Raw genomic sequence first — 102,579 nt, 5'->3', positions numbered from 1 at the left:
AATTGTCAAAACCTAAAAATATTACGTTTTATATACTAACTTGACATCCAATAATCGTAGAAAGATGCACCATAGCTCGTTAGAATCGTCTTATAATGATGAGTCAAATGGTGGTTAAATCATCTTTCTAAAATCACTGGATGCCAAGTTATTAAGCGAAATGTCAAAAATTAGCATTTTGTATTTTGTGATATTGCATTTCACAGCATCCAATGATCGTAAAAAGATGCACCATAACTCATTGAAATCATCTCATAATGATGAGTCAAATGGTGGTTAGATTGTCTTTTTACCATCACTAGATGCCAAGATATTGAGCAAAACATCAAAAATTGGCATTTTATATTTTGTGATACTGCACCATTTGACGTTTCACTTAATAACTCAGCATCCAATGATCGTAAAAAGATGCATTCAGATGCCTGCTACTTCCTGTTCAAGTGGTCACTACAAAGTATACCACTTGGGGTAAACAATTGTACTATCGGTGTTGGGTAATCGCAGACTGTAGTGGGTTTGAAAGTGAGGCATATACCTAAAATGGTGGTATGGAAAAGTACTAGATGGTTGATGCTACCTGTTGAAAGTTCTCCATGAATGTAGATGCTCTCTAAAGGTCATAAAAATTGAGTATCAGTATTATGCAATAGGTATAGGATGAGTAGGCGGTATATTCCTAGCTTCAGATCAGCCTTAAAATATAGCCCGATGGAAGATGTCTTCTAATATGGTGCTGTCTGCTTAAGGAACAATAAGTACTCAGTGGTATAGTTACCCCTTAGGGATGATAGGATACTGGCACGATGATGCCTCAAAAGAGGTAGAAGGATGCCTAGCCGTATAAATACTAGCAAAGCAAAAAGATGCATCATAGCTCGTTGGAATTGTCTCATAACGACAAGTCAAATGGTGTTAGATCATCTTTTTACTATCACTGGATGCCAAGATATTGAGCGAAACGTCAAAAATCAGCATTTTATATTTTGCGATACTGTGTTTTACTTAATAACTTGGCATCCAATAATCATAGAAAGATGCACCATAGCTCGTTGGAATTATCTCATAACAGCGAGTCAAATGGTGGTTAGATTGTCTTTCTACAATCACTGGATGCTGCAAAACGTCAAAAATCGGCATTTTGTATTTTGCGATATTGTGCCATTTGACGTTTTGCCTATTATCTCAGCATTCAGTGATCGTAAAAAGATGATTTAACTACCATTCGACTTGTCATTATGAGACAATTCCAACGAGCTATGGTGCATCTTTTTACGATCATTAGATGCCAAGATAATAAGCGAAACGTTGTAACCTGTGAAATTAAAATAGTCACATGATCAGATAAATAAAGGACCAAATGAAACAAGGATAAATAATTAGCCGATGGGTAAAATAATTAGCTGATAAATAATATTTATAATTTAATTTAATCATAAGATAATCACATGATAATATTTTTATAGTTTAGTTTAGTCATAAGATAGTTACATAATAATATTTTATTTTCTTAGTATTTTCTTAAATTTTTATTAGAAAAAGATAGTAGATATTAGAAATGATTTTCTTAAAATGTATAAATACAAGTGGAATTCATTAGAAATTCCGCAGTCGAAGAAATTTGACTCATATTAATAAAAAGAAATATTAATTATTAAAAGTTATCTTGAATATGCCCATTGTACGCTTGAGAATTAATTAATATTATATTATTAAGTCCAGAAATAAAATAAAGTAAGGGGAAATTATCCCAAGTTTAATTATTATATAAAGTTTATTTATTTAAGATAAGAGAACTCTTGCAGTTTAAAAATGAATTTTATGAGAATATAGGAAATAAATGAAAGAGAGCGAGGAGTTAAGAGATTATAAAATCTAAACCAAGCATAATATTGAACTGAGTATGAGTATTAGTTTGCTGATACGTGGCAGGTATCGGTGATAACGTCAAATGGCGCAGTATCGCAAAATACAAAATGCTGATTTTTGATGTTTTGTTCAATATCTCGGTATTCAGTAATTGTAGAAAGATAATCTGACCACCATTTGACTCATCGTTATGAGATGATTCCAATGAGCTATGGTGCATCTTTCCACAATCATTGGATGCCAAATTATTAAGTGAAACACCAAACGGCATAGTATTACAAAATACAAAATGCTAATTTTTAACGTTTCGCTCAATATCTCAGCATCTAGTGATCATAAAAGATGATCTAACCACCATTCGACTCATCATTATGAGACAATTCCAACGAGCTATAGTGCATCTTTTTACGATTATTGAATGCTGAGTTATTACATGAAACGTAATATTTTTAGGTTTTGACAATTTTGACATGTCAAAACTATTTTGGCATTTCAACAAATTAGAAAGCCAATGTCGAAATGTCAAAATAGTTTTGACAATTTCAACATACTAAAACTCCTTAATTTAGTTACCAGTAGATATATGTATTATAAACGAGTAAAATAATAAAGAAAATTAAAAGTTTTTGAACAAAAATTATTTCTAAGTTTTTCAAACAGTATAGTGAACTGGAGGAAACGGGAAAGAGTTTTTTAAAATAATTATATCAACCAAAATAGCTTTATACTTATACTTTATTATTGAACTTAAGAACAAAACAAATAAAATAATTATATTGATTATATTAAATATAATTAATATAATAAATATAATAGAAATAATAGGCTAAGTAGGCTGTGGCTAGTCAGCTTGGCACAGTTGGACACAGTAGATCCTAATTTTTTACATGATCTTTTGGTGTAATAAGATATAACTCTATACATGACTGGGATAACAACAGTCAACAACCATAAAATTTGTAATGAAATGATTCTTAAAAATGGACTTCTAATTTGTTTTTGAGTTTTTTATAAAGATTTAAGTCAATATGAATAATATACAATAAATAATTTGTATTGAGATGTATTTCTTTGATTGTGCCAATTATAGAGGGATCTGAATTAATAAAAATTACTTTAAGATTAATACTTATTTTTTTAAACATAGTCATTAAGATCCATTAAAAGATATCTAATATATCATCTTTTATGATCACAGATACTACAATTCTTATCTTAAAATGTTTATTGATGACAATAATGATACAAAGCATTATTTAAAACTAATTTGTATTTGATGTTATATTTAAAATTACAATATCATGAAAATTTTTATATAAAGATTGTTAATATGATAACATCCATAATAAATGATTCAACTTTCTTAATGAAGATTCTATGCATAGTTTAACAATCTATAATAGATTTAATTCTTTCTAATTTAATAACATTTGTAGTATTTAAATGCATCTGAATCACTTGGATTATTATTAAGCTAAAATTGATATATTGCATTATACAAATCCTTTTTAAAAATAGTATAATTAGGATATTTATATATAAGTAATGGGTAAATAGATCCAGAATCCATTTGTTTTTGTATCATTGTATGTTATATTTTTTTATGTCAGATAATATTTTTGGGTTAATTTCTGAAATTGTGAATCTTATCTTAGAAGTTAGAACAAGTAACATTAATTTTTTACAGATATTGTGTATATTGTGAAGTTGCATTTCATTTTTTAGTTAGATCAGAAGATACTTGTGATTATGAATACCTAATCTTATATATTTATAAGTAATACATCAAATTACTTCTCCATCCATTTGACTAGATTTAACCTTATAGTTGAATCCCTTTATTTTAGAAATCATCGATCCAAATATTAAATTTTTACCAACTTGAAAAGTTAAATCCAGTCTTTAACTCCAAATCTTCCGTTTCTTTTGAGTCAATATCAAGTAATTTAATATCATTATCTAAAGAATATTAAGTATTAATATGATACTAATGATTTTTATCATTAAACTCATTACTAGTTACTAGAATTTAAGTACGAAGGTTGAATAAAAAACTAATAAATAAAAAGGAATGCAGTATTAGTTTAAAAAAAATCAAAAAAATAGTTAAAGTAAAGCAAGAAATAGTACTTACTGGTGATGAAGTATTAACAGTTACATCATGGTTTTCTTATTCCTTATCATCAATTGTAAAATCTTCCAGTTGTTCTGATATGCCGTTAAGCTGATGACCATTTCTAAATTTATTATTTAAGTTATACATTTGTTGAACGGACAACTAAAAAAAATGAATTAGTCAATAAAGATAAAGAAGTTAAATGGAAGTACAAAAAAAAGAGGGCAACATACTTGAGGAAAATACATATCACAATTCATATTTTCATTATTGTGAATTTCTTGTTCTAGTTCTTTTGAATAAGCTACATCTTTTATTTGACTGCTAATAAGTTGAAGATCATTTTGATCATTTCTAAATTTGTTATTAAAGTCGTAAAAATGTTGAAAGGAAAACTAACAAACAAAAAAAATGAATTAATTAGTCAACAAAGGCAAAGAAGTTAAACAAAGGTACTAAAAAAAGAAATATTAAAGAGAGACAACATACTTGAAGAAGCATATTTTTATCATCATAGATTTCTTGTTCCCTACCGATATCGAATATTAATAGGTTTGATATGAGATCCCGTACAAAATTCTGATGGTCCAAAATCCCAAATGGTACAAAATCCTGACAAATGGCCTGCGTTATGCAGAGTTACGCGATGTGTTCGATCAGGATTTCGTACCAGACCCCTTGCAAACATCTTCAATATATGGATTATACGAGTTTAAACTTTATGAAGATTTTTTTAGTATTTTGTATGACAAACAAGAAACTTTGCGAAACTGAAAATTTTTAGAAAGAAAGAAGAGGGTAAGTATAGCAAAAAACGTAAATAAATTTTGCATTACACGTAAATACAAGTCATAAATCATATGCGTGTTTCGCACACTACATATATTTAATAAAAATTTATTCATAGTCATTCACGTGATGTGTGTTTCGCACACTAAGCCCTATAAAAACGAAATGTGTTAAATTTGTTGTTCATGTGTAATAAATGTCTCCATTTTGTTTAATTTTCATTTTTTTGTAATAAGTCATAAATCGGACAAAATTGTACACTTATTACACATGAACAACACATTTCGTTTTTATAGGAAAGAAATAATCAAAAAAATAAATGCTATAAATTGATTAATAAATTTTTACATGAATCCCGTGAAATTTAAATTGTCATAAATTTACAAATTAAAGCCACAAATTTAATCAAATAAATCATGAATTTAATCAAATAAAAGCCACATATTTAAGTGAAAAATGCACTAATTTAATTAAATAATGCCATATATTAAATTAAATAATTGCCACGATTTTAATTAAATAAATGCCACGAATTTAATTAAATAAATGCCACATATTTAATTGAATAAAGGCCACGAATTTATTTTTGAAAGTGGCGACACTACCATCCATGATTTTGATCGGGCAAATGCCACGAATTTAATTAGGTAAGTGCCACGGTTTTAATTAAATAAATCCACAATTTAAAGCCACAGATTTAATCAAGTAAATGCCACGAATTTTATTTGTTAAGACGATCTACGAAAAAATATCTAAGCAATTGTTTGACGTTAAGATCATTAAAAATAGCAATAACAGATTTAACTTTTTCTATACTTTGTTTATTATAAAATAAAATTAAAAATTATGTGTAAAAGTGCTAAAAAATTGTATTAAAAGACAAAAAATACCTGTATTTCCTTGAAAGTTTCTTTAGGTTTTATTAAAGCATTTTATTAACATTTTGATAGTATCATACTGGCCGAAAAAAAATTTTTTCTTTATTTTAGGTAGACAATACATCTGTTTTATTACACAAGATTGTGTACGGGCTGTACGCAAATGCATATTTTTGCGTATGTAGCACGACACAAGGCAAAAATTATCTTCTTGACCCTGTACCACTTACTTTCTTGACCCGCATAATAGATTATACAATAAGCTGGTCAAGAAGATAACATAGGATCAAGACGTAATTTTTGCCGACACAAACGAAATGTGTTAAATTTGTTGTTCATGTGTGCTTTTTTAGACATTTATTACACATGAACAACAAATTTAACACATTTAGTTTTTTAGGGCAAGCTTATCACTCTCAATTTGGAGATTATTGTCGCTTTGAATCAGGTTTACGACTGGTAAAATTGGTTGATTTATCATCATGGGAACTAAATTAATAATTATTGTTTGACGTTACATTCTTATCAAGTTATTTTTTTCTTTTTTTATCATATATAATATGGTTATTTTCTTATTTAATGAAGATTTCGAAAAGATCAAAAAATCGTTTCACATTCACAGACTTTTTAATTTAATTCACGAGAAAGTTCCTTTATTCGTTAGATTTCACGTTATATTTTGCGCTTTGTTAAACTACGAGATAAAGATGGATGAAGAAATAAGTTTGAAGGAACTTAAGGATAAGAGACTTAAAGTGGCAAGAGCATTCCGTCTGAAAAATTTGAAGAGAGTTGCAGATAAGAATTTGGCTCTTTATAAGATTGCGAGAAAAAATACGTTACAGGCTATTATTTTCTCTATTGCTACCATTTTATTTGGGACTATTTTTATTTTCGTGGTTGGAAATTCTGGCATCACAAAAATTGTAGAAAATTCTGTAACCGGAGTCGCTTCTTTGATGACTTTACTCTTGAATTTAAGAAGTTTTATGACTCCATCGACGGATGATGATAATATTGCCATTAAATTTTCAGAAGTGAGCGATGAAAGTGTTGAACTTTCTTTGAAAACTACTGATGAGGATGACATTCGAAATACTGAAAATACAATTGAACTTTGGTGTGGTTGGTTACTAGTGATGAGGTCATTTTATACTACGTTTACTATGTTTAGCTCATTACTGCTCATTGTTTTTATTATACTTGACTTTACTTTACAACAAAAAAATGTGGTTCCAATAAACACGGCGATCATTATTTTTGGATTGATTTCTTTAATTCTCGCTGGTTTAATTCGTTATTCGCTAAAGCTTTTCACTCTTACAGGTGATGGGGGAAAGGATATAGAACGACTTTTAAATGGTATTCAAATTCACATTAAAAGGAATACCGCTATTGATTTGGAAAATCTGCTACAAGATTACTTTAAGCCTTGCATTATAAAAGATGTTGATCGGAAGGAATCGAAAATAAAGAAGTTTTTCGAGAAATCTGCATTGATAAAATTTATTACTGGGAGATCGCAAAAAAAGGAAAAGTTTGAAAAAAAATTGATTAAGCATCTAACTGATTTAAATGACAAAAATAACGCTGAAAAGCAAGTAAAGGTAGAAAATAATCTGAACGATGTTCTAGATGGGGGAAAATATGAAAAACGTCGCGGAGAAATTAATGAATTAGTAAAGGCAGAGAAAGTAAAGGTAGAGGAAGTAAATGATATGAAAGTAAAGGCCATAGCTCCAAAGCCTGCTGATATTTCTTTGTGGATATGGAAATTATATACTGCGATGGAAGGACTTGATTTTATATTACAAAAAAATACTAACTGTCAATCAGAATTGAATATGAAAAAACTTATGAAGAAATTGTCATTGAAAGAGCTTGTCGAAATTATTCTGAAATGGGGAGATCAAAAATATCTCAGTAACCCGGAATCAACTAAATTGTCTGTTGATTACCATATACTTAGGGAACTTTATGGGGCATCAAAGGAATTGCTAAATCTAATAGAAAAGGAAAACGAGAAAAAAAATGGACAGTCGTCGAAAGAAGAAAGTGATGAAATAGAAGAATTTTTTAAGATATCTAAGAAGTTGGAAGTAATTAACCAAATAATAGAGAAAAGTAAGACATTGCATACAGAAGAATTTACTGAATTTACTGATGAATTATTTAAGGAACTTGGTGGAATAAAAGAAAGGTTGGAATATATTAACCGGTGGGCAGAAAACTTAAATAATTTCACGGATCCAACAAGTGCACAAGTTGATCAATTACGCGAAGAGATACCTAAAATATTAAATTGTAAGAATTTGGAAGAATATGATAATATATGGGATAAAATTCAGACATCGAAACAAGGGAATACAAAGCAGACACAAACACGAGAGAATACAAAACTGGAAAAGATTACAAATCTGCCATTGATACTTTGTGAGATAGAAAAAGAATTATCCAGGACAACTGAAATATTAAAAGAGATTGATCAAAAGATAGAAACTCCCATCGAGGATTTGGGGTATGCAAAAATAGTTCATCGTTGTTCTGATAGTAAACTTGGTGAAATAGAAAAAAAATTATTTGAGATGCATGACAATATAAGACAAGATTTGATGAATAAAGATGATAATGATACGGCTGGCGGGAATATTGATAAGATAGAAAAAAAATTACGTGAGGTATTTATTGGAAAAGAATTATCTAATAATACACTTGTAGAAAATATAAAAGAATTTAATGATAAAATTTCGAAAAAATTATCAAATGATTCCCAATTCAAAACAGAAAAAGCAAAAGGATTTATTGTGAAATTTTTGGATAAATTAGATGAGATAGAAGAATTTTATAAGATAATTGATGAGTTGAAAAAAGAAACTAGACAGAAAATATCAAGAGATGAATCAAAAGAATTAAATGAATTATTAGAAAGTTTATTAGAAGAATTACATCAAATATCGGAAGAATTAATATTGAAAAAATTCATAGAATTAAGAAATGAAAATAAGTATACAAAATTGCATAAAGGGTTGAGTGAATTAAGGGTTTTCACAAAATTCAAAAAATTACATGAGTTGTTTAAAGAAATCAACCAGAAAATATTTGATTCCATTCGAATTAATTATTCTGCTCATCTGGTTAATGATATATATTTTTTTAAACATTTATATCATGAAATCCTTGACTCAATCAAAGAAGTCGAATATAATACAAAACTTAATCCTATAGATTGTTATATTGATTTTGGAAAACATTTTGGAACTCACTTGTTTCAGCATTTTATTCCTGATGGAAAAAAACGCGGGTCATACCAAAAAATTAATCAGATACTTATTCGTTGTTATTACCGTCTCGGAGAATTGCTATTTAGCGACAATAATGGAGAAAATGCTCCGAAAAAAGTTACTGATCTCCAACATCGAAAAGCGAAAAATATTTATGAACTATATAATAAAATGCTGTTAATATACAATGACAACAACAATGATAACAAACTTCCATTATATATGATTAAGGAGATTAAATCTCGGTATGCCGCTACTATATTTGCATTAAGTAACGATGATGTTGAATATTTGATTAGAACCATTAGAGCCATTAAATCCGATCCCAACAAAGAAGGTGATAAATCCAATCCTGATGCCAAAAAAAAAGGTAAACACAAATCCAAAAAACAAGTTCCGGAAGTAGTTATTCTTGAATAAGACTAAACTTAATTTCAGCTGTTCGTAATGCCGATAATAAATGAAGGGAAATTATTTTATTAGTTTGTTTTAGCTCAATACTAATTATAGAGTATATGTAAGAAATTTTTTTCTTTTACATTAAAAAATCATCATTTAAATAATTAAATTTTATCTATCATGTATGTGATTACCAGAATCACAAATATGTACTCTCAATAAATTACCAAATGTTTTAACTGTATATTAACAAAGAAAAAGACACGTTCCACTTATTTACGTTAATAAACACAAATGAAAACTTCTAACAATGAAACTCAATACCTCATTGGCACTTGTTTTGGTTGTAAAAAGTGCCTTTATTGTGGAATTTGTGAAATTGAATTTAGTATGCGAAAAAAGCATGTTCTTGTGACAAAAATATCAAAGCCAAACAAAAAAAATCAAATGACAAAGTAAAAGTCGCAGTTTCGTCACCTGATTTACAATCTAATTTATTCGAGAAAAAAGTTACCAAATTTGGTTATTTCTTAGATCTTAAAACAACTTTTAACTTCTCTTATGTTCCACTTGTACCTTTCAAAATGATAAGAACTAACTCAAAATCAACTAATATTTCAAATTTATCTTCAGAAAAAACTTTAGTAATAGAATAGATTCAAGTAAAGATGATTGGAAAAATAGTAATGTTGATGTATTTGATAAAACAAATAATAAAGAACAAATTATATCTTTCAATCTGGTGATAAAGCCTGCTACAGTCCAGCATTACAATTTAAATGGGTTGAAATAGAAGTATCATCTTTAGATAATATTCTTGCTAATATTCATCATCAAATTATATAAGACTAACTGATGATAAAGAAATTGTTCAATCAGATTACATGGTTACATTCAAGTCAGAAAAAGCTGTAGTATAATTATATGATATACAAAATTACAAAAAAATTTTGTTGAATTATAATAAACTATGAATATAACTATTGTTATATTTATGAAGAAAAAAAAATGGAAGAAATTAAAAATCAAATTAAACAAACCATAAAATCAAATAAAGTTCATTTTGAATTTTTTAAGTTAAGGTCAAGTGGTGGCAAGTAGAATTGGATTTCATTAATGAGACCTGATAAGAAAAAAGTTCTGCAATATTTTTCTATTGTTAATTTTATCCCAGAAAAATATGGTAAAGATATTCAGAAATTATGGCATGATTTTTACAATCTATATTTAATTTTAAGAAGTCCTAATCTAACAAATTCTAAAATTGATAATTTGAAAATAGGTAAAACAATAGATTAAGTTATTTTGTCAACCAAGTCAAAGACAAATTAATTCATCATTACAAATACTAGGTTTATATAGGAAAGAAGATGTCTCTCCTTATATGTATATTTTTTCCTAATACATTTCAAAATTTATATGAAAAAAATTTGAAATTGTAATTCAATTGTAAATAGTAAATTAAAACTATTAACACTTTTAATAATAATAAATAAATGTTTAATAAAATGTGTTATTATACAATATATATCTGTCAGATATCCTGTATCTGTAATTTGCCAGATTTTCTGAATGACAAATGAGAAGAATAAAACTACCACCAGGATCCCATCTACTATTAAGATATGTTACCAGTAAAAATTTCACTTTCATATGAAACCTTACCTTAGAATTTGCTTAAATTCTATTAGTTAATTAACTAAAAAGGAAAAAAATCATAACAATGTAATATAAAATTTCCTTTTATAATAGAATCTTCAAAGAGTTTTATATATAAACCTTACCTTAAGCCACAGGATGACCTATCTTAATAGTAGGCAAGGTCTTCTATCACCATATATATAATAATTATTACATTTCTAATACAATCAGCTTATGTTATAATAAATTTCAATTTAACAAATTATTTAATATAACAAATATTCATATGATACAAATTTTATCATATAAATAAAATTTCGCTAAACTGAATTTTACTATTAAAATACTGTATAATCACTATAACGTATAATAAAATAAACTGTATAAATTATATATATAAAATGAATCGTATTATATATATCAATCTGTTATAAATTAAAAAATTTTTTTACTTATAGAGAAAAAAGAATAACCATATTTTTTATTACAGTATACTTGTATAAATACATTTTTTTTTTTCACATTTTTTATCACAGTATATGTACTTACGTAAATACTTTTTTTTTCCATACTTTTAATATACTTACATAAGTACATTTTTTTTCACAGTTTTAATATATTCACGTAAGTACATTTTTTTCATACTTTTACCACAGTATATACCCTATATAAGTAGATTTTTTTTTATTAATAATTAGAAATTTTTTGTTTCTTTTTCCATTTAATAATATATTAATTAGAAATAATTTTTTTTTTATAAATATTCTAAAATAAAATAAAATTTATTCAAATAAAAATCTCAATATCTACCAAAAATAATAATAATAATACAGGAAAATTACTAAAATTTAAAATTAAATAAGCCAATAACAATAAAGATATTAATACTCTTCAAAAATTTTATAAAAAAAAACAAAAGTAGTGCAGTTGTTAGATTACTAAAATTTAAAATTTTCAAAGATTTTGAAAGAAGTACAAAAAAATTGGATTTGGCATCACAATCAGAAGCTGAATTTCTAGTAAATTTTCTAGAAATATCACAACCAGAAATATTAATTATAAAATTACTTTCATATCAAAAATAAGGCCTTAATTGGATGTTATTAAATGAACACTTTAAAGAGTCAACTATCAATAAAGAAGTTCAATTCTGAATTCAAAAAAAGGATCAATAAAAAAAATACTCTACTATAATATAGTAGCAAGATTTGCAATAATAACATATTCTAATTTTAATAAAGATAGAAAGTTCAAAGTGAAAACTAAATTTGCAATTTCATTGAACAATAATTATGTAATAAACAGAAAAATTCATATAATTAATTTTTTTTTCATAATACATAGATATATATTATTCTTTACTTTACTTTGGACAATGATTAGTTTTATAATAATAATTGTAATTAGGTAAATTTTATTGTTATAAATAATTATATAAGTTATTTTATTTTAAAAATTTAAAATTACTAATAAACTGAATAACATTATTAATAAATTTTTAGCTTAACTTGAAAAAAAGATCATAATAAATTTTTGAATTTTAAAATAACCTATATGTAGTTTTCAGGATTTTATAATGAAACTACTTGCAGTAAAATTTATAATTACTTTATTAAAATTATTTATACCTAAATGATATATTAATTCACTTTTATTTTTAGTCATATATACATGGAGAACCCTGCCTACTACTATAATAGGTCACCCCTAAACCTAAGGTAAGGTTTATATATAAAATTTTAAAAATCTACCTGAATTTATAAAGTAAGGTTTACTTGATAATTAAAAAGGTAACTGAAATTCAGTGGTAAGGTTTTTTTATGTAATTGATAATATAAGGTAAGGTTTATACATTTTTTCAAAATGTTATTTATAATCTATAAGGTAAAGTTTGTTCATTTTTCAAAATATTATATATATATATATATCAGATATATAAGATGTAATACGCTACATGCATGTTACATATCAAAATTAAGCACCTAAATTCTGCCAATCACTATCTCCTGATTCTTATAAAAAAGGGTGTTTAATTTTGAAAAATGTACTCTGTACCAGAACATAAACTAAACAAAAATGGTTAAGTTGGGTAAACATCTCACTAAGCGTATTGCAAAAAAACCAGTAGCAAAAAAACCTAAGCTTACCTGTACGCTTGATGATATTACTTTCAACAATTGTGAAAAACTTAAACGTTATAAAAAACTTAAAGAACATCCATATTTTCAAGAAGTTATTGATGAAAATACTGTGCGATGTATGTGTAATAAAGAAATCAAGCTTGACAAAACCTATCATGTCCATAACTTGGATAACTATTCAAAAAATAAATGGTGCAAGTTCACAGCTCAACCTTGAATTTTTTTTGGAAATCCCATGAAATATTAAAAGAACGAAGAGTAATTGAGCTGTCTCATACCAGTGTTGCTTGTGCAGGTTTGACAGAAGAGAAGTATCATAACTATATTCTTTTAAGTCCTTCACAATATGGTGACAGCCGGTGTACTGATATTGTTGCATATGAGCTGTTTCTAGAAAATTTCCAAAGCAAAAGAATTATTCGTGGCATGTCTTAGATGAAGATCAAAGAAAATTACTTAAAAGAACTTTACTTGCCTTTTATTAATGGAAGCTCAATAAAGATCTTATTGCTATATTTAGCACAAAATGTTTAAATTTTACCACAAACAAATTTGGCATTTGTGATAATTGCTTAGTTCTTACAGATAATATCTGACTTAACGATGCTATCAAAGCGGCAAATATCATCTGAAATTCATCATCTGAAATTCCTTTTCTCTTTACAAATAATATGTATATTAAATATTAAATATTTATTTGATATACCTTCAGAAACAACATACTGACATTACAGCTAAATACATTTTGAACAGTCATTTTGATATGAAGTTTATCAAGTTACTTAAAAATAAAAATTTGAAAAAATTATTTTGTGCGTCTGCTAATTCAGATGAAGCTGAAATTTGGCTTCAATTAGCTGAACTTGGAAGAAAAGGAGCATTTACTACTAATAAGACCTTTGAGGAATTAGTACGATTAATGGTACAAATCAAAAAACTTGAAACAGCAGGAAAGCGTAAAACTGGCATCTGGTATAGCGAACATCTCCACCAATTCTTTAGCTTAATCTTTGAAAATTCTCGTACATACGAAATATTTAAAAATGCTTTCGCTGGCATGAGTCTATCCTCAATAAGGCAAGTGTTATTATAATTTTGAATCAAATATTGTATAACAAATAATAATGAACCATGATTTTTAGGCATTTTCACAGCAAAGATCAAGATATTTTAACAAGTCCAGAAATATCTCTTGAAAATATTGCTTGTTTTGCCAAGATTGCCAATGAATTACATTGGAAGGGTCCAGTAGTTCTGATAACGGATTGTATGAAATTATGACCAAAGGTGGTCTATTCACAAGAATTTGGAAGTATAATGGATTCTATTTTACCAACTGATCAAACGAAATGTGAGACATATGATGATATTCACAAAATAATGAATAATATTAAAGAACAAGTGTCTATTGCCCCTATAAAAAATATATATACGGTTAGTATACTGTATTTTCGTATTTTGCGAACAGTATATTTATAGTATTATTACCGTATAATTACAGTATTTTCACATACTGTATATATTCGGTATTCTGCATACCGTATCATATATACGGTTTGCATACAGTATATTTTTCCAGTTTCACCCGTATGTTTTATACTTGTAAACAGTAGAAAAACTGTATGTTTTATACCAATAAACAGTATATTGTTTTATATTTTATATTGCGAACAGTATACTTTTTCAGGATAAACCGTATATTTTATACTGATAAACAGTACTTTTTTCCAGTTTAAACTGCATATTTTGTACTGATAAATAGTATATATTATTCAATTAAATCGTATATTTTATATTTGCAAACAGAATTTAAAATGCATTTATAATCAATAAAATTTTTATTAAATAATATTAAATATACAAATATTTTTTTATAAATAATATAAATAAAAAACTAGTATAAAATAATATACTATTTGTAAAAAAAATAATATTAGCAAAATATAAACAAAAAAAAGAAATTTAATTAGTAATATTATCATTATTTTAAATATAAAAAAGGAATAATAAAAGGTTCGTAAAAAAAAGAAATTTAATTAGTAATATTATCATTATTTTAAATATAAAAAAGGAATAATAAAAGGTTAGTAAAAAAAAAGAAATTTAATTAGTAATATTATCATTATTTTAAATATAAAAAAGAAATAATAAAAAGTTAGTAATATTATTAATATATTAGTTAGATATAAAAAAGTAATAAAACGATAGTAGTAATGTTAGTAATATATTAAAAAAATTAAATAAAATACATAAAAGTAAAAAAAAAATATAATTAATATATGTTAACATATAATATTAATATAAAAATAAAAACATAAAACGGTGTACATATAGTTGTTTAGTTAAAATTCACCATTACAATTCCAGAGAGATATTAGTGAAAGTAATTGTTAATTGATATACGTGCATATCACTTTTTGTATAACTAGTAGTTTGGTACAAATATATATATTATATATTATCAAAATAAGTTTTTTATTTAATTTTTATTATTATATGTTAAAATAATTTTGGTATTCATTTTTATTGTTTAAAAAAAAAGAAGAGAAAAGAATATTTTTGAAAAAATAAACAAAAAATAAACAATAACGTGTTATTAATGCATGTGATCGGCGATCAGCTGAATTTTAATTGGTTAAATGTAGAAATGCGAAAATTAAAAAGCAGAAGTATTTTTTTTAAAATTTAAATCATACAGATTGTTTTTAAAGTTTAATTAGTAATTTAAAAGTTCTTTTTTTTAATAAGAAAATTTGTAAAAATTTTTCTTAATACTGCTTAATTTTTAAATTAAAGCCTTAATACTAAATTAGCTAAGTTAGAATTAAGAAAAATTTGTGAGAATTTTCTTTGATACTGCTTAATTTTTAAATTAAAGCTTTAATATTAAATTAGTTAAATTAGAATTAAGCAGTATTAAGAAAAATTCGCAAGAATTTTCCTTGATACTGCTTAATTTTTAAATTAAAGCCTTAATACTACTAAATTAGTTAAATTAGAATTAACATATGGACTGATTTATGGAATTAAGTTTTTATATTCAAAAAACTAACTTTATTAAAAAAATGCTAATACAATTTACATGAAAATGATAGATTCACACCGCTGATATAAATAAAATTGATTTGATTATATTATTTTTTTGATTTTTTTAATAATATCATTAAAATTAAAAAATTTAAATATAATTGTCATGACAAAATATTGAATAACTTAACGTATATGTGTGCTAGACGAATGAATTTATATTCATTAGAAAGAGGTAATCAAGAGCTATCCATAAACCAAATATCACATGAATTGGATCACAAGTTGCTGAATAATTACGTTCAATATATTTATTTTTAACCTTTGACTTTGATCGTTAATATCTTCAGATCTAGTAATTCGATTTGAATAATCTTTTTTCGTTCAGGTAGAGTAGATTCTGGGCTTTCATATGAATATAAATATATGTGTTTAGCATACATGTACGCCGAGATATTAACGATTTTGTTAATTGAATAAAACTCTGACACAAAAATTTTTAAAATTATAATTCTTACCAAAAGATGATCTTTACAGGTATTATTGGGCTCTTTTTACTTTACTTAACAAGTTTTTATTTGCCATTTCTGTTTTAAATTAAATAAATTAATAAAATCAATTTTAAAAAGTAATTAACAAGTAGAATAAAATTAGTATAGTAAAAAACAAAAAAAAACATCTCAAAAACTCTAAATCATAACTCACATTTTTATTTTGTATATATTTTTACTAAAAAAAAGAAGGAAATAAGGTTAAAAATAAATGAAAAAAGATTTTTCTTATTAATAAAAATTATTAATATTTGTTTTCTTACTTACTGATTAAAAAAAACCTGCTGTATATGCCTATAAACTTTTCTAAGTCACCTAACAAAAATCTGATTGAAAAGTGATTGAAAAGTGATTGAAAAAGAAAGTAGTTGCCATTGTTATTATTTTCGAATAAACGTTAAAAATTTTTTTTTTATTTTTTGATAGATTTAGATCATCTGATTATGTAACACATACAATTTAAGCTTGTGAAACATAATTCTTGTTAAAATGTGCAAATCTTTATGTTTGGCTAATTTCATGAATTGGCAGATATAAGCAGTATTAAGAAAAATTCGCAAGAATTTTCCTTGATACTGCTTAATTTTTAAATTAAAGCCTTAATACTAAATTAGTTAAATTAGAATTAAGCACAATAAGCAGTATTAAGAAAAATTCGCAAGAATTTTCCTTGATACTGCTTAATTTTTAAATTAAAGCCTTAATACTAAATTAGTTAAATTAGAATTAAGCACAATAAGCAGTATTAAGAAAAATTCGCAAGAATTTTTCTTGATACTGCTTAATTTTTAAATTAAAGCCTTAATACTAAATTAGTTAAATTAGAATTAAGCACAATAAGCAGTATTAAGAAAAATTTGCAAGAATTTTCCTTGATACTGCTTAATTTTTAAATTAAAGCCTTAATACTAAATTAGTTAAATTAGAATTAAGCAGTATTAAGAAAAATTCGCAAGAATTTTCCTTGATACTGCTTAATTTTTAAATTAAAACCTTAATACTAAATTAGTTAAATTAGAATTAAGCAGTATTAAGAAAAATTCGCAAGAATTTTCCTTGATACTGCTTAATTTTTAAATTAAAACCTTAATACTAAATTAGTTAAATTAGAATTAAGTAGTATTAAGAAAAATTCATGAGAATTTTCCTTAATACTGCTTAATTTTTAAATTATAATTTATAAAAATGATTTATAATTGAGTTTTGAATTTAGTATTATCAATCGGACTTTGAACTTAAAAATTAAACAGTATTAACAAAAATTCTTGTGAATTTTTTAATAATTGTGATTTAACGTCGGTGAGTTTTTGGGTAGTACATATTAGCAGATCTTAGTATTGTTTGATGCTTTAAAGTGTGGCAAAATTTATCGCGTTGTCAAATAAATAAAAATTGGCTGATTTTAGCTATATTTGTCCGATTTGTGACTTTTTACAGCTGTATTACCAATTCTTAACCACATTTTTCAGTTTTTTCACTATACAAAAAAATTGTATATACATTATGAAATATATATTTTTATAAAAAATTATATTGTAATATTGAATTAAAATTTAAAAAATATTTTATTAAGCAATATTAAATAAAAAACTAATCTTAAATAATTAAATTTTAAACAAAATACATTAAGAATATAAATTTACTTGTAATTTAATGTAATACGCACAATTATAAAAAATTAATAACTCCACAAATATTAACTGCGCCTTCATTAAAATAAATATTCAAGTAGATTCTAAGCTGCTGAACAATTTTTAATTAATAAAAGAAGTCGATTTACTTTGGCTAAAGTGCTTAAAATACGCTCTGAAGTAACAAAATGGAAAAAATAAAATTCGTAAATGAGTACCGTTGTGAAAATCGTGAATAACTCATCAAGTATTAACTATACCTTCGTAAAAATTAATATCCAAGTAGTTTTTGACCTGCTGAACAACTTTCAATTAATAAAAGAAGTCGATTTACTTTGACTAAAGTGCTCAAAATACGCTCTGAAGTGACAAAACGGAAAAAAATAAAATTCGTAAATGAGTACTGTTGTGAAAATCGTGAATAACTCATCAAGTATTAACTGTACCTTCGTGAAAATTAATATTCAAGTAGATTTTGACATGCTAAACAACTTTCAATTAATAAAAGAAGTCGATTTACTTTGACTAAAGTACTCAAAATACGCTCTGAAGTGACAAAACGGAAAAAAATAAATTCGTAAATTAGTACCATTGTGAAAATCGTGAATAACTCATCAAGTATTAACTGTACCTTCGTGAAAATTAATATTCAAGTAGATTTGACATGCTAAACAACTTTCAATTAATAAAAGAAGTCGATTTACTTTGACTAAAGTGCTCAAAATACGCTCTGAAGTGACAAAACGGAAAAAAATAAAATTCATAAATGAGTACCATTGTGAAAATCGTGAATAACTCATCAAGTATTAACTGTACCTTCGTAAAAATTAATATTCAAGTAGATTTTGACATGCTAAACAACTTTCAATTAATATAAGAAGTTGGTTTACTTTGGATAAAGTGCTCAAAATACGCTCTGAAGTGACAAAATAAAAAAATAAAAGTCATGAATGAGTACTGTTGTGAAAATTGTAAATAACTCATCAAGTATTAACTGTACCTTCGTGAAAATTAATATCCAAGTAGATTTTAACCTGCCGAACAACTTACAATTAATATAAGAAGTTGATTTACTTTGGCTAAAGATCTCAAAATACGCTCTGAAGGTAAAAAAATTTGTAACTTAATACTACTGTATAATATAAAAAATGTAAATAATTCCAAAAATATTAACTGTACTTTTATGATCTTAACAGTTTTAAACTTACTAAACTACTTTTAATTAAAAGAATAAGATTTACTTCAGCCAAAATGCTCAAACCATACTTTGAAATATATGTAAAAAAAATATAATATTTGTTTATATTTTAAATTATGAGTTATTTAATTTAAATGTATTTATATTTAAGAAAAAAAATATTTTAATTCTATTTTATAAAGTATTTAAAAAGTATTTTAGTAAAGTTTTTAAGGCAAAAAAATAATTATAACTGAAATAAAAAAAAAATCTAAGTTAATAAATAAATATTAAACCGTAATACATAATCATATGTTATATATTAAAATCGAAAAATCCTATTACAAATAACCAAAAATCGGCAATTTCATGTTAAAAATCAGAAATATTATATTAAAATCAAAAATATTTATTAAAATCGGAAATATTATATTAAAATTGCCAAAAAATCAGACAGCCATATTAAAAAGCAAAAATCTGATTTTTATTTATTTGACCTGTGTATATCTGTAGAAAATACGTTATAAACGTATGAATTTTAATATACTGTAGAATAATACGTATACCGTATCCTTTATTTACAATATTTTTGTGAACCATATACAAAATACTGATATACAGTAGAAATGATATACGTTATAGACGTATGAATTTAATATACCGTATCACACAGTATGTTTACCGTATACTTTATTGTATTTTTTACTAAGCACATTTTGCGAACAGTATACATTATACTGATATGCCGTATGTAAAAATGCAAACTGTATCAAAAATACGTATATACAGTATAAAAACCATATACATATTTTTTATAGGGTTGCCACCCAAGTTCGTGGCTTTTTGCTTAAAGTTTGAGTTTTATTAATTCGACAAATTAAATACATTTGCCGTTAAGATTATTTAACAAAACATATGCGCGCATTTATGGAATTGGGCCTTTTTTAAGGTCCTAAATTTCAAGTGATCTTAGCAGATCATTGGTCAGCTGATTAATTATCCCCCTAAATTATAATTTATCCCGATAATTTTAAAATAAAAACAATTTTTTTTATACAGTATGGACGCGTCGAACCAATTGTTCAACTTTCTAACCAATTGTTCTTTCCAAGTATTCAAGTAAGAACAAAGCGTTGCTACTATTAAAACATTTGTTTTTTGTTATACTTAAAATTTAATTTCAACTTGTCAAATTTACAGATCTACCGAAAATAATGACCGTTGATGATATTAAAAATTTTCAATGTTGTAACCATTCTGATATTCTTGCTATTCCCCCACCAATTTCTTCATCAAAACCTGTCTTACAACAATATTTTGAGTGTGAAATTTGTAAAGTTTTATATAAAACAAAAAGAGGTTTAACCCGCCACCAAAATATTGTTCAAAAATATAATATTCGTCGCGAAGGATTATATATATTACCTTGTGAAGCAATAGATCAATTCAAAGCTGACCTCGTTCATATCATAGGAAGCAAGCTTAAAGAACATTTCAAGCAGTCTGGCAAACAATCTCTTTCTTTTCCATGCTTAGAAAGTTTATTTTTTAGAGTTTTTGAAGAGTATATTCACTATTTTAACTACAAAAGTGGTAGTTACAAGTATTTTTTTCAAGGTCCAGACGCGTATACACAGCTAGCAACCCTTCTTAACAATCAGAATTGGGGGCGTAAATATTTTGATAACAACCAACAAACCTTTGTTTTATTATTTAATGGACAAGCTGAAGAAAAGGTTAATTGTAATTTATTTGAAGAGCAAATTTTAAAATATAGAAAAAAGCGGTCTAATTTACCTAAGTTAACAGTGGAGTGGAAAACGAAAAGTAAAAGGGACGCGAAAGACAATCAAACTTCAGCCGGATATATACATCTAAGCTTTTATACACAGCAAATTTAATTGTTAGATGTATGATATAAGTTTTTTTTATAGAATTTTATAGAATTTATAAATATAGATTACTTTTTTTTGTTTTTTTATGTATATTTGTAAAATCAAAAAAATCTTTATTAAAATTTATTAAATTTGAAAATATTGAGGTTTAAGAACTGAATCAAAAGTAGATTGTTGGGTAAAGTACATAAACTGATTTTCATAATAAAGAATTTCAAAAATGGCAGATTTTCTTTCTATACCCTTACCACCGTCCTTCATTGTTTTTCTAAAAAAAGCTGAAACTTGATCGTGGTTTTTTTTTTCAACCCCTGCACATGAAAATGCTGCCAATCCAAAATGCCCATGTAGTTTTATGAATTCAGGTATGTGGTTGATCAAGACATGCATGTATGGCGTAATATCCTTTGGACGATAAAGACCTTTTTTAAAAGAAATCGTATTTGGTTCACCTTGATATGGTGTAAGAAATAAATCAAGCCATTTCTTTGCTTGAATTGCAAAAAGTGCAGAATCAGTTTCCGGTTCCTTCATGGATTTATAAAGCACGTAAAAATCTCTCTATAACTGATTAATAAGGTTAGCACGTTCTATATTAAAAAGGACTTCGAAATTAAATTTTGCAAAACAATCTCTTTATCTCCTCCCATCAAAGATATGTAAGACCAACTTTGTGTATCATGATCCTGCCAAAAATGAAATCTAACCGATATTCTTTGCATCTCCACACTAATAATTCTTCTAATATTATCATCAAATCGATTTTCAGATTTAAGTTCTTGGATTACTAGCGCCCACATTCGGTCCCAAATCCTTAGCATTACGTGAAGCTCATCAGGTACATAATGATCCAAAGGAATCATAGGAAGAAGAGGAGCCTTAAGATGTCCAGGTGGTGGTTTTGATGATTGTATCTGGTTCATATTTTTTTCAATTTTGTGGATTTTATCTCTGTTTCCAATATCTTTTTTTGTGCACATACACCAAGGACAGAAGTAATTAGCATTTGCAGCATTAAAACCCAATATAATAGCCATAAATTTCCAATCACTACTAAAGTAAGGTTCAATTTTCCATTTTGTTCCATTTGGATCTATTAGACCATTAATTACTAAATTGTGCAATTCACTAATCATTGGTTCCATTACATTTTGTAATGTCTCATAATTCTCTACACCTGGATATAGAATAGTTGTATAGTGAAAGTCAGCCTTATGAATATTCAATATATCATCTAAAATGGTACAAGTAACCATAACATGTTTCACTTTTCTACCTACGTTACGCCCATCACCTGATATTTGTACATGAATTATAGGATCATTTGGATTAAGAATATTTCGATTTACAAGATCTGGAATTACAAAAAGTAAAATGTCTGAAATATGTCTATAACCTGCTTTACCAATGTATTGTAATACCTCTTCTACAATTTCTTGATCCTCAATATCAGGAGCTTCATTTATTGTTGATGCAAGAGGTGTATGTTTAATATTTAAAATAGAAATGGGAATTTTTTGACTCATTTCTTCATTAATTCTTTTTCTAGCATTTAAGATGACACGGTCTCGTGGTAACTCAGGTTGAAGTGCAGCTAGATTTCGGTAAGCATCTCAGGAAATTGGTCCTTGATCAATAACTTTTGTAAATGCATCAATACGTTGATTTTCTTTCTCTTCATTTTTATCACAATAATTAGCCAAGTAATTCTTATTTTGAACATTAAATCGAATTTCTTGCAAAACTGGCTGATTGCTTGAATTATAGAAATTCAGAGTTTCATTTTGAAATATTGTATCCATATGTATAGAAAATGAACGAGACCGTTTTGTTTTCATAGATTCACTTAACATATTAAATGGTTTAAAAGAATGAGAATGATTTTTTTTTTCACGTTCTTTCTCTACATCTGTAGCATTAAGACCAAATACATGTATTCCAGAAAGATTTGCATGAGTATTAGGATTTTTACTCTATTTTAAACAAATGTTAAAACTAATTTTATAAATAAAAAATACAAAATTTTATTTAAAATAGTGTACCAACTCGCAAGTATTCATTAGCAGCTTTAGTTGGAGACTCTTTTGATTCTACTACGTATTGCTGAAAGTTCTTTTCAAACCAAATTCTAAAAACAGGCTGTCCATCTAATTCATATTCAATTTCACATTTTATGGTATGTCGTAAATTTCCTCTACCCCAACTAGTTTGAACTAAATATTTATTTGGAATTTTAAATTGAGTTCCATTGCGAGAACGTGCTGAGGTATAGCAAATTATGTTTTTTGAAGGGTAAAAACCTTCTTTAATAATAGTATATGTATAATTTGTATTATTTTGTTTGAGTAAAAAAGGGTTATTCTCAGGATATTTACTTTGGTTAGAGGAAGACATAATAGAAATAATTTTATTTCGAAAAAAATTATCGCGTTAATCGCGTTAATTGCGTTAGTTTAAACTTTTACATGTTACTATTAGTTATCAACCACCTGACCGTTCCACTTAATTGTGCAACTTAAATTTTGGGGTGCGTCAAAATAAATCAGAAATTCCAAAAATGCGCGCATATGATATTTTAGATACCAATATCAAAGATCCCACCAGTCATAATTGCAGCGTTATCTACTAAAGGTGATGCAACAGCAAAGGAAATAAGCAATCAATTATTCAATATTATAGGAATGACGACAAGTTGCAGTATTAATCTCTTAAGTTTCACTGGTCAGAATAGTCCATTTCGTCCAGATTTCAAATTGACGAATGTTAGACGAAAGTTGATCTAACTTTGGCCGATTGTTGCCAAAAAAATCGTCAAAATTATTATGGACGATTTGCACAGTTCGCCTGCCACTTGGCAATCACAAATCGGCAAAAATTCGTTATTATCGGCAAAAATTCATTATTATCGGCAAAATTCGGAAACAAAACTATTCGTCAAACTTTTAGTTATAAAATGTACACAAATCGATCTCGAAACACATACATTTACGAAAGATTACCAATTTATTTCTTTTGAAATGCCAGATTTAGTTTATTCATAATAATAATAACCGATTTTATTCAATAATAAATCAAAACAATTAATTATATATTTATTTTAATAAAATTTATTAAATTTATTACCAAAAAGCAGTCAATAATAAGAAATTAATATTTCGCAATAAATCTATCATAAAATGATAAAATTAATCAATCATTATGTTCGGTTTGAGTATTATCATCAGTTTGTGACTGCGATTCACGATTTTCAGCCGGAGTATCAGGAACAGAAAAATCCGTATCGATGGGCGTATTTTGAGTTTTGTATGCCCATTCCGGAGCATTTTTAGGGTGTCGTGAGGTGATACAATAGCTTTCGTCGTCATAGTTTCTCCCCCTCGTTAATTGCGCCGTCTGTAGAGAAAATACGTGAGTATCCAAGACGTTTCGGAGAAAATTGATAAGCTGTAAAGTCATAAAGTCATTAAAACAAATAAAATTAGTTGATGTTTTTAATAAAATACGATAAAAAAAAGATTATTATACCTCATCGGAACGCCAACTAAGGTTATAAACGATAATTTTTCTTTTACCATCCGGTTGTTCTTTATCCGTTTCTGAGTCTTCAGGTGAATGGTAGCGAGTATCTTTCAGAATGTTTAGGACCTCTGTCTTATCATAATCCTTTACTCGATCATCATTACGTTTAAAAAGGGAAATAGCACCCTTGACTCTACGCGATTTTTTCTGAAATATAACGAATGTTTAGTATCAATTTCGAAATGACAGTAAAAAGACAGATTCTACCTCGCTCAATCTGTTGTTTTTATGCAGTCTTCTGTTATCTTTATCAATTACACCTCGCTCAACATATAAAAGTCGTACTCTACAATGCTTGTGTAAGGCAGCTAACCAATCGTTTATCTGCTTATACGAAGGACTAAATTGAGGCTTCATGGAAGCAATCAATCGTGGTATTAATTGTCATAAAATGTCCGCGTTCGTCTCGTTTGTAAATTTTTCGTCATATCTTAACGTTAATTTGGGAGGCATCGTTTTTAATATTACCTTCATTTCAGTCTATAATAATTTATAAAAGATTCGTAAGAAGGATATTCAAATCGTGTAAAATGCAAAATCTGTCGATCTCTAACGAACTCTAGCATTTTCTTCGTCAGTTTCAGAATCGTCGTCTGATTGATCAATTTGACGTCTCGCGACTTTCTTTTTTTGCCAGGTCTATTATCGTTGTCGTTACTTTCACTTTCCGACGATTTGACATCGGCATCATCTTGGCTCGATATTTGTGATTTGAGATTATTAATCTCGGCTCGAAGAACTTCATTTTCGTGATTGATATACTTATTATGGGAATGTAATTTGATATAATCTTGCCGAAGTTCATTTAATTCGCTTTTAATTTCTTTTAACTCTCTATAGACCTCGCACATTCTGCCTTGTAAATAAGCATCTCGAATACGGAACGCCGTATTCTAAATAACGTAAAATATTTGATAAAAATTCGTTAAGTACATTAAAATGTGTCACAGTTCATTACCTCTCTTCAACTTTTCATAATCACTATTATTGTATCTATACGCCAATGATTCTGATGGTTCAACGGAACTCGAAGAAAAATCATATGGTAAAAACTCTCGTGATAAGGAATCCCTGTGCGGCATTCGAGATAAAGACAATTCTTGTGGTTTAATAGTTCTGGTATGTTCAAAAGAACTTTTCGGAAAATGCGCACTGGCTATTTCTTTATCGGTATGGGATTCTTCCAGATCTCGACTTGTTTTTGACTTTTGACGAGATTCCATTAGAACTTGACTTATATCAAGGACAAATAGATCTCGATAATTTTTTTGGTAAACTTGGCCGGTAGCAGGAGTAGTTGACGTTTGTCCACGAGCCACTTTGACGATTTCTACTTCATCGGACAGTTCGTCTCTATTTGCTGCAGATTTTTCATATTGATTCGTTTCTGTATTAATAAATTTTTTTGATATAGTAAGTATATATGATACACCTTTGAATAACGGAACGGAATAACGCAAAACAATCAATATATCGACTTTTTTTGGGGGTAGAAGTTTGTCCGGTATTAGGAGTAGTTGAAGCTTGTCCACGATCCACTTCGACGATTTCTTCATCAGGTGTTTTATTTTTTGCTGCGGATTTTTCGTATTGATTCGTTTCTGTATTAATTAATTTTTTTGGTATAGTAAGTATAAATGATACACCTTTGAATAACAGAACGGAATAACGTAAAACAATCAATATATCAACTTTTTTTGGGGGTAGAAGTTTGTCCGGTATTAGGAGTAGTTGAAGTTTATCCGGTATTAGGAGTAGTTGAAGTTTGTCCGGTACTAGGAGTAGTTGAAGTTTGTCCGGTATTAGGAGTAGTTGAAGTTCAGTCCCGGTTCACTTTCTTAGATGCTTTGTGAAGTTTTCTTTTATTTGACGATTTTTTCTTGTTTCGGCTCATTTCTATATATCAATAAATTTTCTTACGGTTAAAATAGGAAATTGCAAATCAAAAGTAATTATATATCATATGGTCGAAAGTTACAAATTACCAGTTATTATGAAAATGAAATAAAATTATCTTAAATTTCAATGAGATGAGAAGAAAAGAGAAAGAGAACGTACGAGTTAATGATCAGACGAGTTTTTATAGAATTTATAAGTTTATTATTAAGCTTTTGACAAACTTTCACAAGCTGATTTGATAAATAAAAGTTTATTTATCGTGTCTTCCGAACCGAAATGATCATCGATTTTAATTTTTCAACAAAAATGATTTATCAAGTACAATATACTTTGCAAATTTTAGTCGATTTAATTTATCGAATTGATATCAAAATATTCGATTTAGTACGACCGCAGTTAAATCAATTAATTAATTAAAAATGATTTATCGAGTACAATATACTTTTGCAAATTTTAACCGATTTAATTTATCGAATTGATATCAAAATATTCGATTTAGTACGACCGCAGTTAAATCAATTAATTAATTAAAAATGATTTATCGAGTACAATATACTTTTGCAAATTTTAACCGATTTAATTTATCGAATTGATATCAAAATATTCAATTTAGTACGACCGCAGTTAAATTAATTAATTAATTAAAATGATTTATCAAGTACAATATACTTTTGCAAATTTTAACTGATTTAATTTATCGAATTGATATCAAAATATTCAATTTAGTACGACCGCAGTTAAATCAATTAATTAATTAAAAATGATTTATCGAGTACAATATACTTTTGCAAATTTTAACCGATTTAATTTATCGAATTGATATCAAAATATTTGATTTAGTACGACCGCAGTTAAATTAATTAATTAATCGAATTGACGTTAAATTTTTACAAATTGTAGTAAAGTTTTAAACGATTATTTGATTTATTGAAGCGATTAACTTCAAAACTTGTCAATTGAAAATGACAAGAAGGAGATCGGTTTCAAGCATTCTTGGCAATCAAAAAAAAAATGAACGTAGACGTTCGTTCCAAAAACCTCGCAAAAGGAAGAAAGTTCCTTGTTATTGCAATAATTGTAATGGAAAATTGGTATTGGAACGAACAAAGCTTCTACACGAGACAGGAGGCGAAACGAATGATTCGAATGAAGACGAATCAAGTGAGGACGAAGCTCTTTCGATAATTCAAGAAACTAGTGAACAAGACATTACCGAAAATATTGAATTACCTCAAGTAAATGTTGACGTTCATCAGACTTCGACATCAGGGTCGGATTTCGGGGATACACCGAAAGTCAAAGGTTACAAATACCCGGGGACATAGATGTTAATTGTTCTTTTTTACCTCGGAGGCGCGTAAGATATACAAGCCATCCTATGCCTCAATCAACAAGTTTGAATATCGAATCGGACGTATATAATACTAGCGAACAAAACACTGAAATGTCTTTGGGTAGCGAATCAAATAATGAATCTTACAACGAAATTTTTGAAGATTATTCACCTCCTCCGTATCAAGCCAACATGGATGCTGAAGAAAATCCGATCGATGATAAATTTTCATGGATTTTATTGTAGATAATGAACTACCGTATAACATACAATATCCCAGAAACGGCAACCGAATCTTTAATAAAGTTCATGAAAATAGTTCTAAACGAAATCGGTGGTGAAAATTTTAGAACTTTTCCAGATTCTCTTTACCTAGCGAAAAAAGTACTTGGCCTAAAAGACCAATTTCAGAGATTTGTTCCATGTACAAAATGCCACAAACTCTATAATAAACAGGATGTAGAAAACTTTCGTCAAAACGAGAGTTTATCAGTTATGAAATGCCACCATATCGAGTTCCCAAACTCGTCTCACAGAGGTACACGCACTTGCGACACACCTTTATCACGACAAATCAATGTTTCAAGAGTTCAAGCCGAATCAATATACCCATTTGCTGGATTTCGACAACAACTTTCTGATATGTTTTGTCGACTTGAATTCGAGAAATCCCTCCGACATTGGGCAAATCAATCAAATTCAGATAATATTTTATCCGATATTTATGATGGACGAATATGGAAAGAATTCAAAGATACAAACAATGATGATTCGTTAAATTTTTTCTGAAATGAGGTTGCCGACTCGCATCTTGGCCTCATGTTGAATGTTGACTGATTTCAGCCATTCGATGGAACTAATCATAGTACCGGAGCCATTTATGCAGTTATCTGTAATTTGCCGCGTAATATATGATTTAAGCGAGAAAACTTGCTGCTCCTTGGAATGCTACTGGGTCCGAATGAAGTGAGTCTACATAAAATTAATCATTACCTTGCACCAATCGTTAATGAGCTGACATCCCTCTGGGAAGGGATTATTCTAAATCGAACATACGAGCATCAGTTAGGAAAAAAAATTCGTGCAGCGTTGATAATGGTATCGTGCGATATACCCGCTGCGAGAAAAATTTGTGGGCACGTTTCTGCATTGGTTTCTTGCCACCGATGCCAGAAAAGGCAAATTATGAAAATCATCAGCATAATTTTGCTGGAATGGGAGATATGGAGGATTGGTTTGTTGCCAGTGATTCAAACGAACATCTCCAAAACGCACTTGGCTGGCGATGGTATAATTCGGACGCATCAAGAAAGAGATTCGTTAAACAGACTGGAGTAAGATGGTCAGAACTACTTCGCTTGCCTTATTTTGACCCAATTCGTTTCACTATCATTGATCCAATGCATTGTATGGTCGAAATCATTTCTTTCGGCATTAATACCTTTCGTCAAAAGTTCATCATCGTCATCACGTGATTCGTCACACATTCGGCTAATTACAAAATTCAGAAAAATTTCGGCATAAATCAACTGGTCGATTTTTGGTCGATTTTTGGTTGAGCTGTAACATAAAAAAAAACCATAAATCGACCAATACTTCTTTTTTATCGATTTTTATTAATAACAACGATCGACTTAAAACTTTTTTGACGATTTTTAACCGATTTTTTAATTAATTTTAATTAATATCAATAAATAATAATGATATATAAGTAAAATAAGAAAACACTGAAGTTAAAGATTCGTCAAATTTTATTGTAAATCAATTTATTCGTATTATTTATTATTAAATAACCAATTCCATAAAATTCGTTAAACAATTATTGTAAAGAAAAATTCTGTAGCTTTTAGTAAATTACCGAATGTGAAACTTGCGATTTAATGGATTTATCGCTAAATATTCAGTTGCGTTGCGGATAGAAGAAATTTTATATTTAGCGGGCACAAATCGGCAAAGAATGTTGTGTACTGGAATAATACAATCCCTACTTTCAGGAAAAAAATCTGTTTTCCATAATTCAACATTGCATGTTTCCGTTTCTTCGGTATCATCAATACTAAAATGATACCGAATATTTGCTATGTTTGCTGGTCGGTACCACCTAATAAAAGCCAAATAATGCTCAGTAGGTCCATTTGGCAAGTCAATTTCATGCTTGAAATAATACTGGACTTGTCCAGGATAATGATCGACTTCTCCATCAGTCGTTATGAATTTGGCTAATACATATGAACTTTTTATGTGTTGAAATGACAACGCGGAGCCAAACACCTCAGATCCAATACGACATCTCCCAAATTTATCCATTTTTACACGAATAGTTATCGCATCTTGCTTTATAGCATCAGATGGTTTTTGGAAATTATACATTTCATATGTAGCAATATAATAATCGATCATTAAATCGAGCATTGATTGTAATAATACTACATTTTCGGAAGTAGGTCTTAACATTTCACCAGGAAACGCTTCGCATCCAGTAACAGTAGATTCCTGGATATTTTTTGAATTTAGCCAAAACCTTTCCATTTCATCTGAAGCGAATTGGTCATTTTCTGATAGTGATCTAACGGTAGGATGATTTTCAAGTAATTCAAGACCTTTCATCTGAGCGCTAGAAGTAATGATATCTCTGATTCGGTTATCATTCATTAATCGACGCATTAGTTCTGGTTTAATTTTTCTGTTACTGTTCGGTAATGATCCTAAGGGTTGTATTTAAAAGAAAATTTAAAACTAATAATAATAATAATAATAATAATAATAAAGGCCAGTGTATCTTACCGAGTATTCCATTCATGCGTTCGAATGAAAAACACCAGAACGCATACAATGGGCCTAAATCATGACAACATTCGGACAAATGAAGCGAGAGATGTAGATTCGGCGTAATTTTATTCCTGCCGTATTGTATCTCAATGAACTTTATTATTTTAACAAGTTGTCTATGGGCTTCCTGCAACATGTCAGATTCTATAATCCGACTTACCAATATCGAACAAATTCTGACAAAATGAGTCAGAATTTTTCTATCTTCAGCTGAGAGATGGTTCCAAAGCGATACTGTGGCATAAATTGTGAAAAAATTTCGTCACTGGTCAGCAGTGAAGTTAGAAAATCCTTCCCTGCAGTCGATTTTGCCAGGAATTCGACTCAAATTGACCGGAACTTGAAATCGATTCATTTGTTTTTGAACTTCATTGAGCATACTTGAAGTTAAGATTCCCTGATCGACCCAAATTCGCTTCACAATCCATTTTGCAATGCCTAAAAATAGACATGCCAGTGTTTGGGAGCAGATGGTGCAATTACAGAAATGAAAGCGCAGCAAATAATAATGGATCATCCCTCAGCAAGTGGAGTTTTCGAATTTAAAGATCCTCTCTATGGAATTAATTTTAAAGCACCAATCTTTAACAATCGACCAATTGTATGTGTACAAAATATGAAACATGCCAAAAAAACTGCTAGAAACCAGATTCATTATGGAACATGATTGCTTACATTGGGGAATGATACAGTTCATTATGATCAACTCTGCAATATTGTGGAGAAGAAAAATTCTGTGTTCTGCACTCGCGATGTTTACAATATTGACAAGCAGGATGATGGTACGGCTTTTCGTATATTCCATTCACAATTACTTAGGATGTGCCAAGATAATAGAATTATCAATCTGGGAAAGCTTGGTTTATTTGTGTACCTATTTATCTTAGGTATATAAATTTTAGTATTTTAATAAATATGTTGATTAATTAATTAATTTATTAAATGTATTCTATTTAGGCGAACTCTTTGATGCTTATTTAAATCGTGAGATTAGTCACAAGACTAGAATAATCATGACCATGCACGCCTATTTCTTTCTTAACTTTTGGAAGTCCTATATTGAAGAAACTAGTGAAAAAACTTCCAAAGAGTGGTATTCTATAGCCTGAAGCTTTATTTCGATTCAGAGTTATAATATATTTAAAAGTCTTGTTGAATCCTTGATCTTATTAATAATTTCGCACTATGATTATTATGAAGACTACCCGCTACTACCATGGGAGCATGGAACAGAGGCTTTAGAACATGTATTTGGGATTGCACGTCAATTAATACCAGATTTTACATCTTATGAGTTTTTTAAAATCCTCTAATAAGTTATGCATCGTGATAAGATTCTTCGAACTGGAGATTTTAGCATGAAAAAAGAAAAGTTTCAGCAACAGGTTTGTTTAGTTTATTTTAATCATTTTCTCAATATTATTTGCTTTGACTAATAATACTCTCAGTAATCAAAGTTATATTTTTGATTTTGATTCAAATGACATGAGTATTGAGATTCTTAAACTCGTACGCTAATGGCCAACACAAGATGAAATTCATGGAATGATTTGAATCGCATATGCGAATGCTGAAAAATTTGCACGGCTGATGGCTCTATCAAAATCTAGAACAGATTTGTGCCCTTTTATATATGTTGATAATTTTCATTCAGAAATTAAAGTTAAACATCATGTAAAAAAAAATCCCGCAACTAATTTCAATATTAATAATAATTTAATTTCTGAAAATGATCAACTAGCTGATATAGCAAAAGATATAGCTCAGGTAGTATATATTAATCAACATAAAAAACTTCAACTTACCGAAAATGCTGATATTGATAGTGATGATGATGAACTCCTTAGCAATAAATTAGATGACTTGGATGAAAATTTAGCGTCTAGATCAAGTAATCAGAGAGATAATAGCAATGAATATAATGATGTTAATAAAATCAATTCTAATGAGATTACTTATTTTTTAAATCACCAAAGAAGTGCAAGATTACCATCAAGAGTAGCTGAACCTGAGGAACTCTTATTCGATGATAATGATGAACTAGACATATTAAAAGCACTAGATATTCATAAATCGCACAATGCATTTTCAAAAGCTGATTGTTTACGTGGAATCTGAAATTATTTGGTTGTAAATTTGGATGAAGGTTCACAAAACAAAATTGAAAGAAATACTGCAAATGAACTTGTACGCAGTTTTCAAGAAAATGATTCTTATGTTGAAAATCGATCAAAATTTAACCGTTAGGAGATGAGAAAACATACAGAAAGCATTAGCATTCCTAAAACAATTCCAAGTAATTTACATGCTATTGTCTTGACCATAATTTAAATAAAAAATACTTAATTATTTTTTTTCTCACAATAGTACAAAACTTAGGAAGTGCTGGTGTATCTAAAGAATGCCTATTAGAAGATCATGGACTTATTATTGTATATATAAGTAAAAGACTTTACATTGGCCAAATTCTTGTCAAGTATTAAAAGATCAGTGATCAGCATTCCTATGTGCGTTCTGGTGTAGATTCAGTGGATTCTCTTTCATTCATCTCTATTATTCTTTATCATCATTTATCCAGAAGTTATTTTACATGTCAGTCACCTGTAATAGATGGTAGTAATCTATTTATTCATTTATCAGCCAAAAACGTTATTTATTATCTTGGCAATGTATTACCTTTTAATTTTACTAATTATGAGATGCTTAAACTCAATAGTAATGAATATATAATTTTTTTCTTTTTTCAACAAGAAGTAGTTATGAACACTTTAAAAATAATTCATCAGCATTAGTAATAATTAATTTTTGTAGTTTTTTTGCTGATTATATTGTATATTGTATTCACTAATGCTAAACTAATATAATTGATTAATAAAATAATAAAATAATAAAATTTATGTAACTGTAAAATTTAAGGTAAGGTTATATATTAATTTAAAAAAGTAACTGAAATGTTGGTAAGGTTAATTAGTAAGAAAAAAAATGGAGTAAGGTAAGGTTACATATAAAAGTTGGATTTTTTTCGATAATCTATCTTAGTAGTAAGCAGGGTCCTATACATGGATCTGATAATATAGATTTGAATATAGATGAAATTATTAGTAAAACAATCTGGTGTTTCTAATTTTTTCTTTGACATAATGGTTCTTTAGCATTCTAAGTATATAGAAAGTAATGCATTTATTATACATGCTACCCAAATTATTTTGAGATGCCATAATTATAATTTGAGATGTTGTAATTCATTCAATTTATATATAATTTACTATGTAAAGTGCCAAAATAATTTGAGATGTCATAATTGAATATTACATTTTAATATAAATGCCATTTATATTAAAATGTAATATTTTGTATATCAATATTTACTGAGCATAATTGGCTAACCAATAATATATACTGTATATAAGGTATTTTCAATATAATGAATTGTTTGTTAGTTAATAATATTAAATTATTGCTATTTTCAATTTAATTAAAACTGATTAAATTATAAATAAAAATAATAAAATACCAAAAACACTTACTTTACATGTTGATCAATAATAATTAGCTAATGAAATTTAAACACATAATAATTTACTAAATAAAAAAATTATTTTTCGTGTTTAAACATTCAAAAGAAAAAATTTTAACATGCCTTTTGCAATCTTACAATAATTAGAAAATTTTATCAACTATTTAAAAACAATAATTACTACTTTATAATATTTCAATTATCTGTAATTTGATTTAAATAAGTTTTTATTTAAAGATTTAAAGTTTATATAATTATAATGATTTTTTTTTTAAAAAAAAATTAAAATTTTAGTGTTCTGTTAATTTGTAATTTAAATGATTTTTTAATTTTTGAAGAAACAAATCTTTTTCTAATCATAATCCAAAAATTGGCCTAATTCAAGTACCCACTGCATTTATCTATAGATATAAATATTTATCTTTAGCTGTATATAAAAATATCTTGTTTATCCAACAAGGTCTATAATAAAATGAATAAGAATAAAAATCAGTAATTATTACTTGCTAATATTATACAGTATAGCCAATATAATAATAAACTTAGTTTACTTTTAAAATAATGTTAAACTTTGCAATCTAAAATACTGGCAAGTACTTTATTATTATTTAATAAGTATTTTCAGTTAAATACTCCAGTTAAATAAAAAAAAAATAATAATATTTAGTGTGAAGTTACAGTTTTTAGTGAGGGACTGCTCCCATTTAATATATTCAGTTGAAGTTGAATTGCTAGTAATCTCCCATTAAAATATTACAAAAATAAAAAAAAATAATAAAACTAATACAGGAGTGGCTTAACATGTAAGCATGATGTGTCAATCAAAATATTTTATATGTTCATATATAAAACGTAATGTTTTATTAGTACAGTTTCACAAAATTATGAGTTTTCAGTTTTTTTATTATAATTAATCAACAAGCCGCAGTTTCAATCAAATTGAAAATGGTGATAATATAGTTTACTTGTAATTTTATTATTATATAAATTTCTTATTAGAGATCCTGGGCGAAACTGAAATATTTAGTCATTTGACTAAACCGAAATAGTTTAGACATTTAAAATTAAAAGACGAAATGCTAAAATTCAATATTCCATAGTATTTCCATGGATTTTTTATAGATTTCCATGGATTTTTAATTATAATAATTACTTATAAAAAAAAATAATAAATTTATATTAAAATATAATATTTTTTAAAGGAATTTATAAAACTATTTTATGTATAATATAATTTAATATATTTTTATAATAAAATTATAATTTTATATAAATAAAATTTAAACTTAAAAAATATTACTATATAGTTTAGTCAATGACGAAACCGAAACTAGTTGGTGACGAAACTGAAATTTTTGGCAAAAAGAGTTTAGCCAGGTATCACTATTTCTTATTAATAAACTGATAAATATAATGTATTATAATATAAATATATATATACTGTATATAATATATATAATACAATTCTTAATTAAAAAATTAATTATAAGTATAATATAAATATAGAAAAAGTTAATATATATAAATAAAAAGAAAAATAACTAAGTAATAATAGATTTAATAAGTAAGTAATAAAATTAGGAGTTTCTTAATATCACTTTAATTTCAACTTTAGTAATTTTATTAAAATTTTTTAATTATTAGAATATGATTATATAAACAGATATGATTATTCTATAAAAAATAAATGTTCAGAAAATATCTAAAAAACATTTGATATATCTGGAAATTATCCAGTTTTTTGACATAAATATAATGCTTAAAATTTTAATGTATTCAGAATTTGTTTGGAATTTATTTAGAATATGTCTAGTATAGGCATTCAGGATATATTCTGGACATAAAAAACTGGACAAATTCTGGATATAATAAAATTCAGACAATTTGAACTGTACAAATTCTGGACATAACAAAATTCTGGACAAATTCTGAATGCTAGTTTTTAAAAGAAGATAAATTAATTTTACAAAAAAATGTAAAAAGCAAAAAACTGACATTCAAAACCTTCTTTGTGAGCAAGCAAAAATATATATAGGCATATATGGGGGTTCTGGGACAGAATCCCCATATATGCTGGTGATTCCCTATAGTCTCCCAGTTGTTTTACTGATATACAAAAAAAAATCTGTAATCTTATTGAACCCCAATCCGCTCTTCATCATCAGAAAACATATCGAAAATCTAATATCGAATACAATCTTAAAATCGTACGCTTAAATCCCGTTAACATATATCCCTTACCCAAATTTTTTGTTTTTAAGATAAAGGAGAATACCATCTTTGTTAACGCGCTGGCCTTTTTTTAATCCCAAATAATATAATGAAAAAAGTATGCCATACTGCTTGCCTATAAGGAGACCACCGAGTACTGAGGACCGAAGTGTCAGGAGCGTCTCGGTGGTCGAAGTTTCTGAAGCTCATTTTACATACCAAAGTTTTATGTTATCCTAGAATTAATTCTAATGTTGATTCATTGCTGTAAACATATTCGGGATAAGATCTGCTCAAAGAAGTGAGATTTATCCTGTTCAGATGCCAAATTCTTGATTAAAAAATTAATAAGCATGTTCTAGCATATCAACCTCAAAATCTTACCTCTAAGTCTTACCTCTCGGGGGGCGTAGACATAGCCTCAAGTACCTCTAAGTCTACTCCAAGCTCTCTCACCTCCTCTCGTTAATCTCACCTTTAAGTTTCACCTCTGTGCGAACATAATGTTTACGAAGCTTCATGAAAGCAAAGTGCGTACGCAAGAAATGATATACAAATTGCCTCCCTAATAGCATACCACATAGGTAGCAAGAGAGAACAAGCATGAGGAGGAGCAGAGAACGACGAATGCGCGTTCGATATATGAGAATCAAGTATAGCAGTAGCAAAAGCCCTTTAGCGACGCCTATGAATACGCATTCGACGGGAGATAATAGCAGGAATATGAGCAAAGCCCTTTAGGGCGAAGCGAATATGGATGCTATTAACCCTGACCCATATGCTAACTTATTTAATGTATGCTATTATATGAGGCATAACTGGAGACATACAAGATTGCTTATAGCTCCTCCAATAGTATACTACATAGGTAGCAAGAGAGAACAAGCATGAGGAGGAGCAGAGCATGACGAATGCGCGTTCGATATAGGAGAATAAGTATGAGTAGGCAAAGCCCTTTAGGGCGACGCGCATGAATACGCATTCGACGGGGGAGGGGATAATAGCAGGAATATGAGCGCCGCCCTTTAGGGCGGAGCGAATATGGATGCTGTTAACCCCTGACCCCGTATGCTAAGCTTATTTAATGTATGCTATTATATGAAGCATGGCTGAGCATCTGAGATTGCTTATAGCGCAATGATGTATCTTGCATGCCAGGTAGCGAGAGAGCGTGAGGAGGAGTAAAGCGATGATGAATGCGTGTTTGATATAGGAGAATAAGTATGAGTAGGCAAAGCCCTTTAGGGTGACGCCTATGAATACGCATTCGACGGGAGGGAATAATAGCAGGAATATGAGCAAAGCCCTTTAGGGCAAAGTGAATATGGATGCTATTATTCCCGACCCATATGCTACCCTATTCTAATGTATGCTAATATGAGGCAAATATGTTTTCACCTCAAAGTCCTACCACTAGAGGCGAACATATTTAAGTCTACCCTCTAGGCGAAAAAAATAAGTCTCACCTCTAGGGCGGGCATATTTAAGTCTCACCTCTAAGTCTTATCTCGAAGTATACAGATCGAACATCTGGGCCTTATCCCGAAGCATATTCACATGCTGGATCTGATAATTGCTCTTATTACAATAGCTACATAGGCCATTATCTACCCCTGTAGGTTTAACTAACTTTGTAGGTCTTCTACAAGCAGAGCGCGGCCGACGCATCTTAGCTTTGAAGTGCGATCGACAACCTTCAGGTCTAGTACTACGCCTGCCACAAATTTCACCAGTATTAAGAAGATAATAACAAATAAATTTCGCTTTTGATTTAGCATTTTTGCCCATTTTATAGATGTATAAATAATTTTAATTGAATAAATCTATAGTAATACATATACTAATTACACAATGAGTACACAAATTCAATTATCCGATACCAAGCCCACATACTAGGAAGTAAAGCAGGCATTAATAAATGTAATCAAGGCTGGCATCTATTATAGAAGGCCAAAGGAAGGTAAATTCATGCAATCATATAAAGAAATGATCAAAAAATTGCGCCAGGCAGAGGATCCTCGAAAATATATTCTCAAACTAGCCATGACCATATTCCCTAATGAAGCTAAGTATCATAAAGTCAAAGATGACTACAAAGAATACTATGGGAGGGATCCAAAGATTCTTAACGCCATCATAAAACTTTATAAATTATATTATAAATTAGCTAAGGATTATTTTATTACCGATAAACAAGTTGATGAAGAGACAGAAGACTTCCTATCATCACTTTAAAAATTTAATTCGTAAGAACCCACTGGGGAGGCAATTCTGTATCAAAGGGAATAACCATCAATTCTTCTCGAACAAAAGATCTTTCAGGACGTTTGAGAATATAATCATCATTATCAATTAGCTCAAAAGGGACTTCTTCCAGCCAGTATAAGACCGGCTGATTTTTTTGTACCATAGATTGACAGATATGATAAATATGAGGTGACCAATTCAAATCACCAGCACGGTGTCTCCCACCCTCCAAATCACTAGGATATAGTAAATATCGAACAAGAACATCATCAGAAAGCTTCTCTTCATCAAAGCCTATAGGACCATCCCGAGGATAAGAAGGCTTAGCAAAGACCTCTTCTTTCTCTATTGCATCAACAGGAGAAATACCAAGCTGATCTGTATTAGAATTGTTAATATATTCAAAACTATAGCCAAATTCTTTAACCAAACCCTGGATATTTTATTTAAGTGTAAAGTCAAAAGATCAGATGCGTCCTGGGAAGGAAATAATTTCTCAATCAAAGTTCGATTATATCTCTCGAAAATACCCATAGTACGTTTAGATTTAGCCTTCTGAATTTTTACGTCATGCTCTCTCATTAATTTCTCACAATCACCCCTGAACTCTGGTCCCCTATCTGTTAAAAATGTTTTCGGCCAAACTAGAGGACACTCAGGATCATCATAGATTTTTTCAATAGCCCTAGCAATAGTTTTAGAAGTTAAGATGCCCTCTCTATCCTTAACACTATATGCACCAATGGGGACAGAAGCTTTATATCTCGAAGCCACGTCCACCACATTAAGACAAAAAAGATAGGTGACTCGTCCTACTTTATCATAAGGCATGTAGAGAACATCTGCCTGATGAACTTTATTAGGAGTGGTAATAGAGCAAAAACTTGCTCGAGGAATATATTTAGGATGAGACTTATGTATCCGATATACAGCCTGTCTTTCAAGCCAATCTTTCACTTCATCTAGAGTAAAATCATACCCAGCTTTAAGAGATGCTTCAAACAATTTTTTTGCATTTCTTTGATAGCCTATTGGCTGGTAATAGATCTTCTGCAAAGCAATAGAAAAATCAGGTTTTCGAGTTTCACCTGAATCTATTGGAATAATAGGAATCAATGGGAGTTAAGCAGGCATATATCGATTTACTAGACAGCAATTTAGAACTGCGAATAAAGTTGACTAAAGAGGAAACTATTACCATTAGAAATAAGGAAAAGATTCGCAAGCTCACAAATGATCTAGAGCAATGTGAGCTATATATCAAATATCTTGAAAAAAATCTTATCTCATGAGAGAATGAAATAGATAGATTAAAAGCAGAATACTACTCCACCTTATATAATCTCAAAAAATGTCAGGATCATTTAGAGCTAAAGGAGGAGGCATTAGTCGCTCAAGATAACCGAATCATTCTGCTAGAAGATACAGTAGAAAAGCTCAAAAGCCAAATTCTCAAGATATCACATTTTCAAAATAACAGTAATAAACCTTCTGAAGAAGAAGAACAAGAAAATATGGCACTGCCAGATATCTTAAGGAATGTTGGTACAGCTCTAGATCGGATTGAAAGATATATTAATTGAGATACATCATTTGATCCAAGAAATACACTGAATGGAATACGGATCTCATTAACAACTGTTCGTGGTCATATGCAAAGGCATGCTCAAGATGCTATTAACTTACAAGGCCAGCTTAATACTGCTCATAATTTGCTCAATAATGCTAATGGGCGGATAAATAACTTTATTAATGATATGGCAAATGTTAGAAATGAATGTCTTCGAAGAGCTCAATTATTAACTATAAAGCATATAATTAATGTAGGTAAATGAAATACTTACCGTTGGTGGCAAATAGCTCAGGAAAGGCAAACTAATGGTCAAAGAATGGCCTTTAGAAAGCAGAATCAGATTAATATATTAGTACGAGAGAAAGCAGTTCTCCAAATATTAGCTAGGAGGTGCAAAGCTGAGGCAGACTTGGCAGAATTTAATCGGGCATGGGTATTTAATAGATACCAAAAATGGAAGGCAAGGGAATTAATTTCGAGGCAAAATATCTTGAATTTACAAAATAATCCTCTAGCAAACATAGCGAATATGGCAGATGTAAACCAACTTTAGGCCCACAATTGGCCTTCCTTCTATTTTATGATGGACAAGAAGAGCCAGATTCATATTATGCTAAACTTAGAACTATAAATGAATCAGCCCGACCTTTAGCAGTTGCAGGATTTAATGCGGCTGCCAGAGCTAATGTCATGAAAGGAAAAATGACTGGAAGATTTCATCCTGTTCCAGCTAATGATCCATACACAGCAGGAAATCCAGCTATTAATACAGAACCTCTCTTTCTGGCATGGCTACAGGGAAGATATAGGGAGATAATGGTTGGAACTAATCGGGATGCACTAAGGGGTATTATGAATGAAAAATTTACTGCAATAGATACGGCAGATACTTATGAGAAAAGGGTTAAACCATATGTTCAAGGAATTTCTTATGCGGATGCTATAGAATATCTTTATGGACATATGCCTCAATATATGGAAATGAGATTTAGGCAAGCCAATCCGGCTAATTTGGATGCTTTCTTTACAGATTTGCAAAGAATTTGGTTGGAAAGTAGGGGGCGAATTGCAGAACAGCAACCTTCTCCCAGCCAGACTTTAGCTATACAACCACAAAAAGATTCACAAGCTGAGCATGATTTTATAGTTCGTCTTACAAAGGATTTGGATTATTTAGGTGTAGCAACAAATCTCTCAGTCTTAGGACCACATATCTATGATGAACTTGGTAAAAGGCTAGGACACAAAACAGCTCATGTAAGAAAGAGTCCCTTCACACCTAAAAGTATCTATACCACAAAGAAAGTTATTAAAAAGATAGTGCCAAAAAAATCAAGTAAACTTCCCTGGCATTGCTCTGTCTGTGCAAAGGCTGGCCATATAAAAGTTAATTGTCCTAGAGTCAAGCGGACTAAGAAGGTCAATCATGTATACCAAGATGTGGAAAAAGATTCTGAAGACTCTGAAGAAGAATGCATAGCGGAAGAGAAAGATGAATCTGAAGAAGAGGAAATTGAAGATGATGACGAAAATGATGATGATGATTCCCCTCTGATCGAAACTGCTATGCTGTAAAAAAAAAGTGGCTCGAAGTAGAGTATCTATGAAAAAGAGCGCCAAGTCAAAAGAGAAAGTAACCAAGAAATCCCCTACTTCCAAGTCTCGTACTAAAAAATCATCAGGCAATATAATCATGGTTACAGATCAAGTTTACCAAATAGCCTTAAAATCTATAATATCATCAATAGTCCCACATTGTCCTAAAGAGATTCTTGTAGAAATTTCGAAATTTATTAATATGATATATTCTAAACTAAAAAACCTATGCCTGAATAGTGTTATGGAAAATGATACGGTCAAAAGAAGAGAATTGGCATGGGAGAATGTTACAAGAAAAGTTCAAGAGGTCCTATTTCCGCTAATGCAGGTCACAAATGCTGAACAGAAGCTCCTATTATAAGTTCCAGAAAATAATAGTAATGAATCTGTCCCGAACACCTCCAGCCCAAATGAAGACATAGTTATGGCAGATTCTACTAAAATAAAGGAAATTAATACTACATCCTCTAGCCATGTTTTGCCAGAGAGCATTCGGCTAGAACATGCTATTAAAGCTTATATTATGGCTCAAAAAAAAAATAGTCAAATATATTGGCCTAAGCCTTTAGAGATAAATTTTTTACAAATAAAGGATGCTGACGATGTTACGACCATCTCCTGTAAGGTGGGGAGCGTGACTATACCCTATGCAATAATTGATAGTGAATCAGACTCATCAATAGTCTCAGAAAATGTTGCAAAACATTTGGGTCTAAAAATAGATAAGAAAAAGATTCACAGACTTAATGGGGTCGCGAGTAAGTCCCATTCCCTTGGTACAGTTGATAGTGTTCCTGTAACTATTGAGGATGGAGAAAATAGAGACACCATTCTGGATGAATTTTCTGTTGTCCCTACAGAATATGATGATAATGGAAAAGAATTATCCCTATTTATTCTTGGGACACAGTGGCAATATCGTGCTGGATGAGAGCCTTTAATAAAAGGAGAATTTAAGGCCACATGTAACGGAAAAACGATTACCATCCCCTTATCAGTTCACAAATCCCAGCGTAATGTCTTCACTGTAGGGAAGAAGCCAGAAGAATGGTTTCCTGTAGAGCCAAAAAAAAACTAGATGATTGGGCATGTATGTATTGTGGAAAGGAATTCAGATATCCTTATTTATTTTTACGTCATAAAAAAACTAAATGCTGGATTAATGGCGAGTCTACAATAAGTCTACAAAACAAAGTCAAGTCTACGTTGGGTAATGTTGAGTCTACAATGAGCCTACAGCGGGTCAATGTCAAGTCTACAATGAGTCTACAACCAGATAATGTCGAGTCTAGAATAAGTCCACAACCAGTCAATGTTGGGTCTAAGATTAAACTAGACTAATCATCTTAGACGGGTTTTCAGAAAGTATATTTTTTTCGGATATTTAGATTACTCTTTGCATCTTCCCATTTTCTAGTCCAATATTCAGCATCATGAAAAGAAATAAAAGTATTTGGCTCAATTGTCCCATCCCTTCCAGCACTAGGATTGGAAAATATTACTCGATCATTGAGAGCTATGATTTTTAGGTCTTTAGTAAAGATAATATCCTCCAAATCTTTACATACAGAATCGGCAGTCTTCTTTATATCCCATTTTTCATTCTTAAGCTGGGAAATAGTAGAGGATAACTTGCCAATCTCCTTATCTTTTACAGCATTAGCTTTATCCAAAGCAGAGATATGAGATTTATATTGCTTCTCTAGCTCAGCTGAGCGTGAATTATGCTGGGATTCCAATTGATGTTTAAATGAATATGTCTTTTGTTTCATATCTACCATGCAATTATTATATTCACTCTCTAGACGATACTTAAGAGCATCATATTCATCTTTTAGACGTTTGCGTTCCTCAGCAACCTGAGCATCAATAGTTTTCTTAATATTATTTTCCCGTTGCTGTACACAAAGCTCATGTTCCTCTAACTGTTTCTCAAATCCATCCAGCCGGGATAATGTACTAGAACCATCGGAAGAGGTATTTGCTTCAATCTTAATTTTCTGGCGATTTTTTTTATTAAAGTATCTATTAACCTCCCTAGTAAGCAACTCCTCAATGTCCGGATGGATACCCCTAACCTGCTCCTCAGATAATGGTTTATTTTTGCAGTTTGTAAGGCGTAACCATACATCCTTTTTCATGGATGGGGGTAACTGGTCAAGCAAATTCTTATAGTGTTCGTTGAAATTTGGTTGGCTGGACATATATTCGATTATAGGTAAGTGATATAGTCTTGGAAAATTCCTGGAAAAAAATATTCCTGAAAGTTCGGAAATTCCATATTTTCCTAGAAGTTTGTGTATTCCATATATTTCCGGAAAAACTTTCCGCCTAGAAATTGGCTAAAAATTTGCCGAAGCCTAGATTCTAGGAAAAATACTAAAAATATTCTCAGAAAATTCCTCCTAAACAATTGTAATTTCCGTTCTATCATCTAATTTTAATACTGGCTGATTAAGATGGTTTATGGTTGGTAGAAAATTATTTTGTTTAGCATACAGAGACGACATAAATACTTTACTTGTGACCCCTGGCTCTGAACACCTTTGGCTGGGACCCGATGAATGATAAGAAGTTGGTGAAATACAAGTTGGCTCGAAATTTGGAGCACTTGACATAGTATTTTTTGCTATGGTTGCGGTCTTGGCCTTAAAACAAGAGTAATTCCAATGATTCTTCATCAAATCTTCAGACTCAACTTCATAGGCCCATCTGCCCCAACCACTATAATATACTTTTCTAGGCTCTACTTCGGTAATCTTCACCAATTTCCAGCATTTGAAACAAATAGCCATCTGACTTTTATGGACACTAGGTTTACGATATCTGAAATGATCTTCAAATAACTCACCATTAACATTGAATGTTTTGGATTTTAATTGACCAAATGAAGCGAAAAGGCAGTACACATGGTATACACTATATTCTCGCTTAGAAAGTAGTTCTTGCAGAGAACCTCTTATACGATCAGCCCATTGCTGGGGTGTTTCATGAGGTCTAATAATAGATAAATAATCATATTGTTTTTCTATTTCAACCACTTTTTCATACCGATATTCATCAGTTTGAGGACCATTAAAAACATGTTCCATATCATATCCGGGGCGGAGATTGATAGGTTTAGGCACAGTTTTATTATAAATCTTATCTAATATGATCTTAACCATAGCACCGGGCATATTTATTAGTAAATTAGTGATTTATAGCAATTTCAGAGTTTTATGGTATTTTTAATGAATTCTGACGATTCTTTAGCAACTTATTCTTTAGAATATCGTCATTCATTTTTGTACTACATGAGATCAGTTTTAGCTCCATAACACCATCATAGCGCTAACATGGAACCAAGAATCATGGGATGATCGGCTAATTATTTTCCGATGATTTCATAAAAGCAAGGGCTTTTTCTATCCCCTGCACCTGCGCCTTTATTTCAATAATTTCATAGCGCAGTTGACTATTAGCCTTAATTCGTTCCTCATATTCCCTAGACAGATTTTGCATAAATCGGCCAAAGGTTTCTTTATTATATTTAAGCATTTGCTTTTGCAGGACATTAACCCGGCTATTAATTTCCGCCTCATGATCACATACAATATTACCTGTTTGTGTTCCATTGTCTGTGACGTAAGAAATAGGCAATGTTAAGGGTGCCGGGCATTCAGGCCAACTTTGGGGGCGTAATTTTTTCCGATCCATAGTTTTACGATTCCGGTCTAATGATTTCTGGTAAATCTCTAATGTATGGAGCAAATAATCCTCTATACGCTTATTTTTCTCTGAAATCTGGTTTAGGGGAATAGGTTTGTGCGAATGATTTAGGAGTCTTTGGTATGCCCTATCTTTTATACTTACTGGAAGTTTATCTGTAATGTAATTAAAATCTGGATGGAACATTATACTCAGTTATTTTGCGCGCAAAAGATCTTGCATGCAAAAATTTATTATAGGGTTAGCTGTTTTTCGAACTATAGTGAGAAAAAAGGATTAGTTTGCGGATCCCTCATGATTTTATTTATTCGATAAGCAGTCATACAGCATTTGCAGATACACAGCGATACACGGGCTGATACACATGAATTAAAAAGGAGAAAGGCCCGATATGGGGTTATTTTATTGTTTCATCCGCGCCATGCTTTACAATACTACATATAAAAAAAGAGCCAAACTTTGAGAAGCGGACATCGTGTCCTCATCTCAGAATTTATATATCCCGTGACTACTACTACACTGAACCAGCTCATTCTGGTTAAAACAGGGTTATAGCATATATAATATCACATGATAAAAAACACTAGGTCTGATATGGTCAGGTTCCGGGGACCGCAAAACTTTATTAGATAATTTATGATAATCATGCTTTACAATATAATATATAAAAAAAGTGCTAAACTTTGAGAAGCGGACATCGTGTCCTCATCTCAGAATTTATATATCCGTGACCACTGCACTGAACCCGCGCATTCCGGCTAATTTTGTCTAGTATTCTTCCTAACTTGAGATGCAACGTATTTGATATCATCATCACTTAATTTTGAAATAGATGTAGCTGAAATTGACTTTATTCGTTGGATGAACAGCAATCGTTGAGTCTTATCATCGCTAATACGAAAAAAAAGATCATAAACCTTCCCGGCCCTGTCTGCTTTCTTTCGGACAGCACTTTTTGTAACCTCTTTAGGAAGCTGATCTTTAACCGCATCATAGAGCTTCTTTTTTGCTTCATGTTCCTCGTTAGTTTTCCTATAGTGAGCGAGACGTTTCTCTAACTCCTCCCCAAAGTAGTAGTATGCAAAGATCACTTCATTACGCGCCTTTTCACTCCTCTCCTCAGTATTGGTTATTTTTAAATATAGGTCAAAAAAAGTTCGATCACTCTCAACTTCACGTACAGCCTCTCTATAGAGTGCTCTCTTTTCTTTGATTTCTGAAAGGCGAGTAGTGTCGGAAGATAACTCCCGGATAAGCTTTTTTAAAATGTTAGAGTCTTCCGGTTGAACATGTTTCTTAGATTTCTTGCTAGCTGAAGAATCCGTATCTTCATTAGCCCGTTTCTTCCCTCCACTGTTAGAAGCTGAGTTGGTTTCCTCTGGCCGAGCTGATTCTTCTTCCCCGTCCACGTTCATTTCTTCTTCTGAAAGCAATGACGGATCTCTATCATCACTCACGCCACATGGGCACAATAATACTCCCCTCTTATCAGGCTTTTCCGCACAAGTCCGATGGATCATATCACCACAAACATTTAAAATGAGGGATCTAGGCGGATCTTCTGTTAAAATAGGCTTATCACATTCAACACGCTTGAAGCAGATCTTGTTATTAATACTAATATTTTACGTGAAAAAGCAGAATTTTTTGCTAGGAGTTTTGAAGTTAATAATTTTAAAGCTTCTAATGGTTGGATTTAAAAAACGTCAATCTGGGATAGCTTCATTAGATTTAATCGACGAAAAGTCTGGCTCTTCACGAAGAATATCCTCTGGGAGGTGTTTCAATATATGTAATGCAAGTGTTTTTAGGGCTCTATTGCGTCCTGGTTGTACTTCGTAAATATCTCTGCTTTAGGTAGAGGTGATTATGATATCCCCCATATTGATATCGTCAGCAGTGATCTTTTCCACATCAAATGGAACTTCCACGTTAGCTGAGCTCTCTTGGTTTTCCATGATGATGTTTTCCGAAAAAAATAACTATGTAATTTCTTGCTTGTTTTGTAAATTTCGCAGGAGAAAAAAGTAAGTCAAACTCGGATTCCATTTTCAATAACACGAGAAAAAAATAATGCGAGATATACATATGCACCTTACATGTCGCACAGCCCCTATTCTTCGGCAAGAATTTTACCGGCGCATTTCAGGTGATCAGTCTCATATGATATGGATGTTTATAAAATAATATGATCATAATACAACACCGGTACGAGCAAACAATAAATGCTTTATTAACAGTGATTATATTGTACATTTTTGACGAAACAAAATACGAAATATTTGTATCCTAATCTCCGATCCTAACGACATTAATACCCGTATCAATTTCTTATGTTTTTCTTGTTTTATAACCAGCACATAATAATTGTAATCATTATAACTAATCTAATATATTCTTTTCATCGTCAGATTGCAGAGGTATTTTTTTTTGATCGTTTCAATTCATTAAAGATCGGCTGGCTAAAAAATTGAGTTAAAATTTGTTTTGCTTTATATCTGAATATTTCTTCTTCACTCATAGTATCAAAAAAATCTTCCATCGGAGCTATATCAGAACTTACGTTAGAAGTTGCAACAACATGTCTGAGTTTCTGTCTTCTCGGTAATGGTTCTTCTTCAAAAAAGCTAGACTCCATATCCATTTCAGAGCTTCCTTGATTCGCTAATTCTCTCATTTCGTTGTTCGCCAATACAAGATTGCGTCGTATCAACGCCACAGATTCTTCTCTAGAAAGAGTAAGCCTCATGATAATTTTTCCTTGAATCCAAAAAAAACGCCAATCGTCCATCAGATCTGTTAATACAGCCAAGACTGGATACTTTGATTTTAAATCGGTGGAAATTAGTTCTGCCATGGCTTGAAATGTATGTATCCTCTTGACAACCTTCTTTAACTCAAAGAGGAATCGGATATGTTTCTCTTGGGCTTGAGAAGCAATAGAATGCCTGTCCACTATAACCAAGTCTGTTGTTCCGGTAAGTCTTATTGGTAAGATATCAGTATTTGTACTAAGAAAACTATCATCACCGGTTGGATCATAGAGCCCGAGTGTTCGAAATGTGTCAAGTTTGAGTATATTCTTGAGATGAGGTGTGTACCTATCATTTTGTGATCTTTCTATGGCATCCGTCCATCCGAAAGCAGCAATCCTCTCATATTCCAAATTTAAATCGAGGGTTGGAAACTCTATTTCACGTGTTGTCGATTGGTAATCAAGACCAGTAAATTCTAGAATTTTCGTCTAATATCTTTCGGTTACGCCTGATATGTGTACTGAAGATTTTTCTCTCTTTATATCTTCAATATTCTTATCAAGCTTATCAAGTCTAGCAATAATTACATCATCGTTTCTCCTAGCTGAAAAGTAAATGGTTAAAAAGACAAAAGAATGTTAATTATGATTACTATTCGATTTATTCTTCAACTTGGCGCTCAAAAAGATAATTGTCCATAAGATTATTTCTTCTATTTACCAATAGTAGCAGGAACAGCAGGTACATCGACGATAATGTGAATATGTCCATTAGCGGGTGTAGGGAATTTCTCTTCAATATTATCCATAGGTCTCAACACCTGACCACCAAAATCACCCACAATGGTGGAATTTGGAGTGGTGAGAGCGGTTCGTTGGGGTTATCCGTATTAAGATTGATATTTACTTTATATAAAGTGAGGTCAGGATAATCAATATCGGCGAAGGCATTCTTCTTCTTAGTATATATAATTTCTTTGAGTTCGTCAACGGTCGTATTCTTATCATATTTAATCCCAAATACTGAATTTTCTGGATCCCCGTTGACTAGACAGTAAATTGGTGCCTTTTTAGGTGGCATGGTGATGCAAAAATACGGTTCAAGAAAGAGATTTTTTTTTAAAAAAACAGGAGTGGGTCATCATTTATAGTTGTACATGCTGATCGTACAACAAATGAAAATGATGTACAAGTCATGCTTTACAATACTACTGACTAAACTACCCCCCCCTGTGTAAACCACCCCCCTATGGTTTTGGGTCAAAATTTTGTAAGAAACCCGGGTATTTTACATAGTTAATTTTTTTTAATAGCCGATTTATTTGTATTTATTAAACTTTTATTTATTTATATATAAACGAATTTTTTATTAATTTGATTTATCTTTACAACTATTAAAATTCATCCCAGTTATTGTAATCATCTTTACCATCCTCCAAAATGCGCTACAAAATACTTTTTATACCGTGTGAACATATTTGATCAACATAGTGCAGATACCCCCCTCTATACAAAATACCCCCCTGATTAAACTACCTGGGTATTTTGCAAATACGGGGGTGAATTTGTAAAAAACCCGGGGTAGTTTAGTCAGTGCTCTACGGTACATATAAAAAAAGTGTCATACTTTGAGGTCGTGACCGTCTAATATCAGGTGATAAATGTAACTAAGCCACGAAATTTCTATGCTACGATCGCGAACTTGAGTTTATTGTTTAAAGTGTTGCAGGTAAGACAATATTCCAACTTATCTTGGGAATACAACTTCACTAATTCAGGATCATAAGGGAGTTGATTCCCGTTTTTGCGGTACCATGAACCATGTGTCAATAGTCATGTTTTCCATCGCAAATAGGACATGGTGAGCTCCACGGCTGAGGTGATGCAAAATCATAATTATCAATCCCTCTGAAACTATTTCAGAATTTCAAGTATGCGAAATGCTCTAAGACGGACTTGATAATTAATTCTGGGTCAGGTTTGGCTTCAACAGTGATAGACCCTTTTTCTTCACATTGCTCACCAGAGGAGGGAAAAGATAAATTGGATACTTTGTTTTCTGGCTTTGAATTTATGAGGCGATCTTCTGATAATTGCCATGGCTCATACCCAGTTTCTTTTTTATATTTTTTGTATAAGCTGGACCGAATCCTATCTGTCAAAACACTTGGTAACCCAGTTAATTTGGCATGCCAATCCAGGTATTCGGGAGTTAATATTTTATTGGATTTGCTCATGTTTCCTTTTTTCTATGATCACAGATCAATTTAAATCCCCGGATAGAAAGCTGTCTAATATTTCTTATCATATTTCCAAAAAAAATAATTAGAGGCCCAGAGGGTGGGATCATCTTTCGAAGTATCTATGATATAAGAAAGGGTAATGAGACTATGCAGTTATCTCAATTTCACGCTGTTCACATTTAATAAAGTAAGATCCGGATTTATACATACCATCTATACCTTTCTCATCATCATGATCTAACTTGCATAATGGGCATAATGTCTCGTCATTAATTCCATAATAATCAAAATCTTCACTACTAAATTCTCTATATAAATTAGGATATTGATCCAATGTCTTGTTGCGAAAATAGGAGTGGTCATGGACTAGAGTCTTGGGTTGAGGAATAGGTGGCACCACCTTTACCTTGGCATCCAATTTTTTCGAGCTGAAGGAATCACCTGAAGAATTGGAGACATGAGTTAATGGAATAGGTGCAGTTGGGATGCTTACCTCAGCCTGCGTTGCTAAAACCAAGGGTTTTGCTTGCTCCTCCAATACATTATCCTGATCATTCGAAATATCCTCTTCGAAATCGATAATAGTGCCATCCCGATCATCTGGTAATTCAGTGTTTGGATTTTTGGAGAAATAATCAACAATAGTTTGAATTTGACTATCAGATAATTCTGATATAGAATTCGCACTATATGTTGTGATATACTTAATTTTATCAATTCCTATTTTCTCAAATAATTTGTATATGTCTCTTGCTCTCTGAGTTTGTTTTAGTAATGTGTTATGTTTAGTACCAAGACGAAGGAGTTTAATAAGATTGTCATAAATCATACCTTTCACTTTTTTCTCGCCAATTTTATACTCGGTCATAAACTCTGTGATCTTTTTATTGAATTCTACAATATAGGAACACCAACACAATAATTCTTTTTGGTTAGCTAAAATTGCTTCATCTTTCGCATCCCATGCTTCTTGGATTAAGCAGGCTAGATTTTGTAATATATTTGGGGATTATCCATATCAGATTTTTCGTGACAGGCCATCATGGAAATTTCAGTCATATGATTTTTCTCAGGTGCCGAAGTGGCTGTGAAATCAAACACATCCTGTACAATATTCTCCGCTTCCCTCTTCTTATGTGATTGAGATTTTTCGTCCTTTATTACAGAAGAGGTGGTCTCATTTGAAACACCAGATAAGTCCTGGGTAGTAGCTACACGTTAGTCTATTACAAAATCAGGTATATCATTCGAAGCGAAGCGTCTCTCGGGCTTAGCTGAAGATATATCTTCTTCAACAGAGCATGAGTTCTGCACATTAGTAACATGCTGGGGTTGCTGAGGCCTCGTGAGGTTGGAGGAATCGAAATCATGTTTTAATTTGGCTAATTCGGCTTTAAGCTCAGCATTTTTGGCTGAAATATCTGCACTATTTTTCTCCAATTCCTCGATTCTGACCTTGTGTTCGGCATTCTCAGCATCACGCCTGGCATTCTCCTCAATAATCCATTTCAATTTCGCATTCTCATTCTTAAGTTCAGCATTCTCGCTCTTAAGCTCATCTTTTTCAGCTTCAAGGTTGGCAATGCGTTGTTCCAATAATTCAAGGTTTGACGACATGATTGATAATACTTTTATAGAAGATATGTAATATTCAAAAGTCTGTTAGTATATATTTAATTCTGCTAAAAAATTTGAGTGACAGGCTGTCACGGAAAATTGCCAAGAAAAATTTTTATTAATAAGGGTTTACGACCATCATACAAGTAGGCATCGTCATTATATCAAACTTATTCGTTCTCTCTCTCTTTCGAGGCGATGATAAATTTTTTTGGCATGCTTGGAGCAATAGCCCGTATAAGATAATGTAGGTTTAAAGCATATTCTACATGGAGATTTTAGCATATTATTTGCACCCGATTTCTAGTGGAGCGAACATCCTGCCAAGCGGATGCAAACACGGCCACAAACACTTCCATCTTTTTTAATGTGGGGACAGGTAAGACGATCCATTTATTATATTCTTGCACCTTTCACATTATAGAATTCGAATTTCAAAATAAGAAAATCCTAATTGAACTGTGGTGGAAAAAGTATATTATAAACGATTAATCATATACCACAGCATAAATCAACATCTATGGACGCGGAAAAAACAGTACTCAACATTCTAACCGGCCGATGGATCAATCCAAACAGAAAGCTATTCCAGAAGTTGATTCGTGAAGGTTACAGATATGCTAATAGACTTTCGGATTATTTAGAAGATATTGGGACTATATATGTCGGTGAATTTGAGCTGGATCCCTTAGCCGACTTCTACTACCCAGCTCTAATTCCGCCTCTATCTGTCTTAGCAATTAGAGCAGATATTCGTGAAAAATTTATTATTAGTGTAAAGTCTGCTGTTATGGGAGGAATGAGTCTATTTACTCTGGAAAAAAATAAACGATCTTCGCTCCAGAATCTAATCCAAATGAACTATTCCATTGATAACTTGACTACGTTAATAGGAATAACTTGGAAGCAAGAAGAGATGAAAACTTGGAGGAACAACGTGCTTATGAAATTCCTCCATCATTCAAACTTAACTCCTTCGAAGCATAGACCGGATGCATTATATGATGCATTTACCAAGACGAGTGTTTTAGGGCCAGAACATATATTGGCTCTATCACGAATTTAAGGCGTGATTATGATATAATAAATTGTTTATAGCCCTGGAATGGCAGTTCCATGACTATATTTTTTTCGCTTATCATATATACCTGCAAAATTCAATTCTTTTATTATTATAAATAAATACAAATGTTCAGGACGTAGCCCGAGCTACATACCGAAGTTTCTATGCTACTATACATGTGAAGCGACTACGGCCAATTATTTTTTCGATCAATAACCCTCTATTCTAACTCTCTTCCTTTCTGGCTTTTCTTCCGCACATGCCCTACAATAATGCCCAAAATCTTTCTCACACTCTTACACAATGACTGGTATTCTTCTGAGTTTGGATCTAAAGCCTTCTTTGTAAATTCGATCGAATACGCGGTATCACTTGCCTTAGATATTTTTCTGGGGCTATATAAAAGGAAATGTCAGTCCCAACCTGTTGTGACGATACCATAGAGATAATCAAAATCATCAGCGCCCCGCTTTCTCTTCCTCTTGTTCGTCTTGCATGCACTCTTAAGTTGTTTGATATTCTGAGCGATACCTATAGGAACCTTATGTTGTTTATCTTCCGTGATACAGATAAGGTCTTCAGCCTCCTATCCATATATTTTCATAGTTCATGTTAGTGGTAAGTTAACATGTGTATAGTAGGAATAACAAAAAAATTACATTTATTGCATAATCGACCCGGCCTCAGCTTTCTTCACTAACTATTCCATATTGAGGACGCATGCTAAGCTCCTTGTCTGTTAAATCCATGACGATATGGATGGAAGCGTGAAGAAGTGCTACGACATACTCATTACGCATGGCCTCCAAGCTATCCGGCTGTAAAGTTCTGTAGGAGCGCAACCTACCCAAAATTTCTTCCATACAACGCTTGAGGATCTCATTATCTTCCTTAATTTCGTATGTGGGAAGGGAGAAGAGCGGAATGGAATCTATACCATCGGAGTCGTAACCATATTCCACCAACACCTCACTCAAGCTAAGGTAAGAGGAAAACGAGCGTAATTTTTTATCCTTACACTCTTTAGCGAAGTCCACGAGAGCTGTTGCAGGTCCCAAACCTAAGCCAGCACTGCGAAGCTCTTCTTTGGTTATCTTGAAGAAGGTACGGCCATTAACCTTTTGCTTGCGAATTATCTCAAAGTCATCGTCGTCAAGACCCAAGTCCTCTTCCTTCTGTAAGTATTCGATAAGTGCCTCTGTTTTATATTTTTTAATTTCTTCCGCCAACGAGACAATCTCATTTCCAGCAACAGTAGTGGAGGTGGAAGCTGGAGTATAAGGTGTACTAGTTTCAGAAGACATAGCGTTATATAGGGATATTGGGCTCGGACAAAAATAGTGTTACTTTCTGGAGTAAGATAAAAAAATATTTCTGTTCGGGAAAGAGAATACTGGCCATTAATATAGGTTTTTATATAGTACAGGGATTACATCATTTCACGTGACCCATTTCTCATGTACCGATAAAATAATAATACTTTATTTATGAAATAAAAGATATTAGTTGCCAGAGGCAACTCTACAATACATAAAAACTATTACATAGCATGATAATGAATATAGATAAAAAAATTCTAACTAGTCGCTAGGGAAGAATTCGGATATGAATACGGTCTTCATCAGGAGTCTCGTTAAAATAGGAAAAAATCCTATCTTCTGTTCGCATAGGCTTCTCCTCAGGATAAATTTGGCGGAGGAAGTCGTTACGGTTGATTGATCCCAGCTTCTTTCTTACTTCTTCTTCAAGATCAGAAACTGTTTTATCCTTGGAAATCTCAATCACAAAAATTACGTTCTTATTTCCTGCATTATGGTAGTGGAAGTTAAGACTAATAATATCATTATCTGCGCTGGTAGACATCTTGTTTTCCTAAATAAAGACCCATAGTGAGAAAAAACTCGCTCCCATACATACATAATTTAGGGCATATACATACCTTATTTTGCGTTATTTTCTCTGGGAAAGTTTTTTTTGATAAATGTTGGCTGAACTTCCACATACTCCTACATGCTTTATATCTTGCTGGGAAATGTTAAGGAGATAAGAATAGTGATTAGCATTGTCGTATGCACTGGTAAAAAAATGATTTATCCTACACATATCTTACACATATTGGGTACTTAAAATGTAGAAAATAATACACAAATAATACACATATCATACACATATCGGGTATTAATATATATATCATACATATATAAGGTTGCTTATCTAAACCTCTTTAAAATTTTACGATTAGTTTCGTCAAAATTTTACTATAGATTTATTATAGTTTCGGCAGAGTTTCAGCAGTTTCGGCATTTATAATAAGTTTCAGCAGTTTCGCCTTTCTCCAAAGTTTCGCCAGTTTTTTAATATAACTTTAATATAGTTTCGGCAGAATTTCGCTTTTCGGCGAAACGCCATCTTGCCTAAACTTCTAGGTTTCGGCAAGCAACCTTATACATATATCAGGTACCTGATAGGTATACTATATATATAAGTACCCGATATGTGTATGATATGTGTATTATTTGTGTATGATTTTTTACATTTTGAGTACCCGATATATGTAAGATATGTGTAGGATATGTGTAGGATAGACCATTTTTTTACCAGTGTATGATGCCAAGAGCTCTATGAAAGCACATGTAAACGGAATTCTCTTACCTTTTCACATGTAGATCTACCAGAGAGACATAGTTGGTCTTACGCCTGGCGATCTCGAAAATTGCGAAGTCCTCAGCCTTTCATAACATATGCTTTTGTCGTCACTATTTACTTATAAGGAAGGTCCTGTGTTGCAACTAAGGTTGCTTGCCAAAACCTCTCCAAAATCCTGCGATAAATTTCGGCAAGATTTTACTATATGTTTACTATAGTTTCGGCAGGGTTTCGGCAGTTTCGGCAAATGGGGGTTTTGGCATTTCGGCAAAGTTTCGGCAGGATTTTTAATATGATTTAATATAGTTTCAGCATTTTTCGTATAGATTTCGGCAGTTATTAAAAAAGTTTCGGCAAGCAACTTTAGTTGCAACTAAACCTCCTTTCAAGCGAAGCGCCTGTGAAGCAGGCCATTTTTCTCATGTTGGTTTGGGAAAAAATAAAGAACAAAGGTTAATATGTTTTTCTTTTTAGAATATATGAAGATTATTATGTCGCACAGACCTGTCTGGTGATCCACATATTTTCGTCGTACCAATTGGCCAAAGGTGGCTCAGCAATTCTTCCGAGCTGATGATCATTTCTCCGGACTACAGTGCATACAACCTAGTCCCAACAAAAAAATTTTTAAGCGGCCAAATTTTTTATATTATGTAATACTTAATCCTGTAATTTTATTGGTCAGATTTATTTAATTTAAGTTATAATTCTTAATTTTAGCCAGAATTATACATAATTTTAGCCAAATTTACATAGTTAATAATTAAACGAAAGTAATTTTGGCCAGAATTATATGTAATTCTGGTCAGAATAAAATGGCCAAATATTTAATTTAATAGTAAAATATTTCAACTTTGAATTGCTACTACTTTATTAAAAAATACTTTATAGAAAATTTAAAAACATAGTTTAATTAAGCTTAATCTGATTTATCATTGTACGTTTATACTTTATGTTTATCTTTTTTTTTGAATAAATAGTAGTGATTTAAATTTCATCAAATTTAATTGCTGGGACTAAGTTGTATGCACTGTAGCATTAATAGAACTGCCTGGGAAATTAGGATCAGAAAAATCAAACATTTTACTAACATCGCTTTTAAACAATTTTACAAGGTTTTCTAGCCCCTCCAAATTTTTCTCAATTACTTTGGTTAGCTCCTCCAGATCGCTAGGTAAATTATTGGATGAGGAAACATAGCTAAGCTGGCTCGTCTCTGGCTCCTCTTTTTTATCGTTTTCCATTCCTTATCTGCGGAAATTAGTCTAATTATGTATGAAGAAAAAAAATATAACTATTAATTATCACTGGATCAGACTCCTAAATAATTACACAGTTCGGGATAATCAAACACGCCTACCACCCTATCTTGCCTTATATTTTTAACAGTAATAAAGCCAGTTGCCCTATCATATGTGTGTTCATATTTGGCCAGATTACATAATGGTAAATACTGTGTAGGGCTAGTAGTGAACTTTTCTATTATCTTACGACGATTATTCCTCGATTTTCTACCCATTACTAGATAGACCGATGGATTTAATTTTTTCTACAAGCTCGGGTTGGGTTCCTTCTAGGTTTCGCCTTCTTATTGTTAGATTTTACCTTCTTATTCCCAGGTTTTTTAAAGCTGGTAGCTTTCCATGGCTCATAATCTGACTCAGATGAACTGGACTCGGATGAACAATAGAAGGAGGAAAATAATGTATCTAAACGATTATCTATATCATCCAACCTTTCCTCTAGCGCTTTGATTTTTTCAATAACTACTACACTTTCGAGTGATCTCATTTTAGTAATATTTTTATAACTGGATATTATTGTACCAGAAAAAAAAAATATGTATTATATCCTAGAAATACCTGAACTACTTGAAGCTATCTTTGGCTTTCTCAGTCGGAAAGATCTTTATAGAAGTTGTGCCAGAGTAAATCATCAATGGAATGTTGTATCTAAGCATGTTATTCGGAAAAAAAGAAAAGCCGAGTTTATTAGTATTCCCAGCATTCGTGATAATATTCTTTTTCACCTATATGATAATCACGTTAGCCTAGCTAACTTTGTTAACTATTGCAAGGTTAGTGATATATGGAGTAATATTCTTTATCAGTTAAGTGCAAGGACTATTTCTCTTTCTATGTTATATCACCATAAAGCTTTCTTAAATGCTTTTCACTATAGTAGAAGAAGGCAATTTCTTCATAATAAAAATCGATTTATAAGCTATTTTACAAGACGTGATATACAATATCATTTAAAACATGACATAAACTAAACAGGTACTACCAGGATATCTGTTTGCTTTACAAACTAAGGAATGAATTTCTTAGACTGGCCAGAGTCTTCCGTTCCTATGACTATATACCAAATACTGCGGATGAATTTCGTAGGCTAGCCAGAGTTTTTCGGACTATTAGACTTCCTTGAACTATCGATCTACAGCCTGAAAAAAATAACTGATTAATTATCACTGGATTGTATTTCTTTTCCCGAATGAATATGAGAAATAGAGTTGTACATTTTATCTATATCACTTCTTAACATTTTTTCGAAATCTTTGGGTGCCATAGCATTAAATAGATAGTAGATTTCTCGGGCAATTGTTTTAAGATTTTGATGTATTTTAGTTATATCACGTTCCAGCGCAATAATAGACTCTTTGATATTCACAATAGTGTATATCTTTTCTTTTTCCGAATCTGTGTAATATTTTTTAGAAGGCATTTTATATATCTGAAAAAAAACTGAATATTTATCATATCAGGAAAAAAATATAATAATTATGTAAGTGCTATGCGGAAGTCATCACTAGTCTAGCTTATTGCTGGGAGTTGGCTATGTGAGACGTACTTTCATTTTGATATTTCTCTGGGAGTTTGGCCCTCATAGCTCTTTTTTCAGCCTCTTCATAGAGGATACCATCTTTAACCATATTCTTATAAATCATATTGCGCCAATGACTATATGGTAAAGGGGTAATTCCATCTGATAGGAACCAGTTCTTAGTATCTATGGGGCAGAGTGCTTTTTTCTCTGATTCGACCAGAGATAATATGTGGTCCTTTGATCAGATATCTACATTCTTTGCATAGAATACTTCCTTACCAAAGAGACAGTCTTGATAGACTAGAGTCATGGGGTCTACCTCAGTTCGCATAGCTTCTTGTTCCGTTAATGAGGACTTATCTATCGGATCATTAAGCAGAGATCCCTCTAAAGATGGCATGTATGTATCTGTAGCCATCTCATTCATCCCCTTCTTGCTAATCCCTTGTGCTTAGACTTCGTGGACTTATCTGCCAATACATAGTGGTAAGATTTGGCTCAAATATGATAAGATTCTGTGATTACATTACCAGGGGTTTCATCTTTAAATTTGCCAACTGTTTGATCTCCATTAAGATTAAAGAGATCTGGTCACTCATCCATATCTTTATAAACATCTTCAGTCTCAACATGATATATAAAGGAGTCTGTATCCATATAGCCAAGCTGGGATTTATCCCCATATTTTTCCTTCACATATCCATACCAGAATTCGTACATGTGAAGCTTGCTAAGTCCCAAAACAGATGCTTCAACTATGATAGGCTTGTTGAGAGTCACGCTGGCTTTTTCCATATGCGCTCCTATAAGTGTATTTCCAAGTTGCCTAGCATATTTGAATAAGGGCTTGCGGATCTTTTTCAAGAAAGCTTTTTCATCTCGCTCGTTATTATTCTTCATAATCTTGACATCCTGGTACTTGCGAACATTCTCCATAGTATTGCCATATACTGATACATTCATAAGTTTGAAAAAGTCACTCAGGAATGTATTTCCAACTTTTTTAGCCTCATTACGTTTCTCAGTATTAAAAGATATATATGGTTCAAGCCAGTTAGTCTGGTCGAAGGAGAGTATCTCTGAAACTTCATCTACAACCATACCTAATTTTACATAATATTGGAGCTCTTGGTAATGGATAACATAGTTCTTTCGTGGTCCAAGATGGGGAACTAATTTTTCTGTGGCAGAGAAGCGTCCACCATCTAATTGTTCTACAAGTTTAGCATTATATGGACATAACCAATCCTTTTCTACAGCGACATTCTCCACGGCTGGAGGTAAGTCTTTTAAATAATCATGAGTCTTTAGAGGGAAATGAGCATTAATATTTAAGAAATACCCTCGTTTAGCATCAGATCGTGTATTGAGAATCTTTTCAAGATATTTCTTCTGCATAGCTGAATTTTTTAGTAAATATTCCCGACTAGCTTCCCATTGATAATTTCCGATAGGCAAATATTGGCTCATAGAATGTCCATAAAGATTTGTTGCGTCTACATATGAGATCCAGGATGTGGGTTTGGATGGGTCATAGGCTTCTCCCATCTTGGGATTATTAGCCTTAAAATATCGCTTACAAGCCTTAGATATACCACCACGTTTAGCTTTTTCGGTAAAATCATGCATGGCCATATCTGTGAAAAGTTCTATCCTAACTCCTGTCATCTTAAGCATTCCATCCCAGGATAGTGATGGGGCAGAAACATAGTGACTGGGATCAAGTTCATAATATTCCATAGACATTTTTCGAAACTCTGTCCAGACATCTGCTAGACTAAGTACGTCGGTCTTAAGATAGAGATCATGGTATTCACCTAAATTTTGACATCTGAATTCCTTCCATACTTTTTGGGCGTGTTGGTAGTCATCTTATGAGATCTTACCTTTAAGAGTACTATGAAATTCATGAATAGGAGGAAGTTCTGTCTCCTTAAATCTATCATGCGAATCGATGTAGTCATAGGGATTAACTCCTTTATAATATACTAATGCTAATTGTTCCTCTGTATAACATAATTTTTTGAAATATTGGCTTGTTATTGGGTGATTATTACCCAAATTTTTTGTAAGACTGGCCAAGCTACTATTCATGAACTGCATGCTATCAATATACTTGAGCTGGCCTACCTTCATAGACTTATACCGCTCAAATGTTTCAGCTATAACCCTGATATGTTGTGCATTAGCTGAACGTCCAACAGATTCGCAGACCAAGTGAGAGTCATAGTCTCGGAAGTTATGAAAGATGACTGGGATCGGTGTTTTCCAATCCTGTATCTGGAGTTTGAGATTGCAATCCCTATGGGCTGATCCACGAAACTTACCTGTGATATGGCAGTGATTCCAGACCTTATTAGCCTTAGCTTTTTCGCTGGCAATTGCCTTGGTTGCTTTTTCTATGATTGTTTGGATACCATTATATTCTGCTGTCACTTTTTTAAAGCTTTTTAGTTTTTCTTTAAGATAGGTTATTTTGGCTTCTAAGTGCTCAATTTCATCTGTATCTATATCAAACTTACTTTTGCAAATCCAACAGCTAATATCATCTGCATATCTTTTCTTGTCTTCCTCAGTCTCAATTCGCTCATGCTTGATAGCTAGGACCTCATTGATTTTGACCAGTTCCTGATCAATTCTTCGAACAAATTCCTGTGTGGCATTTTCTCCCCTGTATAGAAACGGACTCCATACATCTTCGGTATCGATCCAGTGAACTAGGTAGCAGAAACTATTAGCCTTCTGTTCGGCAAGTTTTCGCATGCTTCCACCATATGCTTCATCACACTTCTTATTGTCAGCCTCGAAATCGGCTATAATAACACATGGAGCATTGATCATTTGGCCATAGTTCTTGAACTCCTCGAAATCATTTACCCCTTTCACTGGCATTGTGACTCTCTGGGGTGCATTTTCGTGTATTCTGGGACACCATTCTATATGATGTTCTAGAGCTTTTTCAGAGGCCAGCTTTGGGTGCATCCATCACATAGATACTTCTTTTCTTTATGCGCACTATCCCCATATATTAATCTACTGGAATTCTTGATCCAGAGAAAGTGGTTCTTTTGCCCGTACTTGTCATCCTCAGATTTGGTTATATCTGTAAAAGCTAATAGTTGAATTTTATGTTGTCTTTTAAAGTTTTTACTAGCAATTACAGGCTTTAGTGTAGCTGTTTCTTCTTTCCATTCCCAGACACTGATGGAGATATCTGGATTCATCTCCTCAATCTTATCGAATATACGTGAACAGATTGGAGTAGGCATTGGAATACCATCTAGCTTGACCTTTTCTAGATATGGTTTTAGATTTTTAGCTTGGAAGATTCGTTCAAGATGGTCTGTATCAGGCTTATCCTGATGTGCGAAATAGCAACCTAAAGCCCCTTGGAGACATTTTTCAGAAGGCCTATTCGTTTCTGGATCAATGAGACCTTGATTATCTGGATTGATGGTAGACTTAGTATTGGCTAATTTTTTGGGGGTTGGTTTGTGAGATCCTCCTGTGCCTTGACGGAGGGTATATGCCTCAATAGATATTTCTTCAATTCATTCGAGGGTATATCCAGATCCCTTTAGTAATGCTTCTTCAACCTGTTTATCTATTTTCCCAACAGTTAGAGTTATATGCTCATCTATATCCCCCTCTAAAAGAATTGGTCGCATCTCACCTCTATGATATTTTACTTTATAGACTTTATTTGCGAAATCTTCACTATCTTCTCTTTCTTCTTTATCTTTTTTAGTAAGTAAATACAAGCATTTTACTACTATAGCTGATTTTATTTGATCTTTCCTATGGAGCTCTGTTTGAAGAACTTCTTTTATTTTTGCTCGAAATGCTGATATAAGTTGGGGTATATATGGAGCCTCTGCATATTCATGTCCAAATACTGGAACATTAAAAGCATATGCTGGATTTTCTTCTGGATGAGGAACTATACCCACCCACTTGCTCATTAAAGATCAGTTTTGATGTGATCTTTCTAGATCCCTACCAACAGGGCATTCTTCAAAGTGGATGTCCACTACTGCCGTGATAGGGACTACTATCTTTCTTTCCTTTTTTCTGTTAGCTTGGGTTGCTGGGCCTGGTCCTGCTTCAGGATCCTCTGCCTGGCACTGATGCCCGTTCTGTTGGGTGGGATGTTGTTCTGGCTTGGTCGAAGGAGTTGAAGCATGAACATTTTCAAAAGACTCATCATCTGCTTGTAATAGCTCATGATGTAGACGCTGACAATCTTTTATAGTTAGTGGTAAATTGCATTCTTCACCAGTTACTTCAAACCATCACACGTCAAATGATCAAAAATAGGCAAAAAAATGGCGCAAATCGCATAAACTATTCGCAAATTTGTATAAACTATTTACAAATAGTATAGGTTAATTTGTAAATAGCCAAAAACAGCCAAGAATAGCCAAGAATAGCCAAGAATAGCCAAGAATAGCTACTGCTTTTCACGCCATTTTTTTTGCCAATTTTTAGCATTTCGACCTGTGCATCTTTGGCGTAATCTTGCACCCCATGTTCTCAAATGCTCTCCAGACTTTCTTGCGTGCCTATCAATATATTTATCCCCTTGATTTTGTCCAGATGGTGGTGCTAGCTCTGGTTCAGGAGTTGGGGGTATGGCTTTGGGTTTTTCCATTCGGCGGTCCCTTCCCCAGGTATGAACTATTGGAGCTGGGCTTAGTGATCGAGGTCTGGGTATATTAGCCTTCTTTTGTCCTTCTTTTTGACTAGAAATTTCTGGAGGTGGACTACATTGATTTTTTTTACTTTGATAATGTTGACGAAGTTTAGCTTTGGTGCTTAAATTTAAATTTATCCATAAAAGCAGCATGTAGTATCTTTTTTATCTGATCTGACGTTATCAATAAGTCTCACCTGTTATATATTGTGTAAACTTTTTCTCAATTTAAAATATTTAATCCTATATCCCCTAATGTTTAATTACCTTTTTATATTTTCGAATTTATGAGAAAATAGGGGCTAAGATGCGTCATGCTCTGCTTGTAGAAGACCTACAAAGTTAGTTAAACCTACAGGGGTAGATAATGGCCTATGTAGCTATTGTAATAAGAGCAATTATCAGATCTGACATGTGAATATGCTTCGGAATAAAACCCAGATGTTCGATCTGTATACTTCTGAGATGAGACTTAGAGGTGAGACTTAAATATGCCCGCCCTAGAGGTGAGACTTATTTTTTTTCGCCTAGAGGGTAGACTTAAATATGTTCGCCTCTAGTGGTAGGACTTTGAGGTGGAACATATTTGCCTCATATTAGCATACATTAGAATAGGGTAGCATATAGGTCGGGAATAATAGCATCCATATTCACTTTGCCCTAAAGCAACTTTGCTCATATTCCTGCTATTATTCCCTCCCGTCGAATGCGTATTCATAGGCGTCACCCTAAAGGGCTTTGCCTACTCATACTTATTCTCCTATATCGAACGCGCATTCGTCATCGCTTTGCTCCTCCTCATGCTTGTTCTCTCTTGCTACCTATGTAGTATGCTATTGGGAGGCTATAAGCAATCTTGTATGTCTCCAGTTATGCCTCATATAATAGCATACATTAAATAAGGTAGCATATGGGTCGGGGTTAATAGCATCCATATTCGCTTCACCCTAAAGGGCTTTGCTCATATTCCTGCTATTATCCCCTCCCGTCGAATGCGTATTCATAGACGTCACCCTAAAAGGGCTTTGCCTACTCATCTTATTCTCCTATATCGAACGCGCATTCGTCGTTGCTCTGCTCCTCCTCATGCTTGTTCTCTGCTACCTATGTGGTATGCTATTGGGAGGCAATTTGTATATCATTTCTTGCGTACATACTCCACTTTGCTCCGCAGACTTCGTGAACATTATGTTCGCCCTAGAGGTGAAACTTAAAGGTGAGACTTATTTTTTTCGCCTAGAGGTGACTTAAAGTCAGACTTGTAGAGGTGGAGCTTAGAGGTGAGACTTTGAGGCGAGACTTAGAGGCGAGACTTAAATACGCCCGCCCTGAGCGGCGACTCAGGTAGATTTGGCGCTATACGCGAATACGCTTATTAATTTTTTAATCAAGCAACCCGATTCGAACAGGATAAATCTCACCTCTTGAGGAGACTTATCCTGAATATGTTTACAGCAATGAATCAACATTAAAATTAATTCTATGATAACATAAAACTTTGGATGAAAATGAAGCCAGAAATTCTTCGACCACCGAGACACTCGTACACTTCGGTCCTCGGTACTTTCGTGGTCTCCTTATAGGCAAGCAGTATGGCATACTTTTTTCGTTATATTATTTAGGATTAAAAAAAGGCCAGCGCGTTAACAAAGATGGTATTCTCCTTTATCTTGAAAACAAAAAATTTGGGTAAGGGATATATGTTAACAGGATTTGAGCCCAGCACGATTTTAAAATTGTATTCAATATTAGATTTTTGATATGTTTTCTGATGATGAAGAGCGGATTGGGGTTCAATAAGATTACAGATTTTTTTTTGTATATCAGGAAAACAACTGGGAGACTATAGGAGATCACCGGCATATATGGGGATTCTGTCCCAGAACCCCCATATATGCCTATATATAAAATACTATCATATGGGCCAATTTGATGTATTAAGTAGTAAATTTGTTATTTATTAAAATTTTTGTTAAAAAATTTCAACGAAGTATTTTTTTTTTATATAACAATAATGGTAAAGAGTAACAAATTTACTTTAGTTACAAAATTATCATTTTTGGCAAAATAGTATAAAATTATAATAATAATTATCTATTGTCTTCTCAAAAACTTGTTATCTACCTGTTGAATATGCTGTAATTTTGGCAAAAATACCATAATTTTTATCCAAATTTCCCTTAAAATATCCAATAATGTTGGCCAAATCCATTTTATATATTGAATCAGCCCATATGATATCTGTGATATTACTTGTAGCTCAAATTCAGCATAAATAGTATGGTATGATGATCATCTTGCCAAAACCCAAATGTCTAGAATTTGTGCAATTTTTTCCAGACATTTTCCAGACATTTTCTGAACACATTTTTTATAGGATAGACTCAAGTACATAATAGCTAATCAGGCATTTTTTGTGTAACCCTATGAAATATATATAATTAGTAATATTACAGAATATGTAAACTCATTTAAACTTTTATAATGGTGATATAAATTTAATGGAGATTAATGAATCTAATGGAGACATATTTTATAGAGCTCCGAACAGGTCAGCCAAATTCAGGTAACCTGACCTGACCTGACCTGAAATTCAGGTCAGGTATGAGATTTTTAAAAAAAATTCAGGTCAGGTATGAAGATTGACCTGACCTGATTGACCTGATGACCTGAAACTAATTTTATGAAAGCACTTTTCGTATATCAATAAGATTTATAAAATTTCATGTCACATGGATACATACAATAAAACATTACAAACTCTAAAATCTTCAAATCAAACGGAAATAATGAAGATAGAAAAGTCTAAATAAAAAAAAAGGTCAATCATTAGTAATAAACGGTTATTGATTCTACTATATAATAAAAGTGAGTTGCAGTATTGCGATTCACTTTTTTATATTGATTTTATATAATAAAAGTGAGTTGCAGTATTGCGATTCACTTTTTTATATTGATTTTATATAATAAAAGTGAGTTGCAGTATTGCGATTCACTTTTTTATATAGATTCTATATAAAAAAAGTGAGTTGCGGTATTGCGATTCACTTTTTTATATTGATTTTATATAATAAAAGTGAGTTGCGATATTGCGATTCACTTTTTTATATTAATTCTATATAAAAAAAGTGAATCGCAATACCGCAACTCACTTTTTTTATACAAAATCAATATAAAAAAGTGAATCGCAATACCGCAACTCACTTTTTTTATACAAAATCAATATAAAAAAGTGAATCGCAATACCGCAACTCACTTTTTTTATACAAAATCAATATAAAAAAGTGAATCGCAATACCGCAACTCACTTTTTTATATTGATTTTATATAATAAAAGTGATTTGCGATATCGCAACTCACTTTTTTTATATTAATTCTATATAAAAAAGTGAATTGCAGTATTGGGATTCACTTTTTTATATGATTTTAATATAAAAATGTTGAATCGCAATATTTCGAGAAAAAACGTTGCGAAAACGTTTTTTCATAATATTATATTAAAAAAATGTTTCGTAACGTTTTTTTTTTGATATTTCAATAATAACGTTGCAAAAACATTTAAAAAAAACGTTTTGCAATATTTTTTTTCAATATTTTAATAAAAAACGTTGCAAAAACGTTTTTTTTCATAATATTATATTAAAAAAAAAAGTTTTGTACCATTTATTTTCAATACTTTAATAAAAATAGTCCTGAAATTTTTCAGGTTTCAGGTCAGGTCAGGTCAAACAGACAACCTGACCTGACCTGACCCATTCGGAGCTCTAATATTTTATATATATATTTATTTATGAACTTGAATAATTTATAAATGTATTAAATTAAATTGCTTTATTTGATTAAATTATATAAATTACTCTTCTTTTTTTCAATCTTAATCATCTATTATTTTGTTTCCTTTGATTATTTTATGAAATCTTTATAAATAAAATTTTTTTTTTTTAGGCTAAAATGTCATATTCACACAAAGTTTTTTTTGCTTTCTCATAAACTCCTAAAAAAATACTTCCTCCTATACTAATCCAAATGACTCTTGGCCCAATACCGGAAAATAAAGCTTTAACTCCTTCTTCATGCAAAATTCTATTAAATGTATTGATTGTACCAGAATAATTATGTATAGTTTGACCCTAAAAAAAGAAATGAAAGTTAATATTTTAGAATGGTGAAAATAAAATTCCAAAAAAATCTCAGAAAAATCATGATCACATTACTTTAGCCGATAACATAATACGCGTCTTTATAACATCCAATGGAGTAGTAACAGCGCCCGCTGTACCACCAGCTACACTACCACAAATTGCTGCTTCCCATGGTTCAATATAATTTCGGTCTGTTTTTTTTGCTACTACAATTTTTAAATATTCGTAAAGTGGAAATTGAAAACAAGTGAATGGTATCTATAAAATGATAAGTATATTATTTACTTTTTATTTTTTTTAAAATAAATTAATAAAATAAAAAATTTCAAATTACCTCACGAATTACAGTACTAAAATATCCACGATAAAAACCATTTAAACCTTCTTGATTAAAAATAGTTTTTAACGCTGATGAAGTTGTAGAATACTGTTTTGCTTGCATACGTTGTTTAACAACTTCAGTTGGAACTCTTACAATACATGCAACCTTAAAAAATATTACAAAAATAATAAATAAATAAAAATTCTTTTTTTTTAATTACGGTAGATAAAAGTATTTAATATACTTGCAACTTCTCCACCTGATGCAGCGATCATATGAATAAATGGTAAATATTTTGAATCGGGAAATATACTTCCTAATTTTTTTTTCATATACTCATATGTAACAAAAAATGCCGATGCTATTTTAATATACAAGATTTTTTATTTTTTTTTCTTCTATTAAAAAAAAATAAAATAAAATAAAAAATAAAAATCATAAATATTCTAAAAAGAATAAAAATTTTTATATATATTAACCTCCTGGAGAACTACCAATTACAGCACTTGTTAACCCTGAATAAATTCCACGAAATCCTCCTGAAGCTTTAAATCCTGATTTAGATTGTAATCTAGTTTTAAGCGTGTCTAAAGGAAATAAAGCTACATCTACTGCTGTCCCTGCTATACCACCTGCCTTAATACAATAAAGTGAAAAGTGAAAATATGTTATAAAAATCAAATAAAAAAAAAATATTCACTATAATAATGATATACCACAAGCGCTTGTTTCATATTAAAATTATATCTTTCGCTACCCATTTTCTATTAAAGAGTGAGTGAGAATAAAATTTTTTTGATTTTATTTTTATTATTATTTTTAATATTAAGACAAGAACAGAGTAGTGTACAAAACAAAGATTTCTAACCCAAAAAAAAGGACAGATTATATCAATATATAAGTCACCAACTAACCCCTCTAAGGTAGTCGTTCCGACGTTCCGCCATAAAATTTTTTTGATAAAAAATTAATCAATCTAATATAATCGCGGAAGATCAATCACGTGAATGATCAGCAGCATTATATCTCTATAATATCTACCCCATTTTAATATCTCAATCAATTTTCCTTCCGACCTCCCAACTTAAATTTTTTTTCAATAAAAAAAATTAAGGGTAATATATGATGGCATATAGATTACCATTTACAAAATTATTACATCATCCTACAAAAAATTTGTTAATCCTTGTATTTGGTTCACATTTTCATGCATTAGATACAAGGTACTTCAATTAATATTTTTTTTTTTATCTTTTGCGATACTTTTCTTTTTGATTATTAACCATTTATATAGTACAGGTGCATTGATATCAACAACTCGTTCATTAGTTTCATCTTCGAACAATGATTCTATTGATAACAACAACACCACCGTCGTTAACAACACCGAAACTGATAATTCTTCATCGAATTCAATACATCCTAAATATATAATCCCTTCTACTGATGCTCATCTAGCTACAATAAGAACATTAGCATTTTATGACCGAGTTTATTTCAATACATCATCCTCTTCGATATCATCGACGTTATTGGCTACAAGTGATGAAAATAAAATATTAAAAATTTGGAATTGCGATGAATGGAAATTACGAAATACAAGGTATATCTTCTGAGTTATATAAATTATTTATTTCTGATTGATTTCATTCCGTCCAAACCAATTTGCTATATTTTTATTTTAGACCGGTACAAAAACGTGTTGTATCAATAGCTTTCAATAAAGATGGATCACAAATTGTAATTGCTGATAAATTTGGGGATGTTTACAGGTAATTATCAGTCGATCAGGTGAAAAGCTTAATTTGTTGACTAATTGATGATAATTTATTTTTAGTCATCCATTAGATCCACCCGAAGATAAACAAAATGCTTCTACTTTATTATTAGGACATGTATCAATGGTTACTGACATGGTAATTATCATCTGGCATTTTTATTAATTTAAGAATTTAAGAATTTATTTTTTTAAATTAAAAATAAATAAATAAATAGGTAATAACACCAAATAATAAGTATGTTATTACATGTGATCGAGATGAGCATATACGTGTAAGTAGATTCCCAAAAGGATACAACATTGAATCTTATTGTTTAGGTCATAAACAGTAAGTACGCTGTTTATATATATATATATTATACCGTTTTATGAGGGAATATTTATTAATTTTTTTTTTGTTATAATATTAGGTTTGTATCTAAAATACATATATTACCATGGGCAAATGATCTATTGATATCGGCCGGTGGTGATGATTTTATAGCATTATGGGATTATGTTCCCGGAAAATTATTACAAACTCTTAATATTAAAGAAATTATTGAAACCAAGGTAAAATGTTAATTAATCATTTTTGAAAGAAAGTTTTTAAAATAAATACTTATAATAATGCTTTAATTACATTTAGGAAACTTACAATGATGAAGAAGAAACGTATGTAGATTCTGAAGATTCAAATTCAATTGTTATCACATCTATAACAAGTAGCCCGATATCAAAACATATAGCTCTAACTATAGAAAAGTAAGCAACGTTAAATCAATTGAAATATTTTTTTTAAACGTGAAAATTTATACAAAATATATCTTAATAGGAATTCTTTTTTTTTTATAATAAAGATTTCCTGGAATTGTAATACTTGATTGGAATGAAACTGAAAAACAAATTCAATATCTTCAAACATTAAATTTATCTATTGATCCACTAGATTTAGCTTATGATATTGATGGTAATCTATGGGTTTCTAATTATGTAAAAGAAGAACAATCTAATGAGAGTTTAATTACTGTTTTCAAAAAAAATGATAATGAGGTATTATGAAATTTACTTTAAAACTTTTAAAAAGAAAACAAAATATTTTTATTTATTTCTTCTTTTTTTGATAATAAGTATGAAAAAGTTCCTGAAGATCATTCATTAGTTAAGCAGATTAATGAATATGGTTCAACTACAGGTAAATTTTCTCCTCAAATGATTTTGTACTTGATTGCTTTTAATTTTAATACATTGTCTTTTACAAAAAACAAAGTCGAAATAATTCCTGATCTATATATTACGAGTCAATTACGTAAAAATCTAGTTGATTGGAGAGAACAAGATGACGATGATGATGATGCACAAAGTTTAGAAGGAGAAGGAAATAATAATACATCTAAACAAAAGAAATCACAAGGATCAAAAAGAAATAAAAAAAGAGTAAAAATAGAATGAAATTTTTTTTTTAAAAAAAATAGTTAGTATATAAAATAAGAATTATAAAAAAGAAAGAATAAAATAACTCAAGAATTTAATGCAACCTCAAACTCATTTCTTAAATTTCTTAATTAAAAAATCGTGATTTCATCTTTATTCTTACTTTCATCATATCACATCGATAATCAATTCTTTAATTATTTTACTGCATCGTTATAAAATATGTATTTGGCTTATTTACGACAATTGATATTTCTAATATCGCAATTTTTACTGTTATCATCTCGACTTTTACGTCTAAAGATATGAATTTTCTTTTCATATTTCTACAAGTGAACGAATTGTTCTATGATCTACTTGGATCATAAATTTCATTAATATCAATGAATCATAAATCTTTGTTTATATAAATTTTTCCTTTCTGTTGCTATAAAGTGTGATATATCGGAATTGGGTCTGGAACGGATTATCATTAATTTACCCTCGATATAACGGAATTCTAGATATAACATTATAACGGTTTTTTTGACATTTTTTATTAACGGATCGGATAATTCCGTTATATCGAATATGTGTATATAATTTCTAACTCACTCCTTTTGAGAAGGATGGTGCATTCAATAATTATTAAGAGAATAATAACAAAATTTGTGGTGACATTTCTATTAAGTACATAAAATAATTTATCTTCTTTATTAAGTGTTCATAAAAAGTATTTACTGGTAAGTTTACATATAAATATTTCTGAATAGAACTACTTATGGAAGTTTTTATTGTCTTAATTAATTTTTTTATAAAAAAAGCTTTTGTCTGATATACTTACTTACCATTGAAAGGTTGTCCGTCCCAAGATTTGAAATAATGCACCATCATATATCCTCAATTCGATGGTAACATCCGATTTGCGGCGCAGTAAGCATTATAGTTGAACATCTTTATAAATATTCATTCAACGCCCATCAAATCAGTCCATAAATCATTTTTAACTCTCACCAAAGATACCCGGAAATGACACAAATATAACAAACATAATCGTAAGTATGTTTCCTTTTTTTAATATGATCAGTTGCTATAGGCACCGCAGCTATCTTATTATAAACCACAAATGGATGCAAATTCTAATCTGTTAATCGTGCTAATCAGTTTGTAGATGACATTTTAAATGGTGAAGAACTGAAATCTCATTAATTTTACTATTTGAATCTTCTTTTCTAGATATATATGGTAGTTAATGTCAGAAAGAAATTGTTTTCGCGTGACTAAATTTTAAAAAATAATACACACCCATCAAGAACGGTCAAGGAAGATCGAGCTGGGTGAATTCAAATCTCATTTACCTTCAGAACATAGATTTTTGGTAATTTATCTATAACTAAAAAAGTATGTTAGCTGATCCGGATAAAAAAAAAATAGAAATTACCCTTACGATGTGCAAAACAAATTCTTATGTGCTACAAATAAAATGTTAAAAAGTATTAATAGGGGAGAATTAGATTTAGGATATGCCGAAACGGCACATTACACCAATTTCAACATTACACTGGTATAATGCATCATTAAACCCTGTTTGAATCCAAATCTGGTTGTAATAAATATTTTATCATTACACCACCTTTAATTCCTATCTCCCCTATTGGAGGTACCATTAATAAAAAATTGACGATCTTCGCAAACTGATAAACGTAAACAAAGAATAATTAAATTAATACCGGATATACTAATTTTTATGTTTTCCTTTCGGATTTCGGATCTGCAACTTTAAAGCCTCGATAAAATTCAATGGACATCCTCAACAATTGTTGCTAAAAATATTTTATGTTAGGTTAGAATTCGAGTCGATAATTATTTAAAATAATCAAGTTAGTTTACATTTACCTCAATAATATAAGTAATCATTGCTTATTGGCACTACTTCAGAGAAACATTAAGAATTTGTAAATAAGTATATTATTTAAAAGGAATAAAAAAGGTTATTGTATATAATTTATTATAAAATATTAGTTTTTTTTACATATTAACAAATAAATAAATAAATATATATATATATATATACAGAATATACAGTATATAAGGTAAAAAAAAAAATTTTAAAGGACTTAATTATATATATAACCTCTTGTTCTTCCTTTTAAGATTTTTTTTTCACTAAAAGATCGTTGTAACCAAATATTTTTCTTTAATACTAATTTACCTTCATTTTCAAATTTAATTTTAACTTTCAACACATGCCTAACTTTAAAATATTTCATGGGTCTCACCCCTTCAAAAGCTTGAAATCTATTAACTGATTCAAAAGCAGGTATATCCAATTTCATTTCAATAAAATATTTATTATCATCACCATCAACATTTTCAACACTTTCTCCCGATAATTTATATTCCAATATTTTTTCAGATTTATCAAAATGAACAACTTCTTTTTCAACATTTCTGAACTTTTGATGTTCTTTAACTATAACACCAATTTCTTTAATTTTCATGTTCGAATCAGGTAAAGATAAAGTAAGAGGTAAAGTCATAATACTATTCATATCGATATATTCAGAATATAATAAAGCTTCAAATTGAACATTATCTAAATTAGGATTTGATTTTTTCTTATTTGCACCAGATCTATGCATTAATATTGGAACATCTCTCAATTTTAAAGTGGAAGGAAGACTATAACGATTAATTTGACAAGATGTTGAAATAAATTTATTTTTTCCTTGTAATTTAAATAAATTACTTTTACGAGTGATAGTGATTCTAATTTCATATTGTATTAAATTTTGAGTTAAAGGCGTCTCTTTTTGATAAGGTGAAGAATAAGAAGGAGGAATATCATCATCAAGGGTAAAATCAAAATTTAAATCAAGAGAAGTTATTGGAGTATATTTATTTGAAGTAGAATGATAAATACATTGTGTTGAAGAATAAAATGTATTTTTTGTATTATTAATATCATCATGAGAAAAAAAGGACATTGCCTCCTGACCAACTAAAGTGGCGTCAATTCTTGAAATATGAATTGGATTTGAGGATGGATAACGCAAATGAAAACCTCCAGAGATTTTCGATGGTCCTATGCCAAGATAACCGGTTTGAAAACTTGTCATATTATAAGGAAAAGAAAAGAAACATTTTCTACTTTTCGTTTTTAAAAGTCTTACAGCTGGTCTCATTGTCGAATATTCTTCTTCAACAAATTTTATGCTTACATACACATATATACCTGATAATGGCATGTAAAGGCAGAAGAGAGGAGGAATAAATTCGAAAAAAAGGGGATCAATTACTATTTATTTATTTGAGCTTCTAGCGATCGACCTTTTTTGTTAAAAAAAAAATAAACAAATTCCATTTTTTTTTTTGTGTTAATTCCATGAAGCCGCGTACATTACTCATATTACCATATTACCACACACAATACACAATGATCACAAAGGACATTTTTATTACGATAAAAAAAGGGGTACAATTTCTGCGGGGGTGATGATATTAATGTCATTTTACCTATAATCAAAATTAGTAACTCCGATCAACAACAATATTTTTTCAATTTATGGTAATGGTATTATTCCGCAACGTTTCAAAATGAAATAAACAAATAAACAAATATAATATTTAAATCGACCGAATATCCAATGAAAATCATTAATAAAAAGTGTGATGTTTGAAAAAAAAAAAGTAAATTAGAGTTTTTTCAATGATTATGACGAATTTGTAAATCCTACGTTTATTTATTACTGCGGCATTATTGTTTATGTCCCATTTATTCGTTTAAGGAATAAATTACTGTTACGTTTATTCTTTTTTTATCGAACAGCCTTCAGTTAACTTAAATAGATGAAACATTTAAAAAATGTATGACCACATGCTTTATTTTATCAAATTATAATCAGAATATTTTTTAAGTCTTAACCTATTGATAGTTGTGTAATAAGCTTATTTTTTTTTAACATTGTATTTACGTTTTAAAAAGTTGATCTGATGATGTAAATAGAATGAATAGAGTCAAAGGTCTAGAATTTTATTTAACTTCCAAAAAGTTTAAAAAAAGCTTAACTTAGATTCGGAAAAAAAAAATTCTGGCGTAAGAATGTTTTCTCATAATAATTGTTTAAACTTGTAAGCATTGTTTTATGAGACTACCTATATTTGTATTTACCGATCAAATTATTTGAAATTTACCCCCTTGCATCCAATGAACTTTTTGGTGTCATTCATTTTAGATTAAATTTGGAAAAATTTTAACTCCGGAAAATTCATAGTAGGTTTTGACATGCAACACAATTACTTTTTACAATAAATGAAATGTTAATTGAAAAAATTAGATTTAGAAGTAGGAGGTTAGTTAAGGGGGTTTTATTTCTTATTCCGAATTACCCCCAAAAAAGTTAATTGAACCCTAACTTAAATATTTACTAATATTTTAGGTTAGAAGATTGAAGATTAAATCTGAAAAATCTAAATTTAAAAATTTATTATTTGCGCACGAAAATGAACTTTATTAATAATAGTCCTAAATTAGGCTATAGCTAACGTTACATTCTATATTGAATGAACATTATTTATGAGAATTTTGAAAAAAAAATTAGATTTTTATACAACCTGTTCTTTTTTTTTCGTACTTCTCAACAAGGACGCGTGTTGACCAGTGACAAAATTTTAACAATTATTGATTATTGTAAAAATATTAAATTAGAAAGAAAAAGAAACTTAAAAAAATAAATTTTTTTTCGTTCCTTTTAATAATGGATTTAAGAAAATTTTTCTTATCTTATGAAACGAAAAGATATTTCAGTATATCATTTTTAATTAATCATTGTTGAAAATTAAAAATTTCACGCGTACAATCTACGAAGTTGATTCTTTTTTTTTTAATATTCATGTTGTTTTCACATTTTTTTTTCATATACCCTTTTTTATTATGTTGAAAATATGAAATCCTTGAATTTAAGGTGATCGCTAACTAAATATTCTAAGTTGTTCTATTATGCATCTAGGGTTTGGAAACAATCCGAGAATTTTACAAGTATGCTATCAAAAATTTTCTATTACTGTATTATACTTAAATATATGAAAAATCGAGTGTTAATATTGTTTTCAAGTCTACATAATTACACTTTTATCCAGGTTTTCACTTAGCATCTCTTAAGCGTCCCGATTACTAATATGTTTACAACTCTCTAATTTCTCTTTGTTAGAATAACTTCATACTTTCTCCTACAGTACGATAGTAGTTAGTTGTTTGATTTGATGGCATTGATATTTCATTTGTACTATAATCTATACAGACCTTGATGAAAGTATTGGTGATTAAATTTTAATAATATATGCATAATTATATAATTAATTATAATATTTTTTTTTATTTTCTAAATTATGAGCGACCATACATATATTTATTTGTTATTAAATTAATATTCTATTTGTATCAATGCGTTAATGTGGCTCTGCATATTTTTAATGCAGTTAAATATTATAATGACATTATTAGGATTATCTCATACTTTTCTAATCAAATCCAAAGAATTTCTTGAAATTTTTCTATAATTTTGCCATTTTTTTCAACATTTTACTTTAAAACAGTCTATACATTCTTAAAATTAAGGTGGGTTATTTAAGTTATAAGAAGGCCAAAAAAAACTCAACCTGAAAGGTGAATTTTCATGTTACTTTTAACATTATGAAAAATATATTTTGAATTATTATTTTGTTAAAGACCCATGTACTGCATTTGCATTTATATCTTAAAAAGATTTATCCAAAATTTACTAGTGGTATAAATTATCATCTAATTTTAATTGCATTTCAAATAATAAACTTTAAATAGATGCTTTATAAAATTTGTTTTTGTTTTACATTATAATTATACAGATAGAAAGAGTAATTTTATTGGAAAATAATACTTTTTTCCAATTAAAATTTATATATTAATTAATAATTTGAAATAACCAATTGGTTTTCTTTTACTTTTTATATTAAAAAAAAAATTCTCTTAAAGTAAATAAATAAAATTTAAATTTTTCAAACTTATTTCTTAAACTATTTTACTGGTAAATTTGCTAGTGTTATTTAATGTTTTAAAATATAGAAAAACTAATTCTATAATAACTGATACTATCAAAAAATATCTATAAAAATAACAGTTTAATATTAACAAGGGGTAGAGGGGGGGGCCAACTTGTTTGTTGTGTTACCTTGTATCACAATTATGAACTGTCCCCCCCTGAAATTATACCGATCACATTATTCATTATATTGAAAAAAAAAATGTCGAGCCTAAAACTTTTAACATACAACGTTTTTAAAAGCCGATGTTCAAAAGTAGATTAGTATAGTTGAAGACTATTTACTGCCAAAATTTTACAGTTATTTGTGCATTATTGGCTTTCTCGTCAGTTTAAGTAAAGCTTTAATATCTTATTCATGTATAATCTTAGTAACTTTGACAATAAACTCCACTTTATTTAAAATTTATTTATATTTATTATTTATGTTTTCATTATTCCATAAAAATAACCCTTCTTTTAAGAGCTTCTTCAGTAAATGGTGTGGAATTTTTTAAGTTATAAATAATTATAGGCACCAATTTTTGTTTTCTTTTATATGGCGTTGAAATTCCAAATGCCCAAATTATCCACAATAATTCCGAAACTAAAAAAAATTTAGAAAATGAGTCTTACTTGAAACTTCAAGTTGTCGCCCATACTCGAAGTTGTTCTAAAGCATGAGCAGGATCGGTAGGTAAATTTGCCTTCTTCATAAGGGGCTTTTTATTTTCTGTTGTTAGGTTGTTTGAGCGCATCGTTTTCAGGCTTTCTCTTAAACTTGCTGTACCTTTTTCCGGAATGTAATTATTAACGTCTCTCCATGTTTTTTGTCTACTTTTCATATAGATAGTGACGCATCTCTCATAAATAAACCCAAATTCTTCATCTTCTAATTCAACACCAGTAATATTATTTGATTTCAATGTTGTAATAAACATTTGATTTAGAGATAAGTTATGAAGTATTTTTCACATAAGCTAGGATATTTGATGCAATTAGGTTATGTTTCTCGAACAGTTCAATTATTAAAGATTCCAAATAATACATGAACTGAGTAAATTCGGGTCTAGATATAATGTTAGTGATCTGTGATTTTGTTTCTGGCATATATTCAACCTTTTCTTCGCAGTGAGCTTTAAGTAAAGTATGCATCACTTGAAATTTTGGATGGGAATTCATTACGTGATCTCTTTTGAGCAATTTGAAGAGTACCCAACCAATAATATAAGAAAATTTTAGTGATTCTGCCTGGTTCAAAGTAATAACTTTAGGAATCAAGGTAGGGTCTGCATGTTCTTGTATGTTTTTATTTTTACGAAAATTTTCCTTAAATGTAAGCTTATCACTTCGTGAATCGGGAAGTAGGCAACTAGTCTTCGTGTAGCAGAATGATTTTGGGAAATAATTTCTTGAAATTCTGAGAACCAAATGCCAGAACATAGGTAATTATTCAGGCTAATCTCCAAGTGAGAAACCCACACAGTCATCCAAAGACTTCCTTTTTTATTGGGAATTGATTTCAAAGCAATATCTTTAACGTTATTTTTCCATTTTTCCAATAGAGAAATAATTCTATCATCGTAAAGGCATAAATCAAAGAGCTGCTGACGTTCTTTTTGAAGTAATAAAATTGTTTGATTTTGTTGGTTAACTTCATTACTGAAAGATGATGGCGGAGTTTCAATTTTTCCCATAAACAGATCATTCATAAGAAGATTTTCAAAGATTTGCCGTGTAAAGGGAGATATGCTGGATAATCGGATAAGATGACTAGATAAAGTAGGGTGTATATTTTTATCCTTTGATATCTTTGACGTTTTTTTTCTGTAATCACTTTTCAAAACAATTATTAATAATTTTATTTATTTAAATATAAAAAAGAATGATTTAAACAGATTTAATTTATAAAAATACCTACTATCGAGTAAGACAATTAAGTTCCATTCCGGCATGATTTGATTTTCCATAGTTAAGGCTTTGAATTTCAGTAGTTATCTTTGCGGTAACCTGAAATTTGTTTAATGCATGTCCATATCCTTTTAATGTTTGCGTGGAGGAATCTCCTCCAAGCTGTCGAATTGTTCCAAATAGTCCTTCTAACATATCCTGTGATATCCTGCGTGGTTCAATTATTGAATTTGGATACAATACAAAAATCCTCTCAACCATTCCCAAAAAACCTTGAATAGATAAGAGTACGTCGAATTGACATTGTGGGGAGATCCAGTTTATTTTGCTAGCTTTTTGCTTATCTCTAATCACAAACCAATCACGTATTTCTTTTAGAGTTTGAATACGAGAATCGTTAAGACCTTCCAATGGTTTTTTGCTATGAAATATTTGCCGGTAAAGGTATGCATAATTGATAAATTCCTAATAAAAATTCATAACATTATTATACATCAAATTTTATAATCGATATTAATTTTATCTTTAATATTAAATATTTTTACTTACTCTCGTTCCAGCTGATATTTCTTTCAGTTTATCAATTGTTCTCATTGCAACTATAACATCCTTTGATAAAGTATGTTCAGCGAGATCAACTCTCATTTTGCTCCAAGATGTAAGCCAAACATGACGCTTTGTAAGTCTTGTAATTTTTGCTGTTGAATTTTGTACAGTATAATCATAAACACCTTGAATATGACGCCAACTAACTTCATTTCCATCTATCATAATTTCTCTAATACTTTGATTTCGGCTTTCTCCAATATGACTTTTTGAAAGATTGTTTCGAAGTTTCTTAAAAACATGTGTAGGATCACTAATGAAAAACCATGGTGTACCGGTAATTGGGTTGATTATTTTATAATTTGTCCAATGTGTGTGGGTATCATAAAGGGGCCTAATGTACATATTTTGAGATATTTTTACCACGTTCCATTCTTCTTTACTAGACAAAATTGTAACAATAAAAGTTTGTGTTTCAGAATCAATATTCGTGATAATAGCTGTATGCCATTTATTATCCTTTGGACTTTTAAATTCACAGAAATTATTAATATTCCAATTTTGTTTAGTGGGCATTGGTTGCCTTAATGAGTTACGATTAACTTGAAATTCATTAGAAAAGGATGGGTCCAATAAACACACTGTAAATTTACTACGGTCAAGGTTGGTTGATATGATTCTTGCTCGTTCATAATTGTTTTTACCAATATTAACTTCAACAATATCTCCCACAGACCAGAATGAAGCCCACCAGTCAAAACTTTTGATATGATTCCTATTTTCTTCAGCTCCATCACAAACAGATCCACAAGTATGTATACCGATACATTCAAGATTAGCCGCAAGATGAAAAAGAATTTTATTAATTTCATGTGCAGTAAGAGTATTAATTCCATAATACGCTATAGGATATGCAAAGTTACAAGTAGCTGAATGCCAAACAATTTGATGTACTTGTGTTGCTAGATTCCGATCATAATCCTTTAAATTAGTAGGTAAACTACTATTATTGACTGTTTGCAATTCCTTTTCACATTGCATTGCAAATGATTGTAATTCTTCTTTTTCATTTTCAAAATCCAAATATCCAACATAACAATTATCTCGCTGGCTCCAAAGTAAGCCTATTATTAATATCAATTCTAATTAATTCTTTAAAACGATTTTTTAATAAGTATTTATTAGGGTAAATAACAAACCTTTTTGTATTTTAAATGAATCATGAGAGAAAAATCCAATTCGACCATAATTACCAATATTTTCTATAGACATTTTTTCCAGAATATGACGAGCAGTTTTATCTTGCCATCCTGAATGTTGTTGACTTTCATTTATATAGGTTTTTATTAAAGATATTGAAGGTAATCGCATAATACCTTTCATTGCTTCGTAAGCAGCATGACCTGCACGGCTATATACAGAAATAGCCCATCGCATAAACCTAGAGAATTATAAGTGTCATTAATAAATTTTATTTTATTTAATCTTTTTTAGTAGATATACTTACATTGGGTGATATCTTACTCCATTTGCTTTTCCACTTTGAACTCTAATTAATTCCTGAAAAATTGGATTAAGAGAAGAAAGATCAATTTCATTTTTAACAACCTTTCTAGATATATCTTGAGCAATTTGATATAGCTCTTCCGATACTTTTTCTCCTTCATCTTCCACTTTTTGTTTAATTCGATTTTGCAAGGTATGTATAGTTTGATTCTGATTTGCAATTTTCTTTAAAAATTACACTAACGTTAATTGCTTATATACATTTTTTATTTAATATCTTATTCTATAAATAAATACCTTTCTTTGAAATTGAACTTTTTTAGATAAAATTTCCTGGGAAGCATGCGTAACTTTAACTGGTAAATCATTCATAAGATTTCGATTTTTGATTTTTATTAACGTGTCTTTCAATTTTTTACAATTTTCGCATATATTTACTTCAACTACTAACAAATAACAGTCCAATCTTCTATAGGCTTCATGAGGTTGACTTCGATTCTCTAGAATTGCAAAGGGTTCATGAAAATTATTGGAATTTTTTTGATTTCTCACAAGATGAGTTCCTCGAAGCTGAACCACTTTTTCAAACCCTAAAATACAAAAAAAAACTTTAAATCATAATTAATTAAAAATGAAAAAAGTAATAAAATCAATACCTTCAGTCTTTTGACCCGTGCATATTTTTGCTACAGATATGTAACAAATTGTTTTCTCTATTTCTGAAAGGGTTCGTTCAGTTGCAATTCCCGTTTCTATTCCATTTATTTTTTTTACACGTTTTTCCAATATATTTAGTTCGTAAGAGATTAAGTTTTCTTGCCACTTAATAATTAAATACTTTTCTATTTTCTGTTCTTTTCCAAAAAATATAACACTAATTCCATCAACATTTTCTCTTATTCCTACATCAAAAAACTCTTGTCTTGACGTTTTAAATGATTTTATCAATAATGTAACTTCTGCTATATTTGCAGAATTATAATTTTTCCAATATGGAGTTTGCCTTGTTCTTAATAATGAAGCTAAATTAGAACCAGAAGAGTTTGGTTCAAAAAAAATTGTAGCAAGTGCTGAACGTTCGCCACTAAATATTTTTTTAATTTTGAGAAATTTGATCCAAGAAGCAAAAGTATCAAATTTTTCATTAGTTTTTTTATCAAAAACATAAAAAGTTCTGTCTTGCTTGTCGTAAATTAAAAGTCCCTCTCTATACTGTGTTTTTCTATAAAAAAAGTAAACTGGTTTGCCATTAAATTCTGGTCGAAGATTGTATAATTCTTGAAGGGCTTCGGGATGCTTATTTTTTTTTAGTACTTGAGAGTTAGTACAGTCACTTAATACACGTTTCTAAAGGCATAAAAAGGGTTAAATTAATAAATATTTCAGTTAAAGAGGCTTAAAATTTACTTTTTTTACCATAATTACGGTAATAAATTTGCCGATGTAATTTTTTTCTTTTAAGAAAAGCGCGTTTAAAATTTAAAGAACTTGTACGTGTTAAGGAAGATCTGATAGTCATCATATTTTAAGAGATGTCACATTTACTTAGTAAATTTTTTTAATTGCAAGGGTATATTATTCGTAAATCACTATATTCTTATAGTAAAGGTAAAGTATATGAATTTTATATGTAGGACAGTTTTATTGATCGAATTTATTATTGTGTAACTATCAGTTAGCCCCCCCTCTACCCCTTGATATTAAATAATATATATTATATATTAGTTAATTTATATTGTATAATATAATTTTTTTATTAATAAACTTGATAAATAATGCAATAATTTGTATTATATAATAAAATTTTTTATTGATAAATTTAATAAATAAATGCTAATGAATTTAATAATAACCAACTCAATAATTTATATATAAAATATACTATAATTACTATAAAATTGCAATAAAGTAATATTACTACTAGTATATAAAAGTTCTTATTCTTCATTTCTTTTTTTTTGATTTACTATTTTCAGAAAAAATAGTAGTTTTTTATTCTATAAAGATAATAAAATAATTAAAAAAAATCAATTAAAATAGTAAAATGAAAAAATCAATTACCTTGTTTAATAAATTAGCAGTAAGCTTTATATATTTTATATCAATAGTATTAGAATTTATCTAAAAAATAGATGTCCTTTATCAAATATTATTTCTAAATTGGTTATATCTAAATTGTATTTTTTTGTATATATTCTTCTTTAAAAATAAAAACATTCTTGATAATTAATGACATAAGGATTTTAAACTTAATGTTCTAAAGAATATAAATTTTTGTATGCTTTTTTAATATTATCATCATTTTTTCAGTCTTTCATTTGATCTCTTATAAATTTTCATCAAATAGTTTGAGTTCTATTAATGCCAAATATTGATTACAGACTATCATTGAATCTTTGATATAATAGATAATACTAATATACCAGTAGTATATTACTATGAACTTTTAATTTAAAATGTAAAATTCTAAATATTTAAATTTTATTTACTTTTTTTTCATAATTCACTTTTCTAATTATATTAGTTAATATATTATAAAATATCTTTAGTATTTGAAATTTTTAAGAAGGTATTTTTATTAAAAAATCTTACTACTTCAATTATCATTATATCATTGCTCATTAGATTGCGATTCTCTGATTCTTGGGGTATTATTAGAAAAACTAACTGAAAAAAGATGAACGTAATTTTTCGTACGATTGACCGTCGGATAATGTAGCTTTTTGATTTGATAAACAGATAAATGTTAAAATTTTTAATTGATTTTTACAATACTTCAAAACTCTGTAAGTATCTATACTAAATGATAATATGCTAATGGCAATAATATTAAACTCTGGCAATAATATTAATGAATTAGGCGTCACGTGCCGCAGACAAAGTCACTTGTATTTTATATTTTTTGCATTAAAAGTTTTTACGTACATGACAAAAATGTCACAGTTCTCTATAACCTAAAAGTGAAGAGTCTTCACATTTACCATATGACACCAGGCAAACTTGGCTCGTCTATTTGTTCCGGAAAGTGAATTAATGATTTGCGCGGATTAAACCGATGTCCCTGATCGAGATATTGTCAAATTTTCCTAAGGAGCGTCTGTTGATCAGTTTTTCGGATGAGATCATATTTCACCAAAAATTGATTCAAGATCGATCCTTAGACCATTGCAAATTATACAAAAAGGTAGTGAATCCTTTTACATCTTGTGTAAGTAAATCAAAACTTGCCTTCACATCACAAATCTGTAAACAAAAATATAATACCTGATCATGCACAACGGTTTATAAATGTCCATGATCATTTTACTATCCTTAATATTCACCAGGAAATCATCATCGGTATGTGTTACGTTATTTTGGCGAAAACTCCGCATGCTGATTGCGGTGCAATATTACAAAACTGCAAGAATTTACCAATGTATTAAGCGTTCTATCTTACAATAAGCTTCTCAGATGTGAGGTGGAGTGGAATGTTGTAAAAAAATATAACAGTAAGGGTGATCGAATGTTGTTTTATTGTTCTATTGTTTTGCCTTTAACATAATTTTTGAATTGATTATTTAGAAATCATAGAAACATAAAAGATAGGTTCATAAATAGCAAGAAATTAGCACTATGTCAGCGGGACGGATTACGAATTGGGGCATCTCCCTTCAAACATTAGTGATAATAATAAATCTAAAAGGTTTTGATGAAAAAGTGGATGCATTAAATAACGAAAATGATGAAACGGATAAGCATATAAGAGTGGTGATGATATTCTGCACTGCTATAAATGCCCTACTGAACTATCATGCTGACCAATGTATTCATTTCAGCATGTAAATAAACGTGTGTTTTGATGTTACTATCATCCAACTTATGAAGCTGTCCTGTCTTTTCGTCAGTATATACCCTTTTTAGTCTTTCCGTTATTTGACTATTTTTCAAACATTCGTTCCTGAAACGACGTGATTCCGAACAAAACTTTTGATAACATATTCCCATGAATATTTTGGCTGATCAGTTATAATAATAGGCTTCATTATACGCAATTCGATATTAGAAGATAAGATTTTGTACTTTCTATTTACTTGCCCATGCTACCATATTTATCGTTGACGCAACGTAAGATCCCACCTTTCTGAGATGTCCTAAAATTCTCAGGAATCGTAGAACTTTTTTCGACTTGTTTACAATAAGTGCAACAAATGGCAGAAATTTTGGATTTATTCACATCATCTAATTTCTTAGGGCCAAATTCTTCTAAACTAGCTAAAGCATATTCAATGAAAGATTTAACATACTCCTCGTCTGAATTACGAGTTAAATCTCTCTTAAGTTCATTGGATCTATATTCAAGCGTTTTTAGAAAAGTATGACAATATTTCATCGGTTAAAACCACAACATTTAGATATATTCCTCAGATCCCTCGATTTTGTTAATATATTCAACATCTTCATCAAGCACCATCCTTAGAAACGTAGGATTTAATGAAACACATCCGCCCATATGTAATAAAACTTTTGGATATTTATCACGACAAACACCAAATCTTGATAGATATCTAACACAGCAATCGGAAATTTTCAATCTCACGGCAACTACTTCTTTATTTCTTGCAAGTATTGTTGCTAAGTTATTAGAAAATATGTAAGGATCCTTCATGTCAACGGATTCTTTACTTGCTTCAGCGACATGTTTGATGTTTTCAACAACACATGTTTTGTTGTATAATTCTTTTTCCGTCATTTTGCATAAATATCTCTGTGTCAACCATTTCTTTTTCAGGTGTTACGATAACCGGTATAACGATAATGAGTAATGATATGGCTCTCGTTGTATGTATGGTATAAGTTTTATTGCCCATACACTGAACCATTATGAATAGAATACTCCATTATCAAGAACCATATGAGAAGACATGCTTGGTAATTATTTGATAAATGAGAAAAATAATCAATTAAACATGTGATCAAAAATGCTGATCAATTCTTGAAGTAGAGCCTCAATACGTGCCTCAATTTTGAATAAGGAAATGTGTCACGTCCCCAAAAGAAAATTTGCTCTTTAACGAGAGTCGAGAGTCGAATTACTCATGTACCGATTGGAAATTGAGGTTACAAAGAAATTAATTTTGAAACAAGAAAATGAAACAAGCATTAAAAACAACAAAGAAATAGTCTTTATTTTAAAGAATCAAGGTGAAAATCTTATCTTTAATTAAATAATTCTATAAAACTATTTTGTAGTTTTGTAACTCTTTTTGTCACAGAAATAATATTAATCGTGGTACAAGGATCCTGTGTTGGAATAACTGGTTAAATACTTAATCTGGAAACAATTAACACGTTATCGTAGTATAAAAAGAGTCAATTATTGAATAATCAGGTAATTTCTTCCTTTTTCCCCTTGAAAAAAATGAGTTTCGCTCATAGTTTCTTTAAAAATTTATCTGATAATTATAAAACACTTTTTAACCAAGCGAAAATCGATGGAGACGTAACAATCATTGTTGGTTGTGAAAAGGATGCTAAAACAAATAGTAACGACAATATATTTAAAGCTCATTCGTTAATACTTAGCACACAAAGTCCTTGGTTTAAAACAATTTTATCTGATAACAAAAAAAAAGATGAAGAAAATATCGTTATAGATTTACCAAATATTTCATCATCCACTTTTAATATTTTATTAAAATACCTTTATTATGGTGAAATAAATATTAGTTTATTATCAGGAAAAGATATTTTTGAATTATTAATAGCAATGAATGAATTAAAAATTAATGGAATGTCAGATTTTTTACAAGATATACTTTTAATTTCTCATGAAAATTGGTTTCAAGAAAATTTTTTTTTTACTTATAAAATTTCCTTAAAACATCAAGAACTTCAAAAATTACAAAAGCATTTTGATAAAATTATTCAATATCAACCTGATATGTTATTTTATTCTAAAGATTTTGTTAAAATAGATAAAGACCTTTTAATTGATGTAATTAAAAAAGATAATTTAGTTATGAGTGAAATTGATATTTGGAGAAAATTAATTTTATGGGGAAAAGAATCCGTTAATAATTCAAAAGTAATAACCAATTGGAACGAAGAGGACTTTAAAGTTCTAAAATCGACCTTAGATGATTTTTTTCCTTTAATTAGATTTAATCGTATTATTCCAATTAATTATTATTATGAGGTCCGACCGTATGAAAAAATTATTCCGGAAAAAATAAAGGAAGGAATAATTCAATATCATTTAACATCAAGAGTTTTAAATTCAGAATTTAATTTATCACCAAGAATTGGTGTTATTGATTCTACAGTGATAACATCATCGGAAGCTGCGCAAATCGCAACTTGGATAATTAAATCAAATAAACCACTTAGATTTCCAGAAATTCCATATGAATTCAAATTATTATTACGTGGTAGTCAGGATGGATTTAACAGTGAAATCTTTCATTCCAAATGTCTTGACATAAATAATACCCTGGTCGTAATAAGAATAGCTGGTACAAGAAAAGTTATTGGTGGTTATAATCCTTTAGCATGGAAAAAATGTGTAGAATGGAAACCCATAACTCATAATTTTGGTGCATCTGGTTTTGGATCATTTGGCCCTCCTTCCAGTACTTCAAAAAGTTCTGATTTTGGAGCACAACCTCTATTTAACGGCATTTTCGGTTCTTCCACAACACAAAGTTCTAATTTATCTAATATTACAAAGACAACACAAATTGCAAGTACAGTTGGTTTTGGCACGCCATCTTCCACAACACAAAATAAGAGGAAATCTTTAACTGGTTTTACTGGTTTTGGCACATCACCTTTCACAACACAAAGTTCCAATTCATCACAAATAACAAGTACGACGAAACCTTCAGTTGGTTCTGGCACACTTTCTTCCACAACACAAAGTTCTAATTCATCACAAATAACAAGTACGACGAAACCTTCAGTTGGTTCTGGCACACTTTCTTCCACAACACAAAGTTCCAATTCATCACAAATAACAAGTACGACGAAACCTTCAGTTGGTTCTGGCACACTATCTTCCACAACACAAAGTTCTAATTCATCACAAATAACAAGTACGTCAGTTGGATTATCTTCTTTATCACAAATAACAAGTACGACTAAATCTTCAGTTGGTCTTGGCTCGCCATTTTCCTCAACACAAAGTTCTAGTATCTCACTAGTTACAACACAGAGTTCTTTCAGTTCTTTACAAATTACAACGCAAAGTGCACGTACTAACGTGAATACATCACCAAGGTTAGTAAGAAAGATAAGAAAGATGCGAGAGATTTCATATGTTAGCATTTCGGATTCTACTTTATCACAATCTAATAAAGTTATAAGCTTACCACAAATATCTGATATTGGTAGATTTCCACTTGTCACAACAGAACAGCAAAATCTTGATTTCTTAAGTTGTAAAGAAAGTTTTATATTTTCTTTCAATTATGATGATAATGACGTTAATGTTAATGAAATAAAATTTACAAAATCTGATGTTGAAGATTCTAATTATGGAATTGGACTTTTGTTGTCAAATTCAACTGGGCCTAGATTTGGAAATGGTGATTTAATTATGTCGGGAAATAATTTCAGAACTGATAAAATGTGTAGTTGTAATCAAACTTCATATAAAAAACCTATTATAGAATCCAATAACAAATTCTCTGTTGATGAATATGAAGTTTTTCAAATTATTAGTAAACCAATTATTAGAAAACCATTTATTTTAACTAATAATTAAAAGGGAAATACATTGGTATTATTAATAAAGCATATACAATTTTGTACGTTTTTTGAAAAAATGTTTTATGAAATATTTTATTTTAATATCAGAAGGAAATAATGTCATATTAATAGAATATTAAAAGATGCTTTAATAATAAAAATTTATAAAAATTTAGTAAATTTTTTTTTTCTATATAATAAATCAAATTTTATCACGAATTGTTTCAACATAATTACGTGAAGAATTGAAAATTTTGTCAAGAGGCGCAGCTGCCATGCAAACTATGATTTTAGTAATAAGAAAGAAAAAATTTGTGTTGGCAATGATAAAATTAGCGTAAAACTAATTAAATAAAATGTGTACTAACTTGCAGATTCCATCTGATGCATTAAATATCAAAAGAAATAAAAAAGAAATTAATAATACAAATTTATATAAAAAAAATTACATATTTTTTATTTGTTAAATTCTCAAGATACGAACTTTGTCATGAGTGGTTAGGTGAGATTGAGTAGAAACTTTTGAACGGATTTTTTCGAATTCTTCACCTAATTTTATCAATTGTTTATCATTTCCGATTGCCTCTTTGAGTTTGGGGAAATGGTCACATTCTTCTCGAGCAGCGTGCTCCTCAAATTCCTTTAATTACACAATACATAAAAAAATTTTAATATGCAAAAATGAATTTGCAAATATAAATGGTGAAGAATTACCTTGATGGCTTTAGCTAAAATATCATCATATCCATGATCGGAAATCTTCATCGAGAACAGTTTGTGAAGTGCCTCTTTAATATGATGATGATCCGCGTGATTGTGTTTCACGATGTTAGGGTAGTACTTTTCCAAAACTGGATATAACACAATATCCTCTGTAGCGGTGTGTACTGCGACTAGAGTAAAATTCATTTTGATTTGACAAAAGTTATATATGAGTTTTGTACAATAAGAGGAATAAAAAATTTTTTATCTTACATTCATAAATAATTGTATTTGCTATTTTTTGACGTTCATTTCTATTAGCTTCTTTCTGATAACGTCCCCATAAGTCTTTGATAACGCGATGGTCTCTTATAGCTTCTTCGATCAAATTCCTATTCTTACCCTATTTTTTTTTTAAAAGAAAAAAAAAGTTATTTATAAATCGAAAATTTTAATATTGATAAAAATGAATTGTCCATACTATGTTTGTAATTTGATTGGGGTAAGGATAAGTAGCTTTTATGCCATGATCAGTAGAAACAGCGTTGGCTACATAAAACCTTTTGTTAAGAAAATATGATGAATAAGATGGTTTGGCAAGGGTACTACTTATTTGATAATTAGGTTTGATGAGAGAGAAAAATGATTTCATATTGTATAATTATAATTTAAAAAAAGGTTTTTTTGAAAAATAATTGAGGATGATGAGGATGAATAGAAATTTTACTTAATATATGTAATTTTTCTCGATTGAAAAAAACAGGAACGCAAATAATAATAATTGTTAAAATTATTTTTATTATTATAAAATTACTATTAAATTGCCAAATCCATATTAATGGATCGACGTCAAATTACGCGTGTTATCAAAATTGAGAATCATAAGTTTTATAAGTTTTATTTAAGTAGTACATTTTTTTTTCAAACAATTATTTATTTATATTCTTACGTCAACTATGAAAACTATGAAATAATTGAAATCTGTCTTAGGAGTTTCATAAAGAATTAAGGATACTCTTCTATAATCCTTTTTCATCTAGCATCATTTCATAGTAACAATCAAATAAAAATTCGGGTTGAATTCATCCAGACATCTGTTTTGACAGGTTTAGGTACTGCTTTCCTTAAAAAATCGGTTATATCAATATATAAGTTTAATCGCTATTTTCAATGATAATTGTATAATTTTATTTGATCACATTTCTGATTTATATAAAAAAATAAGCTGGATCTGAAAAACACAAGATATATCAAAAACATAATTTTTTAGATGGATGAAGCTCAAAGTTGTGAGTTTATGGTACGGTGGGCTGCAACTGTACCACAGACTTGGATTAGTAATAAGCCTGTGTAATGTGTATAGACGGGTTAATGGGTGGTATTGCATTGTGCCAAAATGATGTTGTATGAACATATACAGTATAAACTTTTTTTTTCTAAAAATAATTCCTTTCTCTTTTGGAGTCTTGCTTAATTATGCAAATAGGATCATGATGTACCGCATTCCATAATACGAAAAATGCAGACATTTGCGCAAATAAAAATACTCTTTGTCGTGATTTTGAATTGCAATTCTGGACCTACAAGTTAATGGGTAATTTTTAATTTATAACTTACGACCATTTGAGACAAATAAAACCGTATTATGTATAAAATCAATACATCGATTTAATATATATTGAGAAGGTAGTGTCCATTTTACACCCATTTATTTTGACTTAAATCGTAAAATTCTAATGAATGATTAAAGAAACCATCTCTATTACTATTTTCTTTGTAATGTACTAAAAACCTTGTCTATTGCTTGAAAAAAATCGCTACCTGTGCACATAGTGTGAAATTTTATAAAAAAAGTTTTCATTAGAGGTTCATAATAGAAGATAATTTTGCTATAATTACCAATTTAACTTTTTAGTTCCCGGGAATCTTTGATTGCAAATAAAAAATTACTAGAATAATCAGGTAGAATAAGAATTCATGCGATAAATAAATATAAATTTCATCACGCATTTTTACAGTTGAGAAAATTTAATATTTTGAAAATTCTGTTCCTTAACATTTATTAAAGCTGCTTTTGTATTTTTTGGAAAATTTTATATGATCTTATAATTCGGATCAAAATTATCTTTCATCCTAATTTTAGCCTACATTAGCTTCAGATCATTTGAAATGATATGTAGAATTTGAATTCTTTTTAAAAGGTCAAAAACTTATTTGATTTAATCCAAATTTTAGCCATTTTTTATTCAAAGAAATCAATACAAATGTATATCATACTGTGCGTGTCAACGGTCAACCAAGAATCAATCAAAATGTTAATTTAGTTTAAGTCATGTGATTTCATAATCATCTTGGCAAATGTACTGGAAACTAAAAGAGAAACCCTTTTAGGTAAAGTAGAAAGAATATAATAATACAAATTTTGGTAAAAAGGATATGAAATACAAAATACATTATCTTCTAATTGCTTTTTAAGAATTTTAGCAAGATATGTAGGAGGAATTGAGCTAGGATCGTTTCCTATCATATTGGTACTTATACTACCGGGTACAAGTAAATTAACGCGAACATTATACTTAGATGCAACATAATATAAATCATGTGTAAACTTATTTAATGCTGATTTTGTCGCCCCATACCAAATAGCTAATGGAGGAGAGAAATAACTAAAAATTGACGAATTGACTTTTTTTTTAAAAAAAAAATAATATATGTATATACATTTATAATTAGATAAAAAAAAAGAGAACGTTAATTTAAGAAATAAATCAAAAATTTCATAACATACTGCAAATTTGTCCACTTTTACGGCGTTTCATTCGTTCGTAAATTGGCATAACTGTAGCAATGGTTCCACTAAGATTTATATCAATAACTTTCCTCCACGTTTCCGTCCATACATAATCACCTTCAATTCCTGAAATTCCTATTTCCCAAAAGAAAAAAAAATAAAATAAAATAAAATGTCATTTTTTACATACGTAAAAACACTAGCAATATTTATAAAATATGAACCAACCTGCATTGGCAAATAATAAATCAATGGGATGTTGATTATCAAAATCCTCAAGAACTTCCTTTAACGTATCATAATCTTTAATATCTGCTGCAATAATATAACATTTTGCTCCCTTAAATTCACATTCTTCTGCTACTTCTTGAAGTCGTTCTAAATAATAAAATCAATAATAAATAATTACAATTCGGATTATTTTCTGTCATTTAAGATGACAAACCTCTATTACGACTCAAAAGGCCTAAAGTAATTCCAGATTTAGCATATTCTTTAGCAAAGGCTGCACCAATTCCCGAACTTAAATAACCAATAAAATTTAACTAATGCTTTAAATTTTTTAATCATGTTTCCTTCGTATAAATTACCTTGCACCAGTTATTAAAATAACTTTCGGTTCAGGATATTGTTTTTTTTCAATTAATTGTTTTGCATTATCCCAAAAAAATAATCCAATGGAAACTGGTAACACTATAAAAAAATTAATCATCATGCTCGTTACAACTTGTACAACTGGATGTAAATTAGGTGGAACCGTATAGTAAAAATGCATATTAAACGTTTTAAACATTTTCGATAAAAGAAGCGATTAATTTCAATCCGTTAATACTGTACGATCCGTCCAGATAAAATTCTATTTATATAGATTTCAATTGATTAGTAATATTTTAGGGGGTGGGAGGTAACGTTCTTAATATGTCTTAAGAGATTTTTTATATGTACCAGTTTTGAATTGCGATTCAATTTGAATTACTCGTCTGAAACTGGTTGCTGATCGGGAGATAAGGTTGATTGGCATGTGGTCTGTACCCTTTCACCGGGAGATTAGCTATCATAACGAAACCATTCCACTTACTATAAAAAACATTTTAAAGTAGTAATACAATTCAAAAATATAGTAATAAATAAATTAACCACTAAAGAATTTTAAAATTCTGCGCAGAACTCTAATAGCCTTGTACTAGCTGCAGGGTCGCAGAACTGCGCAGATTTTTTTTGACAATATCAAAACATTTTGCTAATAGTTTAAACTTACTTAATTTTAAAAGTTTAGACTTTTATCAAATCTTAAAATTAGTTTAGCCTGCAATTTTATTATATAGTTAATTTCTGTTATTGTATTAAGTTATTAAAAAAAAAATATACTTTATCTACCAATTAGGTATATATCAGGTATATATACATATTCGCAATGTTTTTTATTAAAGCAATCCAAAAAAACGTTGCGAAAATGTTTTTTTAAAATCAAATTACTTACTATTAACGTTAAAAAACGGTTCGCAACGTTTTTTCGTTAAATTCATTATAAAAACGTCGAGAAACCGTTTTTTCTATAATAATATATTTAAAAAAACGTTCTGACAGATGAAGTGGAGTTTAAAATGATTAACATTTCCACGCTTTTAAAATTTTAAACTAAAAATAGAATGATTAACAATCCATGGAAATCCACGCTTTGGGTCAATTAAATATAAATAAAATATGAAAAACAAAATTTGCTTTTTTTAATTAAAGTATTAATAGATTCACGCTTTGGGCTTTATATTACTTCTTAATCAATGCTTATTGTTATTATTTTTTTAGATTTAAATTTTCTACTTTTTTCTTAAGGGTTGGACTTGAGTTTTGGTCTTGAACTTCAAGCCATTCTAATGCATCTCAATGATCTTTATAACAACTTTTGCAAAGTTTTGATTGTGCTTGTTTCAATATGAATTATAATTTAATAAAGAGCAAGTAGTGTTTTATTTGCAAAACTCACAAAGTCTCGATAAAAGTTCAAACATGGCACTATTAAAGTAATGCAGATGAAATTAAAAAGTTTATTCAGAAACACAATTCAGCCGATCTGAAACTTATCAAAGATCATTATCAGGTACTTAATAATGACTGCAATAATAAGATTAATAAATAGGTTCCAGAAATGATTATTAAAACAGGAATTGAAGATAAAATTAATAATATTCATGAACGTGATAAGGGTTCTCAACTTCTTTAGTTTTCTGGACTTTCTGATCTTCTCATCCAGAACAAAATTTTAAAAAACAGTTATCTTAATTTCTAGTGATAAGTGTCGTAATATCATAGTTATTTCATATTTGTGCTCTCCTATAAGTTGAAACTAAAATAATTACTAAACCCTAATTTCTCATTCATATAATAATAAAAATTGAGGTTTACAGTTAAGAAAGAATACAATGCATTTAAAGTTCAGATTCACTTCAATAATCTCAATTACCATAATGTAAGGTTATTCAATGCATAGATTCTTGAGCTTTCATACCTATGCAGCTGTATAAGGTATCTGGACTTTTCGCCAAAGTCCATTTTACTGAAGCCCATTTTGCCGAAGCCATTTTGCTGAAGGGATATTTTACTGAAGAGATAGGACGTTTTGCCGAAATACCTGCCAAATTGAAATTATGGCATTACAAAATATGGATTTTACCATTCAAATATTTAACAAATCATCGAGACCAGCATTATAGATTTACGGATTACAAATTATTTACAGTACAGTATAACCAGTATTTACTTTGTGTAATTTTTGTATTTTTGACATTAAATAATTACGGCATTACGGTACTATGGTATAAGCTTTATAGTTTATATGCCGTAATTAATTCCGACGGCAAGTATACTGAAACCCCATTTCACCGAATTCCATTTTGCCAAAGCCATTTTATCGAATGGACATTTTGCCGAATAGACATTTTACTGAAAAATTATTTATTCCATTTGGTTATTTTATTGTTTTATACTAAATATATGAAATCTTTTTTGTATTAGATAGCTGATTTTTATTAAATTTATCTTGTTTGTTTATAATACATTAATCTTTTTTTTACTTACTTTTTCGTGAATAAATGTTTTCAGGTAAATAAAGTTATTTATTTATTGCTTAACAATTATAACAATTAATCTCAGTTACTTGAATATTAAAAGGATAATATCCTAGAAAAAAAAATCTAAAAATAATTTAATTTTTATTTTCTACCATTTTCAGCAAAATGTCCATTTGACGAAATGGGATTCAGTGAAATGGAATTCGGTGAAATGGATGATTTGGTGAAATGGATTTGATAAAATGCACTTTTGGCGAAACATCCTTTCAGCGAAACATCCCTTCAATGAAATATCCCTTCGGCAAAATGGCTTCAGTGAAATTGGTTTCGGTGAAATATACCGTAACTGCTGTATAATTAATATGATATCATATTTATTCTTTCAATACCTTCCACGATACTAATTCAGAGAATTACTTTAACATTCATTTGATTTTTACCAAAGCTGCTTTTGTATTTTTGGAAAATTTTATATGGCAATTATCTTTTATCCTAATTTTAACCTACATTAGCTTCGCATTAAGCTTATTTAGATGATAATTGTATACTGTTTGAAATGGCAACAATTTTTCATAACATGATATATAGAATTTGAATTCTTTTTAAAAGGTATTTTGAGAAACAAAACCTATTTGATTTAATCCAAATTTCAATTTATTATTAAAAAATCATATATCATACTGTACGTATCAACCAAGAATGTTAATTTATTTCCACCGGATGATAGGATTGATTGGTAAGTTTCAAAATAGTTCATTTTGAAATTTTTTTTTTTAAAGTTTTTTTTTAATTTTGTTTTTCCGATTGGACTTTATTTTTTTCTTTAGGTATAGTGAGACGTTCATTCTTTTCATGATGCGGATTACGTGATTGTGAAATTGTGTACCTATTGAACTGAACTTTAACTTATATTAGATAGATGCTGTACTGTATACATTTAAAATTTTAATAAATTTGAAATTGAAACTAATATTAAAGAAACTTAATTTAGAATAAATCAGTCATTTTTAGACCTTAAAATTTTGTGTTGAATATAGCTTAGCACAAAATAAATATCCTGACAGTGTAGCCATAATATCTCTGTGTATGTATTTTGAATAAAGTAAATTAAACTTTACATACCCTTATGATAATGATAAGATGAAACTTAAACGTACTTTTATTAGATTAACATGCTGTCAATTTCATGGCTTTAACTAGATTTATGTTTTAATAATCAATGTAAAGATATTCTTATAATTTCATGGATTTTACTTTAGTTACATTATTTCTTATTTTAAATTAAACTTATATCATTTGTGCTATATTTTTGTTATACATGTGTAGTAATTTTTATTAAAAAAATTTTTTCACATTTAAATATAATTAAAGAAAAATTTTTAACAACTAAAGTGAGTTTCTTTTTTTCCTAAGCTAAAATATATGTGTTTAAACATGTCAACTTATCTTTTTTTTTTGATCTATTCTTTCTATTCTTTCTCTTTTTTTTCCTTTATTACCTTTAGTACCCATTCTCAGGTTAATTACTTTCATTGGTACTTCTTCTCCTCCTTCTTCCTCTTCTTCAAATTCAGGTTCATCAGATATCATCTCATCATAAAGTATATTATCAGGATAAAAGAGAAGGTTTTCGATACCAGTTATTAAATCAGGCCCTAAATATTGCATATCTTTTTCCATTTCATTCCACTTAAATATGCAACCATGTTCATCTACCATAATACCAACAAAACCAAAATCACTTATAAGTACTGGATGAGGATTTGTAATTTTGAATCTTTCTGAAAAGTCCTTAAGATATTCTGCATTCCATATATATTCTAATGAATCTTTACTTGTGATTTTATGAATTCCATGGTGTTTAGTTCTCAATAAGTCAAGTAAGTGGTCTGGAATTTCTGGCAATTTTGACAAGGATCTATTACTGTTCCACTGAAAATAAAGATCATGTGGATTCTGATTTGGATTTTGGATTCTTTTACTAGAAGGAACCAAGTGTTTATCTTGGAACAATTTCCAAACCTGAAATTTGTTGAACTTGGAAGTACTTTTCCTTTCTAATTCTAAAGAAAAAGGTGATGATCTATTCTCTGTTGATATGTGATTATTTACTTCCTCTTCCTTAACCTTGGAGATGCAACTAAGATTCTGAAAAACATCTTTAATTTAATAAAAAATATAAGTTGTAAGAATAATTAAAAAATACAATTATATTTAAAATCATATGAATATAAGAAACATTTAATTTTACCATAATTTTTTTTTGATAAGATATCAATTTCTATGACATGTTTATTGTCATTGGTTGCCTGTCTTGATTGGGCTTTAAGATCAATATCCATCAAATGATCTATTTCTGATACCCAATTAAATATTTCTCGTAATTGAATGACTTCTTGAATTTCATTTTTTTCAATTTTACTTTCCTTGAGTTCATTGTATCATCATATATAGGGTGTTCTATATGTTCATAATTATATAACATCTTCCATTCATTTGTATTGTCATTAATTTCAGCTGGCCATTGATTTTTCAAACTAAAATATTTTGGATTCTAATGTAAAATATTAAAAAATAAAATTTAAAATATCTATAATCTATACAAAAAAATAAAATTCTGATATATATCTGTTTATTAAAATAAATTTGTTGTAAATTTTCTGAACCTTCTTGTTTATCTTTATCATTATTTTGATACATTTCTAAATCTAAGATGAAGAATAAATATATTTAAGAATTTTATATAAAATAGAAAAATAAACTAAAATTTACCTTTTTCTGTATTCATAATGACGGATTTGCTTAAATGGAGAAGATGTATTAGAATTATTAGAAATAAAGCTTTTACTTTGCTTTATATAAAATATTGAATGTAATGATATAATATCAATATAATGATGTAATATTATTATGAAATCAAATATGATTTAATCATTTTTAATAACTTGTAATAGATATAATAAGTGTAATAATTATTAATATTAATAATATGCTGATGATCATTTTTTTTTTAAAAAAAAATTGTAATTATATAAAAAAAAAATTTTTTATATAACTTTATAAAAAAAATTTAAAAAAATTTTAGATTATATGAACAAGCAATTTTTATTAAACATATTTAAGAAAAAAGACATAGAAGAAGAGGACATAAAAAGTGAGACTGTAAAAGATAAGGACATAATAGACAAAAAAGTAGAAGGTAAGGAATTAAAAATGTTGTTATTACTTCTTTCTTTTTGTCATCATCCTCTTTGCTATTATTCTGATTTAGTATTTCTAGATCTAAAATAAAGAATATTAATAAATGGCAAGCTTTTTTTATTTTTATAGCAAAACTAGCTAAAAAAAATATCATAACTAATATTCATATCAGTTTTATATAAGGGTAACATTAAGAATATCAAACTTTTCAAAAATAGATTTATTTATTGTAAAAAAACTTTGAGAATTAATTACTATAATTCATAATTTTATAATATTTATGTTAATATATATCAATATGATAAGAAAATTCATATGACTGAAAAGTAATAATAATAGAAAAAAAAAATCTTATCAAGATCATTATAATTGGAGAATTATACTTATATGAAAAAATGTATTTGTAACAGCCTGTTACATATCTTATTTGTAACATCCTTTTTTTATTTTTTTTTAATAATAAATTTAATATATGTTTCACAAATAAAATTTTTATATGCAAAATTTATTTTGGAAAACTTTTACTTAATGTATTTAAGACAGTTTCATAGACAAAATTTTAAGTTATAAGCAGTTTCTTGAAATTTTTTAAAAAATTCTTTTCTCTTAGTTACACGACTGATCTTTTGTTTTTGTTTACATTATGCCTGATCTTAAATTTTAATTGGATAAAATTGGGGGTTGTTACGAATAAGACGCGTAACAGGCTGTTACAATTAGATTTATCCTACTTATATAATCAAATTGAATTTTTTTAGATTTGGAATCAGAAATCTTAACTTACAGTTATACATATAATCAGTATTGGACAATTAGACAATTAGACGTTTTAGTTGTCCAAAACCTGTCCAAAACTTGTCCAAAACCAAACCTTTTTTCATTAAACAGGTTTTGGACAAATCACATAATAAAAATTTAACTTTGGCCAGAATTATGACTAATTTTAACTAATTTTAATTTTAGTTCAATTATTAAATTACTTCAAAAATCTTTTAATTAATATTAAATATTTATTTTTTTAACATTTTAACATTATATTTTTATTTTATTTTTAGTTTCAATTGATGAATATTAGGATTTAGAACTCTTGAGCAGTTTTAAACTGTCTAAAACTATGTCCAAAATTATGTCCAAAACTATATCCAAAACTGGTTTTAGACAGTTCAAAATTGTTCAATTATCGCCGTTTTCAAAATGGTGTACGCAGTTTATTTGTGATTGTATATTCGAATACCAATATTCGCCCAGTTTTCATCCATTTTTTGTCCATATTACGTCCAGTTTTCGTCCAGTTTTCAGTTTTCTTTTTTTTTATTCAAATTTAACTGCATACATCATTTTGAAAACGGTGATAAAAAAACCAATTGGACAAGTCTAAAATCTAACATTGCATATGATTATATATATTTATCTTAACCCATCAGTCCCATACTCTTATACAAATAAATGTACTTCATATTATTTTTGATTTAGTAAAATGGTAGCTACTTTTTTGATAAAAGAATATAGACTATATGCTAATTAATTTTATTTCCAATTAGTAACCAATTTTAAACAATTGAATTACAATTCAAAACTGATTTATATAAAAAATTTCTTAAAATTATATACTTATTTTCTAAGATATTACTAATATTATGTTTTTATCTTAATCAATTAAAATCTATATAAATAGAATTTATTTGAATCATACAGTATTAATGGATTGAAATTAATCACTTTTTTTATCAAAATGTTTAAAATATTTAATATGCACTTTTACTATATAATTTTATATTCAATTATATAAATTATAATGAGTATATAATTAATTTTTTTGTCATATTACTAGTTTCTATTAAATAATTTTTTTTTGGAATAATGCAAAATAATTAATTAAAAGAAATAATATCCTAAACTAAAGTTATTTTAATAACTGATATAAAGTAATTTATATGAAAAAAATATAATTGAAAATTTAAAGTATTAGTTAAATTTTATTGGTTATTTAAAATTCAAAAATTGGTGCAGTTTTTGCTAAAGAATATGCTAAATCTAGAATTACTTTATATTATTTGAACTGTAATAAAGATTTATTATCTTAAATAACAGAAAATAATTTTAATTGCAATAATTTATTATTAGTTTATTATTTAGAATAACTTTAAGAAGTAGTAGAAGAATATAAGTTTAAAATAATAAAATATTTATTATTATAGCAGATATTAAAAATTATATATGATATATTATATGTATGTTGTCCAAATTATTTTGAACTGCTATAATTATAAGTAAAATTCCAAATTCAATTATGATATCTTAAATTATTTTAGCACTTCATAGTAAATTACATATAAACTGAATGAATTATAGCATTCCAAATTATAATTATGGCATTCCAAAATAATTTGGACAGTAATTAAAGGAAGTTTTTAAGGATTTTGATAATTAACTGTTGATTTATTATTTACTAATGTAAGTTAATTCATATTTTATAAATATTGTTTATAGCGTTTTTACATATGTACAAAATATTATTTTTACTTTTTTTTTTGAAAAATAGGAATTTTAGAAATTAATATTAATTATATATAGATAGAAATATAAAGAAAAGTTATTAATATAAATTTTAATAAAATTATACTATAGTTATACCAATTTATGAATAAATGAAATATTGTAAAAATAAATAAATTTACAGTATGTTATGAAATTTTTAATTTATTTCTTAAATTAATTTTTTTTTTATCTAATTATAAAAGCAGTAAGAAACTGAAATAGTTGTAGAGTCCAATAAGGATATTGAGTGGAATACAGTAACATTTGGTGGTATGTAAGAATTCCACTTACTTATAAGATAGGTTATTTTCAGATCTAAAATAAAAATTATATATAAATTTTTTTGCAGATCATAGATTCTATTATAAAAGAAAATTACATTATTATGATTTTTTTTCTTTTTAGCTAATTAACCAATGGAATTTAAAAAAAAAGTAAGGTAAAAACTATTAGTAAAGGGTAATTTTCTATAATAACCTTTATTATAAGTAAGTAGAATTCTAGTATATAACATAAGGGACACTTAATATCTTACTAACTAGAAATAATATTCAGTTTGTTAAGTTTAGAATAATTGGTTATTAGAAATAATTAATTAGAATTTATGAATAATAAGAATGTATTAATAAAGTAAAGAATTATATTAAATTATACAGTAATATTAATAATAATTAATTTGCTTAAATAATATTGCTATATTTTAACTAATAATAATTAATTCTTTAAATATATAACATTTAAAGTCTAGTGATATATCACTATAATAATAAAAATAAAATCCTTTATTTATTATATTTCATTATAAATTAATAAATCAGATATATAATAATAAAATATATATTTTATTTTATGTATTTTTTAATCAAATTAAAGTAAAATTACTTAATTTTTAAATTTTTTCATTTAAAATTTATTATCTAACCTATTTTTTAAATATTTACTTTAAATAATGATATATAATTATTATCTATAACATTAAATTAACCTATATTTGAATAATCTTATTTATTAAATCTTTTTTAATATTAGCTAAAAAAAATCTGTAATACAAAAATTTAAACTAATTTTAACTTTGACTAAATTTAATTAGCATATATATTTAAATTACAGATTTTTAAACAGTTAAAATTTGGTCAAATTTTAATTTTTTTTAAAAAATAACT

General features: G+C 29.4%; 32 protein-coding genes across 33 annotated transcripts; 9 read left to right on the top strand and 23 right to left on the bottom strand.

Annotated features, from left to right (window-relative positions):
• Positions 1–4,036: 4,036 nt before the first annotated feature.
• Positions 4,037–4,483, bottom strand: OCT59_014382 (uncharacterized protein; the record flags this gene model as incomplete). Its single annotated transcript, XM_025332232.2, has 3 exons — positions 4,037–4,144; positions 4,216–4,377; positions 4,472–4,483. The coding sequence occupies 3 exons, from the start codon at positions 4,481–4,483 to the stop codon at positions 4,037–4,039; spliced, it is 282 nt and encodes a 93-aa protein (XP_025174999.1).
• Positions 4,484–6,176: 1,693 nt separating this feature from the next.
• OCT59_014381 (uncharacterized protein) lies at positions 6,177–9,350 on the top strand (the record flags this gene model as incomplete). Its single annotated transcript, XM_025318895.2, has 1 exon — positions 6,177–9,350. Exon 1 carries the CDS (start codon positions 6,210–6,212, stop codon positions 9,348–9,350), a length of 3,141 nt encoding a protein of 1,046 aa, XP_025175000.2. The 5' UTR covers positions 6,177–6,209.
• Positions 9,351–13,874: 4,524 nt separating this feature from the next.
• OCT59_014380 (uncharacterized protein) lies at positions 13,875–14,392 on the top strand (the record flags this gene model as incomplete). Its single annotated transcript, XM_025326654.2, has 2 exons — positions 13,875–14,083; positions 14,254–14,392. 2 exons carry the CDS (start codon positions 13,875–13,877, stop codon positions 14,390–14,392), a joined length of 348 nt encoding a protein of 115 aa, XP_025175001.2.
• Positions 14,393–20,711: 6,319 nt separating this feature from the next.
• Positions 20,712–21,398, top strand: OCT59_014379 (uncharacterized protein; the record flags this gene model as incomplete). Its single annotated transcript, XM_025326655.1, has 1 exon — positions 20,712–21,398. The coding sequence occupies one exon, from the start codon at positions 20,712–20,714 to the stop codon at positions 21,396–21,398; it is 687 nt and encodes a 228-aa protein (XP_025175002.1).
• A 120-nt stretch (positions 21,399–21,518) lies between these two features.
• Positions 21,519–21,926, bottom strand: OCT59_014378 (uncharacterized protein; the record flags this gene model as incomplete). The annotated part of the gene is made up of 1 exon (XM_066149974.1): positions 21,519–21,926. The coding sequence occupies one exon, from the start codon at positions 21,924–21,926 to the stop codon at positions 21,519–21,521; it is 408 nt and encodes a 135-aa protein (XP_066002194.1).
• Positions 21,927–21,982: 56 nt separating this feature from the next.
• OCT59_014377 (uncharacterized protein) lies at positions 21,983–23,786 on the bottom strand (the record flags this gene model as incomplete). Its single annotated transcript, XM_025326656.2, has 3 exons — positions 21,983–22,986; positions 23,053–23,365; positions 23,439–23,786. The coding sequence occupies 3 exons, from the start codon at positions 23,784–23,786 to the stop codon at positions 21,983–21,985; spliced, it is 1,665 nt and encodes a 554-aa protein (XP_025175003.2).
• A 2,129-nt stretch (positions 23,787–25,915) lies between these two features.
• Positions 25,916–26,527, bottom strand: OCT59_014376 (uncharacterized protein; the record flags this gene model as incomplete). Its single annotated transcript, XM_066149973.1, has 1 exon — positions 25,916–26,527. The coding sequence occupies one exon, from the start codon at positions 26,525–26,527 to the stop codon at positions 25,916–25,918; it is 612 nt and encodes a 203-aa protein (XP_066002193.1).
• Positions 26,528–27,832: 1,305 nt separating this feature from the next.
• On the top strand, positions 27,833–28,195 carry OCT59_014375 (uncharacterized protein; the record flags this gene model as incomplete). Its single annotated transcript, XM_025311097.2, has 1 exon — positions 27,833–28,195. One exon carries the CDS (start codon positions 27,833–27,835, stop codon positions 28,193–28,195), a length of 363 nt encoding a protein of 120 aa, XP_025175004.2.
• Positions 28,196–32,622: 4,427 nt separating this feature from the next.
• OCT59_014374 (uncharacterized protein) lies at positions 32,623–33,150 on the top strand (the record flags this gene model as incomplete). The annotated part of the gene is made up of 1 exon (XM_025326657.1): positions 32,623–33,150. One exon carries the CDS (start codon positions 32,623–32,625, stop codon positions 33,148–33,150), a length of 528 nt encoding a protein of 175 aa, XP_025175005.1.
• A 5,113-nt stretch (positions 33,151–38,263) lies between these two features.
• Positions 38,264–38,548, bottom strand: OCT59_014373 (uncharacterized protein; the record flags this gene model as incomplete). Its single annotated transcript, XM_066149972.1, has 1 exon — positions 38,264–38,548. The coding sequence occupies one exon, from the start codon at positions 38,546–38,548 to the stop codon at positions 38,264–38,266; it is 285 nt and encodes a 94-aa protein (XP_066002192.1).
• A 4,767-nt stretch (positions 38,549–43,315) lies between these two features.
• On the bottom strand, positions 43,316–45,358 carry OCT59_014372 (uncharacterized protein; the record flags this gene model as incomplete). Its single annotated transcript, XM_025332233.2, has 3 exons — positions 43,316–43,500; positions 43,573–44,170; positions 44,696–45,358. The coding sequence occupies 3 exons, from the start codon at positions 45,356–45,358 to the stop codon at positions 43,316–43,318; spliced, it is 1,446 nt and encodes a 481-aa protein (XP_025175008.2).
• Positions 45,359–46,503: 1,145 nt separating this feature from the next.
• Positions 46,504–47,410, bottom strand: OCT59_014371 (uncharacterized protein; the record flags this gene model as incomplete). Its single annotated transcript, XM_025333137.2, has 1 exon — positions 46,504–47,410. The coding sequence occupies one exon, from the start codon at positions 47,408–47,410 to the stop codon at positions 46,649–46,651; it is 762 nt and encodes a 253-aa protein (XP_025175009.1). The 3' UTR covers positions 46,504–46,648.
• An 887-nt stretch (positions 47,411–48,297) lies between these two features.
• On the bottom strand, positions 48,298–49,726 carry OCT59_014370 (uncharacterized protein; the record flags this gene model as incomplete). Its single annotated transcript, XM_066149971.1, has 3 exons — positions 48,298–49,121; positions 49,367–49,466; positions 49,553–49,726. The coding sequence occupies 3 exons, from the start codon at positions 49,724–49,726 to the stop codon at positions 48,298–48,300; spliced, it is 1,098 nt and encodes a 365-aa protein (XP_066002191.1).
• Positions 49,727–50,564: 838 nt separating this feature from the next.
• On the bottom strand, positions 50,565–50,882 carry OCT59_014369 (uncharacterized protein; the record flags this gene model as incomplete). Its single annotated transcript, XM_066149970.1, has 1 exon — positions 50,565–50,882. The coding sequence occupies one exon, from the start codon at positions 50,880–50,882 to the stop codon at positions 50,565–50,567; it is 318 nt and encodes a 105-aa protein (XP_066002190.1).
• Positions 50,883–51,033: 151 nt separating this feature from the next.
• On the bottom strand, positions 51,034–52,505 carry OCT59_014368 (uncharacterized protein; the record flags this gene model as incomplete). Its single annotated transcript, XM_066149969.1, has 3 exons — positions 51,034–51,872; positions 51,923–52,043; positions 52,119–52,505. 3 exons carry the CDS (start codon positions 52,503–52,505, stop codon positions 51,034–51,036), a joined length of 1,347 nt encoding a protein of 448 aa, XP_066002189.1.
• Positions 52,506–53,025: 520 nt separating this feature from the next.
• OCT59_014367 (uncharacterized protein) lies at positions 53,026–53,571 on the top strand (the record flags this gene model as incomplete). The annotated part of the gene is made up of 1 exon (XM_025318898.2): positions 53,026–53,571. One exon carries the CDS (start codon positions 53,026–53,028, stop codon positions 53,569–53,571), a length of 546 nt encoding a protein of 181 aa, XP_025175014.2.
• Positions 53,572–55,155: 1,584 nt separating this feature from the next.
• Positions 55,156–55,431, bottom strand: OCT59_014366 (uncharacterized protein; the record flags this gene model as incomplete). The annotated part of the gene is made up of 1 exon (XM_025318899.2): positions 55,156–55,431. The coding sequence occupies one exon, from the start codon at positions 55,429–55,431 to the stop codon at positions 55,156–55,158; it is 276 nt and encodes a 91-aa protein (XP_025175015.2).
• A 1,799-nt stretch (positions 55,432–57,230) lies between these two features.
• Positions 57,231–57,458, bottom strand: OCT59_014365 (uncharacterized protein; the record flags this gene model as incomplete). The annotated part of the gene is made up of 1 exon (XM_066149968.1): positions 57,231–57,458. One exon carries the CDS (start codon positions 57,456–57,458, stop codon positions 57,231–57,233), a length of 228 nt encoding a protein of 75 aa, XP_066002188.1.
• A 295-nt stretch (positions 57,459–57,753) lies between these two features.
• OCT59_014364 (uncharacterized protein) lies at positions 57,754–58,005 on the bottom strand (the record flags this gene model as incomplete). Its single annotated transcript, XM_066149967.1, has 1 exon — positions 57,754–58,005. One exon carries the CDS (start codon positions 58,003–58,005, stop codon positions 57,754–57,756), a length of 252 nt encoding a protein of 83 aa, XP_066002187.1.
• Positions 58,006–58,674: 669 nt separating this feature from the next.
• OCT59_014363 (uncharacterized protein) lies at positions 58,675–60,438 on the bottom strand (the record flags this gene model as incomplete). Its single annotated transcript, XM_066149966.1, has 5 exons — positions 58,675–58,913; positions 59,065–59,247; positions 59,320–59,477; positions 59,747–59,990; positions 60,243–60,438. The coding sequence occupies 5 exons, from the start codon at positions 60,436–60,438 to the stop codon at positions 58,675–58,677; spliced, it is 1,020 nt and encodes a 339-aa protein (XP_066002186.1).
• Positions 60,439–60,912: 474 nt separating this feature from the next.
• OCT59_014362 (uncharacterized protein) lies at positions 60,913–63,886 on the bottom strand (the record flags this gene model as incomplete). Its single annotated transcript, XM_066149965.1, has 6 exons — positions 60,913–61,229; positions 61,368–61,963; positions 62,038–62,551; positions 62,714–62,980; positions 63,041–63,322; positions 63,538–63,886. 6 exons carry the CDS (start codon positions 63,884–63,886, stop codon positions 60,913–60,915), a joined length of 2,325 nt encoding a protein of 774 aa, XP_066002185.1.
• An 839-nt stretch (positions 63,887–64,725) lies between these two features.
• On the top strand, positions 64,726–64,947 carry OCT59_014361 (uncharacterized protein; the record flags this gene model as incomplete). The annotated part of the gene is made up of 1 exon (XM_066149964.1): positions 64,726–64,947. The coding sequence occupies one exon, from the start codon at positions 64,726–64,728 to the stop codon at positions 64,945–64,947; it is 222 nt and encodes a 73-aa protein (XP_066002184.1).
• A 2,607-nt stretch (positions 64,948–67,554) lies between these two features.
• OCT59_014360 (uncharacterized protein) lies at positions 67,555–68,958 on the bottom strand (the record flags this gene model as incomplete). Its single annotated transcript, XM_066149963.1, has 6 exons — positions 67,555–67,863; positions 67,948–68,133; positions 68,210–68,362; positions 68,446–68,558; positions 68,677–68,833; positions 68,914–68,958. The coding sequence occupies 6 exons, from the start codon at positions 68,956–68,958 to the stop codon at positions 67,675–67,677; spliced, it is 843 nt and encodes a 280-aa protein (XP_066002183.1). The 3' UTR covers positions 67,555–67,674.
• A 364-nt stretch (positions 68,959–69,322) lies between these two features.
• Positions 69,323–71,408, top strand: OCT59_014359 (uncharacterized protein; the record flags this gene model as incomplete). Its single annotated transcript, XM_025318900.2, has 10 exons — positions 69,323–69,420; positions 69,492–69,800; positions 69,883–69,969; positions 70,035–70,113; positions 70,193–70,305; positions 70,388–70,529; positions 70,606–70,721; positions 70,817–71,009; positions 71,088–71,151; positions 71,227–71,408. The coding sequence occupies 10 exons, from the start codon at positions 69,323–69,325 to the stop codon at positions 71,406–71,408; spliced, it is 1,383 nt and encodes a 460-aa protein (XP_025175019.2).
• Positions 71,409–73,341: 1,933 nt separating this feature from the next.
• Positions 73,342–74,647, bottom strand: OCT59_014358 (uncharacterized protein). The gene has a single exon (XM_025318901.2). The coding sequence runs from the start codon at positions 74,615–74,617 to the stop codon at positions 73,487–73,489; it is 1,131 nt and encodes a 376-aa protein (XP_025175020.2). The 5' UTR covers positions 74,618–74,647; the 3' UTR covers positions 73,342–73,486.
• A 3,422-nt stretch (positions 74,648–78,069) lies between these two features.
• OCT59_014357 (uncharacterized protein) lies at positions 78,070–78,366 on the bottom strand (the record flags this gene model as incomplete). The annotated part of the gene is made up of 1 exon (XM_066149961.1): positions 78,070–78,366. The coding sequence occupies one exon, from the start codon at positions 78,364–78,366 to the stop codon at positions 78,070–78,072; it is 297 nt and encodes a 98-aa protein (XP_066002182.1).
• A 3,292-nt stretch (positions 78,367–81,658) lies between these two features.
• OCT59_014356 (uncharacterized protein) lies at positions 81,659–82,807 on the bottom strand (the record flags this gene model as incomplete). Its single annotated transcript, XM_066149960.1, has 3 exons — positions 81,659–81,978; positions 82,045–82,735; positions 82,805–82,807. The coding sequence occupies 3 exons, from the start codon at positions 82,805–82,807 to the stop codon at positions 81,659–81,661; spliced, it is 1,014 nt and encodes a 337-aa protein (XP_066002181.1).
• A 2,650-nt stretch (positions 82,808–85,457) lies between these two features.
• OCT59_014355 (uncharacterized protein) lies at positions 85,458–86,120 on the bottom strand (the record flags this gene model as incomplete). The annotated part of the gene is made up of 2 exons (XM_025311101.2): positions 85,458–85,719; positions 85,852–86,120. The coding sequence occupies 2 exons, from the start codon at positions 86,118–86,120 to the stop codon at positions 85,458–85,460; spliced, it is 531 nt and encodes a 176-aa protein (XP_025175022.2).
• Positions 86,121–86,646: 526 nt separating this feature from the next.
• Positions 86,647–89,193, top strand: OCT59_014354 (uncharacterized protein). Its single transcript, XM_066149959.1, has one exon. It carries the CDS (start codon positions 86,790–86,792, stop codon positions 89,130–89,132), a length of 2,343 nt encoding a protein of 780 aa, XP_066002180.1. The 5' UTR covers positions 86,647–86,789; the 3' UTR covers positions 89,133–89,193.
• On the bottom strand, positions 89,090–90,470 carry OCT59_014353 (uncharacterized protein; the record flags this gene model as incomplete). Of its 2 annotated transcripts, XM_066149958.1 has the most annotated exons (7): positions 89,237–89,262; positions 89,354–89,386; positions 89,485–89,497; positions 89,601–89,756; positions 89,831–90,009; positions 90,092–90,221; positions 90,300–90,470. In XM_066149958.1, 7 exons carry the CDS (start codon positions 90,468–90,470, stop codon positions 89,237–89,239), a joined length of 708 nt encoding a protein of 235 aa, XP_066002179.1. The 2 variants fall into 2 exon arrangements, with proteins under 2 accessions (XP_066002178.1, XP_066002179.1); XM_066149957.1 differs by having other exon boundaries at positions 89,090–89,398.
• Positions 90,471–92,032: 1,562 nt separating this feature from the next.
• OCT59_014352 (uncharacterized protein) lies at positions 92,033–93,439 on the bottom strand. The gene is made up of 5 exons (XM_066149956.1): positions 93,200–93,439; positions 93,055–93,131; positions 92,838–92,987; positions 92,607–92,744; positions 92,033–92,503 (listed from the first exon to the last, which is right to left on the bottom strand). Exons 1-5 carry the CDS (start codon positions 93,400–93,402, stop codon positions 92,139–92,141), a joined length of 933 nt encoding a protein of 310 aa, XP_066002177.1. The 5' UTR covers positions 93,403–93,439; the 3' UTR covers positions 92,033–92,138.
• Positions 93,440–97,114: 3,675 nt separating this feature from the next.
• Positions 97,115–98,465, bottom strand: OCT59_014351 (uncharacterized protein; the record flags this gene model as incomplete). Its single annotated transcript, XM_066149955.1, has 4 exons — positions 97,115–97,836; positions 97,929–98,072; positions 98,344–98,385; positions 98,450–98,465. 4 exons carry the CDS (start codon positions 98,463–98,465, stop codon positions 97,115–97,117), a joined length of 924 nt encoding a protein of 307 aa, XP_066002176.1.
• Positions 98,466–102,579: the final 4,114 nt, after the last annotated feature.

This window comes from Rhizophagus irregularis, chromosome 22 (genome assembly GCF_026210795.1).
Source record: "Rhizophagus irregularis chromosome 22, complete sequence".
Lineage (NCBI taxonomy): Eukaryota > Fungi > Glomeromycota > Glomeromycetes > Glomerales > Glomeraceae > Rhizophagus > Rhizophagus irregularis.
Note: the sequence above shows the minus strand (reverse complement) of the source record. Positions and strands in the feature narration are given on the sequence as shown.

What these genes read in the sequence shown, in the direction of transcription:
- OCT59_014358 (XM_025318901.2), bottom strand. Translation starts at nt 74,617, where the DNA reads ATGCCATTATCAGGTATATATGTGTATGTAAGCATAAAATTTGTTGAA.
- OCT59_014354 (XM_066149959.1), top strand. Translation starts at nt 86,790, where the DNA reads ATGAGTTTCGCTCATAGTTTCTTTAAAAATTTATCTGATAATTATAAA.
- OCT59_014352 (XM_066149956.1), bottom strand. Translation starts at nt 93,402, where the DNA reads ATGTTTAAAACGTTTAATATGCATTTTTACTATACGGTTCCACCTAAT. An exon ending in TTTATTATTTGCCAATGCAG is followed by an intron (nt 92,745 to 92,837) that starts GTTGGTTCATAT and finishes TTTGGGAAATAG; the next exon opens with GAATTTCAGGAATTGAAGGT. An exon ending in TAAAAGTGGACAAATTTGCA is followed by an intron (nt 92,504 to 92,606) that starts GTATGTTATGAA and finishes TTAAAAAAAAAG; the next exon opens with TCAATTCGTCAATTTTTAGT.